The 144,179-nt window shown below is 40.8% G+C and overlaps 6 protein-coding genes, 1 long non-coding RNA gene and 1 pseudogene across 7 annotated transcripts; 4 read left to right on the plus strand and 4 right to left on the minus strand.

Moving 5' to 3' along the window:
* Positions 1 to 275: 275 nt before the first annotated feature.
* On the plus strand, positions 276 to 10,713 carry pck2 (phosphoenolpyruvate carboxykinase 2 (mitochondrial)). The gene is made up of 11 exons (XM_061713046.1): positions 276 to 625; positions 3,931 to 4,143; positions 4,229 to 4,413; positions 6,796 to 6,866; positions 7,000 to 7,135; positions 7,240 to 7,427; positions 7,552 to 7,714; positions 8,029 to 8,244; positions 8,465 to 8,602; positions 9,151 to 9,246; positions 9,348 to 10,713. The coding sequence occupies exons 1-11, from the start codon at positions 594 to 596 to the stop codon at positions 9,815 to 9,817; spliced, it is 1,908 nt and encodes a 635-aa protein (XP_061569030.1). The 5' UTR covers positions 276 to 593; the 3' UTR covers positions 9,818 to 10,713.
* A 2,976-nt stretch (positions 10,714 to 13,689) lies between these two features.
* On the minus strand, positions 13,690 to 58,170 carry LOC133423749 (B-cell receptor CD22-like). Its single transcript, XM_061714060.1, has 8 exons — positions 58,119 to 58,170; positions 57,617 to 57,964; positions 56,993 to 57,298; positions 56,550 to 56,810; positions 16,403 to 16,729; positions 15,024 to 15,102; positions 14,233 to 14,269; positions 13,690 to 13,947 (listed from the first exon to the last, which is right to left on the minus strand). Exons 1-8 carry the CDS (start codon positions 58,168 to 58,170, stop codon positions 13,702 to 13,704), a joined length of 1,656 nt encoding a protein of 551 aa, XP_061570044.1. The 3' UTR covers positions 13,690 to 13,701.
* LOC133423723 (B-cell receptor CD22-like) lies at positions 25,906 to 42,666 on the plus strand. The gene is made up of 6 exons (XM_061714039.1): positions 25,906 to 26,207; positions 26,282 to 26,542; positions 37,279 to 37,284; positions 41,538 to 41,843; positions 41,918 to 42,193; positions 42,563 to 42,666. The coding sequence occupies exons 1-6, from the start codon at positions 25,922 to 25,924 to the stop codon at positions 42,664 to 42,666; spliced, it is 1,239 nt and encodes a 412-aa protein (XP_061570023.1). The 5' UTR covers positions 25,906 to 25,921.
* Positions 48,221 to 49,371, plus strand: LOC133423599 (uncharacterized). Its single transcript, XR_009770823.1, has 3 exons — positions 48,221 to 48,249; positions 48,349 to 48,376; positions 48,982 to 49,371. It is a non-coding gene; the product is annotated as an uncharacterized LOC133423599 (long non-coding RNA).
* A 5,855-nt stretch (positions 58,171 to 64,025) lies between the features above and the next one.
* LOC133423751 (B-cell receptor CD22-like) lies at positions 64,026 to 81,559 on the minus strand. The gene is made up of 6 exons (XM_061714061.1): positions 81,532 to 81,559; positions 80,401 to 80,736; positions 79,761 to 80,066; positions 79,426 to 79,686; positions 64,435 to 64,740; positions 64,026 to 64,360 (listed from the first exon to the last, which is right to left on the minus strand). Exons 1-6 carry the CDS (start codon positions 81,557 to 81,559, stop codon positions 64,026 to 64,028), a joined length of 1,572 nt encoding a protein of 523 aa, XP_061570045.1.
* A 9,140-nt stretch (positions 81,560 to 90,699) lies between these two features.
* Positions 90,700 to 94,856, minus strand: LOC133423752 (B-cell receptor CD22-like; the record flags this gene model as incomplete). The annotated part of the gene is made up of 5 exons (XM_061714062.1): positions 94,822 to 94,856; positions 94,670 to 94,732; positions 91,454 to 91,786; positions 90,821 to 91,126; positions 90,700 to 90,746 (listed from the first exon to the last, which is right to left on the minus strand). Coding segments are annotated over exons 2-5 (738 nt in total), but the record flags the coding sequence as incomplete, so codon positions are not given.
* A 6,899-nt stretch (positions 94,857 to 101,755) lies between these two features.
* LOC133423719 (B-cell receptor CD22-like) lies at positions 101,756 to 141,102 on the minus strand. Its single transcript, XM_061714035.1, has 9 exons — positions 140,254 to 141,102; positions 137,113 to 137,448; positions 136,486 to 136,791; positions 136,151 to 136,411; positions 108,209 to 108,514; positions 107,874 to 108,134; positions 107,694 to 107,769; positions 107,508 to 107,565; positions 101,756 to 102,054 (listed from the first exon to the last, which is right to left on the minus strand). The coding sequence occupies exons 1-9, from the start codon at positions 140,339 to 140,341 to the stop codon at positions 101,767 to 101,769; spliced, it is 1,980 nt and encodes a 659-aa protein (XP_061570019.1). The 5' UTR covers positions 140,342 to 141,102; the 3' UTR covers positions 101,756 to 101,766.
* On the plus strand, positions 120,536 to 120,606 carry LOC133423759 (U6 spliceosomal RNA; annotated as a pseudogene).
* Positions 141,103 to 144,179: the final 3,077 nt, after the last annotated feature.

Consider the following 144,179-nt stretch of genomic DNA (forward strand, 5'->3'; position numbering starts at 1 on the left):
CGTCGAGTTTGCACTTGTTGCTTTGCTAGAAAAGCAGAAACCTCTCTCCGTTCTGCAGGACAACCTCGTGTTGTGCCCAACTCCAGAGTGAGTTTGTGCACATTTTCCTGGTTGCAGCAGTATGTGTTTCCGTGTCTCTGCTTGTAATTCCGGTTTCTCTGGGCTGCACCCAGCTGACGTGCAGGCGTGGAGTTCGTGCTCGTGGGGGGGGATCACGATCAGGATCACGGCGGACCCTTGCACCATCATGCGCCGCGGCGCGTCCAGATGCGCCCTGGGGGCTGCAGGCTGCGCCCTGGCGGCTGCGCTGCGTGAATCCCAGCACCAGCTGACCCGTGACAGCACAAGCTCCTCCCGCACCAGGACGTGATCGTGGGGTTCGTGTCCACGGCGTCCGTGGGGCAGGCAGGCAGGGGCAGGGCTGCATCCAGCTCTGTGTGTGAATGTACTCTCCGATCAAAGGTCCCCTGCGCACAGATATGAGCTGTGAAGAGCTCTAGCAGCTGGCCAGCTCTCCCTCTGCAGATCACTTTCATGTGCCTTCTAAAACTTTTACTTTTTTAAGTTAATTTTTTTACTATTTTGTACCAAAGATGTCGTGCCTTTTATTGGGAGTGATACGAAGGTGAGTAATTATTATTTTATGTCAATTTGAAACCCTGTGCAGATAATCTCACTGTACTCCATCAGTGTATTTATCCTTTTTTCCTTTAAAATTACAGCTCAGATTGTTGAAGTTCAGTTTTTGGGCTCAACTTAAGCTATTCATTCATTCATTGAAAAATTGCTTGCTTGAGTAAATGAAAAAAGAAAAGAAAAGTACATGACATCCTTGAATTTTCTGTCAGTGTGAACCCAATGCTCTTCAGGAGACGAGTTTGAACTTAAAGTCTTCACCATCTGTCAGCGGCTGTTTGACTGCAGCCAGAAACTTGTCCGACTTGCTCTATGAGACCGGCTTTCAGTCAACCATTCAATGTCCTTTTGTCATTAAGAGGAGACTCTTGTGTGTGTGGGTTAAAAATACATTTTTTTCTTCTCTTTACTGCTATCACCCTCTTCTCTCCAGGCTTTGTGATGAGGCCACATCACACAGGAAGCCTGGAGTCAAAGTGAGCACTCGGGTTCAATGTGTGTGTGTGTGTGTGTGTGTGTGTGTGTGTGTGTGTGTGTGTGTGTGTGTGTGTGTGCTTTTATTTTATCACCAGGGATGCATGTGAGAGACCGACTGACACTGTGGGAGGGCACTGGTGCTTGTGGGGCCTGGTCTCCTGTGCGTTTTGTTTGCGTTTCAGCCTGAGGTGCACTGTTAATGGCTGGAGTCATCACTGAATGTCCTGGAGCATGTTCTGTGTGTTTTTCTGTGTTTTTCTGTGTACCTGCCGCACCACGAGGGAGGGAGGGAGGGACGGGCAGCACATGCTGCTGATCTCTGGAGAGATACTCCAGCCTGACCAAGCTCTCCATCAGGATCCGTCAGGGCGTTTGAGAGGGGAGGGCAGGGTGTTGGGGTCTGGGCCGTGCAGGGATTGGCTCTCCGGTCTGGAGGTGTGTTTTCAGCCAGAGAGCTACGGGAACAAAGATGAGGACGCTCTGTTCTTTTCTGTCTGGGGTGGAGTGGATGCTGCTGAATAGTCACATTATCTACATAACTTAAGAGTTTATCTCTGCATGAATACTAAATAATTTGTCAAGCAGCATTCTTGTATTTATCCGGCACAAGAAAGGGAAGTGCAATCAGTCATGACAAGATAGATAGTTGCAGAAAAATAAGTAGAGCAAAGGTCATCAGAGTTTGCTTTTTAAGATGCAGCCCAGCTAACGTAAAGACGGAGGATCGGAGCTGCTAATTCAGCCCCCTCTTCCCCCCTTCCTCCCCTGCTGCAAGTTTGTAGAGAAAATCAAGAGTTAACCAACTTTTTGCTCCTGATAATTAAGTTGGAGCCCAATCCAGGTCATCTCTTGATTCCAGTCACACTGATGTTAATATCAAACACCACCCTGCTGGTTACTGTGATTAGCAGCATAACGGGGGGTGTTATGGGGGGTAATTGATTTACTTGGTGTGCGGTGACAGATTAAAGGACCTTAAAGCTGACTGACATCTAACATGCCACGAGAGACTAACAACGTGACTTATTCTTTACGTTTATGGGCCAAGGGGTCGCCGTGAGACACTGGCATCATTTGTTTAGGTCAAAGCCTAAATTATATAGAGAAAAAAAAGTCATGGTTCATAAAAAACAGATTTTACAAATGGAAGTTACTTTCATTTTTCAATCAGGTCAATTTGAACGAAAAAAATAAAATATCCAAACTACTTTTGGGTGTTTTTTTTGGGAGCTACATCCCGCCAAATTGGCTCTTACCTTCAAGAGAAACACTATCATGGGGGTTTATGACTAAAAATCCTTGGTGTAGTGTAGTGGAGTGAAAAATGTGAAAGACCATGCTAAAGGTGTACGGCCGACACGCACACAACATGCTAAACATCCTCCCGTCAGCATTTTCATTGTGATGGAGTTGTTGGCTTGCTGATGTTGGCGTTTAGCTCCCACCGGTGTAAATGGGGTAAAAGACTCGTACTGTCACTGTCCAACAACAGCCACAGATGCTACTTTTGTTTTGCACAGGGGTTTGATGACTTGCTCAAAGGCACCAGCGGTTTCGGTTGACACAATCACAACGCTAAACACCTGAGCTGCGACAGGTTGCAGCAATAAAATCTGCTTTACATTCACGACTAGCTTTGAATTTGAGACTAAAGCAGAGCCACGTTGATGATTAATTGTCCTCATATTGATGGTTAAACATCTGCCAAAGGATTGGTAACATACAGCACTCTTTGCCCTGCGTGGTCAAGTTCCACGTTATCTTCTCTCCGTCATAGTGAATTCTTCGGCCTAGATTTTGTCTGTACCCTTTGTACATTCAGACTAGATTGACGTGTTTATCCGCGTGCACACTGTACGTACACGTGTGTGTGTGTGTGTGTGTGTGTGTGTGTGTGTGTGTGTGTGTGTGTGTGTGTGTGTGTGTGTGTGTGCTTCTATAATGACACACACGGTGCCACCACTTGTGACTCACGTGCCTGCACTTCACCTGACTGCAGTGTTGGATTTGTGAAATATCAGCAAAAGTGAAGGAGTGTGATTTGTATTGCCTGTCGCATTTGCCATTTATTTAGTATTTGTAAAACTCACATATCTGTTTGGCTTTTCTTGTGAGCAAACGGAGACTACGTTACTTTTTTCTTTCTGTCTAAAAGAGCTAAGTTAAGCCGTCCACAGACGGATAGAAAGCACATCATTTACAATGTATGTTCAGCAACTGCACACACAAGTAAACATTGCGAAAGCCCTCTCATATATCTCTTATATTGCTAACAAACAAGAGGCCTCCCTGCTGCAGGACTCTTTTTGTCATTATGAGGCGCTAAAAACCAGCAGAGACATCTCATTGCCTCTGCTTTGAGGCGCTTATGTGCCTACTGTTCTTTCTTTCTCTCCTGTCTTTGTTGGAAAAAGGCCCCCCCAAAAAATCCTGCACCATTGATTGCTGAAAAAAACTAAAATGTGCCAGATGTCTGGTGATAAAGTCAGCAATGTGCTTTAACGTTCAGCGAAAGAAGAATCCTAGAACTTTCAGGCCAATTGTGTCTCCCAAGAGCTCCCCGTGGTGGGACTTTCAGGAAATAACTGCACAAGAATAAATTGTTTGTGTCATTTCTATTTGTGTAGTTACACCCAGCTCAGAAAACATATTTGTGGTTTCCAGAGACACAGAGGCCGTTTCCAGAGGCCGTTATATTTCAGTTTTTCGTAGTCTGAGATACCAAAGTAGTTGCTCAAGCTACTCTGAACTGTATGGGAGTTTCAGTGTTTCTGTGAAATATCCTCCAGTAATATTCATCACCTTTTCCTCTTGCAGGCAAGGTGGTGTTGGTGCGAGTGTTGGGGCTCGGTGTCTAGCCTCAGTCCCCTCGCTACCACCGGCGGTGGCTGATTTTGTGAAAGGAGCAGTAGATGAGTGCAAACCTGCCAACGTTCATGTGGTCACCGGGACTCCAGAGGAGACGGCCAACATCCTGGCAGGTCTGGAGAGGGATGGGATGGTCAAGAGGCTTCCCAAATATGACAACTGGTGAGAGGGTTGTGCACTGCAATGCAACGTCTTCTCAAGCACTTTTTTTTCTGCATTGCACCGTCACCAATTCTGTGTTTGGCAGCTGGCTGGCGCGCACCGACCCAAAAGACGTGGCTCGGGTTGAGAGCAAGACTGTGATTGTGACCAAGAACCAGCGAGACACCATCCCTGTCCCCGCTGGGGGGGCCCAGAGCCAGCTGGGAAACTGGATGAGCGAGTCGGATTGGCAGAAATCTCGACAGGAGCGGTTTCCTGGCTGCATGGCAGGTATGTGGACATTGGAATAAAATCTCCCTCCTTTATAATAATAATATAATAATAATAAACTTTATTTATATAGCACCTTTCATACGAAAGTTGCAGCTCAAGGTGCTTTACAGTAACAGTACAAATAGGAAACAACAACAGCAAATAAAACAAAAAACACAAATATTTAAGTGCAGTGATATAAAACATAACCCTCACAAAATTCAGTTCCAAATTCCTCCACAGAACAACTACTAAGATAGGATAATATAAAAAGGAATATAAAAAATTTAATATATGAATATAAAAAGGTAAAAATGCTGCACGAGTCAAATAAAAAGATAAAAATATCAACAAATAGGAATACAAGATAAAAATGATCATACAAAAACATTTAAAAGTATAAAAGTAATGCAGACAGTAAAAAGCAATGATATATAGATAAAAGGAAAGTGGCAACTAAGGCGCGGTTATCTTATGTTTAAATGCTTGAGTAAAGTGATAGGTTTTAAGTTGTCTTTTGAAAAAATCTACCGACTCGGCTTCCCTGATGTTTTTGGGCAGTGTGTTCCATAGTTTTGGAGCGTAGTTGACAAACGCTGCATCACCGATCTGCTTTTGACTTCCTTTGTTACCATGAGAGCCGGGACCTTCAGTCTACATTCACTGATTAAACTAGTTAAAATTTCACAAAAAATGAACCTGTTAAACAACACCAGGTATCAAGCAGGATGTTTATCTAAATGACCCTGAAATAACATTTGATGTGATGTAACAGGTTATATTTTTCCTAAAAGAGACAGACTGAGTAACAACATATTTGAGCCTGTTTCTCCACTAGACCGCACTCGATATCTTTGATGCATGTTTGACCAGGACAGTACTTTGACCCCGTAATCACGCACACCATTGACGTCCCACAGTTCATCACCCCAGAAAGCTTTAAAGTTAAATGTCTCCTGCAAACCTGCTGCCAGATATTTAATCATTCATAACTTATGGACACAAGATGAGTCTTATATTACTGAAAACTCCTTCTCGGGGGTTACTGACTTCACTGTTATTTGGACAGTGATGGCATTTTTTTGTGATTGCATGGTACAACTTTACTTGACTCTGTTCTTTTCCACTGATGATACACATCTTTGCAACAAACGCAGGATCAGCTGCCAAATGAGGCTGTGAGGACATAAAAACACTGCACTTTGTCAGATTTCTAGCACCTTCCCACCACTGGGGAGCCACATTATGGTTCATACAACACTCTATATTCATAGTTGCCCCTCACAACGTAACTGTTTGCAGAAAATAAGTCTTATATTAACCTTGTTGTCAGCATCACTGGCCTTGGAGGCCTTTTGAGGTAGCATGGGCCTTGCGTAGTGGAAAAATGAAAAAGATCAGCTTTTGGGAGGAACTGGGTGCTGTGTGCTCTAGACTCAAGGAACAAAGGGCATTTAGACTCTTATCAGCAGCATGTTCAAAGCCATGCTCTGGGAGGTAGTTTGGGGTTGTATCACTGCCCGAACCAAAGGCAAGTAAAACTTCTCATTAGTGCAGAAAAGTATGTTGAATTGTAGCTTTTCCAGCAAAGTCAAGTCAACCGAAAGGAACCATGAACGTATTTTCAGACTAAGTGCAACGTTAGAAATAAAACCTCCTACACGCCACGTTTCCTGATTCAGTTCATGAACTAGCATGAAGCACCTTGGGTGGCAGCTGAAATCTAAAAACAACTGTAATATTAAAAGCGTGAGGAAGCCCATCCAGGCTCCGAGGTTTGTGTTTGTGGCCACAACACAAAAGCCCAGACCGACGGGCATCACATACAGGTATCTTACACTTGGCAGGTTCAGGTGAATCGTTAGCAAACACTGACAGGTCCTCTTCTTGTAACGCTTCACCAGTCCGACCGGTGGATCAGTTGGGATGGCACATGACACACTGCTTCCTAGTTCACTGTCTTACCAAGGGATTTTTTGTTTTTTCTTCTTCTTTTTTCCAAGATGTAATCTACAAGTTTATCTGGAGCTTCGGCTTATATCAAAGCCTCCCTCTGGATATAACGTCTTGGAGATCGCTAGTTTTTAAATCTATAAATGTTTTACTTGTGAAACTTCTTGTTTCACATGATTATTGGACACATGAACATTCCCCGTGAGGGTAACAACTCTGCATTGGGATGTTTTCTTAAAAAAAGAAACACTAATGTCTCTGCATATCCCCAAGCTCTTGGAGAACTTTATTTCTACTATATATGACCAGAAAGAAAAAGGTCCTGATATCTGCAGCGGAGATCAAAGACAGTGTTAACTAACTGGAAACATTTACTGAACCTCACTTTGTTCCCTCAGAGAAGTAAACTGACTTCACATGTTGTCTATCTCTCTGTCGTCTCTCCAGGTCGGACCATGTATGTGATTCCCTTCAGCATGGGTCCAGTAGGCTCCCCTTTGAGTAAATATGGTGTTCAGGTATGCACCGTTCTTCAAATATTTCATATGTCGAACACAAATCGCTTCCACTAAGGACATAAGTGTGTTGCATTGCTTTTTTTCCTTCTTATTACCCACTGGAAGAGTTATAGACCGACTGTGTTCCCTCCAGGTTACAGACTCGCCGTACGTCGTGGCCAGTATGGGGATCATGACACGGATGGGCACCCCTGTTCTCAACAAACTGTCTGAAGGAGGGGAGTTTGTGCGCTGCCAGCACACGTTGGGACGACCTTTACCTCTCACATGTACTGAGTCTCACATCTTTAATGAAGTCACCAGGGGGATTTTTTTTTTAATTCATTTTTCACACTAAGGATCCTCTTTATTTTCCCCTCCTCCTCCTCTCCAGCTCCCCTGGTCAACTCCTGGCCCTGTAACCCCGAGAAAGTGCTGATATCTCACTTGCCAGACACCAGGCAGATCTTGTCCTTCGGCAGCGGTTATGGAGGCAACTCTCTTCTAGGCAAAAAGTGCTTTGCCCTCCGCATCGCTTCTCGCATCGCCAAGGATGAGGGCTGGCTGGCCGAGCACATGCTGGTCAGAGACATTCCTCTCTCGTAATTAAAACTTCACAAATAGGAGTGGAAACATAACAGATCAGCAAAAAGAAATAACTGGACTTCAGTGAAGAAGAGTGAATTCATCTTCCCTCTGTCCTCAGATTCTGGGAATCACCAACCCCCAGGGAGTGAAACGTTACGTGGCGGCGGCCTTCCCCAGCGCCTGTGGTAAAACCAACCTGGCCATGATGAAACCGGCTCTGCCCGGGTGGAAGGTGGAGTGTGTGGGTGACGATATTGCCTGGATGAAGTTTGACAGTCAAGGTGAGATTAAAAAAAATTCAATAAAAAATAAGAAATGTCCGCCAATGTTTTTTTTTTTAATTCAGTCCGCAAATGACGACGAAAAGCATTCTGGGAACTTTTTCTGGCCCTAGTTCACCTAGTGTGCATCCGAAATCCCTCGATCCGTAGGGACAGATTCATAGCCACTACACTAGTTTTACCCCTAGGTGAAAAGAGGAATTGGGACACCACTACCCTCACGGGAACGCGCAAAATTTAGGGGTAGGGCTGAAAACTATGGTTAGGGGGAGTATTGGGACAGGGCCTAAATCCAGCCTTTCACCTCTCTGTAGGTAAACTAAGAGCCATCAACCCAGAGAACGGCTTCTTCGGTGTGGCTCCAGGCACTTCTGCTAAGACCAACCCCTACGCCATGGCAACCATCGCCAAAAACACGGTGTTCACCAACGTTGGCGAGACCAGTGATGGAGGAGTGTGGTGGGAGGGACTGGACGCCCCTGCTGCAGGGGTCACTCTAACAGACTGGCACGGCAACCCCTGGAAGAAAGGTAACATCATTACTTAAATCACGGAATCTGATGTTTTCTAATTCGTTTTGAAAATACAGTTGAACACAGCGTAAACAGCACCATCTGGTGGCGAACTGCTGCAACATCACATTCAAAATGGGAAATGCTTAATTTCACAGTTTTCAAGCAAGTTTTTTGTGCTTTATTGAACGTTGAGAGCAGAATTTAGAACAAACAACTGTTTACCTTCTCTACGCAGGAAGCTCAACAACTTGCGCCCACCCTAACTCCCGCTTCTGCACCCCGGCTGCTCAGTGTCCCATTATCGACCCCAAGTGGGAGAGCGCGGAGGGGGTTCCCATCGACGCCATTATCTTTGGAGGCAGGAGGCCAGAAGGTTTGACAATCCTTTGATACACTGCATTAAAAAAGACGTTATTTGAGACTCTTTGTAATGTTTTAGAGGGATATTGGTCTATTATAGATTCATATCAGAAAGGAAAAAAAGGGAGCCCATGCAGGAACTGATTATGGGTCACTGTAAATTTAGGCTATTTTTAATTGGACAGTTGGGGGATGGTTGATTGTTGATGAAGTAACAGCCGTTAAACACCAAATTACCTATAGCAAGGTCAAATATATATTTATAGTAAGTCTTTGACCTATAGGTTTCTGTGCATACCGCATCAATATCACGTTGGAGAACACAAAGCTGCAGAAAGCCAAGCTTGTCTCAAAGTTGTCCTCTTTGAGCCTGTTGTCTTGTGTTCAACATTTCCAGTAAAAACAATTACTATTGATTACAAAAAGACTCATTTTGAATCGAAATGTGTAACAGATATAACTCAGTTTGGGCTGTACACCACTCATTTGTCATTTGCATGTGCACTATTTGTAAAGGAGTGCAGCTGTGCATTAAACATGATGAACCGTTGATGTTCTCAGGTGTTCCTTTGGTCTATGAGTCTTTCAACTGGCAACACGGAGTGTTTGTTGGAGCGGCAATGAGGTCGGAGGCCACAGCGGCTGCTGAGTATAAAGGTAGAAACCTTCACGCATGATCGCTCTGGTAGAAAATGTAGTTCACAGATTTAGGATGTGGAAAAGGTTCCTGTTTCTAAAGTGTTTCATTTTAACTCCAGGAAAGATGATCATGCATGACCCCTTCGCCATGCGGCCGTTCTTCGGCTACAACTTCGGTGATTACCTCGCTCATTGGCTGAGCATGCAGAACCGAAAGTCCCCCACTCACTTGCCCAAGATCTTCCATGTCAACTGGTTCAGAAAGGACCCCGACACCGGCGCCTTCCTTTGGCCAGGGTTTGGCGAAAACGCCCGCGTGCTGGAGTGGATCTTCAAACGCTGCAGCAGAGAGAGGGAAGACGAGGCAGCTAAGAGGAGCATCGTCGGCTGGCTGCCAGAGCAAGGCGCCATCGACACCAAAGGGCTCGGCGGCAATGTAGATATGGGAGCCCTGTTTGATGTGCCCAAGGCTTTCTGGCAGAAGGAGACCAAGGAGTTGCGAGCCTACTTTAGCCAGCAGGTTGGAGCCGACCTGCCAGCTCAGGTGGAGGCGGAGCTGAAGGCGCTGGAGGATAGAGTGCACAAATAAAAGCCCACTGAAAGGACTCAGATAATCACCGTGGAATCAGAGCCGCTGACATCATTTGTATACACGGATAATTCAGGTTATTTATCAATCAGTTCTCAACTTTAAAACAAAGATTAAAAACTGCGTTTAATCAGCTCATACAGGTGAACGACTGGCAGGTCACTGTGGTACAGAAACATCCTGCTGCTTGTTGGTCTGTTGAGGAAAACTCAGTCACTCAGTGCCAGTAGGGAAATGTCTGTGTGCATGAAAATCGTCAGCGAGCTCTGCCTCCCTCTCTGTGAAGACAAATTCATTAGGAAATAATCTACAATGCAAAAGGTACTTTTTGGACACTATTTCACACTTATGCTGCAATACTTGAGGAAAGTGGTGCTGAGCTGGTGATAGGAAGGAGCTCTAACTCTCAAGATGCCTTGCAGAGAAGCTAATGCCACTTCCTCCGTCCCACTCACAAGTCCTGCTGGAGCCTAATCAAACCTGGCCTCGTAGTGCCTTTACCATGTTTAACAATCCCGGTGTCCAGCATGCTGGTGTTTACAGGCTGAAGCCCAAAGAGCCTTTTTTAAGTCAGTTCTGACTCTTAAAAGGTATAAACATTAAAAGCTTTAATTGTAATTCTTTAGGATCAAAACCCCTTTATTTTAGACTGAGATCAGCACAACAAAACATTTAATTACTGAGAACACTGAAGCGGACTTCCACGAGGGCCCAGGATGCAATATTTGTCCATCCACTTCTGTAATGTTTGCAATTAAAACTGTATGATTTCATCTGATGTTTACACTCAATATATGAAATGTTGGACCAATGACTGCGACTGAGATTATCAGGTTTTTTTCAGAAGTGTTTTTTTTTTTATGAAAGTGCAATGAATAAACATTTTCAAATGTGAACACGATGAGTCAGTGTTTTTTAGAAACTCGAAGGAGTAAAATGTAATGAAAAAGTGTCATCCCTTGTGAGAGCATTTATCCTTCTTGGACAGTGAAATTATTTTTGTGGGTTTTTTTCCATCATTGAACATTGCTTTGTAGAGCTCCTTGTAATTACAGCAGCAATTTATCTTTGGTGAAGGTTTCACCTTTATTTTATCTTTGAATAAGACATTTAAATGTCTTTGCTCAAACCTTCCAAACGCTGCTTTAGTCGTGCTCCTCAGGCCATTTTCACCTCCATCTCAGTTCATCAAAAGATGGAAAAGGTTTTCCTGATGGATTTCCTTGTATGTAGCCCTGCCCACCTTTCCTTCATTTCTAGTTAACGTTCAGGCTCTGATGGCTAACGTAACCGATAATGCCGCCACCGCCACCATGTTTTAATGTGAGGAGCAAAGACTTGTGAGACGTTCCTCCTCCACTCTTTAGTTTCAGCCCAATTATTCAATTATATCTTAATTTCAACAATTTACACCACCCCCCCACCCCCCCGGATGGCTGAGCACTAAAATTGTACTATCAAATTTGTGTTACTTTTAATTTACTTCAGACTTACCTCGCTATATCTGAAGGTTAAATATTGAATTTCACGAGACAAAGCTGAGGTACAAGTTAAGTCAGTTAAATGATGACAAAAATAGCTTTGGTTATGAACTCGATCAACATAAAGTTTATGTCTGTAGCACCTTTCACAGACGGGGACGTCACAAGGTGCTTCACAAAAGAATAAACACACATAGGCCTATATACTTTTATTATTTTACTTTAATTTACAAAAGTACAGTTAAAATAATAATCAGTTGATGAAGCGCTTCATCAGTTGACAACAACAACAACTGCCTATTGTGTTGACAATAGTTTTGCGAATATACATCTCACTGTTTTAATAAAATTCACACCCAAAAAAGAGGAGATTAATCCAGGGTGGAAACAATCCTGAGCTGAAGTTGAGCACAAAAAATCTTATAACTGAGCCGCACTTAAAGCGATGAAACCAGAAAAATTCTGTTTTTACATGAAAAAAACTGCACTAATATGAACTTAATAAAACATACTATGATACCAGTCATATGTAATTTATAGAAATTCAGGGGTTTTAAATGTTTTGCTCATTTTTATGATAGTCCTGTTGTCTATGACTTGAACATCCTCTTTAATATTTACATTTATACGTTTAATGCCTGCTTCTATATAGATCACTTTGAGTCTGGGCACTTAACTGACCTGCGTGTCTCCCTCTGAGAACGTTGCACATTAATATGACATTTAAAATAATTTATCAAGATGAAATGGAAAATATTTCCCCATCAGGACCAGAGGACCGGTTCTGTTCAGCTCCCAAGCGCTTACAGAAGGGCTGTTTAAAAAAGATGTCATGAAGCACAACTGTAAACACAGCCCCTCCCAACTTTGGTTAAACATGTTGCCAACATCGAATTCAAAATGAGTGAAAATTGAAGAAACAGGAAGGAACATTTGAGACAGTGAGTTTGAGTGAAGCGTAGTCGTAGATTGGCTGAGTGATTTTGCTTAAAAATGACACAATTACATCCTGACAAAACCAGATTCTCTTTTCTTTTTTTGTCTGCACACATATTAATGGTTAATACCATGTTGGTAAGGCATATATATGTGCATTTTTTATATAAAATACATATGACATTTTTTATTTTTTTAATATGTCACATATATGTATATATATATATATATATATATATATATATATATATATATATATATATATATATATATATATATATATATATATATATATATATATATATATATATATATATATATACACACACACACATACAAACCCATATTTTTTTTGGGGGGGGGGGAGTGGGGGGTGACATCCACTGCTAATTTTTTTTTTAAAAAGCAGAGAAAAAAACAAACAAAAGAACAACAAAACAAAACAGACACGAAACAGACATGGAACCGGTAGAAACATGCGTATATGTCTGTGTGGCTATATGTGTGCGTGTGTATATGTCTGTGTGGCTATGTGTGTGTATATGTCTGTGTGGCTATATGTGTGTGTGTGTGTGTATATGTCTGTGTGGCTATATGTGTGCGTGTGTATATGTCTGTGTGGCTATGTCTGTGTGTTTATATGTCTGTGTGGCTATGTGTGTGTGTTTATATGTCTGTGTGGCTATGTGTGTGTGTATATGTCTGCGTGGCTATGTGTGTGTGTGTGTGTGTGTGTATGTCTGTGTGGCTATGTGTGTGTGTATGTCTGTGTGGCTATGTGTGTGTGTGTATATGTCTGTTTGGCTATGTGTGTGTGTGTGTGTATATGTCTGTTTGGCTATGTGTCTGTGTGGCTATGTGTGTGTGTGTATATGTCTGTTTGGCTATGTGTGTGTATATGTCTGTTTGGCTATGTGTGTGTATATGTCTATGTGGCTATGTGTGTGTGTGTGTGTGTGTGTGTGTATATGTCTGTGTGGCTATGTGTGTGTGTATATGTCTGTGTGGCTATGTGTGTGTGTGTATATGTCTATGTGGCTATGTGTGTGTGTGTGTGTATATGTCTGTGTGGCTATGTGTCTGTGTGGCTATGTGTGTGTGTGTATATGTCTGTGTGGCTATATGTGTGTGTGCGTATATGTCTGTGTGGCTATGTGTGTGTGTATGTCTGTAAGGCTGTGTGTGTGTGTGTGTGTGTGTGTGTGTGTGTGTGTGTGTGTGTGTGTGTGTGTGTGTGTGTGTAATAATCCTATCAAAGCTCCACCTGAAGTGTAACTATAGTGGGGGATGGAGGGGAGGCAACCTTGCCACCCGCGGGACCAGAGGCCGACAAGGAAGAACCCGGAACCCAGGCCACCAGCAACCCCACAGAGGGGAGAAGAGGGCGGGAGGAAACCAGATTCTCTTTTAACGTGAACGAACATCTCGTAAAATCAAGAAAAAGGAAAAATATGTTACAATGTGCCATTACACAAGACAATTTTTCTTTCTGACTTGAGCATAAAGAGCGTCAGCGCTGCCAGGAGTCTGTGTGGACCGGTTTCCTGGCTCTGACACTTGGTCCTGTGGGTCCACCGTCTTCCGCTGCCGTCCACTGACCAGCATTGAGATGGCGGCAGGCTCAGGTCTCGTCTTGAAGCGATTCATATCTTCATAAAGGCATTCTTCCCTCGTGTTACTGTCTGGCATCTGCAGAGTCTCGCCTGCCGGTTTCTGTTGAAGAAAGTTTTTACAGTAAATAATTCATAACGAAGCTCATTTAACTGAAATATCATTAGATTTTGTCCTGCAAAGTGGCCAGAGTTGACTATTGTTGTCAATTTGTGCGACAAAAAAGTGAAATCAGTGGATCTGGAATGATCTCATTGCCTTATTATTTCCAAACAGTCGCTAGTGTGTTATTCACTTTAATTAAAGAAAAAAGTTATGTCTTTTTGCTTTGGATGAAGAGCAGGTTCACAGGTCAGGACCGTACAGTAAGGTTGACCGTTTACTCACCCGAGTCTTGGGTTGGTTTTGATGCGTCTTAAGCTTCCTGGAAGATATGAGAGAGATGTCATCATGACTGTACCGTGATTCAGCTCAAACAGGCAGGATACTGCCAATGAAGATAAATAATGAATATAAAACAGATGTCATTAAAACAATTAATATCTGTCAAAGGTAAAGGCTGTTTCAAATCTGTGGGTTGTTGTTTTTTCTCCCTCCAACATTTTTACGTGGCACCGACTACATCAGCCCGCTTCAGCCATATTCTGCTGGTCATGCACATTCATTTTGACCTCTTTTTACATTTAACATGACTAGAGGTGATGGATTTGGATGAAAACACAACGATGGGTGTAATCTCTCAACAGAAATATTCTGCGAATAAACGAAACAATGCTGAGAGAACTAAATCACCTGGTTAAATGTCCCTACTTGCCTTTGTATGATAATCTATGTTAATCGGTGACGTTTAATGGAAACCAAAAACAGAGATTAAAGTCAGCTCTGATCACAGAAAGGAATAGAGAAAGTCCTGTCAAAGCACAACGGAAAAATAATAGTCCAACAAATAAAGCAAACGAATCCTAAAACAAAACACCTGAAAGAGCCACATTCAGTTGGAGGGAAGAGTCACAGAGAGAGAAAAAGAGTGAAACTGATAATAGACAAGAGGACACTCTAAATACTCCAAATACTGGGAGACTAACAATCGGATGGAGCTGAAGACTGAGAAGAAAAATGATATGCAGTGACAAAGTAAAAAAAAAAACATGACTGGAAACGGCAGAACTCAAACTTACCAAACGTAGACGAGCAGGCAAACCACGGTGACAAAGGTTCCTCCCAGGAGGACGTACACGACTTGGTTTGTGGCAGTACCTGACAAATGTGGACCAGAGATCTAAAGTAAGCAGCTTATTTCAGATTGAAAAACAATTCACACAATCAAAAACCACTTCATGATACAAATTAATGTTGTGTAAATGACCGCCCTTTTCTCGTACAAAAATGGGCCCCGGTCCACAAGTGCTGACACCAGTGTTCAATAGGGATGGGAATTGATAAGGTTTTTACGATTCCAATTCCATTTTCCATTCTGTTTAACGATTTGATTCTTTATCGATTCCCTTATCGATTTTCATTTGGATAAAAAGGACAAAAAAAGGTCAATTAGCATCGCCAATATACATTTTTAATAATAATAAAACATTCTTCTGTAGAAATATACTCAATACAAAATAAATGATTCTGTGGCAATTCCACAAGAATGTCCAAGATTTTTATAGTAGAAATTAAAATTCTCCTTTTTAAAGGAGCTTGAGGCCTGATTGTGGCAAGATTTATGAAAAAATTCCTATACATTTTAAGTTTTCTAGTAATAATGTCGGATGAAGCGTTCCAAACCCAAAAGAATGAGCCCTCTAGTGTATCTCTCCTTTGCCTTGAACAGGCTGTGTGCTGCAAAATGTGCTGCAATTCGGTCCCGAATTTCCCGCGCTGGGCTGTGGATGTGACGTCACATGACGCTGCATGTGCGTTCTCCCCGTTCTCCCGTGCCGGCTTCACTGTTGGCTGCAGTACCCCCAACGGCCGTCGTGGTGAAGGGTGGCGCTAGAGAGTCTCATTTCTTAAAAGGAGCCTCAAGCTCCTTTAAAAGGATATATGAACCGAGCACTCAAAAATAAAACTGTGTCAGCCAGTGACAAAACCAATCTATTCAAATCAAACTGGAGTTTGCAAATCTGCAACCCTAACCCTAACTCTCTGACGAAATATCCAATCGACAAGTATTGCAAGTTCCCTGTTGTCTTTTTTTACTGAAATGTAACCAGACTTTCAAGTGTTTGTATTGCTTGGACACCATGTTTACAACATGCGTGATAACGTCATTCGTGCGCACTGGAGTCGAAAAGGGAATTGTTTGTAAATTTCAAGGAATTGAAACACTGGGAACCGGTTCTTGATTCCCATCCCACTGAACACTGTTCAATGTGAAGGGCTGTGTGTCGACTGAAACAGGAGCTTCAGTCAGGTTTTGTTTCAACTGCTTAAAAGCTTCTTCACACCCTAATTTGTTGTATCAGAGGTTAATGCTAAGACTTCATTTAATGGCTTACTGTTTTTTAAAATCTTTTGTAAAGTGTCTGCCTTAACCTACAAACTCTAAACTGGAACTCACTTGTCGGATCGTCAGGCAGGACGCTGGAAATACGAAGAGTCACTTCTGTCTGTGATGTCTTGAAACGTTTTCCTCCATCCACAGGATATCTGGCAGAACAGCTGATGGTGTATCCATCATGTGTGTCTGACAGAGTGATGATCTTCTGGATTTTAGTTGTGAAGGTTCCATCTTTGTTTTTCTCTGTTTGTGTGTGAGAGTCTTGTTGGAGATTCCAGGTGAGTTCAGGAGGGGAGTGTGGACAGGGAGTGACAGCTGAGCAGGTTATAGTGACACGCTCATTCTCCAGATCACATGAGATGTTAGTTGTAGGTCGCCAAGGGGAATCTGTACAAAACAAAATCAAATGAATTTATATTTAATGGAGATAAAAATACAATAAATCTAAATTAGTTTTCATATGCGATGATAAATGTGAAGGTGTGCTGACATTTTTCCAGTCTTACAGTAGACAACAGAAAGAAAAAAAATATTGTTTCATGTATATTTCAGTAAGCAATATTTTATTCACAGCTTTTCTTCTTCCAACTTTTCACTCTAAAACTAAGGATATTACTGCATTTTTCATTTTACACTGAAACTTCAATAACTTGAGTTATTAGGTATTTCACACTTTAAATAAACGCAGTTTCTCACCTTTAACTGTTATGGTAACAGCATCACAGGAAGCTGTTGATCTGAACGGTCCGTTCTCCATCCTGAAGTAGTATCTGCCTGAATGATGTTTTTGTAAATTGTCAAATAAAGTGGTGCAGTCTTTCTCTCTCATGTTTCCAGTTATGTTGATGGGATAGATGTTATCTTGTTTACTGCTGTTGAAAACCACATTACGTTTATCTGAGTGAAAAGTTGGATCATTTTTAATCCAAACTCCAGTAATTTCTCTGCTGCTATCAAACCCTTTTCCTTCTCTAGCACTAAAGTTACATGAGATTTGCAAACAAGATCCACTCAACGCTTCAATCTTCTTTGGTGCAGTAATGAAGAGTGATGGGTTCTTGTCACAATCAGCTGAAACACCTGTAAAACCAGAATAATGATGAACATGATGTGCAGAAACACCACCTGAGGAAAGTTGATGATCCACAAACTACATTTCAGCAGCAGCAGGTCACACATGGAGATTTAAACAATATCACTATCAAACATTTCAAACCAGAAATGATTGAAGTCTCAAATGAAAGTTAGTGAACAAACAGCTCACCTGAAAGAAAGAAGAAACTCAGTAACACGTTGACTGTCAGCAGATTCACAGACAGAGCTGCTGATGACATCACACTTTCCTCCTTCATCTCTGACACTGAAACTCACCTGCAAAGAAACTTCTATATTTTAATGTTTTAATCAGAGTCCCTTTTGCATAAATCAAATCATTTCTTATTTACAAATCAGCATTTACAATAAATTCAGCGGAAATGCACAAAAAAAGATAAATTAAGAAGAGAATAATTATTTCTTTGTCTTTTTTAGCCAGAAAATAAAGTCAATGAGGATAAAATATGAAAATGTAACTTTTTACCTAAATCAAGATTATAGTTATAAAATCTGATCAGGATTTCAGGTTGATCCTTTTTAAATCCACTCGACCAGCAGAACAAATAACCAACTTCTCTGTTTGAAAGCAGATACAATGTCAATGCAAAAAAATGTTTCTATGTTTTCTAAAGTAGTCTTCATCCTTCCTACTCAGATCGTGTGAAACAGGAAGTTATCTTTCTGTGGCAACAACTGGGTAAAGCATATAGGGTTTCAGTGGTGGATTTAATCTGTCCCAAGATGACTTCATAAGAAACAAGAGTTTGAAATTCAAACGTATATGTCGAAGAGTTTTGCCATCAGCACTGTTAAAAGGATGAAGGATGTACTCTCTCTGGTGTGACATGCACATTTTTGCTTTTATTGCACTTGGGGAATGACATATGAATAAAAAAACAATTAAAGAAAAGGCATTGTATGAATACACCGCCAGAAATGACCAAACTAGACCAATGTGGCGACACATAATTTAGATCACCAACTTCCTCTGCATACTCAATGTACTCAAGTTTCTTCCACCGCTTGGTGTATAGTTTCACAAATCTAAATGCCAGTACTTCTCTTCGACTCTCACACTCATTCTGCTTCAGAAATGCATGCAAATATTTATATACAGTATGTTTTTTTTATTACTTCTGCAAAAACATTAAACTTTACATACATGGAAAAAAATCAGTCCCGGTTGCATGTGTTGCAGGGCATCTACAGTAATTTAATGTTTAAACAGATCCATTAAAAAATTCAAATTCAACATGAGTGTGATGAAATCCTGGGCCATTAAAAGGATCCAATAAAACATCCACGTCATCACATGCAGTACGGTCGGAGCCCAGTGAACAAAAAACACTTTACAAAAAATACTTATTTTCCAGCATAATTTACAAATAAATTATTTAAAAATCCTACAATGTGATTGCCTGGATTTTTTTCTTTTCTAATTTTGTCTCTCATAGTTGAAAAGTACCTATGATGAAGACTATAGACCTCTCTCATCTTACTAAGTAAGTAAGATGAGATACTTGCACAATTAGAGATTGACTAAATACTTTTATGCCCCACATGTATATATCCATATTGTCTTGAAAAATCCTCGTGTTCGTTTCTCTGGTGCACAATAAGAAAACCAATGAACAGAATCAAATGTTAAGAGAAGCTTTTATTATTTCATGCACAATATTTTCCAGCCTGAGGTACACTTTTCTCAAACCCCATAGGTAGGAGAGAAATGCACACTGTGGTCCACGATCCAGCCCTATTTATACTAAAAAAGGAGGTGTTTTGTACGTGGATGTTGCGGATGTTGAACCTTATCTGGGGAGGCAGCTGCGGGGAAAGACACCTAAACATGTCACACTTTCAGCCATATATTTTCTGTTGATTGTTTCTTAATTGAGATGTTAACTCAGCAAATACCTAAGATCACTAAAACTTTGAGAAAAACAGGATGGGACCTATCAGTTTTAAAACATCTGTTTCTCTTCATTGTCTTCACCTAAAGAAGAACTCTAACAGCTAAACAGTCTGGTCATAAAAACAGGAGGTGTTCCTGCACTGAGAGCAACCATTAGTGTAGAATCTTATAGAAAACTCCCTCATACCTTTAACAATTTTATAAAATTCTAACAGTCTGCACCAACTACACCAAGTCAAATTCCTTATAAGTGCAAACATACTTGGCAATAAACTCGTTTCTGATTCAGATTCAGTAAGTCATGCAACCAAGATCTGGTGAGTTTGAGTTTTTTTGATGAATCGTGTTGTCTCCAATGGTGTTATGTGGAGGGTTTTAAACGCCGGAGAGATATGTTCAGACGGGCCTAAAATACAACATACAAAATAAAAATCAATGCTAGATTTTTGTTCTTCTTTTAATTATTCAGTTCGGCTCTCTCTGCTTACAACATAACACCGTGTTCACAATATGTAACATGAAGTAAAAGAGACAGATAGAGTGTACAAAAAGTAGACTTTTATAATTTAGCCCTTTAAATCTGCTTTTTTTGTAATATTTACAAACATGAATATAATCTACAAAGACACAAAGAGACAGACAGTGGACAAACCAAGATGGGTCTAATGGAGGGTTTGTTATGTTTCAAAGACATTTGAGATGAAGGGCAGTGAAATGATAAGAATCAGGTTATATTTATAGTAATCTTCCAAGTTTAGAACCTTTTATTGTGAAGGATGTTTTAATGTTTAATGTTTGTTTACCTTGAAAATATTTTTGGACTTTTGATCAAAAGAAAAATACGTGTCCTAGAAATGGAGACCAGCACAGCAGAGAAATAAATGTTAGCTGATGCAGGTTTTTGTAAATGAAAATCTTAATGTAACGTCTGTTTTTCATTTCAGTGACAGATTTACAGTCTTGTCACAAGACAACCAGTGAAGACGGGCTTGTCACTGTCAACATGTCGTACGGGATGGGAGTCTATCCTACCCTGCATTTCATGGACGTCTCAGAAAAAACCAAAGCCCCGAAAGAGAACAAGACTTGGCTTTACAATAAACTCCTGTGATTCACATTTTACAACTTGTCACAATTCCCCTTTGTTGCGACTCCCCGACCCCAGCAGAGCCGGGTCATAACAATCTGCTGAAAGACGTACTGATGAAACTTCCTCTACTGATGTTTACAATCTGCTCTCAAGTCCTCCATCTTCTCTCCAACATTGATTACATTCACCCAAGTTCCAGATTTTCACTGTACAAAGACAGTTTTCTGAAAGTTCACGATAACATGAGAGAAGAGTAAAAGTGGATCTTCACTAGTGGGGGGTGTTTACAGAGAAATCCACATGAGGAGAAAGAAAGACACCTTAATGATTAAGATCTCTACATCTCCAGCAGATGTTCCTAATCAACTGAAAAAATATCTAAATTTAACCAAATTAAAATAAATGGATCACATCTTAAGCACAAGTGCTGTTTATATCAGTATTCCAAATGCAAAATATCCAAATTAATAGTCTGCAGTCCACAAATGTACCACTAGATGTGAGTCATCTGCCCTGTATCAGGAGACTGCAGAGATGCATCTGCAGAAACTGCTGCTGTTGATAAGCGTTTTAGGTTAAAACCCCAATTCACTGCTGGCTACAGAGGTTTTATTTTATTATCATAATTATCTACAATACACAATTAAATATACTTACAAGTACTTATAAGTCAGGTGTCATATGAAAATAAAATATTTTCTGTAGAAAACAATAGTTTAGTCTGAAGGTATTTGAACCTGATACAAATGGGGGGCTTTGCTTTTTAATGGGTGAAAAGTTTTTTGTTTCTTTCTCTCTTTTTTATATTTGTCCATGTAAAAAAACATTTAAATGCCAAGTAAATATTTAAAGCCAAGATTATTGAACAGACAAGTCTTTCAGAATTATATTCCGACTATCAATGTATGTTCCTTTTTTCTTGTCATGACTCCATAGCTGACACTTTCTCGATGATCAGAAACTCTCTTTATGAAACAGAACCCTTTTAAAGTCTGTTGTTTTAGTGAAACCTGCTGGTTTCCTGAGTTTTCTAGAAAGTACAGTCACATTATTTTTTTCCTCCTGTTCCCCCTCTTATTCTAAAATTTTTGGTCAAGGGGAAACTCTTCTCCAGTGTCTGCATACAGTATGTACACCAAAAGTATATTTATTGTGAAACTATGTCGTTTTAAAGTGTATTGTATGTGTGTATAGCTCTTTTAAACACTGGGTGCAAAAATAAGCAGTGTATTTGTTAAACCTTATGTAGAAATATCAATCGATCAACTTTATTTCTACAACAAAAAAATGGCAAAGTCAGGGTTATTCAGTCAACTAAAAGTTTGTCCAAATAAAAGGGTCTTCAGTTGTCTTTTAAAAGAGTCAGCACTGTTGGTCAGGCGTGTAGATAGAGGAAGAGCGTTCCAGAGACGAGGGGTGATGGACTGAAAAGCATGATCTCCTCCTGTTTTATACCACGATCTTGGGACAGATAAGGGACAGATTTTGTTCTGATGACCCGAGTGAGCGAGCCGGGGCATTAACAGTTAAAAGATCACAAACATATTTTGGGTTTGGTCTAGACTGCCCAAAGAGGAAGTTGATGTCAGTGCTGCATGTATGTGGGGGGCTCTGGGGCTCCATTTTACCAGAAGTGGCCCTGGTTCTTTACTGTAATCTCAGATGGAAATAATCTTGTAATTTGCATGTCAGACACAAACCCGAAACCTTTAAATAGAGAACTTATCTTTGAGGAACTCTTCAAAAGCTAAATGTGATCTTATTTGTACTTTTGTTTTTCTTCAAATGTAACATTAAGTGTGAATTCTGTTGCTTTTGTGTTAATTTGACCTTTTTTTAAAAAGATTTATAAATTGCAAAATTCACATTCTGAGAAGATATTTTATGAAAACTACTTAAGTCTCTAGTTTTCAACGTTGATGATCACTTAAAGTACAATACCACCTGGGCCCTGGTTGAGTAGGCACCATTCACAGAGGCTATTGCCCTTAAGATAAGATAATCCTTTATTTCTCCCTCAATGGGGAAACTCACTTTGTTCAGCAGCAGTACACTTAACATACACATGCAGGGAAGGGGTAAAAAAGTAAAAAGTAAAAAATATATATAATAATTACAAAATATAGACAATATATACAGTACATTGTAATGGAAATAAGAGCAGTGTGAAAGAAAAAAACAACAGTGCAAAAAAAGCAGGTAGAATGTGTGTGAGGTAGACAGATATTGCACGTATGGTTATAGCACATCTTGTTATTGCACGTGTTATTGTCCGTTAACTACTGAAAGCCAGATCAGATTTGAGTGTTTGCCTTTCGCTCTTTGCTGCATGTCTGATCCTCTCCCTATCTGTTTCATGTCCACCTACTGTCGTGGAGTGGAGTGGACGACTGCTAAGCTGCATGCTGCATGCTGCATAACAGTCACCAACGAGACGGGGGCTTCCTGGACTGGGTTGCCGTAGCTGCTTCACTAAGTCCAATGTCGAGTGCTGGATGGCACACTGACACTGGACTGTGGAGCCGTGGAAATATCTTCTGTTGGGTGAAAAATCACACCTCTCTGTCTGGAAACCAGACAGGAAAGTCTGGCAGGCGCCAGGAAAACGTTATCTTCCTGACTGCATTGTGCCAATTGTGAAGTTTGGTGGAGGAGCAATAATGGCATGAAGCTGTTTTTCAAACTTTAGTCCCTTCTTCGGTGAAGGCCAATCTTAATGCAACATCATACCAAGACCTTTTGCACAATGCTGGGCTTCCATCTTTGTGGCAACAGTTTGAAAAGAGGCCCTTTTATATCCAGCGTGACTCTGCCATAAACGTGCAGACCCTGTGGTTTGTCGGGTGGAGTATCTGTGGATAGAGCTGGCTGCTCCATCAGACTGGGATCAGGGCAGTTTGGAGGTCAGATGAACACCCCAGACGCTTTGAGCTTGTTGTTTTAACACTTCCAAAATTAACACTTTTTAGAAGACTCACATCTGTCCTGGCAAGAAGTCTTTAGGGGTGTGCTACGGCCATATGGAGGGGGACTGGTCTGTAAAAATGTTTAGGTTGGTAGCAAGTGTCAATATAGCATCCATGTGAAACCCAAATTCAGGTTTTCAAAGCAGGACATTACAAGATGAGATGAGGAGCTGAGTTTCTCACTGTCAGTAGTCATCATGGTATGGCTGATTTCTTACAATGTGGACACCATTAAACGAAGAGCAACTTCCTCCAGTATGGATGAACAGACTTCAGTTTTCTGAACTACAGTTTCATAACTAGTGGAGACACAAAGAATAACTTCTTGCCACAATTACAAGAATGATGAAGATGTTCCTGAAAAATAAAAGCAGCCGATAAAAGTCTGTGAATTAGTGAAAAACACTTGAAAGAGTGTTTTGGTGACAATAACAGAAATATGAACGATTTAATATCAATATCTGCATTGAAGCTATCACCATGGTGACAGGACAGCAGAGATGATGGTGTTATATATTCTTGAATTATGGGAGTTTTGAGGTAAAACCCTGCTAATAGAGGAAGTGCTCTGTAACTGTACACTCCATTTTTCTGAACCTGACCATTTCCTTCTTCACATCCTCCACTTGCTGCTTGTGTTCACATGTGGGTCTGTTTGGTAAGAGACAAGATGTTTATCGATTTAACTAACTGAATTTTAGCTCAGTCACTTAAATGATATGATAATGTTGCTTTTTATGAAGTATACAGATTCATGGTATTTGTCGGGGTTTGATTTCACAGAAATCTGCCTTGAGACGTTCTGAACAAAGTTAATTAAATGTTAAATGTTTTTCTTTCTTATATTATAAATTAGAAAAGTGAAAAAACTGAATTAGATTTAAGGAGCAGCACCACGATTTAATTTTAAAATGATTTAATGACTTGTGTTTGTAAATCCAGGTGACGGTTTGATGGCAGGTCTGTTTGTGAGCGTGGTTATAGCGGCGGTCTTCCATCTCTCCAGTGAGTTTTTTTTCTTTTAAGAGAAATAATTAAAGAGTTAAACTGTGAATCATTAAGTCAATACTCCAAAATAAAAGTGAATGTTTTGATTGGTTTTCTTGTCAGCTTCACTTGTGAAACAGTTCAAAATGAAGAAGTGTCTTTATTCTGTCCATCTGCGTATGTTTGGGGGTTTCGTGACATTTCTTTGCAGCTTATGGCCACAAATGTCTGTGAAACGTGGTCTATGATGTCACATAGGTGTTCAACAGTAATTAAAATGTAGTTAAAAGTAAACAAGTGGTACGAAGAGACAGTCTGTTAATATATATAATCCACAGTCGCTTCATAGCATTTGAGGATTTTAGGATCTTTAGTTTGTAAACGTTTTCTCTTCATTCTGAGCAGCTCTGAGTCAAACTCTCAAACAAACCTCTGTCTGCTGCAGTTACAGTACCAACGACTCACAAGTACTTCACATTATCCCAATACACCTAAACATAAAATATGAACTCAGAATCAGTGATACTTTACACACAGCAGAACCTTTTACACTATTTATAATAAATATAAATGATATGAGTACCGGTATTTATAAAAAAAACTGCTCCCAATAAATATTTTAACTTTTAGATTGATGCATTTATATAATGAACACACTGAAGTTATTAGTTATTAATTATCAGTAATCGTACAAAGCATGACTGCGTTAGACTCATTTTTAAATGAGTTAAACCCTTTTTTCCCTCTCTCTTCTAAATATTATTATTTTACAGGTGTTTGGGCAGCTTGTTCTGGACCAGTACACCTCAACATTACTGCACCAAATAAGATAGAAGCACTGGAAGGATCTTGTTTACAAATCCCATGTAACTACAGCACTGGAGATAGAGGAGCTGCTACATTTGACAAAACCAGACAGATAATTGGAGTTTGGATTAAAAATAATACTGATTTTAAAACACATCCAGATAATGTGATTTTCAACAGTAGTAAACAAAATAACATCTACCCCATGAATATTACTGGAGACCTGAGAGAGAACAACTGCACCAGTTTGTTCTCTAATTTGAAGAAAAGTCACACAGACACGTACTTCTTCAGGATCGAGAACGAACCCTTCGAAGCAACAGCTAGATGTGATGGTGTTCATATAACAGTTAAAGGTAAGAAATATTGCTTATTTTAATTATAAAATACTATTATGAAAAAAAGAATAATTTTAATTCTGACTTTAATGCAAGAAAAATCAGACTTGTAAAATGAAATATGCAGAAAAATGGATAAAGTGAATAGTGTCCAAAGAGGAAGTTTGTGAACATAAAGTTGAATAATCTTGACAAACAGAATACATAAAACAATCATGTTTAATCTTTCTTTTTCTTTTTCAATAAATCAATAAGAAACAAAACCCACATTAAAAGCATAGCAGATTGAACTTCAGACAATTGATTTTAAAATGTACCTGAATTTCTTTTTTCCAAAATGTATATTTTTCACGTGAAAACACAGATTCTCCTTGGAGCCCCACAATGACCATCCCAGGTGATCTGAAGGAGAATGAGCGTGTCACTATAACCTGCTCAGCTGTCACTCCCTGTCCACACTCCCCTCCTGAACTCACCTGGAATCTCCAACAAGACTCTCACACACAAACAGAGAAAAACAAAGATGGAACCTTGAAAACTAAAATCCAGGAGATCATCACTCTGTCAGACACACATGATGGATACACCATCAGCTGTTCTGCCACATATCCTGTGAAGGGAGGAAAACCTTTCAAGAAATCACAGACAGTAAAGACTCTCAGTGTGTCATGTAAGTGATCCTGTTAACACACCAGAGTTGAGCTGTTTCTAATCAGTAAAGTGAATGTGTCACATGTTCCTCAGATGCTCCTAAGAACACCTCAGCATCCATCAGTCCAGCAGGTTTGGTGTCAGCAGGTAGCTGGGTGAACCTGACCTGCTCCAGCAGAGCCAATCCTCCCGTCAGCAGCTTCACCTGGTTCAAGAAAAGTGAACATGGAGACATGAGAGTAGCTGAAGGAGACTTTTACAGCCTGAATGTAACAGATGGAGGAGTTTATTACTGCATGGCCAAGAATGATCTGGGGAGTCAGACATCACCAGATATCCATCTAAATGTTGAAGGTAATTAGTTAACTGTTGGAAGTCCCTTTAGTAATTTACATGTGGAGTCTCTGCAGTTTGTTTTCAGCTGGGTTTCAATCGGTCTTGTTTTGTTTATTTAACTGAGGTCATCCTGATGGATTTCTACTCTGGATGATTATTGTTGGCATCATTGGGTTCATCTTCCTGGTTGGATGTGTTTGGTGAGAATCCCAAATAAAATCATCTAGCAGGATCTCTGTTTTTTTCACTATTTCATCTTAAACAGAAGATGATACATTTATTAGTTTGTTTTAAGGCAGAGGTTGATTTATCATTGCGATTTATCTTACAGTATTGTGATCTGGTTGAGGAGGACAAAGAAGACAGATTCAACTGTGCAGCAGCTGCAGGTGGGACATTTTACTGTTTACTGAAAACTGTGTCATTAACCATTATGTAGATGAAGATTAAATTCCAACTGTTTAAAAAACTTGATGTTTTTGCAGACGAAAACCAACAGAGGAACAGAAGAAGAAACTATCCATTATGGAGAGATCAACTTCTCCAAACGGACATCTGAACCATCTTCCACCTCGGTGCAGGAGAGCAGACAGGAGCTGGATACGGTCTATTCACAGGTTAAAGTGTCTGAACCAGCGAATCAGTCACCTCAGACTAATGATGGTCTAGAAGATCTCTACGCTCAAGTCAAGAAAAACTGAGTTGTGATTTTTATTTTTAAGAGCTTATTTCCCACTGGAACTTTAACTGATATAAGGCCTGCCTTTTCAGATGCAGAACAGCATGTCATCAGTTTATTTATTACACAACACTGAGTTGGTCCTCCACAAAGATGGTGATGTCTGATACATTTCAGCCAGACTAACAGCAGGCGATGCTGAGTTTTCACCCCATATTGTCTTCGGTTTGTTTCTTAACATTTTCTCCTTCTCTGCAGTAAAATGATGCATCACAGGTGGTTACTGGGCTGCTGACTGATACCTGTGTTTCCACTGAATGATTGATGACAGTGTAGTGAACCAGGCCTGGTTTACAGCACCTCTAATCACAGACACTCTCCCCAATCAATAGGCCACACCTGGGGAGTAACGGCCCTCAGACGCCCTGCAAAGATACACATCTTATCTATGAACAAACCAGAGAAGAATTCGGGGAAGGCCCATCAGAGCCCGGCTCAACAAGGAACAAAGACTCTATAGTCGTAAAATTATCACTTTGAGAAAAAACCAGAACCATTCACTTCCTCTCAGGCCTTTCACAACCATGTGAGAAAATTAGTTAAGAAACCTTAAATGTGATTTTCCTTTGGTTAAACCACTGTTATATCTCCATGTCTTTCACCATGGCTTAACTATTCTGTTGTTGTTCATGCCTTGCATTTATAAATTATATCAGGTCCTTTATTAATTCACAGGACCAATGTCCTGTATTCATTGAGATATAGTATGTGTGAAAACCATAATAATATGATAATAATATATTATATATTATATATATATATATATATATATATATATATATATATATATATATATATATATATATATATATATATATATATATATATATATATATATGTGTGTGTATACTGTATAAGGGTCCAAATATAATATAGAACTCAATCTATCATGTTGATAAGCTGGAATCTATATGGTTCTTTTCCTTTCTTTTGTTTTATTTGGAGGTGGTTTATGTTAACTCCACCATCTTAAAAGCTCATGATTGGTTGGAGACCCTACTTGACCCTCCATGGACTCTGACCCCCCCTGGGGACAAAACTAGGTTGCTCCAACAGTTTAGTCAGAGTAGAGTGAAGTAGAGAGAAAGTTGAGATTGTTAATATTCCTTTGGCTCCTTTAGCTGTCTTCTGTTTTCCTTAGTAATGTTCCTCTGAATCTTTGACTCTTTGAGTTTGACTATCTCTGTCTTTTTCTTTACGATTGAAATCCTTCCTTATTTTTGCATTAATTAATTTTTGATACTTTTTTTATCGTTAATAAAACTGAGTTAATATTCTCTACAGAGAAGTTTAGATTTTTTCCTTTTTGAGTTAAGTTCGAGTTTTTCCATTTTTGGCCAATTTATTTTTCCTTTGTAATCAAAGGTGTTGCCCCAACGAGCTTATTAAATTAAGTAGGAACGCTACAACAGTTTGAATTAGTTTTTAGTTCACTTTCATAAAACACTCCCTGGAACAAAATCATGAACATCTCCATTATTTTAACATCATCTTACAGATGCAGGAACAGTTATTGATGACAGACTGATCTCTAGATGCAAATGTTTTCTACTGATAAAACAATTATGGATGACGGAGTTTTAGATTCTTCAAGGCTGGTAAACGTTCTGAAGCTGACAACAACTCAGAGACAGAGTGGTGGTTGTTTCAGACCTCAGTGGTAACCAACAGTTGTGCAGCTTCTGCAGTGTTTGATTAACCGTCCGAGTAACAACTGATGCAAATGGTTTTCTTTGTACAGGAGTTTTATTGTAAAAAAAATGTTTTCACTGTATGTTTAAAACTATATAACTGAACATATGTATTTTTACTGTATATTAAACTTGGCCAAGTTTTTTACTTTCAAGATTTTGTATTTGAGTTATTTACAGTATACTACACAAGTTTACTGGATATGGTGCATGTAATTTAATTTAATTTAATGGCTGAATTGACATTTGTATTTACTGTTTATCTAATTCACAGTTCAGCTCTGGAGATGTTTGTTAGTTATAAACAACCAGCAAATGTTTTCTCAGAAAGAAGTGGTAGAAAAGTGCATCTCATAATTCAGTGGCTTGTCCAATCACCTTTAGGTGAAACAATTTAAACTAATCATTTTCTGTGAAACATTTTTCCGTCTCCACAGCTTGTGAGGGAAGTTTGGTCCGCTCTTCCTTATAATCTTCAGTTCATTGAGGTTTGTGCGCTCTTCTTTGCTCATAGTTCTCTTAAGTTCCCACCTCAGTATTTCTCTCTGGTTCGTGTCTTTGACTGGTTCATTGCATCACTTCGATGCTTTTAATCCATTCTAATGTAGATTTGATGTGTTTAGGATCGTTGTCCTGTTACATGACCCAGTTTCAGCCAAACTTCAGCAGCGGCTGCACATGAAACAGATACGGATCCTGCACGTTTGTGTACAGTGACAGTAACAGGAAGGTAGAATATGATAATAATAACAACGTACATTCAGAGCTATCAGAGTTGAACATGAGTGCAGTGTTTTAAAGAATCACTTTATACATTATGTTGTTCAACAGGATTTTATTTTGTTCTTGAATCAAAGGTCTCTCTGAGTCCTTTGGTGGGAGACTTCATGGACATCAACTGTCTACCAGATGACACCAGCTCAAATAAAAGCTGCCAAAATGCAGCTCACCGTCAGTGGAGCAGAGGTGTCAAGTAACGAAGTACAAATACTTTGTTACCTTACTTAAGTAGAAATTTTGGTTATCTATACTTCACTGGAGTAATTATTTTTCAGACGACTTTTTACTTTTACTCCTTACATTTTCACACAATTATCTGTACTTTTTACTCCTTACATTTTAAAAACAGCCTCGTTACTCTATTTCATTTCAGCCTTTAAAAATAAACTATCCAGTTAAATTGCTCCATCCAGATACTGAATTTGGTTGTGGTTGTTTCAGATGTTCTTGTCCAGTTTTGTTCTTCCATCCGTTCCCTCAGATTCCTGCAACTAAACTTGGATGTACATTCCAATAAAGGTTAGGATAAATGATAACATGCCTCTGAAGTTTGACTTTTTGCACCATTACAATACTTATAGGCAACTAGTCATCATATCTCCTGCTCCCTGAAACACATGTTAATGCTCAATAGTACACATATATGGTTCTTTAATATATTTTCATTATACTAAGATGCATTCATTTTCAATGGCTTTTGTCCTTAATGGCTTTTTTCACCCTTACATTACTTTTACTTTTATACTTTAAGTAGTTTTGAAACCAGTACTTTTAAACTTTTATCTGAGTAAAAAACTTGAGTTGATACTTCAACTTCTACAGGAGTATTTTTAAACTCTAGTATCTATACTTCTACCTGAGTAATGAATGTGAATACTTTTGACACCTCTGCAGTGGAGCAGCGGTAGAAAACACCAACAGTGTCTCTTCCATGTAGTTTTTCTTGATGGTTCCCTGGAAGTGGTTCCTTCTTGATAATCGTAGTGGTGTTTGCAGTCCAGGTGAGGTCCTCTGTATAGTATGAACCCATAAATCTGAACTCTTTCCAGGTAATCCCTGTTTTTTAGGTCGTGCTAGAGGGTCTACCCTGCTCTTCCTGAATGTGATCTCTACCCTGAAAGGTTTTCCTGCAGTCAGTGGACTTATTGAAGGTTACGTTTGAAGGTCTGCTCCACTGTTATGTGAACAACAGTAAACTGTTCGGTGCAAAAACCACATGTTCTGAAACCTGCCTGTTGGTCAAAAGGGTCGAACCCTCCCTGTGTTTGAGTCTCTAAGGGACAATCCAGTTATGTCTTACTTCCAGTGTCTGGATATCTTCAGTCTCTCAGATGTTCCCCAGTGGCCTGAACATCATCACCTCTACTAACACTGTGGTCCACTTAAACCCCTCAAATATAAAACCGACATAAAGGGGTAATGTTAGCTGCTTTCAGCCCGTTTAAATCACTCTGCATCTGTCCTGATTAGGGGTGGGCAAAAATATTGATACAGCAATATATCGCGATACATAGTCTCCCGATACGATATCGATATTCAATGTATGTATCGCGATATATTGCCGTATCAATATTTTTGCCCACCCCTAGCTGTACTGTATTTTTGTGATTTCAATTTCAGTGTGGGTGAGACACTGCATTTTATTTTGAGTATTTTGTATCTAAGAATAATGCACACACTGCACTTTTCATTGTGTTTCAGTGTGTTTTTTCATGCAAATATGTTGCATAATTAAAATGGAAAGTTTGAATTACATTGTTTTGACTCAGTCTGTCCAATGCATTATCACTATCATCTGATGTACATATATACAACTTGGATTTTAAGATGTGTAATGCATTTTTAAATTTTTCGGTGAACTATGTAGAATATCGCGATATATCGGGATATATCGCATAATCAGGATATCGCAATTTGTATCGTATCGTGGCTCAAGTATCGTGATGCGTATCGTATCGTGAGGTCCTTCCCAATACCCACCCCTAGTACTGATAATGTGAATTATTGTGGCAGTGTGGCTTGATGTTGCTGTGAGAGAAGTGTTACTTTAATACTTCAGGGAGAAGTGGTGGGGTGTCAACTGGTGAAATCATGAACCAAGTGACAGGAAAAAGCTGAGTACTTGAAGTAACCAGAAGGAGCTGGTTAGATGGGTTTGTATGACGTCAATACCGAGTGAAGCCCTCCCTTTTTTTCATGATGGAGTTGCTTCACCCTGTGGGACAGAGCTGTGTTCATCTTTCCAGGTTAGTAAGTTTCAAGACTGCTGTTTACACTGCAACATTATCACTTGGGCTGTAGGATTGATAAAGTAATATTTTACTGAGCTGAATTGAATAACTGATATGCAAGACTCTTGAAACCGCTGAGGAAAACATTGGTGCTGTAAATCACAATAAGATGATGAAAACCTGAAAAATCTGATAAACTTCTTCTGTTCAAACATCTTGTTACACTTCTGAATATTCAACGACTGTTTAACAGAAGTTTATCTGAGAAGTGGAAAGAAAAAACATCACTCAAACAATGCCACAGAAAGATGACTTCCTCTTTCACACGGTCTGAAAAGGAAGGATGAAAACATCTGTGGAAAAAGAGTTGGTTTCTTTTGACTTTTTTCTGATTTTGAACAGAGGTTGGTTATTTGCTGCTGATCAGCTAAACAAAAACGTGAGTCTGATTTCATTTTAAAATCATTTTAGTGACCCATTCATGTGGTGGGCATCAAAATGACTATTTTTACAGATGAAAAACTTCATTTTTGAGTTCATTTCCTTTAAGTTTTTCTCAGAGTAAATTCTGAAAACTCAACTCTGCCTAAAATACTAAATACTGTTTTCAGTGTCAGAGATGAAGGAGGAAAGTGTGATGTCATCAGCAGCTCTGTCTGTGAATGTGCTGACAGTCAACGTGTTACTGAGGGTCTTCTTTATTTCAGGTGAGCTGTTTGTTCATTAACTTTCATTTGAGACTTGAATCATTTCTGCTTTGAAATGTTTGATAGTGATATTGTTTAAATCTCCATGTGTGACCTGCTGCTGCTGAAATGTGGTTTGTGGATCATCAACTTTCTCCTCAGGTGGTGTTTCTGCACATCATGTTCATCATTATTCTGGTTTTACAGGTGTTTCAGCTGATTGTGACAAGAACCCATCACTCTTCATTACTGCACCAAAGAAGATTGAAGCGTTGAGTGGATCTTGTTTGCAAATCTCATGTAACTTTAGAGCTGAAGAAGGAAAAGGGTTCTTCCTCCGTCTCGGAGCGGGACCGCAGACGGCAGCAGGGGACGGTGGGGAAGCAGGGCCGCGGGTCAGAGCCTGAACACCTCTCCACTCACGCTGCTGAGAATGTCTATGTTAAAATGAAGAAAACCTGGAGGAAAACCACCAGGAACGGATTTATGATTATATTAATCTGTTTTGTGACAAAATGTGCTAAATATGTCAGTTTATCGCATATAAATGACACACCCGAGTATTCAAATATTATGTTTTATACATTTGGTATTATCTTCAAATTCTTGTAAAAACACAATTTCACAGTTCAAACAGTTCAAAAAATATTAATTGAAAGATTTTTTTGCAAGTTTGTTAATCTGTTGTCTGCTTCCATGGTTTTAATCACTGTGGATTACAATCTAACTACTACAAAAAGTTCTTACATCTGGTTTTACACGTGTATTTGTAATGACAGGGAAGAACATGAAATAAGTTGATTCTGCCTAAATATGACTTGATCTCATTCTTGAGCTTCATAATATAAACACTACTAGAGCTCACAGGATTGCTTTTAACTCTTTTAAAGGACCATTACAACACAAAATAGGCATTTTCACCTGTCAAAAATTGATTGAAGGCCAAATACAGTTAATGAAAAGTTGTTTCTGCCTAAATATGACTTGATCTCATTCTTGAGCTTCATAATCTGAAAATCTGACGTTTTAGCGCTATCGCTCAACGGGCTGCTGTGCGCGCTCCCGCGGCCACAAATCACATTCTGGCACGAGACCGGACGGCGCTATATTTATGATCAGATCTATTGTAAAATGCCTGCTACAGATGTCCACCAGAGGGCGCCGACGTCCTGATAATCAACCTCAAATTTGAGACAGGAATTTCTGTGAATTCTGTGATTTTCTGTGTGTTATTTTATATGTCAGGCATTAAATAAATGAATTTAATTTCAACACAAAACAGTTTATTTTTAAAATTATTATTAAGTCTTGGTGCATAATTCATGTGCCAACATTTTGCAATAAATGCACTGAACCCAAAGCCTCTTTTTGAAATGGTTCTGAACAGATAACGGGGATCATCATCCAATCTGCCTCCTCCTTCATCCATCCTTACGGTGAACCTGTCCTTTGCATGCTGGTGCTGTTCCCTGAGGCTGAGACAACACGAGCAACAGTGAGGGGCGGTTCCCTCTCACCAGAGGTCCCTCTATCTCAATATTCTCATCACTAAGTGATGGGATTATTGGGTCCCCATTACAAAGTCTCCAACATTACTTTTGTTGAAGGCGGTTGCTCCATCAGTGCTTGAGGCCTCTGGCTTTCTTGCTGAAAGATAAGAACGCTGCTTCAAGAACACTGTGAGCCAGTCAGGACCAGAGTTATTATGGTTAGTGAAAACTAGGACTAAAATGGAAACCAAGACGGAGAAAATAGTCCTGTTAACTGAAATACAAAAATATAAACTACAGATTTTTATGAAAGTAAAACTAAAAATGAACAATGCAAACCTTCCTGAAATGAAATAGAATTGCAGGTAAAATTAATTTTCATTCGGTGCTTGTGTTTTTTTTTTATGTTTGCGGCTTTAAGTATTAAGTATTTTTTATAATTGTAATTATGCAAAAGGTTTTGTATGGAACTGTTCACAGGATACTTTTTTGTCAAGTCAGTACATCAAAAACTAAAACTAAACTAAAACTATTGATGCGCTTGTTAAATTTATTAAAACCGAACTGAAATAATCAAAACAAAGTGAACAACAAAATAAAAACAAAAACTATAAAAAATGTCTTTGCCCACAAAAAATGTCATATGTAAAATATAAAAAGCAATATATTTTTTTCCAAAAAATAACATCAACCAACCCTGAGAGTGGTGTGTCGGTCAACCCGACTAACATTAGGACGCAGTTTTGAACGGAAACATTTTCAACTTCTTTAATATAATTAAAAAAGCAGCAGAGAACAGGCTCTGTGGCGATTGGGAGGAAGCACGCAGGGTTCATGGATTGATGGTGGCCCTTGGGAGCCAGAAGATAACACTTGTGGAGCCGCTGCCTGGTTGCATCAGGCCACCGCCTGCAGCTGCTGCAGCTGATATGTCACATGATCACACTGTTGGAAAGTACTTGCAAGTGCTGAGTTATTGTGGTCATCTCATTCTGTTGAGTGTTGAGGGCAGAGCCCTGTTTCTCCACCAGCGAGCAGAGGTGCTGGATCAGGGCCGGTTCTAGAAAATGATGACTAGGGCTGCATCTCAGATCAGAGGGGGTGCACATGCCTGGCACGTTGTTCAACACTAAATTATGCATTTTCCCATCATTTCAAGCGGAATTATACTAGCAAAACAAGAATATTTAAAGTGTATTTCAAATTCTTTATTGCAGCAATATTGCTGCAGAACAAAGAAAATGCTACATTTAGTCTGGGCTACCTCACCCATCAGACAATCTAGCAACAGATGTTTTTTACCCTGAAAATAAAACATAGAAATTCAAACTAATTTTATCTATACAGCTCAAAACCATCACTAAACACGACAGTCATTTCAAGTGGAATGATACCAGTCAAACAATAATATTTAAAGTGTCTTTTAAGTGCATTTTTGCAGCAATATCGCTGCAGAACAAAGAAAATGCTACATTTAACGTGTTAACGGTGCAGCAGAGAGCAGCGTCTTGCTGGTGCAGGTAACGCAGATGATTGATGTACACTAAAGCCTAAATTATGGTTCTGCGTTACACCAACGGTTGGTGTAACGCAGAACCATAAATCAGCCATAACGCGCGCGCACTTGTCAGTTTTTGTTTTTCGTCTTTTCAACTGAGCATGCAAACACATAAACTGAGGGTGCAATGCTTATGCACCCTCGTAGAACCGGGCCTCTGCTGGATCCTGCTGGGTCCACCCCAGACCAGAAGGCCCTCATCCAGAGACAGGACTGAGGTTGCAAATCATTTTATTGTTAAAGGCAGGCCCGAAGAATGAACCGAAGCTTCATTGCATGTGTCGAGCAACAGTGAGCATGCCACATGAAGCTTTTATTCAAGGCTTGTGACACATACAAGGAATTCACGTGACACATGACAAACGAGGCCCCGTGTTTAATCTAGCAGAGGAGAGGGGGAAGAAAGATGGCGGAGTGAACGGTTTAACTTCTGTGGGCTCCGATGTTGAATTCGATGAAAGAACTTTCTCAAGTGCTTAGACCTTGGTCAAGTTAACTGAGTTTATCAGCAGATACAACATAATTTCATTTGACGTTAAAAGGAATCTTTCGCTCTGTTTTCTCCATTGTTTTCAGTTCCTTTTTCACTGAAACGGTAACATGGCTAATATTAGCAAGGACCACAGCTACCACTGAGTGGCTCTGCAACAGGTGTCCAATGACGTAGACACCGAGTGGATGCAGCAGCGGGGGGGGACGCCTCACAAGACCAGATGAGAGAGGACAGGCACCACACTCCGGTAAAAAGCCCCAATCACAAAAAAATGAAAGAAATTCAACGGAAACCCAAAATGAAGTGTCAAATACAGTGCTCTTTATTGCAATTCCAAACCTGATACGAAAATTTGACACCCAAAGTGAACACCTAAAGTCATATGAATTCCAACTGCAAGAGAAAGCCGACGCTGTGAGACAAGTTACGGAGTCTGTGGATGGTGATATGGCAGCTGTAAAAAGTATCGTAGAGGATTTTGACCGGCTTAAAATACAGATGGCAACACAAAAAGATGAGAATGCTGCTCTTTGAGAGATATGTCTGGAACACGCAAGGTACAAACGGAGGTGGTCGATGCGGATCAACAGCGTTCCCGAGAGGGATGGGGAGAACACGAGGAAAGAAACGATCAAAATCCTGGCCAAAGTGATCCTGATCACCGGACAGAAACTGCACAACACTGTGGAGACAGTTCATCGGCTCGTCAGAAGAAGAAAACTGAGAAACACAGGCAAATTATCATACAATTTGTTATGAGGACTGTTCGAGACCAAGAGTGGAAAATGTCTAAGGATGCCAAGGTCTGCAAGGAGATGAAAATTCGATTTTGAGAGGATTTTTGCAAGGAAGACCGCGAGTCCCGTCAGAGTGGAAGAGGCCTGGAGCTGGGGGTTCGAGGCATTCTTCTAGGACTGGCTGTGAAGCCGTCTCACAAGAAGGTCCTGGGTTCAATTCAGAAAGGACCATTCTATGTCACTTTCAGCCAAGTGACTTGAGTTTGAGCGGATACTACCTGGATTTGCTAGCTAAATTACCAGACACCAACTGTGGTGACATCTCTAGCCATGAAGACCTGTTTGACAGATAAAAGTCTGTGAATTAGTGAAACACACTTGAAAGAGTGAAAGAGTGGTGACAATAACATAAATAAAGAACACCTGACATATGAAGAGCAATATCTGCATTGAAGCTATCACCATGGTGACAGGACAGCAGTGATGCTGTTTTATATTCTTGAATTGTGGGAGTTTTGAGGTAAAACCTTGCTAAAAGAGGAAGTGCTCTGTAACTGTACATTCCATTTTTCTGAACCTGACCATTTCCTTCTTCACATCCTCCACTTGCTGCTTGTGTTCACATGTGGGTCTGTTTGGTAAGAGACAAGATGTTTATCGATTTAACTAACTTAATTTTAGCTCAGTCACTTAAATGATATGATAATGTTGCTTTTTATGAAGTATACAGATTAATGGTATTTGTTGGGGTTTGATTTCACAGAAATCTGTCGTGAGACGTTCTGAACAAAGTTAATTAAGGGTGCTTTCACACCTGTGGCCCGTTTGTTTTGTTCCGATTCAGGGGCTGAACCGATACAGTTGTTCCGTTTCTCGTTTGTGGAGTTTGTGTTCACAAGGCAAACGTCTGTACCGTTTCAAAGCTGATAACAAATTCCATGCGCTAACCAGCTGCTCTCTGATTGGTCAAATGAACGCGGAAGGAGTTTCCTCTTCCGCACCCCGGGAAAAACAACACGCCCCTTTCAGCGCAGCGCAGACTGCAGCCGCGGCTTTGGCTGATTTATGGTTCCGCGTTACACCAACGCAGAGCCTACGGCATAGAGTACGGCGTAGGGTCTGCGTCGATTTAACGCGGAACCATAAATCAGGCTTTACCCATTCATTTATGTGCGCTCGGCGCAGAGCGGAGCCCGGCAGCGGACGAGAGGGCGCTGCTGCAGCCGGGTTTGGGCTGCGCAAACCCTGCCCGAATTGAACATTGTTTAATTTCAAACAAAGTTTAATTTGTGCCGTGCTGGGAAGACATCTCGCACGTCCAATAGGAGAGGAGTTGGTGGAGGACCGACTCCTCTCCTTGCGCCGCGGCAGCACATACACAATGAATGAATGGAGTTGTCTCGGTTGCTGTGTTGATTATGTTCTCATTACAAATAAAAAAAAATAACCGTTTCAGGTCCCGATTGGAATCGGGCCGAGACCACCTCTCCTAGACGATCTCGGAACGCTTGTTTTGTACCGTTTCAGAGCGCGATTGCTGTGTTCACATATACCAAACGTTCCGATCTTGAGGGGGAAGCGTTCCCTGTATCGGAACAACTGCTTGAAACGGTACAGGTGTGAAAGCACCCTAAATGTTGAATGGTTTTTCTTTCTTACATTATAAATTAGGAAAGTGAAAAAACTGAATTAGATTTAAGGAGCAGCACCACGATTTAATTTTAAAACAATTTAATGACTTGTGTTTGTAAATCCAGGTGACGGTTTGATGGCAGGTCTGTTTGTGAGCGTGGTTATAGCGGCGGTCTTCCATCTCTCCGGTGAGTTTTTTTTATTTCTTAGATTTTTCTTTGGGCTTTAGTGGCCCTTTATTCAAGTTGCAGACAGGAAGGGGGTAGAGAGAGAGAATGGGGATGACATGCAACAAAGGTGCACAGGCCAGGATTTGAACCTGCAACCACTGCAGGAGGACTGTAGCCTCAGTACATGAGCCGCTTGCTTAACCCACTACGGCAACTCTGGGCCGCTCGGTGGCGTAGTGACTACGCCGCCGAGCGGCCCAGAGTTGTTTGGTCTTCTTTTAAGAGAAATAATTAATGAGTTAAACTGTAAATAATTAAGTCAATACTCCAAAATAGAAGTGAATGTTTTGATCTGTTTTCTTGCCAGCTTCACTTGTGAAATGGTGTTTAGAATTTGTGGCTCATTGATGACATCTGATTTTTTTTTCAAGTTTCAGTTTTGTTGCTATTTTTCAAAATGAAGAAGTGTCTTTATTCTGTCCATCTGCGTATGTTTGGGGGTTTCGTGACATTTCTTTGCAGCTTATGGCCACAAATGTCTGTGAAACGTGGTCTATGATGTCACATAGGTGTTCAACAGTCATTAAAATGTAGTTAAAAGTAAACAAGTGGTACGAAGAGACAGTTAATATATATAATCCACAGTCGCTTCATAGCATTTAAGGGTTTTAGGATCTTTAGTTTGTAAACGTTTTCTCTAAAATTCTGAGCAGCTGAGAGTCAAACTCTCAAACAAACCTCCTTCTGCTGCAGTTACAGTACCAACGACTCACAAATACTTCACTCTATCCCAATACAAAAACGTTTATAATACCTAAATATAAAATATCTGCATTTGTATAATTTTACAGGTGTTTCAGCTGATTGTGACAAGAACCCATCACTCTTCATTACTGCACCAAAGAAGATTGAAGCGTTGAGTGGATCTTGTTTGCAAATCTCGTGTAACTTTAGAGCTGAAGAAGGAAAAGGGTTTGATAGCAGCAGAGAAATAACTGGAGTTTGGATTAAAAATGATCCAACTTTTCACTTAGATAAACGTAATGTGGTTTTCAACAGCAGTAAACAAGAAAACATCTATCCCATCAACATAACTGGAAACATGAGAGAGAAAGACTGCACCACTTTATTTGACAATTTACAAAAACATAATTCAGGAAGATACTACTTCAGGATGAAGAACGGACCGTTCAGATCAACAGCTTCCTGTGATGCTGTTACCGTAACAGTTAAAGGTGAGAAATGTTGTTGATTGAACTTCAAAACGTCATTAGGAAGAATAATAGTTCCAATTAACTGTGCTTATATTGTAAACAAAAACAAAAGAAACAAAAAAGCTCTGTTAAAAGGTTTTTGGGGAAAAAGTTGAATAGTGCTAACATATTAACTGACATATTAAGTTATTAACAAAAACAACTTCTCTCGACAGAATAACATGTAACTGCTTTTCACAACTTCATATTAATCAGACAAAAATATGCATGACATTTAGGTAACCCTTTCTTTTACAGTACAGTAATAACCAGGTAATACCATGGTAATTACACTGCAATTACCTAGTAGTAGTCATTTTACCATGTAATTACTCTGAAATTACATTAATTATTTCTAAGTATGTACCAGGTAATTACTAAGTATTTTTCTGCAAACTACCAGGACATTATAACCTATATTTGAGGTAGTTACCAGCTAATTACACTTCAATGACCATGTAGTTACCTTGTATTTACTATACATTTCATGGATAACTACCGGGTATTTACCGTTTCATTATTGATTTATGTATTATCAATGGATTGGTGCATGTGCCCCCGAGGGGTGTAAATGACTCTATTGACCTTGTAATTAACCTGATAGTTACCATGTTTTACCTGGCAATTGGCAGGTACTTACCTTGTAGTTACTTGCCCAGTAATTCTATTTCTATTTAAGTATTTACCCAATAAGTACAGACATTTTTACCTGGCTTTTACTCAGTAATTAAAGTGAAACTTGACTGTAAAAGAAAGCGTGTGTTGTTCCATAATATTACCTGGTAATTGTAGATTATAATTATAAAGATTTGAACAATTGGCAAAACGTCTGATAATTACCTCCCCTTTACCCTGCAATTAGAAAGTTGGACCACTGCATACAGATAATACTGGACCAGTATTATCTGCATTTGGCCATCACCCTTAATCTCAATTTTTTTTCCAGATACCCTCACAGAAGCAAAGATTTGAGACATGTAAACAACAAAAACACGGGGAGAACCACAATAAAATAACTTTTCATAAGTTTCAACACAGAATATGGGTTAATCATTTGCTTGCATATTTTACCAACTCTGGAGCAGCGTTAGCATGCTCGGACAGGAGTAATTACATGGTAAATTGACTGGTAGTTACCAATATTAACCTAGTAAATACCTGTAATTTCCCTCATAGTTCCCATCTGTCTTTATAATTACCTAGTAATGTTTAGTTTAAACAACCAGGTATTTACCATGTTATTACATGGTAAATACACATAATTACATGGTACAAGAAAATACGTAATAATTACCTAGTACTTACTGGGTAAATTACCCGGTAGTTACCATGTAATTACCTTGTAAATACGAGGTACTACTAGGTAATTACAGTGTAATTACCCTGGTATTACCTGGTTATTACTGTACTGTAAAAGAAAGGGTTACCAACATTTATCACAGGTTGGATTAAATAGAAATTCAGCAAATTTAAGTTTAAAGGAATTAGTTTGCTGTGTTTTGAACGTTCACTGGTATTTTTAGTTGTTAAATATGTATTTGATGTGAAAACAGCTTCTCCTTGGAGCCCCACCATGACCATCTCAGGTGATCTGAAGGAGAATGAGCGTGTCACTATAACCTGCTCAGCTGTCACTCCCTGTCCACACTCCCCTCCTGAACTCACCTGGAATCTCCAACAAGAATCTCACACACAAACAAAGAAAAACAAAGATGGAACCCTGAGAACTAAAATTAAGAAGATCATCACTCTGTCAGACACACATGATGGATACACCATCAGCTGTTCTGCCAGATATCCTGTGAATGGAGGAAAACCTTTCAAGACATCACAGACAGTAAAGACTCTCAGTGTGTCATGTAAGTGATCCTGTTGACACACCAGAGTTGAGCTGTTTCTAATCAGTAAAGTGAATGTGTCACATGTTCCTCAGATGCTCCTAAGAACACCTCAGCATCCATCAGTCCAGCAGGTTTGGTGTCAGCAGGTAGCTGGGTGAACCTGACCTGCTCCAGCAGAGCCAATCCTCCCGTCAGCAGCTTCACCTGGTTCAAGAAAAGAGAACATGGAGACCTGGAAGTAGCTGAAGGAGACTTTTACAGCCTGAATGTAACAGATGGAGAAGTTTATTACTGTGTGGCCAAGAATAGTGTGGGGAGTCAGACATCACCAGATATATTATTTGATCTGAATATCACAGGTATCACAGGTAAATAGAGCTTTACTCTTCAGTAGTGGAGGGAATGCTGTTTTTCTTTATTTGTTCAAACAGTGTTGTTATTTTGACATCTAGTATGTAAGTTTACATTTTAATAAAATCTAAGCCAAAATAACAAAAAGAAAAGACAAAAAAATCAGGATATGTATAGATGAAAACTTCATGACATCACAGAGAGAAGTAACTCTCTGTTGATGGATCTTGTCCCTACATGTTATTTAACGGATTTCCGAAATATTTGATTTTACACTCTATTCTCTATTCCATTTACTTAGTTAGGGATTTGTGCATATTGTTTTTGTTTGTTTTTCTCCCTTTAGGCTCTCTTGTTGGGTAATTTACAGTATCTCTCTGTTGCAGGTTCCTCAGCTGCCAACCGAAACATCGTGTACATCAGTGTTGGAGGGATGTCTGTGCCCCTCATTGTAGGGTCCGACCCCAAAACCTTAGGTGAACCCGGGTAGCCAACCACAAACAGGCAGGAGACCAAACGATTTAAATAAAGAGCCAGAAGGCTGTTTATTAAAGTGAAGGGGAAAAAAACTGACTCAGGGGTTGATCCAGGGGGTGAAGGCAGAGGAAACGTGGGAGCGATGGTTGGGGGTCCAGGTGACAAGGGTCAGCCGTGAGTTGGCAGCAGGGAGGGGGCCACAGAGATCCACGAGAATGGCTTGGAGGGGAAGGCGTCGAGGAGGGGTCCAGGGAGGCAACGGAGACACAGGAACAAAAAGCCTTGGGACAAAAAAAACAGAGGGATTAAGGTAAGCACGGCACAGAGGTTCAAACTGGAGGTCTGAAAAAGCTAGAGATAGTTTCCTGAAAGGCCAGATTTAGTTACCGCATGGGTTCAGTACAATCAAGCACTGAGTGAAGGTCCAGGTCTTCTTTTAAGCCTGGGCTGGTGATCAGTGGCAGCTGGGGTTGAATGCAGATCAGCAGCACCTGTGCTGCTGGCTCTCCCAGCCAGAGGAGGAGGACTCCTAACAGGACCCCCCCTCCTACGGGAGACACCGGGCGACCGTCCGATGGCATCCGGGTGGGCTCGGTAGAAGTCCTTCAGGAGGGCGGGGTCCGCCAGGTACGAGCGAGGGACCCAGGTGCGGTGCTCGGGGCCATACCCTACCCAGTCCACCAGGTATTGATAGCCCCGGCCCCGACGACGGACAGCAAGGAGCTCCTTAACATCCCAGACCAGGTCACCCCCTTCCAGGACCCGTGGCGGGGGGGGAAGGGGAACTGGGGCAGAGAGAACGCTGGAGACTACGGGTTTGAGACGTGACACATGAAACACGGGGTGAACCTTGAGGGACGCTGGAAGGTGGAGGCGTACCGCCATGGGGTTGATGATGCGGTCAATGGTATATGGGCCAACATAGCGGGGTCCCATCTTCCGGGAGGTGGCAGGAAGTGGCAGGTCCTGGGCCAACAAGTACACCTCTTGACCCGGACTGTAGGCTGGTGCTGGCCTCCTCCGTCGATCGGCAGTCCGCCGAGACCGCTCGTTGGCCCGTAGCATGGCCCTCCGTGCAGTCTTCCAGATGCGCTGGCAACGATGGAGATGAGCTTGGGTGGAAGGGACCGCCACCTCTAGCTCCTGGCTTGGGAACAACGGGGGTTGGTAACCTAAGGAGCATTCGAAGGGAGACAACCCAGTAGCAGAACTTTCCAGAGTGTTAATGGCATACTCCACCCAAGGTAGGTACTTGCTCCAGGAGGCAGGGTTGCTGGTGGTAGCGCAACGTAGGGCCGCTTCCACAACCTGGTTAGCTCGCTCCGTCTGCCCATTGGTCTGTGGGTGGTATCCCGAAGAAAGACTGGCTGTGGCCCCAATCCCACTGCAGAAAGTCTGCCACACCTTAGCAGTGAACTGGGGACCACGGTCCGAGACAATATCCTGGGGAATCCCGTGGAGGCGTACGACATGGGTCACCAGGAGTTCTGCAGTCTCAGCAGCTGTGGGGAGTTTGGGCAGGGCAACAAGGTGAACAGCTTTACTGAACCGGTCAACAATGGTGAGTATGGTATCGTTACCTTGGGATGAGGGGAGCCCAGTCACAAAATCCACCCCCACATGAGACCATGGCCGACTGGGGACTGGGAGGGGGCGTAGGAGACCTGCTGGGGGCTGATGAGAGGCCTTACTGCGGGAGCAGACATCACAGGCAGCTACAAACTCCCTCGTGTCAGCCTCAAGGGACGGCCACCAGAAGCGCCTGCGGATGAAAGCCGCCGTACGTCGAGCACCGGGATGGCAGACGAAACGACTGGCATGACCCCACTGAAGTACTTGGGACCGGACAGCATCAGGTACAAACAGGCGGTTACGGGGTCCATTGCCAGGATCAGGTTGGGTGCGTTGAGCCGTTCTTACCACCGTCTCGATTCCCCAGGTGACGGCACCCACAACCCGGGCCGGGGGGAGAATAGTGTCCGGGGTAGCAAGGGCTTTGGTGGATTCCTCGGATTCCAGGCGGGAGAGGGCATCAGCCCTCGCATTCTTGGAGCCTGGGCGAAAGGTGAGGGTAAAATTGAAGCGGCTGAAGAAGAGTGCCCAGCGTGCTTGTCGGGGGTTAAGTCTCTTGGCGGTTCTCACGTATGTTAGGTTTTTGTGGTCAGACCATACAATAAAGGGTTCCTTTGCCCCCTCCAGCCAATGCCGCCATTCCTCCAGCGCAGCATGAACTGCTAGAAGCTCCCGATTACCCACGTCATAGTTCCTCTCTGCTGGGGAGAATCGCCGGGAGAGGTATGCACATGGGTGGATCTTCTGATCCTCCTCCGACCGCTGGGAGAGAACGGCTCCAATCCCTGTGTCTGACGCATCGACCTCCACAATGAACTGGCGTGCTGGGTCAGGATGGGAGAGCACAGGCGCCTTAGTGAATAGGCCCTTCAGGGTCCCAAACGCCGACTCTGCATCAGGGGTCCAGCAAAAAGGACGAAGGGTGGAGGTGAGCGCAGTGAGAGGGGCGGCGACCCGACTGAACCCTGGGACAAACCGTCTATAAAAATTGGCAAACCCCAAGAAGCGCCGGAGTTGGGTCTTGTCAGAAGGGGTAGGCCAGTCCTCTACTGCCCGGATCTTCTTGGGGTCGGCACGAACGTGACCCTTCTCCACAACATGGCCCAGAAATTCCACTGAGGCGGAGTGGAACACACACTTCTCAGCCTTAACAAACAGGCGATTCTCCAAAAGCCTTTGAAGGACGAGGCGGACATGTTGTTGGTGCTCCTCCTCAGTCCTGGAGAACACCAGGATGTCATCTAGGTAGACCACCACAAAAATGTTCAACATATCCCGGAGGACGTCGTTCACCAACGCCTGGAAGACGGCTGGGGCATTCGTCAGGCCGAAAGGCATGACGAGATATTCGAAGTGGCCCAGGTGGGTATTGAAAGCTGTCTTCCATTCGTCTCCTTCCCGAATGCGCACTAGGTGGTAGGCGTTGCGGAGGTCCAACTTAGTGAAAACAGAGGCGTGGGTCAGGGGTTCAAACATGGAACTTAAGAGGGGGAGTGGATACCTGTTCTTAACTGTGATGGTGTTTAGTTGTCGATAATCTATGCAGGGCCTCAGGCCGCCATCCTTCTTCGCCACAAAGAAGAAGCCTGCGCCTACCGCGGAGGATGATGGCCTTATGATGCCTGAGGCGAGGGACTCTGTGATATAATTGCGCATAGTCTCCTTCTCAGGGACAGAGAGGTTAAACAGCCGACCAACCGGAAGAGCTGCCCCAGGAAGGAGATCTATGGAGCAATCATAAGGGCGGTGAGGGGGGAGTGAAAGGGCCTGAAGTTTACTAAACACGGAAGCTAGATCGTGATAGATAGAGGGGACACCAGAAAGGTCTGGAGGAGAGACCGATCGCCGAGGGCTACTGGACGGAGAGCGGGCAGAGCGAAGGCAGTTGGCGTGGCAAGCAATGCTCCAGCCCAAAATCCGTCCAGCAGACCACGAGATGTGGGGATCATGTCTCTCCAACCAGGGCCTACCTAACACCAGGGGAGCAGTGGGAGCGTGTAACACCAAAAAACGTGCAGTCTCCACGTGATTCCCTGAAAGCGTCAATGTGAGAGGAGCAGTGCAGTGCGTAACCTTACCTAGAGAGTGGCCATCTAAGGCTTGGACGGTGCAGGTGGAGTCAAGGGGAACGAGTGGGATACCAGCTTGACGGGCTAGGGAAATGTCTATCAAACACTCGTCCGCCCCTGAATCCACCAGAGCGCTAACAGAGAGTGACTCGGTGCCCCATGAAAGAGTGGCAGGGAAAAGATGGTTCTTGGGTTGGGGTAGTGTGGTCTTGCTCACCAGGATCCCCTTAGCTAGCGAGCCAGGTCTTTTGGGCGGACAGGGCAGGCTCTGATGAAGTGCCCCTCCTTCCCACAATAAAGACAGAGTCGACCCCGCATACGCTCCTCTCGTTCCTCAGGCAGGAGGCGTGACCTGGCCACCTCCATGGGTTCATCAGAGGCTCCTCCAGACGATGGCTTAGGTGAGAGAGGGAATGTGGGGCCCGATGGGTAACTTCCACCACCATCGGGGTTAATAGGGGAACGGGCCGTGTATGCTCTGGGTGTAGCCCCTGAGCGTTGAGCACGTTCCTGGCGTCTCTCTCTCAGTCGTGCATCCATCTGCAGAGCAAGGGTGACCAGAGCATTGAGGGTAGCTGGTGGGTCTCTTCCAACGATCAGATCCTTTATTGCGTCACTCAGACCTCTCCGGTACGCGCTCCGGAGAGCCAGGTCGCCCCACCCACTGTCTGCGGCAATCACCCGAAAGTCCAAGGTGTAGTCAGCGACAGAGCGAGTCCCCTGCTGGAGGGTGTGTAGCCGGCTGGCCGCGTCCGCCCCGTCAGCCGGGTGATCAAACACCAGTCTGAACTCTGCGAGGAATCTTGCGTAGTCCTTGGAGAGAGACACATCCTGGCCAACGGCTGCAATGGCCCAGCTGAGGGCTTTGTCCGAGAGGAGGGACATGATCAAGGCGATCCGGGCCTCGTCGGACCCATAACGTGAGGGCTGGTGGGTAAACAGGAGTTGGCACTGACCGAGAAACCCCTTGCACTGGGCAAAATCTCCCGAAAAACTCTTGGGACATGGGAGTTTGGGCTCTGTGCTAGGTTCAGGGGGGTTATGACCAGACGGGACCAAGGGGCTGGGCTGAGGGGCTGCAGAAGGGCCGCTAAGCCGGGAGACAACCTCGGTCAGGGAAGCGAGCTGAGCGCCAATGGTCGCCAGGGCAGCAGCGTTGGTCTGAGAGGTGATCTGGAGAGTGGAAATCTCCCCTGTGACCCGTGTGAAAGCCTGGGTGAGCTGGCTGTTTAGGCCTGCAAGCTGGGCATCATGCTCGCGGACTCTGGTTTGGAGGCCCTCGGGGTCAGGGAGCTTGGGCATAGTGGCGGGTGGGGCACCCGCCTGTCTGGGTTGGCTAGGGTCCATATTTGGCTTGATTGTTCTGTAGGGTCCGACCCCAAAACCTTAGGTGAACCCGGGTAGCCAACCACAAACAGGCAGGAGACCAAACGATTTAAATAAAGAGCCAGAAGGCTGTTTATTAAAGTGAAGGGGAAAAAAACTGACTCAGGGGTTGATCCAGGGGGTGAAGGCAGAGGAAACGTGGGAGCGATGGTTGGGGGTCCAGGTGACAAGGGTCAGCCGTGAGTTGGCAGCAGGGAGGGGGCCACAGAGATCCACGAGAATGGCTTGGAGGGGAAGGCGTCGAGGAGGGGTCCAGGGAGGCAACGGAGACACAGGAACAAAAAGCCTTGGGACAAAAAAAACAGAGGGATTAAGGTAAGCACGGCACAGAGGTTCAAACTGGAGGTCTGAAAAAGCTAGAGATAGTTTCCTGAAAGGCCAGATTTAGTTACCGCATGGGTTCAGTACAATCAAGCACTGAGTGAAGGTCCAGGTCTTCTTTTAAGCCTGGGCTGGTGATCAGTGGCAGCTGGGGTTGAATGCAGATCAGCAGCACCTGTGCTGCTGGCTCTCCCAGCCAGAGGAGGAGGACTCCTAACACTCATGGTCTGTCTACTCGTCTGTGTTTGGTAAGTGTTTCTGTTCTGCATGAAATTACACTCTTCAGTATCCCTATTTAACCTGAAAAACAGTTCAGTCATAACCACGTCTCTCTAATGTCCTTCTAGGAAGCTTAAACTTCAACCCAAGACTCAGGTGAGTAAACTGTCCAGTTCTGACCAGTACATTTAAGAATTTACTCATAATAGAGAACAAATGGGCTTTGAGTACAAACATTACACATATGAGTAAATACATTTTAGATAGATGGATGGATGGATGGATGGATGGATGGATGGATGGATGGATGGATGGATGGATGGATGGATGGATGGATGGATGGACGGACGGACAGACACTTTATTAATCCCAAGGGAAATTCAAGGTATCAGCTGCCCAAAGGCCAAGTTAATCAATGACAAACAGAAAAACTTGGTTAGTGACATATAACAACATAATAGTGCATTGCATCAAAGAAAGTGTCAAATGTAGATTATAATACAAATAAATAAATATGATGATGTGGAAACAGTTTTGAAGTGGATCTAAGTGTGTGTTGATCATGACCCTCCCTGCCCCCAGTGAGGAGTTGTACAGTCTTATGGCCAGGGGGACAAAATAGTTCTTGCTCTGTTTGTATATATAAGCAATGTTGGAAAATCTTTAACTTTACAAGACGGCTTCAATTTTTGCTTGAGTCGTGAAAATAAACCTTTTTAGATGTATGGTGATGTCTCTACGTTTCTTGTTGAAAACAACAGAAACAAACAGACGTGGCTGGTCAAACGTCGCCCAGTCATACGGATGAAGAGTTCCTCTATGAGAACATGGACGTCTTCAGACCTGGACCTTCCTCCGTCTCGGAGCGGGACCGCAGACGGCAGCAGGGGACGGTGGGGAAGCAGGGCCGCGGGTCAGAGCCTGAACACCTCTCCACTCACGCTGAGAATTACTATGTTGAAATGAAGGAAACCTGATCTCCCTCTAGATCTCTGACTGATGCCACGAGGAACGTATTTATGATTATATTCATCTGTTTTGTGACAAAATGTGCTAAATATGTCAGTTTATCGCATATAATGACACACGTGAGTTTTTAAATATTATGTTTTACAAATTTAGCGTTATCTTCAAATTCTTTTAAAAACACAATTTCACAGTTTTAATTAGCTTTAATTAGCTAAAATTAGCTCAAATTTGAACTTGAAAATTTTCAAAATGCAATTTTCAAATGTAGCTTCATAAGCTAAACATTTTTAATTTATAGGTTTTTTTTGGTTTTTTTTTCAAGTTTACTACTTGGACACAACAATCATTGTTTCCATTATGTATTAATTGGTTAATTATTACTCCCAATAATCAATGTATTTATTTTTTTAAACTTTCTTTAAATATTGATTTTTTTATTTTTTGGCATATATTTGACTGCTTCTTCAATTGATTATTTCAGCTGTACTTGTAAGAATAAATTAATTAATTAAGCATTTGTGGAAAAATTCATTAACAAGTTGATTAATTAAGTTCAATGAATGCATCCTTTCTTCATCAAATAACCAAGTTAGCTGTAACTAAACTTTAACTTAAAGGGGACCTATTATTGCATCTAATACCTATTTTAAACAGGCCTTAAATGTCTTAAAAACAAGCTTTTGATTTTTTTTGCTAAATAAATTAGAAATTCAGCCTCTGAGCCATGTCTTTAGTATCCCATTCTTTAACCTCATTATCTATGAGGGATTCTGAGTGGGCGGGGCTATGATAATGAGGCTCTGCGCTGATTGGCTGCCTGAATGACACGTAGCAGAAGAGGGCACAAAGCATCGCTTGTGTTGGTTTTTACAACCAACAACAGAGCAATTCGCATGTCTAGCTCGAACAGATGTCATCACGATACACCGCTACGAAAAAATGGCGGAATGGCCAGAGTTAGTTGTGGTTTCACGCATCGCTCCCGTCGTTACGTAACGGCAGGAGCAGAATCTGAACGGCTCGTAGAAGTCACATCACACTGGACGGCTCATCCGGGCGGCTGTACAGACACTGCAGAATTTGGTTGCTTTCCTCCTTCTCTGAGTTGGCAGGCTGAGGAGAGACCACTTTATATATGTTAAAGCAAGAGAAAACGTGTTTTTCATAATAGGTCCCCTTTAAGATGTCAGATTAAAGTTGTGATGTAAAATGTTTATTTGCCCCTGTATTTCCTTTTGCTTAAGATTTGTGACGCTGTAAAAGTATCGTAGAGGATTTCGACCGGCTTCAAATACAGATGGCAACGCTCAAAAATGAGAATGCTGCTCTTTGAGAGATGTGGAACACGCAAGATACTAACGGAGGTGGTCGTTGCGGATCAATGGAAAGTATGGGAGGCCATCAGGCCTCCCATACTTTACGTTACCGCTGGATGGAGGAAAACCCCCCCCACAGTTTAGAAAAGCACGTCAGCTATCTCTCTTTGAGGTCTCACGTGAAGAGACATTCGCCATTTTCCTTTTGGCCTACGTACACACACACAAATATACACATTGCACCTGCTTGTAGGTCGTTGAGTAAAAATTGTATTTTTGAATACAAACAAGTTCACATGCTTGTATCATTCTCAATGCAGGTTTAATTAAGACCAGTCGGGTTTGTGTGTTTTATCATTGGCACTGCAAACTAATGTTATTCATGAATGTCAGCACAGATCATAGTATTATGGCGTTCCTTGTTGTATGTTATTGTGGACAGCAAATTACAGTATTCACTTTTAATGAGGCCTCGAGTAGTGAACCATTTGGTGATTCGGTGGGCAGCAAAGCCTCAGTGACTCATGGGGTTTCGTCTGACTATCACTAGTCCAAACCAGTAACCCACAAATCCAGATACCAATTCCAAGTGCACAGAATAGTCAGAAAACAGGCAGGTTTAAAAAGCCAAGAAGGACCAGAACAACAACCAAAGAAAAGCAAAATACATAGGCTGACTATAGAGCAGACTGGAGCAGCAAAGGAAATTCACACACTGACTGGTTTAAATACTGGCAGCAGCAGGTTTGTGGAGAACTGGAGGGAGAAGCTGGCCAGATGGGTGTGAGCAGGGGAGGGCAGGAACAAGAGGAGCAGGAAGCTGTCCAAGGGTCAATTTTTTACTAATTAAAGAGGACAAAGACACCGGCGCATTGTGCTGCAGAATGAAACAAAGTCAACCTCCATATCCTGTGATTCTCTGACCCCTCACGGCTGCTGTTATTATTGCACCTCTGATGCAAACAAAAGTGTCAAAGCTTTGAATAACAGAAGGCTATAATGAGTTAACTGTTCAACATAATGATCTTCGAGAGTGTTAACCATATAACCCAAATGCTTTCCCCACACCATGACTAGAAAAGGGTTTGATAGCAGCAGAGAAATAACTGGAGTTTGGATTAAAAATTATCCAACTTTTCACTTAGATAAACGTAATGTGGTTTTCAACCGAAGAAAAACAAGATAACATCTATCTCATCAACATAACTGGAAACATGAGAGAGAAAGACTGCACCACTTTATTTTCTGATTTACAAACAAATCATTCAGTCACGTACTTCAGAATGGAGAAACGACCATTCAGAGCAACAGCTTTTTTTCTGAAGTACAAAATATCAATATGAACTAAAAAATGAAATCAACTCAGCCTTTAGTGTAAATCAACACATTTCATAAGGCTTCAATGTAAAATGATGCAGGAATGCAGGAATAAAATCTGTTTGAGAGTTCGAGGTCGAGATATGTTTGTGTCCAAAAAAACTGAATATGGAATAAGAATATAAGTTTTTTAATGCCAATGTTTCTTGTAACACAGGAAACATCCCAACATGTATTTGTTTTTAACATATCAAAATCCTATTGTGGTCTGTTGTAGTGTAACTAAATGTGTAGTGGGTTGGAATAAAAGAATAGACATGTTAACGTAGCACAAACAGATATATATATAAACAGGAAAGGACGGACCAAGAAGGAGAGGAGCACGCCCTGTTCAGTTGCATCATTTGTGAGTGTTACAGGCCTCTGGAGGGTCCTGTAATTTTGCAGGAAAGAATGCAAAAAATGCAGGAGCTGTGGTCGGTCAGCAGGCTCTGATCTGCTTCATTAACAGGCAACATTTCCATGAACGTTACATACCGGTATATTTTTATGCATTTCAAAATACACACGCTTCCATTTATTTCCCAATTCCCTTTCTGAACATTGTAGTTCACTCATATATGAAACAAATAAATGTCTTTGCACCACATATACACAGTTGTTTTAGAACATTTCACTCACTGAAACATATACGTTATAGCTTTTATCTCAAAATACTGTATAAGTGTAGATATAACAGACTAAACATCTGCACACATATCTGTCAATAGTAACACATCAATATGAAGTGTCAAAGAAGATTTAAAACCTCACTTTAATAACCTGTAATTTTTCAGGAAAGAATACAGAAAATGCATGAGCTGTGGTCGGCCGGCCGGCTCTGATCCGAGCACAGACGCTTCTCAGCAGACAATCACCCTCAGCGCTCAGTAAGAAACTGCCCCTGCTGGCGAAATACCTCTATTACACTTAACAATCAAAACCTTAAAGGAAGTGCACTTTTTATGCAGATGGGCCCTTTTTCGTTAATAAACTACAATTGTGATCCTCCATTTGTAGGTGTCACATTTGCACCCTTGAATAAATGAATGTGTAAACAGCTATTACTGAGTACATAGACTTTCTAAATTTACCAACTATTTAAATCATATAATATGGTTTATAGTGTATACTATGAAAAGCTTTAGTTTACAAATAAAATTGGGGTAACCTTTAACTCAGCTGATCAACAGCAGAACAAATAACCAACTTCTGTGTTTAAAAGTAAATAAATAAAAACAGAATAAATATCTTCCCCCTTTCTGCTCAGACTGTGTGAAAGAGGAAGTTATCTTTTTGTGGCATTGTTGTCTCAACTCGGTTTGAGTGGTGAATTTTGAACTTTTGTTGATATTCAGAAGTCTAACATGTAAAGGATGTTTGAACAGAAGATGTTTATCAGCTTTTTCAGGCGTTCGTCACCTATAATGATGTACACCACTGATGTGATGTGCTATTTTTTCGCAAAGTTTCAACTAAGTCTTTTATATCAATTATTAATTGAAATCAATTAAACATCACTTGATCATTCTTATAGTGGAAGTGATAATACTGTAGTACAAATTATAAATAGTTAATAATGAGAAACCAGCCTTTATGTTTGACTGAACTGAAACTGAAACAATGAACACAATGTTGTCCCACACAATAAAGAAACCCCCTCATAAACAAAGGTTGGCTTCACTCAGTATTAACATCATAACCAACATCAATATAACCAGCTTCCTCTGGTTACTTCAAGTATTTAGCTTTTTCCCATCACTTGAGTTCAATGGTTTACATCCAGCCACTTCTCTTAGTCAAAACAATATCCTTCTGTCATCATGCCATTTTGCCACTACAAGTCACAATATCAGGACAGACAGAATAGTTACTTTAAAAGAATCTTTGGACTAGATCAAGAGCTAAAATGATCAATTTCTGTTTGTACGATGACCAGTAATTTTAATTTTAAGCAGCATGTTTCTAGGTCCCCCCCATCAAAAAGGTCAAACTCTTGACCGGTTTTTTTTGCTTTGTATTGAGGATGTCCACAAGTGATCATAGCTGTCTTCTATTTGAGTTGATCTCCCGTCCCGTCTTCGCACAGTGTCCTGATGATTTGTAATACAGGCTGAGCCTACCGTTATTTCTTAAACTGTAAAAAAGCTTGGGGGGGGACAAAAGCATGAGTTTGAAAAGTGGGGGGGGACATGCCCCCCCATGTTCCCAGTGGAAATTGCGCCGTTGCGCCTCACGGCGTTTAATTTTCACTCGCTTTATTTTTTATTTCTGCAGTTTTCATTATGGACCAATGTGTGTGCTGCTGAAATATGGAGAACACTGGAAACAGCTCCGCTCACTCAGACAAGTGCAAATTGCACTCAGCCGCAAAACTTTATGGGCGTGTTTGCTCCGGTATATCATTATAGAGCAAAATCTTTTGTGAATAGGACCTTAAAGCGGGGCAAATTGCGGGCGCAAATGCAGCGCAATTCACAGCGCTATTTGCGGGCGCAATCTGTTCTTTGTGGATTTACCCCTTAGATTCTCTGCCATGTTTGATCATACATTTTAGCTGGAATGTCATGATGTGGACAGACTTATCCATAGTTTTAACAGTCATTGTGAATCCATTTAAATCTGACCTCGTATGCAAAAGATGAGCATGTCCTGGATAAATCAATATATTCTGAATGCAGATGCAATGTGAGCATTTACTCTCTTGCAGTTCCGTCACATAGCTGCTATGTCCCAGGTGATTGTGGGGTCACATGTCAACATGCTGCATCAGTTTTACAGTTTTACAGTACTTGACTTCAGTAATGTTTAAAAGGGGTCAGATCAACAGCAGTTAACTACTTATCATTTATGTTGAGAAAGATATCTGGTGATGTCAGATTACCCACACTGGGGACTAACATCACCAGTGACAAATTGGGTGGGGTCCAATAAATAATCCACCAAACTCTATTAAAGTTTGACAGTTCTCCCTCTTTCTCTCTGTCGTCTCATATTCGGGTCAGTACGGTGCTCTGCTCTGAACAGGACCACGACATTAACAGAACTCGTCCAAACTCACCACAATCAATCATTTCCTAGAATTAACTTAAATCTCTTAGTTAAAGGCTAAATAATCTGCTTTTTGTAACTATTGCAGTAGCAATGAACAGGCTATTTAGCAGTTATTCATAATATTGATGCTGATAATAATTTGTAAAATCTAATTAATGGCAAAAGTAACCTAGAATATGAAATAATAAATGACCATTTACTGATTAATCAGCCTAAATCTTACTTTGTCAATCAAGTGTCCCTTTCAGAAACAGCATCAGAGAGTTGATCAGCTAATCCATAATGTCTAATATTGTCCCACTTGTTTTTTGAAAAAAAGATTGGATGGAGTAAATAAAAATAAAAATACTAACAGACTTTAAAAACTGAAAGATCTAAAATGTGTACAAAGAAAAAAAAAAAAAGCAAACAAACAAAAATAAAACTCCCAGGTGGTTTGCAGAGTTTATTATGCAGTTCCGGGACAAGTACTCAGTCATATAGTAGTTTTATTTTTACATAGAAAGCTAAAATATGATTTTGTAGTCATACATGATTGCAAAAATCAGTTTTACAAAGATGGTTAATCATGCATCTAAGCAACACACTACAGAAGCTGCACAACTGCTCGTTACTCTCTGAGGCCTGAATCAGTCCAGAGTTGTTTCCGAGAAAGTTTACCAGAAATCTGACTCAACTAATCACAAAATTTTTTACCAATTATATTTGGCAGTTTGGTATCAACAGCTGTTCCTTAAAAGTAAGTTCCCTATAAAAAAGTCTCGATCTTCCTTTTTTTTTTTCCCACTTAGGGTTTTGTTTGTTAAGTAACTAAATCAAATAGCGAAATTACTCCAAACTTTCAAAGTAAGCACAAAATCATGAAGCACAAAAAAAAAAAATCCAAACTCAGTTTTTCTTCACTTGAGCGTAGAGATCTCCTGGACCATCAGTAGTCTGAGGTGACTGATTCGCTGGTTCAGACACTTTAACCCGTGAATACACCGTATCCAGCTCCAGTTGATTCTGCAACAGGATCAACGTTGGTAAATATTTGGAACCAAAAAATTATCATCTCAGTAAAGACAAAAAATACAAATGGCAGGGAATCAGATAAAGTAACGTAAAAATAAATCATCAATGAAAAATTAGGAGAAAAGACCCATTCGCCTTAGAACAAATGAAGAGAATGAACATCTGTTCAACATATTGGCAATGGCCCGGTTTCCCAGATCAGTTAAGTAGTTCTTAACAGCGAAAGACTTCTTTCAAACCATCTTAAGGAGCCTGTGAAAGAACTACTTAACTGTTAAGAACTACTTAACTGATCTGGGAAACCGGGCCAATATCTGGTATAAGATCCTGCTAGTTGGTTTTATTATACTCACCAAACACATACAACCAGGAAGATGAACCCAACAATTCCTCCAATAATCTTCCAGTAAAGAGATTCATCAGATCTATCTGCTGCCCCCGCGACCCCGGAACGGATAAGCGGCGGACGATGGATGGATGGATGGATATCAGATCCACCAGAAATACCTTAATAATAAAGAGAAAAGTATTAAAAACAATCAAAACCCAGCTGGAAAACATTGCAGACGCTAATTTTAAAATCATCAAATACATTAGATCATAAATAGTTAACAAGTTACCTCTGATATTGAGAAAAATGTTATTGGATGTCTGATTTCCCACATCATTCAAGGCCACACAGTAATAAACTCCTCCATCTGTTACATTCAGGCTGTAAAAGTCTCCTACAGCTACTTCCAGGTCTCCATGTTCTCTTTTCTTGAACCAGGTGAAGCTGCTGACGGGAGGATTGGCTCTGCTGGAGCAGGTCAGGTTCACCCAGCTACCTGCTGACACCAAACCTGCTGGACTGATGGATGCTGAGGTGTTCTTAGGAGCATCTGAGGAACATGTGACACATTCACTTTACTGATTAGAAACAGCTCAACTCTGGTGTGTTAACAGGATCACTTACATGACACACTGAGAGTCTTTACTGTGTTTATATTTAATGGGCCCCGGGCCACTCTGTACTGAAAAAATTGGGCCCCAAGGTCAGAAAGGTTAAGAACCCCTGACTTACATGACACACTGAGAGTCTTTACTGTCTGTGATGTCTTAAAACGTTTTCCTCCATCCACAGGATATCTGGCAGAACATCTGATGGTGTATCCATCATGTGTGTCTGACAGAGTGATGATCTTCTGGATTTTAGTTGTCAAGGTTCCATCTTTGTTTTTCTTTGTTTGTGTGTGAGAGTCTTGTTGGAGATTCCAGGTGAGTTCAGGAGGGGAGTGTGGACAGGGAGTGACAGCTGAGCAGGTTATAGTGACACGCTCATTCTCCTTCAGATCACCTGAGATGGTCATGGTGGGGATCCAAGGATAATCTGTGTTTTCAGATAAGACACATATGTTAGAACATAAAATACTATGAGGTTTGTTTAATTGTCACTTATTACTTTAAAAGGAGATACAAACAAAATCCCAATTTTGAGCAACAATTTATTGTGTCCACATTACAGCCCATCATGAGCATTTTTTAGAAAACAAAACAAAAAGACAAAAGCAAGCCTCTTGGGTTTTTAAAGGTAAATGTCAGAATATATATTTTTTACTGAAAAGCTTATCACTATGAGAGGGTAACAAAAAAATGATAAATAAATGTTGTTCGTGAAACACTGATACTGATGATAATACACGCTTACCTTTGACCTTAATTTGAAGACCATCACATTTAGCTGTAGCCTTGAATGGATCATTCTTAATCCTGAACAAGTACCTGTTGGTTTTGGTCACATTAGAAAACAGAGAGGTGCAGTTGTTCTCACTCAGGTTTCCAATAATTGTGGTAGGATAGATGTTATCTTGTGTAGCATCAGCATGTTTTTCCATCCACAGTCCAAATATCTGTCTATTTTTGTTAAAGTCAGCATCTCCTCCATCCACAGCGGTATAGTTACATGGGACTTGTAAACAAGATCCTTCCAGTGTTTCCATCGTCTCTGGTGCAGTGATATGGAGGTGTACTTGTTCAGAACAAGTAGCCAAAGCACCTGTACAATTATAACATCAACACAAAAACATAATTCAACCAACAGTAGCCCAATTATATAATAATATTCACTTCCATTTAGAATAATTACTTTATGTTTCCAAATTCAACTTATGAATAATCTTTTCCTCAAAAGAAATGACCAAACAACTCACCAGGAAGAAAGAAGACACTCAGTGTCATTACGTTCACAATCAAACCTGCCATCGAACCGTCAACTGGATTTACAAACACAAAATCACAAAATCATTAGATAATCATGTTTACGCTCCATCTCAGCTGCGGAGAATGATTCAGCTTTAAAATCTAGTCATTATTTGAAGAAAGATAAGAAACAGAAATTAAAGCTTCCATGTGCAAAACATCAGAGGAGGTTTGCTGCTGAATAAAACCCCAATAGATATTAAAATGTATTTACATGTGTACTTCTACACACGTAAAAACAAGTAACCAGCTCTGTTAACAAGGCACTAAGTAAACGCTAGACATCTCGTCTCTTACCAGACAGACCCACAGGTGAATACAAGTATCAAGTGGTGGATGTGAAATAAGAAATGGTCCTGTTCAGAAACTTTTATTGCACCACAAGATAGTACTTCCTCATTTATCTGGTTTTACTTCAAACTTAGTAATCCTCCCATGATTCACAACTACAGAACAGCTGCAGCTGGATTTAAAATGTAAATGAATCCCAGTTAGCAGTCAAATTTAGCACTTATATTCTGTAGACAATCTTTGCCACTCGACTCAATTCATTAGGACTGGAGGCTGATTTGTACCCCACAAGCATAGAGATGTGTTCTTGTTTTTGGGGCTGCGAGAACAAAATGACGTTATGTTGTTATCGAAGCCCTGCTTTGTGTGTTCTCGCTGCTTGTTCTTCACACGATCACCTGAGCAGAACGTTTTACATATGTGTGCGAGAACTGCTGTGGGATTTGTCAGAAATGTAAAGTGGGCATGCTAATGCGATGAAGCAGATGCCATCCCTGCTTTTCTGCAAATGCAGAAATTTGAACTGCAACTCTTTTTCCATCTCCACAGCTATCATGATTGTGGCAGGGTGGAGGAGCAGCCACTCAGCAGATGGGGCACAGGTGTGCCCACTCAGCCTCCCCAGAGCAGATGCACACCAGCAAGGGGGCTGCTGGGAGGAAGCTGCTGAAGCTGAAAGCACGTGTGTCTTGGGTGAAAGAAGAGAATAAAGAGTTCCTGCACTAAACCCTGTGTCCTCTGTCCTGTCGGTCGACCCCCGTAGCACTAGCCTTGCTACAATGATTAACACATAACAACAAATCTTCATTTTTTCTCCACTTCAAACATGCTCTTCTTCTCCTCCTTCTTCATCAACTCAAAATATAACATATCTGTCATTTCCATATCTGTCCACTGTTTTGTTGTCTTGGTTGTGGGACATGTGCAGACTTGCCAGTTCTGCTTATAAGTGAGTTTGGGCTTGTTATTTTTAAATTGCAGAAGGTCATGTATTGCTGGTTTTCTAACCAAAGTTTTCTAACCAAAAACAGAACTGAGGTAATTGTCTTTGGAACCAAAGTCACCACAGAGCTTCAATGTATACACCTCAAGACCACCAACCAGGCCTGAAATCTGGGTGTAGTGATGGACTCAGACCTATTTTAAAAAAAAAACATTAAGGCAATAGCTGTCCGCCTACTGTCACCATAAGAACATATAATAAAAAAAAAAAAACAAGTCCATGCATTCAACTTTAGTAGCTTGATTATTATTGTAACAGCATCTTTACAGATCTACCTTAAAAGTCAGTCAGACAACTGATTGTAGGAGATAGACAATCTCCTACAGCGCTAAGCGCACTCTGCCGACCCCTCTCTTTTTATTTCCTTCAGGTGGTCCCTAGTTACAATATGAGTTACAGCTCTAAACAAGAGGGAACACACAGCTACAATTCTTCACGTTTACTTAACTCATTATCTTCAACTTGATTTATATTGCTCCTCCTTGGCCTTGAAACAGCACGGTATATCTTCAACCGGGGGAGCAGTTCTTGTTTTGCACAGATAGCTCTCTGATGACTTCATCCACAGTCCTGCTATCTGTCTTATGCTTCCAGGAATACAATTTTGCACAAATGAGTTGTACACACACACCAAATAATGTTATTATCTAAAGGCAATTGGAGAAAATATGAGATTACTTTATGTACAATTATTCCTGTCCGTCAGAGGATAGACTTTAGTTCTGATGCTGGTTTATAAAGCTCTGAATGGTCCAGGACCAGAATACATCAGTCACCTCCTGACCCAGTATGAACCAGTATGTATTCAACTTCTATGCTGCACATGTCTGGAACAAACTCCCAGAAAGTCTCAGATCAGCTGAAACACTCAGTTTATTTAAGTTCAGGTTGAAAACTCACCTGTTCTCGGCTGCATTTGAATAAAGCTCCAGCCTGCACTGGTACTTTTAAACTTGAGTTTTATAACTTTTTCATATTTTAACTACTGTTTTAATTCATTGTTACTTTATTATTACTTTCTTTATGTTTGTTTTTTATTTTAAATCATTATTTTTATTTTTTTACTACGTGATGATGTTTGAATGTCTCTGTAAATCATTTTAAATCCACTTGTTGAATTCTTCTCTACAAATAAACCTTGCATTTTTTTACTTGCAAAGTTTTATTACACTTTGCAAAATAGGAGATTCGACAGGAGTATCACTACAAACAAGTTCCTGTATTTTTCTTGGCATCTTCTGTAATCAGTACACATTTGCAAAACAGTAACCTGTCATTTTGCTAATAGCTTTAAGTACCGGTAATATCTTTCAGGGACAGTGTCAGAGAGTTGATCAGCTAATCCATAATGTGTTGTCCAACAGATCAAATACATAAAATCTGTGTGTCTCACAATATAACACAACAGGTGGGCCAAAAGAAGATCGTATGGAGTAAATTAAAAATCAAAATACTAACACACTTTAAAGCAAACAAACAATAAAACAATAAAACTCCCAGGTGGTTGTCAGAGTCATATAGTTGTTTTATTTTTACATAAAAAGCTAAAATATAATTTTGCAGTCATACATGATTGCAAAAATCAGTTTTACAAAGATGGTTAATCATGCATCTAAGCAACACACTACAGAAGCTGCACAACTGCGCGTTACTCTCTTAGGCCTGAATCAGTCCAGAGTTGTTTCCAGATTGAGAAAGTTTACCAGAAATCTGACTCAACTAACCACAATACTTTTACCAATTATATTTACCGGTATATGTCAGTTTGGCATCGTCAGCTGTTCCCCTTGTTATAAATAAGCTCACCATAAGTCCTGATCTTCCTCTTTTTTTTTCCCAGTTAGGGTTTTGTTTGTTAGGTAATAACTAAATCAAATAGCAACCAGCCTAAGTTGAATTTATATTACAATGGAAAATTACTCCAAACTTTCAAAGTAAGCTAAATCATGAAGTACAAAAAAAAATCCCAACTCAGTTTTTCTTCACTTGAGCGTAGAGATCTCCTGGACCATCAGCAGTCTGAGGTGACTGATTCGCTGGTTCAGACACTTTAACCTGTGAATACACCGTATCCAGCTCCTGTCTGCTCTCCTGCACCGAGTTAGAAGATGGTTCAGGTGTCTGCTTGGAGAAGTCGATGTCCCCATAATGGATGTCTTCTTCCTCTGTTTCTCTTGCAGGATTGTCAGCAGCATGAATCTGGAATCTGGAGGAGTTGATCTCTCCATAATGAATGTCTTCTCCCTCTGTTTCTGTCTTTGTTTGAGTCTGCAAAAGCACAAACATTTGCAAACAGTTGGAAGAACTTTGTCTGCTTGATTCTGCAACAGCATCAATGTTGGTAAATATTTAGAACAAGTTATCACCTCAATTTGGACAAAAAATACAAATATGAATATATGAACAAAATATATGACAGTGACTCACAAAAGTGTATAAATACACAGTAGATATGATTGTAGAATGTTCCACTATTTAGCCACAGCTGACTTCCAAGACGAGGTTTTAATTTCTACTCCTAATACAATCTCATTGCATGCACTCTGAAATCTAAATACTGCATCGGTTCTGGGCCGTAGATTCTATTATATCCAGATTTGCACAAAACCCAAATATCGAAAAAGAAAATCTGTAATAGAAATGGCTCTAATTCGAAGAAACTACCAAATATGGCCAAAATCCTTTTACGCTTTCACAAGGTGGTTTTTCGGCATTTCGGTGAACCTGTTTACCGAGAATTGTAAACACTTTCCGCTCATTTCCACATGGCAGCGATGGATGTGACGTAGCTGGTCAATCTAAAGTCATCAGATATAGGTTACAGCTGTTTTTGGCCTCATCATTTATATGATATAGTCGTGTTATAAAACTCAATCATTACTGAATTACGTAAGGGATTTAATAATCATTTGAATGATCATCCGCTGCCTTCATCATCTGACTACTTTCTCAAAACCGGTTGTTTGAAGAAGAGTATTGCAGGACGAAATATGGAGAGAGAGAGAGGGGAGTTAGTCTCATACAGACAAAAACACTGTTCAATAGAAACACTGATCCCCAAGAACCTTTTTATGTAGCTGTATTATTGACCTTGGTACTAACTCCTGCCAAAACGTAATACTATTTTGAATGTTGCAGTGGCTGCTATATTGTTAAACCTCACATAAGCCAAAACATAAAACTACAAGTGCATATTCCAACCATTGATATACAGTAGGTCATATTTGGGGCTTCCTGGTAAAACCTGGATGAAATTAAACATTTAGTTAATAATATGTGTTGTGTTAAACTGACAGGTTGATATTTTAATACTCGGGCTGCTTTGCTATACCAGTCTGTCCACACACCGGTATATTGTCAACATCTGTCCAACACAAGAATATTGGCAAAACTGTGCCAGTGAAGAGCATTTTATTAATCCACATTAAATGCTGATGAGAGAACTTTTGTTTGAATCAGTTTATCAATGTTTTTGTTTGGTTTTGCTGTAAATAATGTGATTGTCACTTTTTATTTTTTCTGGTTAAATGCCTTTGATGTCTGAGGTTTATGTTCTCAAATTCATACGGAATATGTAGTAGTTCCAAAGATGAACTGGAAGACAGTCCAGTAGTTAGTCTAGTTTATGACAGTAAATTTAATATCTTGGGATTGTGTACTATTGGTTTGTACAAAATAAGACATTTGAGGATGTCTTCTTGGGCTTCGGGGAACAGAAGTCAACATTTTTCAAAATATTTCACAATTTTTTAGACTAAAAGCCAAACAGATATTATTTATTTTTATTTACTTTTTGTATCAGTAGCAGCTAAATATCAGCCACAATTTACTATAGTAATTTGGCATGGAAATAATTTACAAACAACATAATACAGCTATGTTGTTGAGTCCTATTGTGACTGTTGCATTGAACCTTTTGATTATTGGAGAAGAGAAGCACTGGACGTGTTTGTTTTAATGGTGTTTACATTTGAATTGGATACAGAATAAAGAGCTCTTGGTGATTACTTGCGCATATCTACATGCATGGATTCATAGTTGTGTCCGGCACCTGCTCAACTGTGAGCATATGTGTACAGTGAATGAGTAGCCTGAGTGAGTGCATGACTTTTTGTCCCAGTCTGGCCCTGGCTTCCATTATTGAAAATTTAGAGTTTTGCTTTTCTTTTGCGAAAAACTGTAATGGAAAGAGGACTTGTAATACAGAAACCTACATTACAGTTTGGTATGATTACACACCTGGAGCTGTTGCACGGTTGGATTTTTCTCCTTTGTCTGCCTCAACCAGATCAAAGTACTGTAAGATAAATCATCAATGAAAAATTAGGAGAAGCCCAATTTGTCTCAGAACAAACTGATTGGAGAATGAACATCTGTTCAAGATATTGGCTTTATCTTCCTGCTAGTTGATTTTATGATACTCACCAAACACATACAACAAAGAAGATGAACCCAATAATTACTCCAATAATCTTCCAGTGAAGAGAGTCATCAGATCCAAAAGTTATACCTTAATTAAAAAAAAAAAAAAAAAAAAAAAATAGGTAGGAAAAACAATGAAGATTCAGCTGGAAAACATTGAAGACGCTACCTTTAAAATCATCAAATGAATTAGATCATAAATAGTTAACAAGTTACCTCTGATATTGAGAAAAATGTTATTGGATGTCTGACTCCCCACACTATTCAAGGCCACACAGTAATATTCTCCTCCATCTGTTACATTCAGGATGTAAAAGTCTCCTTCAGCTACTTCCAGGTCTCCATGTTCACTTTTCTTGAACCAGGTGAAGCTGCTGACGGGAGGATTGGCTCTGCTGGAGCAGGTCAGGTTCACCCAGCTACCTGCTGACACCAAACCTGCTGGACTGATGGATGCTGAGGTGTTCTTAGGAGCATCTGAGGAACATGTGACACATTCACTTTACTGATTAGAAACAGCTCAACTCTGGTGTGTTAACAGGATCACTTACATGACACATTGAGAGTCTTTACTGTCCATGATGTCTTGAAATATTTTCCTCCCTTCACAGGATATCTGGCAAAACATCTGATGGTGTATCCATCATGTGTGTCTGACAGAGTGAAGATCTTCTTAATTTTAGTTCTCAGGGTTCCATCTTTGTTTTTCTCTGTTTGTGTGTGAGAGTCTTGTTGGAGATTCCAGGTGAGTTCAGGAGGGGAGTGTGGACAGGGAGTGACAGCTGAGCAGGTTATAGTGACACGCTCATTCTCCTTCAGATCACCTGGGATGGTCATGGTGGGGATCCAAGGATAATCTGTGTTTTCAGATCCAACACATATTTTACATGATAAAACATGATGCAAGTAATTTACTTACTCAATATCATTGTATGGAGAAAAACACAACAACATAGTTTCAGATGAAAATAAACCATCTCCCATTAGTAGCTGAACCACTGATGCTGCTGAAAATCCTGCAGTGGAGTTTAATCAGGATGTTGAGTTATAATATCCACTGATTTAACTTTGGTTTTTGTCAATAAGAATGCTGAACTTCAAATAAACAAACTTTCTTACCTTTAACTGTTATTTGAAGACCATCACAATCAGCTGTTGCCACGAATCGATCATTCTCAATCCTGAAGAAATACTCTTGACTTTGGGCCAGATTAGAGAACACAGAGGTGCAGTTGAGTTCAGTCAGGTTTCCAGTAATCTTGACCGAGGCACTGTCTAGGTTCGTCCAGATTCCAACTATCTCTTTGGTTTTGTCAAAGTTAGCATTTCCTCCATCCACAGCTCTATAGTTACATGGGACTTGTAAACAAGATCCTTCCAGGGCTTCTATCTTCTCTGGTGCAGCGATGTGGAGGTATGCTGGTTTAGAACAAGCAGCCAAGGCATCTGTACAATTATAACATCAACACAAAAACACAATTCATTAAGATGGATAAAATATTTTAACTCAATTCAACATTGTTCTAATACATTAATACACTAATACAGACATATTAATTTGTTTTATATTTAAATCAAACAAGTAGTAAACTGTGTTAATTCACATAATATGCTAAATAGTTTGTGGAAATGTGTTGATAACTTCAGTGTATTTATGGGATTAAAATACAGATATGGAAAAGATCAAATATTTATTTTATGCAGTGCTTGTAAAAATGCTCATCTGCTGAGGTTCTTCACTCTTTACCACAATCTCCGTTGCTCTGGATCTTAAGAACCTAAAATGAACGTGTGGAGCGGCATGAGGAGCATCACTGGCTACAAACCGTCTGGCAGCCAGACAATTGGAGGTGGTATTGAACCACCAGGACAAAGCAGCAGGTCCTGACGGTGTCTGCCTGCAGTCCTGCAGCACGTCTTCAACCTGAGCCTGAGTCTGGAAAGGGTCTCTGTGTGTGGAAGATATCCTGTCTGGTACCAGTACTGAAGAAAGCACGTCCCAGCAGCTCCAACGACTACACACCAGTGGCACTGATGTGTCATGTGATGAAGTCACTGGAGAAGCTGGTCCTGGTACTTCTTCAGCCCCTGGTCAGCTCATTGCAGGACCCTCTTCAGTTTGCCTACCAGCCGAGACTAGGGCCCTGTCCCAATACCCCCCCCTACCCCTACTTTTCAGCCCTACCCCTAAATTTTGCGCGTTCCTGTGAGGGTAGTGGTGTCCCAATTCATCTTTTCATCTAGGGGGAGTGCACATAACGAGGGCTAGGGGGCATCAATCTAGCGAGGGTTTTCGGATGCTCACTAGCTGACCGAGGGCTAGAAAAATTTCCCAGAATGCTTTTCGTCGTCATTTGCGGACTGAATCAAAAAAAAAAAAAACATGACAGACATTTCTTATTTTTTAGTGAATAAAATCAATATTTTGAGTTAGTTTCTGCATAAAAATGCGTTTTGATAACATTTCTAGCGAGAAATATATATTTTACTTTTATAATATTCACTCAGTGAATGTAAGGATAAGGATAAGGATAAGGATAATCTTTATTGTCTCTCTTGAGAGAAATTTGTCTTGGACAAAAACTAGAGACTCCAGGCACCACATATATAACAAAACATCTAAAATCACAATAAACAAAAACACATCGTCATATCCCCCCCTTTGCATGCCCCCTCGCAATGTCCTGAAAAAACACCTCTACACAAAAAATACCTTGCTACAGCAACATTATTGCACTTCCCTCTACACATATAGCAGCATAATCATTATTGCACATCCCTCTATTCATACAGCAGCACACGTACATGTAATGTACATAATCACTCGTTTGCCCGTTGTTGCAAAGTCTTTTTCAAACCTCGCCAGAATAAAGGCTGATTTATGGTTCCGCTTTACATCAACGCAGAGCCTACGGCGTAGGTTACGCGGCGACGCACGCCGTACGCCGTACCCTACGCCGTACCCTACGCCGTAGGCTCTGCGTCGATTTAACGAGGAACAATAAATCAGGTCCCAAGCCGGCAGGCGGTTCTCATCCCGAAATTTTCGGAGCAAATTTCTTAACAGGCGTAGCTACAACTGTTAGATTTCATCTATTAAACCAACATTTATCTTCCTAAATGATTTATTTCAGACAGCGGTAATTCTCCACAGAGCTGCAGGTTTCTCCCCGGGACGGCGATCACGTCTGTACGTGAGCTGCTGCTGCGCCCCGGACCGGCGGCTCTTATCATCCCCGAAAACGGTTACTTTTACGCCTGAAAAAATATTAAAACTTAATAAAGTGGCATATTAACAGCGCTACAGCGGAAATTAAAACAGCTTTTGGCTCTCGGCTTCCTGATATGGTGTGACATATGTGCAAACGTAACTACACAGTCGCTTACATACCCGAACGTAAACCACGCAGTGACGTAGCAAGCAAAATTTAGGGGTGGTGCTGAAAATTAGGGGTAGTGGGTGTATTGGGACTGGGCCCTGGGAAGATTACAAGGGCCCTAAAATTTGTGGTTTGATTTTTAGGGCTAGTGGTAGTGAGGGAGGGCTAGTGGTAGAAAGTAGGGGGTGTATTGGGATTGGCCCTTTGTCCACCATGCCTGCGCCCACCTGGACAGACTGGGTAGCACTGTGAGAATCATGTTCATGAACTTTTCAAGTGAGTTCAACTCCATCCGGCCTGCTCTGTTTGGTAGTAAGCTGTCGACAATGCAGGACCGTCCCCTGGTTTCCTGGATTATGGACTACCTGACAGGTCGACCACAGTATGTCAGACTGCAGGATTGTGTGTCTGTCACTGTGGCCAGAAGCACAGGGAACTGTTCTGTCCCCCTTTCTGTTTACCCTGTACACCTCAGACTTTCAATTCTGTTCCGAGTCCTGCCACTTGCAGAAGTTTGTGGACGACTCTGAAATTGTTGGCTGTGTCGGTGAGGGGAAGGATGAGGAGTACAGTGGTAAGCAACCAACCATCTGCACCTATACTCCACCAAGAAAAAGGAGCTGGTGGTGGATTTCCGCAGAACCAACTCCCCACAACTCCCCATAACCAACTCCATCAATGGTGTAATGGGGGATGTTGTCCAGGATTACAAAAACCTTGGAGTTTACCTGGATAACAAACTGAACTGGGCTAAGAACACTGGGGCTGTGTACAAGAAGGGCCAGAGTCGTCTCTAATCCTGAGGAGGCTCCGGTCACTTTACCACTGTTCGTTTTTGTCTCCCTATTCCTTATTTAGTGTGTACTTATTTTTATTTACTTACTATTTTCCTTACTTCCCCACCTTGTACTGCAACCGTTGCACAGCAATTTCCCTCGGGATAAATAAAGCATCTTGAATCTTGAATCTTGAAACCCCCTCCTTGAACCCCTACAGCCCACCTCACCACAGTCTTACAGCTCCCATACATGTCCTGTACCACGCTAACATACTACTACTTCAGACTTCCTGAGAGCCCTGCCATATGCTTTGTCGAAGTCCAAAAAGATACAATGCAGCTCCCTCTGACCTTCTCCACACTTCTCTGTCAACACCCTCAAAGCAAATATTGCATCTGCAGTAGTCGTTCTTTGGCACGAAAGCATACTGCTCTTCACAAATGTTCACTTCTGTCTTTAGTCTGGCTTCCACAACTGTTCCACATGATTGCTTTATGGGAAACTGCATTGTATGACTTTCTCTGTAGTTGCCACAACTTTGCATGTCTCCCTTGTTCGTAAAAAATTGCACCAGCGCACTTCTCCTCTATTCTTCAGGCATCCGCACACTCTCTAAGATCTCAGCACCATCTCAACACTTCTTAACCTTCACAGGTATATCATCAGGACCAACTACCTTTTCAGTCTTTGTCCTCGCCGATGTCTTCCTCGTGGGCCCTGCTAATCTTTGTTACGTCCTGGTCCACAACGGTCAACTCTCCGAACTCTCTAGTGTTTCCTGTCGTAGTCTCGACCTTCAAAGTTCCTACTTTCAGCCCCAGTCTCTTGCTTTTCCTCTCTTCTATCTGCTCACAGATATGCCTTCTTCCTTTTCCTTTTTCAACCAGTTTCGATCGGCACCCTGCCGGTCCACAGCGCTGAAAGTGGTCATTGTTGACTTCGGGCCTCAACAACTTTGGTATGGGGGTTCATGTGTCTTTGATTTGCATGTTAAACTTGGTATAGGTTGTTACGTTGGATGCTCTTCCTGTCATAAACCTCTGCGTTTATCCGAGCTTGGGACCGGCAAAAAGAGGTTTTTGGCCCCCTAAGCTGCATTAGTAAGGTGGTAAGTAATGTGTTACATAAATGCAAAACACATGTTCAAGTGTATCAATACTTCTTCAAAATGTCACAATTCCCTGCTAAAAAAGAAACTAAAAAAAACGGGATGTCTGTTTAAACTTCCCGAAGATAGATTTCATAATTACCTAGAAAAAGCCTACTAAACAGTTTCATACGAGAAGCTGAAAAGTAAATAGATCATAATATTTACTTCCATTTATAAGAATTACTTTGTTTCAAAGACCATCTTATAAATCATCTTATAAATCATCTCTCCCACAAAAATGACATAAAAAAAAAACAACTCACCAGGAAGACAGAAAAAACCCAGTGTCACCACGTTCACAAACAGACCTGCCATCAAACCGTCACCTGGATTTACAAATACATAAGATATAGTAATTATTTTTCCTTAAATCTACTTCAGATTAATTATGTAGTAGTACTTCAATCTACGGCATTATACAATTTTAATATCTAATGTAAATTATTACATTTACCAAGTCCATGTAGTTGATAACGTTTAATAAAGACACATTTCTACTAAATCAAACCCGCTAAAGAAATATTAATTTGTATAATTCATAAAAAGGAACAATATTACACAATTTAACTATCTGAGCTAAATGTCATTAAAAAAAAATAAAACATTAAATCTCTTACCAAACAGAGCAACATGTGAGTACAAGCAGGAATGGAGGATGTGAAATAAATGACAGGTTTAGAAATGTTTAATGCAAAGCAACAAAGCACAACTTCCTCATGTAAATAGCAATATTTAAAACATCCCGTAATTCAAGACTACAGAGCAGGTCGAGCTGGAGGTACAGGTCTTTTTAAAAAAAAAAAGGTTTTGGTTACTCTTTGAATTACACTTTTTTTAACTTTTATGCAAAGGAGCTTTGCCAAGGTCACATACATGAGAAGAGGAAACTGTTCTGCTCATAAAACTGATGTTTGATCACGACCACCATTGTTGTAAACATATATTTAGGGCCAGAGCACTACAGTGCGAAGGCCCTATTGTATCTGTAGGAATTGTTCTGGTTCTCGTTTTTCTCTGTTTCATATTTTTTATTGATGCAAAAGTAACAAAGGCACTTCCATATGCCAGGGCACATTAGTGACAGCAATGAACATGGTTGTATTTTTAAGAACAAATAATGATAACACAAAACAAGACTAGATAAGCAATACAATAAAATAGACATAGTCTGAAATAATTAACTGGGCACATAAACATCAGGATAGACAAAAATAAATAAAAATCTTTAAAAAAAAACCCAAGTAAAAAATAAATAAATAAAACGGGAGTGAGGGGGGGGGGGGGGTGGTACGTTGTCGCAAAAAAGTCCATGAACGGTTGCTATTTATTGTAGAATTTGTTCAAGTTTCCCCTTCTCTTCTAATTTTCTCTACTTTTAAAAATGACATAACCTCGTTAATCAACTGTGTACTGGAAGGAACTGTCGTGGATTTTGTGGGTTAAGAAGGAGGTGGGGTATATATATACATATATATATATATATATATATATATATATATATATATATATGTATGTATGAAGTTGGAATAGACATCTTTAACCTCCAAGAGGATTAAAAATAAGAGAGAATAAACATTTCAACTTTATGGGCAACAATGTTCACAAAGAACCACTGACGATTAGTTACAATGGAAGTGTAAAAATATTTTAAAAAGTAAACAAAAACTCTGCCATTGTCTGAATATTTTGGACCATACTGTACTGAAATTAAACCTGGACTGACCTTCATGACTTGTAGAGTTTTGTCCCACCAGAGGTGTCCCTTCACATGGTCTTGTCTCTTGTGTGGGGAGGATTTGCTGCCTCCATTTGGTCAAAAGTGGTATAATTATCTGGGCGTACTCAAGCTTCTTCCCATAGACCAAAAATGCATGGATGTTTGGTAAATTGGAGAATCTAAAACATTTACACATTTAGTTAACTTTTGTAAATTTCATTTTGTCAACCTAATGTGGTTTCACCGGTGCTGTGGGGAGTTCCTTGAACTGGATGGAACACTCAAATCATGAGGGAGTCATATTATAATTTGTGCATAAGTTCTTTTGCTTTTGTGACTTGCTTATTTTGTTTATGCTATGTTTAGATCATTTAAGTTTATTCTTAAACTTACTGTTCAGTTTTTTGTTAAATGTGAGTAAATGTTCCCCTTCCTAGTTTGACAGTCTGGTCTGATCAGCCAGTATTTAAGTCCTTTGTTTGTTGTGTGGTAGGTCAGTTTATTTTGGTTTGAACAGTTAGTTTGATGTTTGTTATGTTAAATCAGTTTTGGTTCGAATTCATTTTCTTTATTTTTACCTCTTTTAAGGGCCCTATGACAATTGAATTTTGTTATTATGGGGAATAAAACCCATTTTTATTTGCAACTACTGTGTCCTCATGTTTGACCGGCTCGTCCCTCACACCAGGAGAAACAAAAAAATTGTCTCCTCAGCCTAACTTTACCTGTGTCCGCTGAGGTGGACGCTGTCTCTGGGATCCAAATATGTCCTCTTCTTTTCTTTTTTTTCTTTGATGGCTCATCTCCACCTTCTTGAAGCATCCTCTTCTCCACCTTCCACCGGCCGTCCTGCTCTGAGGTGTAACAGATCGGAACCAGCTCAGACACTCTTGTCATCTTCTTTTATATTTTCTTGTCAGGACTGGTCTTTCATGTTCTTCTCATGGTCCTGCCATCTTTGTGAAAAACTGTATTTTGTTGGTTTGTATGTTTGCTGTTTTTCTGCAAATGACAACAACAAAGCAGTAATAAAGAAAGGAGTTCCAGATCAAAGACGAACTGAAAACACAAACTGACCCAATAACTGTACATACAGAGAGTAATCAGTGGAAACACATATTTATTACTGATGTCAAATTAATAATTCCTCCTTTTGATCCTGGAAGATAAAGGATTGTGAGTACTCTTATCACAGAAAACAGTTTTAACCAAATAAACAGAACTAAATATTTGAATACTGGTTTGTGTATTCATTTACGCAAATGGTTATGTACCCTGACTTCACTTAAATGGATAGCAAAAACAAACTGAGTCTGCCGACCAATAAGCAAAGACAAAATTACCAATGAAACATATGGGCACAACTTGAAATATGATGTGGCATAGTGACAACCCACTCACTTTGTCACCCAGCTCGTGAGCCTTCTCATTTTCTGAGCCCTTCGACGTACATACGTGCCTAATTCTCACTCTTGGATCGAGCCTGTCAGGCCTGAGATGTTTTTTACACATCGCCCAATTTCTAATTGAAACATACTGAAAAAAAATCACATTTGTATCACTATCAAACATTTCAAACCAGAAATGATTCAAGTCTCAAATGAAAGTTGTGAACAATCAGCTCACCTGAAAGAAAGAAGACACATACTGTCACCACATATACAGACAGAGCTGCTAATGACATCACGCTTTCCTCTTTCCTCTCTCAGACTGAAAACTGTGAAAGAGGAATTGTTTCTTCCAGGCATCACATGGGAAACAGAATTGGGTTTTTGTGGTGGACTTATATCTCTTTCAAAGATCATGTTTAACGGATGTTATCAACCTGGGAACGCTTCCTGTTAGTCAAAGCTTTCACCTGTTTGCATGCATCAGAGGTGTCAACAGAAAAAATAATGACATCAGTGTGAGTGACCAGAATGACTTTCTAAGAAAGGTGAAGGACATGGAGCTTTATTTTGTTGCATTTTGTAAAATTAAAAACTGTTCTCTGGGGTTTTTCTTCTCTTTAATCAGTAAAAAAGTCTGATCAGGTGAAACTAAATTTCTAGCGCTATTTGTAAATGAATTAAAAGTTTTTACAAATACTGCAGAAGATATTTTTACAAAGTTATGCAACAGTAACTTACAGAAAAGTGAATTTGATTGATATTGATTTGGTGCTTGCTTAAACTAAAACAGCCATCAACTTCACATTTTAATCTCGACAATGGTATGTTTTTAAACATAACATTGAATAACCTCTTTTTTAATCACCTCAGTGCTCCCTGCCTCACTCTATTCACCCAAATAACCCAGAACAACTTCCAGTGAACTTCAAGGTGAACTCCAAGGTCAAGAAGGTACATCAGCTTTAGATCAAACCCTCCATCGCTGTTTGAACCAAGGACTGAGGAGGAGTCCACTGTTGAATAGAAAAGCCAGACTGAAACATGTTTAAAATGCTGTCAACAATCCACGAAACCTCTAGGGGGGTGATCTTTGAACCGATGGCACGAAACTGGAACTTTGTGTCAAGTCACATCAACTCTATGTTCAAAGACACAAAAATAAAGTATTCAAAGAAAAGAGGAAACTGTAACTCTGTGTTTATTCTGGAAATGTCTGGGCCACATTTGACTCTTTCAAGCATCTATTTTCATCAGAAGCTTCATTTTTTGGATTCAGACTACGGTTGATCGAAAGCCAAAGATAAGTCAGTTGCCTAGCAGCAACAGGTGACACATACAGCCACATATGCAAAGAGCCCACTCTGCCCACAACACACAACAGCCATGAATGACTAAGAATGAAACTTTGAACTATTCTGACGTGTCCTGCCATAAACTGCCATCAGTTTAAATCTATTTCCGGGATAAAAGTGGGTTTTTCTTTCTTTCATTAAACAGTACCAACAACAGTATACATCTCTACACTCTCCCCTTTCTAATTTCAGCTTTTCTTCATCAGTAAAAGTTATCTAATAATTCTCATATTGTACACTTTGACTTGTATGTTTCCAGTTTCTTATACCTATTTATTTCTACAAAATGATGAGTGATAAGATTGAATCCAAAATAATAGTAACATCCAGACCAACTTAAGCAGCAAAACTCTCTCCTGGTCTCAACCCTTGACTCAGTCTATCTAGATGTCAACAAGGTGGTTAATATTAAGTGCATTAATCATTTATTACAAGATAACAAGCCAATGAATGAGCTGAGTTTCTTCATTTACATAGTCATTCGCTCAAATAACGTACACAATAGAGAAACAAAGACCACCGAGGAGGTTAGTGTCAGCAGTAGAATAAAAACACTGAGGGCCCGATTTACTAAGATCCTAAATAAAGAGTACTAAATTGCGTGTGCACTGAAAAAGTTTGCACGTGCTGTTGTTGGTTGTTTTGCGGATGATCAACTAAGATTACGTGCGCAATTGATAACAGGTGCAAACCTCAGTATTTAAATAAGGTGTCTTACGGTTTGCGAGCGCAAAATGAAATTTGACGAATTGGAGTTAGAGATATTAGTGGACGAGGCAAATTGTTGTGCCGTATTCAGCACCCCTGCCGTGAAAAGCACCCCCTCGTATATTCAATGATAAGTAGACCAAGAAAAAAAACAACACACTGACACTTCAATATATTTATATATACACACTCACACAAACACATACTTAGGAGTTTATATTATATATATTTACAAATATTATGGAAGACAACACAGTAAGCAGGCTATTAATTAATGACATCAATAACCATTTACCCGATTTTTGTTATCTGTGACTGTGATTGTGGGAAAGTATGACTATTGTGGAATCCATGAGCGCATTTAAACATGAATCATTAACACAAAACTGGACGCTAAACAGAACGTGACACGGAATGAGAATATCATTTTTGTCAGACGATGGGGTGCTTTTCACGGCAGGGGTGCTGAATACTGCACAACACCGGGGTATGACTGCAGAACAGGCGCACAATAAGAAACACTTTTTTCTCCATGAAAACACATGATTTATTTATTATCACAAATAAAAAAATGAAGGTGCCTCCTTTGGCAACCTTTTGCTGAATAATACTCGATTTAACATTCAAATAAAATATTTCTCCTTTTGCATGTGGAGATTAGCACCTTCCTTTCGAACGTATTAAATACAGACGCAATCACAATCCCCGCAAAAACTTTCAGGCTTGGTAAATCTCATTGCGCGTGGTAAATGGACCAATTTGCATTCTCCCCTCCCAGTATTTAGCGATTTCTGGCGGGTACGCCCCATATTGATTATTCATCAGGGCAAAAGTACTAAATGAATAGCGTGTGCTATTTTGCTCATTTGAGAGATGCAGTCCTCTTTGCACACTGTTAGTAGATCAGCTGGCACATTGGTTTGCAGGTGATGTCAAGTTTGCACACGTTTTTACACACACAAACCTTTAGTAAATCAGGCCCTGAATGGTTAATAATCAATACAGAGATACTCCTTATTGAAAACAGGATGGAGTGACAATCTCTCACCTGGTATTTACCCTTTAGGTATTCAAAGCAATGGAAAAATGTGGTTGATGAAGCTGAACATGCATTTGGGCCCCCGGTGGCTTGTGGGGCCCTACGCATTTTCGTGTTCTGCACACTGCACAACAGGAAACTGCTTTGCCATCAACGCAGGTCAAACTGTGATGAATGTAATGCTGATTAATGTAAATGGGGGAAGACATTACATTTTCTGACATTTGATTCATGTATGTCAGCACTGTTCAACTTTTTTTTTACAACAAACTGTTTCTTTCAACAATTAATTCTTTAACAGAAACTTCATAGTTTTTTTTAACATTATTATGGCAATGTTTTCAAGTTCAAATAAACAAAATGTCTTACCTTTAACCATTAAATTAATACAATGTTGCCATCTCCTCATTGTTTAAAATAATAGGATAATAATGATTAACAGACAGAGCTGCTTTTGACATCACACATATGTGAAAGAGGAAGTGATCTTTTTGTGGCATCACTGTCTGAACAATCTAAATGATTAACTTCCTTTTCATTTCCCTCAAACATGAACCTCTTTTTAACGGTTGTTGGATATTTTTAAGTTTAACTTGTAGATTATGATTGAACAGGAGAGTGTCATGGGTTTATCAGACTGATCATTCATTGTCATATCTTTGCAGATCCTGCCACGTCTTTCTGCTCTGCAGTTCACTTCCACTAATCTGTTTGGTCTCCGCCCATCTCATCACCTGGTTCCCATCAAACTCACCAGTCACTCCTTTTATATACTTGTATGGGCTGAGTCTGCTAGATCTTTGCCAGATTATCTCCTTTGTTATCCTACCTTTCCAGCGATGGTTCATCCTGTCTGTTCCTGCCTGTTTTCTTGGATCACAATCTGCCTTTTACCCGTTTGGATTTGTCTGCCTGCTCGCCTGGATTATTGACCTCTGCCTGTTTCCTGGACTTGAGTAAAGCCTTTTGGACTAATCTCTATCTCTTCGTGCTTTTGGGTCCCTCTCTGAGTCATTACAGAAAGGTTTATTAGCTTTTTAAGGTGTCCATTAAACTCTGAAAATGATGGAAAGTGTGCATTTTTTGTGGTGTACAGCACTAATGTTGAGTTATTTTTATAAACACTTTGATCTAACCAACTTCCTGTGTTTCCTGCCGGTACATAAATACAATCTATACACATTTAATAAAATGTTTTCCTTCTTTCACATTTAATGGATGACAACGTTTATTTAAGCAGGTCAGATTGTTGGTGTCAGAGTTACACAACTGTCAAGCTTCACATCCAAGTTTGACCCCAGTCAGTAATGTTTTCAATAAACTTACCTTCACGTTTTGGATCCAGTCACTGTTTTCTTGGTCTGTAGTTGCTTCTAGAGTCGTTGGTGATGAATTAGAAACCTTTTACTGATTGTGACTAATGAACAAACGTCTTCAGTGTTGAACTTTGAGTTAGATAAATAATGATATCGACTTTAGGTGTTAAATATATATGAACACTCAAAATATTGTAAAATACTGTCTACAACTCAAATACAAAACCTGGAAAGTGAAAAAATACTCAAGTTTATTATTCAGTACAGATAAGCAACCATAACGTTTTTGAACATACAAAGAAAAAATCCTCTCACGTTAATAATATAGTACAAATAAACTGTTTTCCATCATTAAACATGTAAGTTAAGAACACACTGCAGAAGCCGCACAACTGTTGGTTACCACTCTGAGGTCTGAAACAACCACCACTCTCTGTCTGTGAGTTGTTTTCAGCTTCAGAACGTTTACCAGCCTTGAAGAATCTAAAACTCAGTCATCCATAATTGTTTTATCAGTAGAAAACATTTACATCTAGATATCAGTCTGTCATCAACAACTGTTCCTCCATCTGAAAGATGATGTTAAAATAATGGTGATGTTCATCATTTTGTTCCAGGAAGTGCTTTTTTAAATGCAACTAAGAACTAATTCAAAGTGTTATCAATCATTCAGTGAAAACACAGGTATCAGTCAGCAGCCCAGTAACCACCTGTGATGCATCATTTTACTGCAGAGAAGAAAAAAATGTTAAGAAACAAACCGAAGACTAAGCAATGATGGGGCGAAAACTAAATATCACCTGCTGTTAGTCTGGTTGAAGCAGTTATGTCTTTGTGAAAGGACCAACTCAATATTCCAAGAGTAATAAACAAATGTACTGGATTGCATGTTGTATTACCATTTAACTAATATTAATTGATATGTTAATATCGATTTAAAAAAATGTGGTCTATTCCGAATTATAGGTCCAACAGGAAAAATAATTAATTGAATCAATTGAAACAGTCAAAAGAAAGAAGAAGAAAGAAACGTCAGAAATCAGTCTTTCTTCACTTGAGCGTAGAGATCTTCTGGACCACCATCAGTTCACTGGTCCAGACACTTGAACTTGTGAATACACCGTATCCAGCTCCTGTCTGCTTTCCTGCATCGAGTTAGAAGATTGTTCAGGTATCCGTTAATGGATGTTCATCTATTTTGTTTTTGATTTTTTCTAAGAAAAGCCATAACATTTTGTAAGTAGTTGAAAGTGAATTTTATCCATTCATCCATTCTTCCATCCATCTTCTCCCACTCATCCGTAACTGGGTCGCGGGTGCAGCAGTCTGAGCAGAGATGCCCAGACTCCCCTCACCCCAGACACTTCCTCCAGCTCTTCCAAGGAAAGTCTGAGACGTCCCAGCCGAGAGACATAGTCTCTCCAGCGTGTCCTGGGTCTTCCCCGGGGTCTCCTCCTGGAGGTACATGCCTGGAACTCCTCCCTAGGGAGGAGGGACATGCCTGGAACACCTCCCTAGGGAGGAGGGACATGCCTGGAACACCTCCCTAGGGAGGAGGGACATGCCTGGAACACCTCCCTAGGGAGGAGGGACATGCCTGGAACACCTCCCTAGGGAGGCATCCGGGAGGATCCGGTACAGATGCCCAAGCCACCTCAGCTGACTCCTCTCAATGTGAAGGAGCAGCGGCTCGACTCCGAGCTCCTCCCGGTTGACCGAACTCCTCACCCTATCTCTAAGGGAGCGTCCAGCCACCCTGCGGAGGAAACTCATCTCGGCCGCTTGTATCCGCGACCTTATCCAGGACCAGGGTTGCCTACCCCTGTCCTAGGGACTACAAGAAGACCGTGTACCCTGTACTGCTGTTCGGCCCGTAGGCACAAACAACAGTGAGAGACCTTTTCCCAACCACGAAGGCGCAAGGAAGCGATCCTCTCGTTCACCGGGGTGAACTCCAACACATGGCGACTGAGCTGAGGGGCTATAACCAACCGCACACCAGCACGCCGCCTCTCACCATGGGTAACTCCAGAGTAGTGGAGGGTCCAGCCCCTTTCAAGGAGCTGGGTTCATACAACAAGTCATAATATTTTACTCACTATTCAATAATACTACTGTCAGGATATACATATACGACCAAAAAAAGCCATTTAGTCTGTTTAGAAATACATTTTGATTGCAAAACATCTTTAACCACAACTGTGCTCTGAGACAATATTGTATTAGATTTGTCTTTCTTTTCTTTTCACATTTTGTAGTGACGTGCATCAATTTAAACGCGCTGCATCTGTTTCAGAGCGTAAAACATCAACCTAAATACTTGAATTCATTAAAGTTTAATATGTTCTCACCTGAAGGTGCTGCATAGTTGAATTTGTGTCCTTTGTCCTCCCCGACCAGATCACAACACTGTAAAATAAACAACCAATGAATAGAAATCAACATCTGTCTAAAACGCAGACTGATTAAATGATGAACATCATATAAAAACAGAAAGATCCTGCTACATGATTTTATTTGTGATTCTCACCAAACACATCCAACCAGGAAGATGAACCCAATGATGTATCGAAGAATCTGCCAGAGTAGAAATCCACTGGGAAGACCTCAATTATGGACAAAAATAAAACAATCAAATCCTGTTTAAAAAGAATATTTCAGGGGCTCAACGTGTAAATTATTAAAGGCACTACAAGAGTTAACTATTTACCGTCAACATTTAGATGGATATCTGGTGATGTCTGACTCCCCACACTATTCAAGGCCACACAGTAATAAACTCCTCCATCTGTTACATTCAGGCTGTAAAAGTCTCCTTCAGCTACTCTCATGTCTCCATGTTCTCTTTTCTTGAACCAGGTGAAGCTGCTGACGGGAGGATTGGCTCTGCTGGAGCAGGTCAGGTTCACCCAGCTACCTGCTGACACCAAACCTGCTGGACTGATGGATGCTGAGGTGTTCTTAGGAGCATCTGAGGAACATGTGACACATTCACTTTACTGATTAGAAACAGCTCAACTCTGGTGTGTTAACAGGATCACTTACATGACACACTGAGAGTCTTTACTGTCTGTGATGTCTTGAAATCTTTTCCTCCATTCACAGGATATCTGGCAGAACAGCTGATGGTGTATCCATCATGTGTGTCTGACAGAGTGATGATCTTCTGGATTTTAGTTTTCAAGGTTCCATCTTTGTTTTTCTTTGTTTGTGTGGGAGAGTCTTGTTGGAGATTCCAGGTGAGTTCAGGAGGGGAGTGTGGACAGGGAGTGACAGCTGAGCAGGTTATAGTGACACGCTCATTCTCCTTCAGATCACCTGAGATGGTCATGGTGGGGCTCCAAGGATAATCTGTGTTTTCAGATCAAACACATATTTTACACGATAAAACATGATGCAAGCAATTTACTTACTCAATATCTTTGTATGGAGAAAAACACAACAACATAGTTTCAGATGAAAATAAACCATCTCCCATTAGTCATCAAACATTTTGGATTAAAACATACATATATATTTGAGTCATTAGAGGCTGATGTCCAAATGTGGTATTTTTTTAAATATATATACAATCTAATAAATATGTAACAGTGGAGTTCAATCAGGATGTTTAGTTATAATATCCACTGATTTAACGGTTTATGTCAATACGAATGCTGAACTTCAAATAAACAAACTTTCTTACCTTTAACTGTTATTTGAAGACCATTACAATCAGCTGTTGCCTTGAATTCATCATTCTCAATCCTGAAGAAATACTCTTGGGGACTTTGGACCAGATTAGAGAACACAGAGGTGCAGTTGAGTTCAGTCAGGTTTCCAGTAATACTGACCAAGTCAATATTACTGTCTGGGTTCCTCCAGATTCCAACTATCTCTTTGGTTTTGTCAAAGTCAGCATTTCCTCCATCCACAGCACTATAGTTACATGGGACTTGCAAACAAGATCCTTCCAGTACTTCCATTTTCTTTGGTGTAGTAATGAGGAGGAGTACTGGATCAGAACAAGCAGCCAGATCACCTGCAAATAATGAAATTAACTCTATTATAGATCGTTTTTCTCTGATTCATTTTTTTAGGTTGTAATACAGGAAACGTTCCTTATTGGGAAACCAATTCTTTCATTGATCTGTCATGAAATGGGAGGTGAGGAGAGGACCCAAATGCCGGAGACTGAAGTACAAACTAAAGTCCTTCAATTAAACAAAATGCAACACAGATAGGAATCCAAAATCTCATAATGATTTGAAAACAAAAGCAGAAGAAAAAAAATCAAAAATAACTCAAGACAAAACAAAACATAAGAAAAACCCAAAACAGGCCATCATCCAGACGAGACACTAAAGACAACATGAAACACAAACACACCAACCAGGCAGAAGGGAAAGACTACACCACATATAAGGACAAACTCAGGGGTTGACAAGAACCACAAGTCAATGGGCAAGGAGGAAATCAAACTGGAAGTTAAGAATAAAAAAAATGTTTTCAAAACAAAAGAAGAACTAGATTAACCAAACCAGAAAACCCAAAAATGGAAGAAGAAAACTAATCCCAAACACAAAACACCCTAAAGCAGTGATTCTTAACCATAGGTTAGTGGGCCGCAAAAAAAATCTGTTTTGTACGTGTGGGCCGCGAGGGCCGCGGGACTGCATAGCAACTCCCGACCAAATGAGGAGAAGAAGACACTCAGCTAGCTGTACGTGTAATAGTAAGAGAAATGGTGTGTATTTACAGAGTAAATCCTTCATTTTGCACAGAGTACGTTTAGATCCGCCAGGATCAGGGACCGATTACTTGGGTCTGCGCCCACCAACGGGGAGCGAGCGCGGCGTGATCATTTATCCCGGCTCGTCCCCGTGGCCGGGGAGGTCGGTGCCGCTCGGGCGGCGGCTCCGTCGTTACTGCTGAAGGATTGTAGATAGATGCGTGGGCTGACGTGTCTGCTGGACTGGACTGTTCGGGCTCTCTCAAAAGCATCGGAAAGTGACTCTGCTGCAGCACGCCCAGAGAGCTGCGGGCTCCTGCCCGTCTCAGCTGATCAGGCTCGGATGAAGCCCGACACGCGCAGTCCTGACAACTGACAACCTGGCTCCTGTGTTGTTGTACTTTTATGTATTAATGACTGTTTTGTATGTCTGTCTGTTTATGTTTTTTTGTAATAAGAGAACTATTCAATAAAGCTTGTAAAAAAAAATGTTTAAAAATAAAAAAAAGACCAACTTCCGGTATGGACTACCGGTATGCATTGGTTTTGCTTTTTATTTGAGTAATACTCTTTATATGTTATAATTCAATGTGAAATTGCATAATGTGAAGTTTTGTTATCATTGTACTGTTTGCAAATGTTAAATTAAAAAAAATAAATAAATAAAAAATAATAATATACACGAAAAAGACCAACTTCCGGTATGGACTTCCGGTATGGATGGAAGTATGGCCGCGCCCTTGTCGGCCATCTTGCCTGCAGCCAGGTACTCTTGAAAAAGCGCGCCCCCCCTTCATCTGATTGGTCCATATTTGATAGTTCCCCAAAAGGCACCAAATTTTGCATGCAAGCCAGGCCTGGTGATAAATTTGATATTTCATGGTTTGCATTAATGGGCGTGGCCTAACGGCTCAACAGCGCCCCCTAGAATATTTTTCTCTGCTATAACTTTTGAATGGTTTGACATAGAGAGTCGTGGGTGGTGTCATTTCTGATATGCTTATGGGGGACGGTGGCCATGAGTGCGAGGGCCTGTTCATCGCTACTTGCAGCTTTAATTTACTTTGTAACTACATTTTCTACACAATATCCTCTTTGCAACTCTGTAACGGATGCAAAGGTTACGTGATGCAATGGTCTATAGTGCAGCATTCCCTCCACCCAACTGCAACACTTTACATTTCCACTATTTAAAAAATAAAATAAGATCAGTAATACTTTTAGTGCCAACAAAAAAGATTGTGAAACTGAGTAAGATGTAATAAACTCACAAGAAAACAACAGACAAATTAATATATTCTTCCATTTAGAGTAATCGTTTTACATCCAAGGTTTATATTTTGAATGAATATAAAGTAACACACTAATTCTGATAATATACATCACATTATGGCATTATGAATGACAGTAATGTAAACAATGTTGTTTATAAAGATGACCAAACAACTCACCAGGAAGAAAGAAGAGACTCAGTGTCACCAAGTTCACAAGAACACCTGCCATCGAACCCTCACCTGGATTTACAAACACATAAACCATTAAATAGGAATGTTAACAGTTCATCTCAGCTCCCGAGAATCATTTCTACTTTAAATGCTCTTACAAACACGCTCCCTTATGAATACGACCGGCAACTGGAGGATGTGAAGTGAGATGTGGTTGATGTGTAAAACTGCACAGTAACAATTCAAAAGTTCCTCATTCCGCTGTGTGGTCTGAAACCAGTGGTGTAAAGTAACGAAGTACAAGTAGGCCTACTTCGTTATTGTACTTAAGTAAGATTTTTGAGAATTTGTACTTTTATTGATACTTTCATTTTTCTGTACTTTTACTTTTACTTCGTTACATTTTCAAGGAAAAAATCATACTTTTATCCGCTATATTTAAAATTGGACACGTCGTTACTCGCTACAAATTAAAGAACAGCACAGCGGGGGCTGATTTATGGTTCCGCGTTACACCGGCGCAGAGCTGCGGCGTAGGGTACGCGGCGACGCAGACCCTACGCCGTAGCCTACGGCGTAAGGTTTGCGTCGATTTAACGCGGAACCATAAGGCGGACGGGAAGGAAGGGGGGCGAGTGAATATACCGAGAAGGAGCCGCAGCTCCCGGGAGAGTTGCGCCGCAGAGGCGGGCCGGAAGGCCGGAGGAACCGCCGTCGCGTCGAGTACCGATGAGGACTGAAGCCTGAATTATGGTTCCGCGTTAAATCGACGCAGAGCCTCGCCGTAGGGTACGGGCGCTGCGTTGGTGTAACGCGGAACCATAAATCAGCCTTGAGCGGCAGCCGACGCGCGTCCATGCGCACCATTCTTTGATTCCACCCCTTCTAAGGTGGTTTTGGCATTTAAAAGTTCAAAAGTCTCATCCTTTATCAGCTGGGGTTGCTAAATGTTGTCACTGCATACTACAGGCTGGGGGTGAACCTGTCAGCGGGGCCAATGGGGTACAGCAGCAGTGATGAGCAAAGGGAGAAATTAAAATGGGGTAATGGAAACCAACGCTAAAGGGGTCAGAATAATATCACCCTTATTTAGAGTTGTAAGCAAATTCTTGGATTCTTCATTTCTTTGCAATCCTTTTGAAAATAATTTTGTACTTTGAATTTTGTACTTTGTACTTTTTACTTTGTACTTTGTACTTTTTACTTTTTACTTTTGTACTTAAGTACATTTTACACCATGTACTTTTGGTACTTTATTATATTTAAGTTGAGGTACTTTTATACTTTTACTTAAGTAATGTTCTTAATGGGTACTTTTTACTTTTACTTAAGTAATTTTCAAGCAGAAAATTTGTACTTTTACTTAAGTACAATATTTTTGTACTTTTTCCACCTCTGTCTGAAACTAAGGTGATTATACATTCAGAAGTTCTTCAACAAAGATATACGCAGACAATATTAAATGGAAGAAGGGAACATCTTCCTTCATTTCTTGATCGTGGAACAAGTGGGAGTTTGGGCTGAGAGAAAATATACAACAGAACGGAGGGGTTATGCCTTAAAATGATTAAAGAAGATAAGTTATAAACAAAAATGTGTAAAAGTAAGCCTTCAAAAGTAACCTGCTGACACTGCTCTCACCTCAACGAAGATCATTACTTATCTTAGCTTGGGCGACACGGACACCGCAGGAAAATGAGACCTAATGGAGAGGACGACTACAGTACTATGAAAAAGATATTTGTCCCCCAGTCATCGTGTCACTGTCCCCTCTGCCTCTTGCTGAGTGCAGACGCTTCGCTCTCCGCTCCCCCGCTTTGTTTTTCTTCTTTCCTCTGCAATCTTTTCTTTTCTGCAAAACAATTTCTGGAAAGCAGGACCTGGATACCTTACCACCGGGAGCTATTTATAATAGTCACTCAAGTCTACCACTTTTATTTTAAACTGTTTTAGTACTGTGAGCATAGTTTATCAGCAGCACGAGCCTGCGCTATCGTGACGGGGATTGAGGAACTCAGCTAGCAGCAGCTAGCAGAAGCTAACTAGCAACAATATGCCTCCCTTTTCCTTTTCCATGGATGATTACCACAAACTGCTCCAGAAGATAGCAGTACTGGAAACGAAAATTCACAGGCTCGAAGTGAATGGAGAGATAAATGGACAATATGGGAATGAATCTACTCTGCCGACTTCCCAAAACAGCAAAAGGGAGCAGGCTAACAGAAAGCTAACTAACACCACCAAGACGACATCAACAAGCCCTCCCTGGAACTCTCTTGGTGCGAAGCCAAAGCACTACAAATCGCCTCCCTCAGATCTGAGAAGACGGTTATCAGGCAGAACCCAGCACCTGGTGACCTTGGACGACATAGAGTGGCCTGCACTTCCATGTATTTCCATGTACAAGTTCCATGTATTTCAGACACGTTGATCGTTGTTCTTTCATGAATCAGACCTGTGAACGGCAAAGGCAGTTTTTAAAACAAGTAACTCTTCAGCCACATCTGTTTTTAAAGAGGAACTTATATGAAATGTATCTTTTACTTCTCATTTCAAGTCACGAAGAAACGTCTCAGCATTCCAGACACTGCAATGTGCAAAAATGTCAGAATTTGTGCAACATGAATGAACCTGTTTAATAAGTCTCACAAAGCTGATTTTATTGGGGTGCTCATCCAACATATACAACAAGCCAGATGATCCTGTAATTCTTATGAAATACGCTATGATCTGTAACTGAGGAAGATCACAAAGACTCTTTGATCTTTAATATCCACAAATATGTCTGATGAATGGATGCTGCATGTGGTACAAAGGCAAGTCACATAAATGAGGAAAAGAAACTGTTCTGACGTATGGAAACATTTAATATTCACCACCACAGATGCTAAAATGTTGGGTTTTTTTTTCTGTTAATGCACAAAAAGGTGGCAGTATAATTAAAATGACCAAAAGTACTAAGTGTAGTTCCTGTTTGCAGAAGTTCTGTTTAGAGGTTTGGGGACTGGTGTACATGATAATTATAACACATACTGTCTTTTTTCGTTTCGTCTGCTCTTATTTCAGTCTTGAATTCAGACATGTGAGCTCACCAGAGTTCCCTGCCTCTCTCTGTCTGACCCTCCATCATCACGCATTGAGCATGGCTGCATATTAATATTTAATATTATAAAACATACTTGATTGCTGAATTGGACATTTCAACTTCACATCTTTAACATGTGAATGCTGTAAAATAGACCATCAACATGAAATCTTACTTATCGACTTAACAGACTGACATCAGGGACTCGTCATGCAGGTTAATTCACAAATGTTGGTTGCAGAAGCTCCATTTCTCTGTACAAGACATATTTGATCAGGTTTTGAGAAGAACATGTTTTATTTCTCCAACATGCCTCCACAAAGATGTAAGGAACTGCACATTTGATACAGAAAATAAGGTTATTGGCGTAAAGGGAGTTTTTTTTAGCTTTTGACTCAAGGACAGTAACATGAGAGCCGCCCACCAAAACTGTAGCTTCACAGCTACAAGTTCTCCATTCAAATCCCAGCATGGGCCTTTCTGTGTGCGTGCATGGTTTCCTCCAGACAGTGACGTCAGAATCCCCAGCATGCACCGCTCTAGAACGTAAACGACGCCATTTTGGCCGTAAAGCTGAAGCGGGCGAGAAGGTCGTTTCTGCGCCGGTAAATGGTAGTAACGATGCCCAATAGCTGTTGTACACCGGGATGCCAGGATATTAGAAAAAGCAGAACAGATACAACTTCTTATCAGATTCTTAATTGTCCAGAGAGGCGAGATAAACGGATTCATCCGATAAAACGAGCGACCAAGACAGCTGACACATGAGAGAAGCTCTCACCAAACCCAGCTGAGGTTGCAGTGGGCTCCAAGCACAACACCATCCCCTCCGACCATCCACGCCTTCAACTGAGGGTCATTACGTCTTTGATAATGACTCACCTAAAACATAAATAAAAGAACCTTCAACTGCTTATTACGGAGCCCCTCTGGTGACATTTGAAAAAAATAAAATAATGCGTGGCCAAGCATTAATAACTCGTGGCCACGAGTTAATATCTCGTGGCCACGAGATAATCAATGACTGGCCACGAGATATTAATGCGTGGCCACCATGGATCTATTATAAAACGGTGGCCACGCATTATTTTACTCGTGGATGGCATTATAACCTACTGTCTGGACGTCGTGGATGCAACTTCCTTGGTGGGATGGTTATTCATAATTAATAACGGTAATTATAGTCTATTTATATTAAAGAGCAAGAGTATTGTCATGGCGAGTGTAGTAATAACATGTGACATTTGAAAAAAATAAAATAATGCGTGGCCACGCATTAATAACTCGAGATATTAACTCGAAAGATAAATAAAAATAAAATTATACAAAATAAAAAGGCCAGCCCGTTTACATGTTCCACAGTCCAATAAAAAGCAAAAGATTTTAAAAAAAATGCGGAGCAATGCAAAACACTGTGTTTTGCATTTCATTGCGTGTTATCCAAATGTATAACATTTTTAAGGTGTCCATTAAACTCTGAAAATGATGGAAAGTGTGCATTTTTTGTGGTGTGGAGTTATTTTTATAAACACTTTGATCTAACCAACTTCCTGTGTTTCCTGCCGGTACATAAATACAATCTATACACATTTAATAAATTTTTTTCCTTTTTTCACATTTAATGTAACGTTTATTTAAGCAGGTCAGATTGTTGGTGTCAGAGTTACACAACTGTCAAGCTTCACATCCAAGTTTGACCCCAGTCAGTAATGTTTTCAATAAACTTACCTTCACGTTTTGGATCCAGTCACTGTTTTCTTGGTCTGTAGTTGCTTCTAGAGTCGTTGGTGATGAATTAGAAACCTTTTACTGATTGTGACTAATGAACAAACGTCTTCATTGTTGAACTTTGAGTTAGATAAATAATGATATCGACTTTAGGTGTTAAATATATACAGTATGAACACTCAAAATATTGTAAAATACTGTCTACAACTCAAATACAAAACTGGGAAAGTGAAAAAATACTCCGTTTTTTTTTTTTATCAAGTTTATTATTCAGTAGAGATAAGCTAGCATAACGTTTTTGAACATACAAAGAAAAAATCCTCTCACGTTAATAGTACAAATAACTGTTTTCCATCATCAAACATGTAAGTTAAGAACACACTGCAGAAGCCGCACAACTGTTGGTTACCACTCGGAGGTCTGAAACAACCACCACTTTCTGTCTGTGAGTTGTTGTCAGCTTCAGAAAGTTTACCAGCCTTGAAGAATCTAAAACTCAGTCATCCATAATTGTTTTATCAGTAGAAAACATTTACATCCAGAGGTCAGTCTGTCATCAACAACTGTCCCTCCATCTGAAACATGATGTTAAAATAATGGTGATGTTCATCATTTTGTTCCAGGAAGTGCTTTTTTAAATGCAACTAAGAACTAATTCAAACTGTTATCAATCATTCAGTGAAAACACAGGTATCAGCCAGCAGCCAAGTAACCACCTGTGATACATCATTTTACTGCAGAGAAGGAGAAAATGTTAAGAAACAAACCGAAGACAAAGCAATGATGGGGCTAAAACTAAATATCACCTGCTGTTAGTCTGGTTGAAGCAGTTATGTCTTTGTGAAAGGACCTACTCAATATTCCAAGAGTAATAAACAAATGTACTGGATTGCATGTTGTATTACCATTTAACTAATATTAACTGATATGTTAATATCGATTTAAAAAAATTTGGTCTATTCCGAATTTTAGGTCCAACAGGAAAAATAATTAATTGAATCAATTGAAACAGTCAAAAGAAAGAAGAAGAAAGAAACGTCAGAAATCAGTCTTTCTTCACTTGAGCGTAGAGAGAAACTTGCTCAATAAGGTTGTCAGTCTAAGCAGTAAAATCATCGGGTCGGCTCAACAAACGTTACAAGAACTTTATAACAAACAGCTGATCAAGAAGGCAAACTCCATATTGTCTGATTGCTCACATCCCTTACATCAAATGTTTCAGTTTCTACCATCAGTTACTGCTTAGACTCCCTTTTGCAAAGACAAACTGATATAAACACTCCTTTGTTCCCTCTATTGTTCTTTTAAATGCCGGAAGGAAAAGGTAGTGGGTGAAAAGGTAGTGGGAAGGAAAAGGTAGTGGGAGAAGCTTAGGTCTATACTACTATTGTAATTTATTATGTATATTTTATGTATATTTACCATTGTGTGCTTCTCCTGTCGCGAAACTAATCGCCCCCTTGGGGACAAATAAAGTAATTGATTGATTCTTCACTTGAGCGTAGAGATCTTCTGGACCACCATCAGTTCACTGGTCCAGACACTTAAACTTGTGAATTCACCGTATCCAGCTCCTGTCTGCTCTCCTGCATCGAGTTAGAAGATTGTTCAGGTATCTGTTAATGGATGTTCATCTATTTTGTTTTTTTCTAAGAAAAGCCATAACATTTTGTAAGTAGTTGAAAGTGAATTTTATCCATTCATCCATTCTTCCATCCATCTTCTCCTGCTCATCTGTAACCGGGTCGCGGGTGCAGCAGTCTGAGCAGAGATGCCCAGACTTCCTTCACCCCAGACACTTCCTCCAGCTCTTCTTCCAGCTCCTCCAAGGGGAGTCCGAGGCGTTCCCAGGCCAGCCGAGAGACATAGTCTCTCCAGCGTGTCCTGGGTCTTCCCCGGGGTCTCCTCCCGGAGGGACATGCCTGGAACACCTCCCTAGGGAGGCGTCCAGGAGGATCCAGGACAGATGCCCAAGCCACCTCAGCTGACTCCTCTCAATGTGAAGGAACAGCGGCTCTACTCCGAGCTCCTCCCGGGTGACCGAACTCCTCACCCTATCTCTAAGGGAGCGTCCAGCCACCCTGCGGAGGAAACTCATCTCGGCCGCTTGTATCCGCGATTTCGTCCTTTCGGTCATTACCAAAGTTCATGACCATAGGTGAGGGTAGGTGCGTAGATTGACCGGTAAATCGAGAGCTTCACCTTTCGACTCAGCTCTTTCTTCACCACGACGGTCCAGTACAACAACTGCATAACTGCGGACGCTGCACCGATCCGTCTGTCAATCTCACGCTCCATCGTTCCCTCACTCGTGAACAAGACCCCGAGATACTTGAACTCCTCCACCTGAGGCAGGACTTCTCCACCCATTTGGGGAAGGCACGCCACCCTTTTTGAGTGGAGAATCATGGCCTCGGTTTTGGAAGTGCTGATTCTGATCTCCGCCACTTCCCACTCGCCTTCAGACCGCCCTAGCACATGATGAAGGTCTCGGTCCGATGAAGCCAACAGGACAACGTCATCCGCAAAAAGGAGATGAAATCCTGTGGTTCCCAAACCGGATCCCCTCCGGCCCCTGGCTACGCCTAGAAATCCTGTCCATAAAAATTATGAACAGGACCGGTGACAAAGGGCAGCCCTGCCGGAGTCCAACATGCACTGAGAACAAGTCTGACCTACTGCCGGCAATGCGAACCAGACTCCTGCTCCGATCATACAGAGACTGGAGAGCCCTTAATAGAGGGCCCCGGACTCCATACTCACTCAGCACCCCCCACAGAATGGCACGAGGGACACGGTCAAATGCCTTCTCCAGATCCACAAAACACATTTAGACTGGTTGGACAAATTCCCATGAACCCTCGAGCACCCTGCGGAGGGTGTAGAGCTGGTCCAGTGTTCCACGACCGGGACAAAAACCACCTTGTTCCTCCTGAATCCGAGGTTCAACTATCGGCCGTATTCTCCTCTCCAGTACCCTGACGTAGACTTTCCCAGGGAGGCTAAGAAGTGTGATCCCCCTATAGTTGGACTGATGGATGCTGAGGTGTTCTTAGGAGCATCTGAGGAACATGTGAAACATTACCTTTACTGATTAGAAACAGCTGAACTCTGGTGTGTTAACAGGATCACTTACATGACACACTGAGAGTCTTTACTGTCTGTGATGTCTTGAAAGGTTTTCCTCCATCCACAGGATATCTGGCAGAACAGTTGATGGTGTATCCATCATGTGTGTCTGACAGAGTGATGATCTCCTGGATTTTAGTTTTCAAGGTTCCATCTTTGTTTTTCTTTGTTTGTGTGTGAGAGTCTTGTTGGAGATTCCAGGTGAGTTCAGGAGGGGAGTGTGGACAGGGAGTGACAGCTGAGCAGGTTATAGTGACGCTCTCATTCTCCTTCAGATCACCTGAGATGGTCATGGTGGGGATCCAAGGATAATCTGTGTTTTCAGATCCAACACATATTTTACACGATAAAACATGATGCAAGCAATTTACTTACTCAATATCTTTGTATGGAGAAAAACAACAACATAGTTTCAGATGAAAATAAACCATCTCACATTAGTCATCAAACATTTTCAATTAAAACATACATATATATTTGAGTCATTAGAGGCTGATGTCAAAATTTGTTATTTTTTTTAAATATATATACAATCTAATAAATATGTAACAGTGGAGTTCAATCAGGATGTTTAGTTATAATATCCACTGATTTAACTGTTTATGTCAATGCTGAACTTCAAATAAACAAACTTTCTTACCTTTAACTGTTATTTGAAGACCATCACAATCAGCTGTTGCCACGAATTCATCATTCTCAATCCTGAAGAAATACTCCTGACTTTGGGCCAGATTAGAGAACACAGAGGTGCAGTTGAGTTCAGTCAGGTTTCCAGTAATATTGACCGAGTCAATATTACTGTCTGGGTTCCTCCAGATTCCAACTATCTCTTTGGTTTTGTCAAAGTTAGCATTTCCTCCATCCACAGCTCTATAGTTACATGGGACTTGTAAACAAGATCCTTCCAGTGCGTCCATCTTCTTTGGTGTAGTAATGCGGAGGTATGCTTGTTTAGAACAAGCAGCCAGAGCACCTGTAAATAATGAAATTAACTCTATTATAGATCGTTTTTCTCTGATTCATTTTTTTAGGTTGTAATACAGGAAACGTTCTTTATTGGGAAACCAATTCTTTCATTGATCTGTCATGAAATGGGAGGTGAGGACCCAAATGCCGGAGACTGAAGTACAAACTAAAGTCCTTCAATTAAACAAAATGCATCACAGATAGGAATCCAAAATCTCATAATGATTTGAAAACAAAAGCAGAAGAAAAAAAATCTAAAATAACTCAAGACAAAACAAAACATAAGAAAAACCCAAAAAAGGCCATCATCCAGACGAGACACTAAAGACAACATGAAACACAAACACACCAACCAGGGAGAAGGGAAAGACTACACCACATATAAGGACAAACTCAGGGGTTGACAAGAACCACAAGTCAATGGGCAGGAGGAAATCAAACTGAAAGTTAAGAATAAAAAAAAAGGTTTTCAAAACAAAAGAAGAACTAGATTAACCAAACCAGAAAACCCCAAAAATGGAAGAAGAAAACTAATCCCAAACACAAAACACCCCAAACCATGTTGCTGCTCCTTTGAAACAAGTTGTGCAACCTCTTAAAAAAAAAAAGAATATCGATTCCTTTTAAATCTCTTGAAGATTCATCTTTCCTCCTTGGCTGACATTCTCTTGGCTTCAATAAGTTTTATCACCATTTTATAATATTTTACGTTGGTTTTAGATGCGCTATATAAATAAAGTTGACTTGACTTGAAAAAAGTGGAACTTATTTTCAGTGTGTGACACAATATTTTATAAATAGTTTAACATGTTCCTTCATTTCCAAATTAGTTGGTTCTCTAACTTTGAAATTACATGTTAAAGAAACATTTAAGAGATAATTTTTTTATTTCAGAACTGAAGTCTTGCAAATTACTTCAGACCAGCTAAACTCAAATGCTTCCAACTCTGTGTCAAGTTGGTATCGCATCTGTGTCATATGTGTGACATTGTTCTTCTGCAGAGGCATAAACTGCTGTATTTAACAGTCACCTGGAGCTAAATTTGGAGAATCAGCGAAGATTTCTGATGGAACGCTACACGAACGGCTGCTCAGGATTAATATCATTACCATTTAAAGCAGCACAACGTAACTTTCAGCTTTTCTGAGTTTGGCGGCATCTTTTGGACAAAAGCGGTAGTGTTTTACCAGAAAGAACACTACGTTTCCCATGAGCACCAGCGCGTACTGCCGGAAAACTCCTGTCCCGTCACGTGCATTTGTTTTGATGAGAGAACATGGGACGCTTTTCTGTTTCACCAAGTGAACAGACGGAACGCAAAAAAAAAAAGATGTTAAACTGCTGGAAAGGAACTGGAATTTACCGGGATACCTTAAACAAGGAAGCCAGGGAGCGGTATATGGAGAAAATAATGATTATTAACGGTCTGGATCCATATGAAATCCCTACTGAAGACCCATGTGTTTCAATAAATTAGTATAATAGTACAACATACAGTACATGTTTTGTATCCCTCTTACTTCTCTTTTCTTTTTTTTTTGACTGCTATATTATGGTGAAGAGGCTCCGAGGCGTGATTATTTTTGTTTTCCTCGTGAGATAATTTTTTTCCTCTGCAGCTACAAATAAGAGTTAATATTTTTTCCTCAACAAACTAGTTTTATCTGAAGATTGGGGTTAATTGCACCGCAGAGAGCTGGCCAGCAACTGCATTTAGCTGGCGAAGTGGGGAATAAAACCTGTGTTTTGATCCGACGCCCGTCTGTGTGAGTGTTTGTGGTTTAAGGCTGTTTATGGTTCTGCGTTAAATCGACGCAGAGCCTACGGCGTAGGGTACGCGGCGGCACGCACCGTACGTTGCGCGTCGCCACGTACCCTACGCCGTAGGTCTGCGTCGATTTAACGCAGAACCATAATTCAGGCTTTACTGTGTGGAAGGTTTGGTCGTTACAGCCGCGATCCAACCGAGCAGACGACTCTTTCACTCTTTTACTTTGTTATATCAGATACTTGGCCTCCGTGGTTCTGCCTCCGAGCAGGAAAGCGGTGAAAAGTTAAACCATTAGGATCTTTTCCCCACGTCTGTTGTGTGGAGCTGCTGCAACCACAACGCAGCAACGGGTTCTGCGGAGCTGCGCTCCAAGCCCCGCCCATTTTCGTCTCGACTGCGAATCGGGAAGGAGGGGGAAGTGACGTATGCCGTAAAGCAGTCAAAGCCGTAAAAATGTGTAGTTTTTTAGTGTGGCAGGGTTCCTACCATGCTCCTCAAAGTTACATAGTGCCAGTGAAGGCGATACAGACCCCTCAGACCATGACAGAGGTTCATTAAACCTGTTGGAAGTTGATGTACCATCACAATGATGATGAGGAAATATTAGATTAAGGTGGAAAAGTTACGTAGTGTCGCTTTAAAGCAACTATAACCTAGTAAACTGAAGGATGAAGAAGCACTGCCTACGATATATTTCAGCTGTAGCTAAACGTTTGCAACATTTATTTACTTTGTAACTACATTTTCTACACAATATCCTCTTTGCAACTCTGTAACGGATGCAAAAGTTATCTGTTGCAAATATCTGTAGTGCAGCATTCCCTCCACCCAACTGCAACACTTTACATTTCCACTATTTAAAAAAAAAAAAATATCAGTAATACTTTTAGTGCCAACAAAAAAGAATGATGATGAGAATGAAAGATGTAATAAACTCACAAGAAAACAACAGGAAAATTAATATATTCTTCCATTTAGAGTAATCATTTTACTCCAAGGTTTACATTTTGAATTCATATAAAGTAATACACTAATGCTGATAATATACATCACATTATGGCATTATGAATGACAGTAATGTAAACAATGTGTTTTATAAAGATGACCAAACAACTCACCAGGAAGAAAGAAGAGACTCAGTGTCACCACGTTCACAAGAACACCTGCCATCGAACCCTCACCTGGATTAACAAACACATAAACCATTAAATAGGAATGTTAACAGTTCATCTCAGCTCCCGAGAATCATTTCTACTTTAAATGCTCTTACAAACACGCTCCCTTATGAATACGACCGGCAACTGGAGGATGTGAAGTGAGATGTGGTTGATGTTTAAAACTGCACAGTAACAGTTTGAAAGTTCTTCGTTCCGCTGTGTGGTCTGAAACTAAGGTGATTATACATTCAGAAGTTCTTCAACAAAGATACGCAGACGATATTAGATGGAAGAAGGGAACTGTGGCAGAGTGGAGGAGCTGCAGCCACTCAGGCTGACAGGACACAGGTGTGGCCCGTCAACCTCTCCACCCTGCCAGCCTTGATAAGGCGGGGCTGGACAGCAGCAAGGGGTTCAGACTGAAGCTGGAGCTGTGTGAAGGTGCTTGTGCACGTGTGTCCTGGGTGTTTGGCAATAAAGGGTTCTGCACAAAACTCCCAGGCAGGGCCGTTCCTGACCCATTTGACGCCCTAGGCAAAATATTTGCTGGCGCCCCCCCACCCCGTTCCCGTGCTGTCCCGTCCCGTCCACTACCACCACACACACACACACACACACACACACACACACACACACACACACACACACACACACACACACACACACACACACACACACACACACACACACACACACACACACACACACACACACACACACACAAACGGAATGGCAATTTCTTTAGGATGTATTAAATAATTAAATATATAATATGTAATAAATAAGTAATACAACAACTCAGAGCAGCAATTAAATAAAGAAACAAGTGCAAACACAAACAAAATTTCAAATAGTAAAATAGGTCAAGTAAAAGATATTGCACACAAATAATAACAACTACTACCAATAATAACTATATACAAAATACCCTGTAAAAACCTAAATTTAGTCCACAACATCTTACAATAACAATTTTAACAACAATAACAACAGCATTATAGCCATTGACCGGCTAACATGTTAGCATCGCTCCCGTTTTCCCAACAATTATCTAGATTTTCAGCAGACAATCAGAAGTAAGTTTAACAATAAAATGTGAGGATTACTTAAATGCACATGATTGTCAAGGTCAGGGGCGGAGCAGGGGTCCCAGCCCAGGGGGGGCGAAGCATTCTAGATGGGCCCTTGTGGCCTAAACATCTCCGTTAAAACATAATCGCTAAAAAAAAGCCACAGATCAGCTCTCTGACACACAACCACAGCACGCAGGCGACACGGTCAGAACTATTCAAATGAGGTTTCAGCGCCATGGATTTACCAGTCATTATGTCAAACCTAACTATAACCCTAATGCAGACTTTAAAATATAAGTATCAAACTGGAGATAAAAATCTAATGACATCCAGTGATGTCTATGGAAGCTAATTTCTGCCAGTAAAAGAAAAAAATAAGATGAAATCTTAGCCTTAAAAATAAAAATATCCCCATGGTAAGTCATAATTATGACATAAAAAGTCATAATTTCAACTTTTTATCTCATAATTATGACTTTCTATCTCATAATTTCGACTTTCTATCTCATAATTTCGATTTTCTATCTCATAATTATGACTTTATATCTCATAATTATGACTTTCTATCTCATAATTATGACATTCTATCTCATAATTTTGACTTTCTATCTCATAATTATGACTTATCGTGGGGATATTTTTATTTTTAAGGCTAAATTTTCATTTTAGCCATAGATGTCGGATTGGCTGAGTAGATCAATTCAGACACGTGTGTTCAACCTACACAACAACAGTTTACAATGTGCAACGACATGTATTTAACACAATCAGCGTCATGACAATGTTATCAGAAATAATTAATATTATGACAGCTTACCAATGATGGTTTCATCCAGGGGTGGGCAGAAAACCACAACAAAACATATTTCCATCCACATCAAAACATATTTCCTGCTGATTTATGGTTCTGCGTTACAGCAACGCAGAGCTACGCCGTAGTGGGTGGGGGAGGGGGCGCCGCACGCGAGTGAGTTGAGGTGAGGGACCGCAGCAAAATGAATTGTGGCTGCCAGAGAGGAAGAAGGATGCAGCCAGGCAGAAATTAAAATTACAAAAACGATTACAAAAACGATTTGTATATAGCCAAAGACTTTTGGCTATATATGTACTGTTGTCTTATTCATTTCAAATTTTTCAAAAGTTTATTAAAAAGAAAAAAAAAAAAAACAGCTGTTTGCATGGCGCCCCCTGGCATGCTGGCGCCCCTAGCATTTGCCTAACCTGCCCTATGGGCGGCACGGCCCTCCCAGGACACACGTGCACAAGCACCTTCACACAGCTCCAGCTTCAGTCTGAACCCCTTGCTGCTGTCCAGCCCCGCCTTATCAAGGCTGGCAGGGTGGAGAGGTTGACGGGCCACACCTGTGTCCTGTCAGCCTGAGTGGCTGCAGCTCCTCCACTCTGCCACAGGAACATCTTCCTTCATTTCTTGATCGTGGAACAAGTGGGAGTTTGGGCTGAGAGAAAATATACAACAGAACGGAGGGGTCATGCCTTAAAATGATTAAAGACGATAAGTTATAAACAAAAATGTGTAAAAGTAAGCCTTCAAAAGTAACCTGCTGAGACTGCTCTCACCTCAACGAAGATCAATACTTATCTTAGCTTGGGCGACACGGACACCGCAGGAAAATGAGACCTAATGGAGAGGACGACTACAGTACTATGAAAAAGGTATTTGTCCCCCAGTCATTGTGTCACTGTTTAAAGCAAGTAAGAAATTGGATGAACCAGGATTTCCTTCAATTAAATCAGGATAAAACTGAGATAATTGTTTTTGGAAATAAAGAGCAGAGGATTGCTGTCAGTAAACATGTCGGCTCACTCTCTCCTAAAACGTTGGCGTGCTGATAGACTCCGATCTGACCTTCAGCAGTCATATCAAATCAATCACCAAAACAGCCTTCTATCAGCTTAAAAACATGTGCAGAGTGAAGGGTTTCATGTCCCAAACAGACCAGGAGAAGTTGATTCATGCTTTCATCTCCAGTAGACTTGACTACCGTAGTGGTCTGCTGATTGATCTCCCCCAAAAAAGCATTAACAACTGCAGCTCATCCAGAACGCTGCAGCTCCAGTTTTAACCAGAACTAAGAGATCCAAGCACATGACTCCAGTTCTAAAGTCTTTACACACACTGGCTCCCAGTCAGCTGTAGAACATATTCTGCTACTGGTCTACAAATCACTGGTTTAGGTCCAGAATATATGAATGACATGTTAGTAGAATATAAACCCAGGGCTCTGAGATCTACTGACTCAGGTCAGATAGCGGAGCCCAGAGTTCAAACCAACATGGTGAAACAGCTTTTAGCTGTTATGCTGCACACAACTGGAATAAGCTACCAGCTGAACTTAAATCAGCCCCAACTGTGAACATCTTTAAATCCAGGTTAATAACCCTTCTCTTCTCCTGTGCTTATGATAATACACGTTAAATTTGAATCTTTTGCACTTTATGTCCTTTTAATGATTTTAAAGCAAATTGGTATTTTATTTTCTTCTAATGCTTTTTTTTCTTTCTTTCTTTTTCTTTGAAATGTTTTTTCTATTTATGATTTTAATGTAATTTTATGCTTTTGTAAAATACTTTGAATTGCCTAGTATATGAATTGTGCTATACAAATGATTTTGCCTTGCCTTGCCTTCTAGATTTATGGAGGGAAAAAAAAACAATTTCAAGCCGAGTTCAATAACCGGCCACGGCCAGGGCTGATTACTGCCGGATCTGTGGATTCAAGAAATGACTAAAACAGAACCAGTCTGACAACATGAAGGAGGCTAAAAGGTTTAAAGAAGCAATGCATCATGCCCTGATCTGAGGAAATTCAAGAACAGATGATCAACAAACTGTGACATCCCATCCGTGTGCAAAAGGATACAAAGCTAGTTATTAGTAAGACTTTGTCAGCGAAACACAGTGATCCACAAATGAAGAAAACATGGAACAGCTGAAGGCCCACTTGGTCTGAGGACCATCCTTACCGTTTGTAGATGAGATGGATCTCATCCAGCACCAAATCTATGAGATCGTCACGTAAGAACTTGGTGGGCAGCACGTCTCCCCCTATGGGGGGCAGAAGCCAGGATTCAGGGCTGCTGCATGTTCACCATCGTTCAGTTGGTCGTCCGTCAGAGCGATCAACGATGAGACAGCAACCACCAGTGGGTGTTAACCAAGTCCCATATGGCATTTAACTTGAATGGTAAGTGTCATGTCTAGAGCTGCATACCAAATGTTTCCTCAATAAACCTAATCTCAAGACTTATAAGATTCTGAAGTAAAAATAATAACACAAGATCTGTAAAACAGAAGAGGGTGGGTAGATGATAGATAGATAGATAGATAGATAGATAGATAGATAGATAGATAGATAGATAGATAGATAGATAGATAGATAGATAGATAGATAGATAGATAGATAGATAGATAGATAGATAGATAGATAGATAGATAGATAGATAGATAGATAGATAGATAGATAGATACTTTATTAATCCCGAAGGAAGTTTAGGGCATCCAGTAGCTGAAAAAACACTTTAGGAAACACTTTACAGTGTATCACATTCTACTACAAACCACTTGTTAATAATAATAATAATTAAAGTCTTCAGGAACAAGATTTCCATTCTATCCATCCATCTTAATCCTGTCATGGGGTTCTGCTGTCTATCCCAGCTCATTCCAGGGGTTCACCCTGGACAGGTCACCACTCTATCTATCTTTGTCTATATAGACAAACAACCACACACCTACAGGCAATTTAGAGTCTTCAATCAACCTAACTTGCATGTTTTTGGAGGGAACCCACACAAGCACATGCAAACTCTAAAAAGTCTCCTGCCGGCCTGAGACCAGGAACCTTCTTGCCGTGAGGCAACAGTGATACAATCTAAGACCTGCAGTGGAAATGTGTGCGCAATGTGGACATGTGGACAAGTTCCATGTATTTCAGACACGTTGATCGTTTCATGACCTTTCATGAATCAGACCAGTGAACAGCAAAGGCAGTTTTTAAAACAAGTAACTCTTCAGCCACATCTGTTTTTAAAGAGGAACTTATATGAAATGTATCTTTTACTTCTCACTTCAAGTCACGAAGAAGCGTCTCAGCATTCCAGAGACTGCAATGTGCAAAAATGTCATAATTTGTGCTCAGTTCTACATGAGTGAACCTGTTTAATAAGTCTTTTTATTTATTTATTTTTTAATTTTATTGGGGTGCTCATCCAACATATACAACAAGCCAGATGATCCTGTAATTCTTATGAAATACGCTATGATCTGTAACTGAGGAAGATCACAAAGACTCTTTGATCTTTAATATCCACAAATATGTCTGATGAATGGATGCTGCATGTGGCAAGTCACATAAATGAGGAAAAGAAACTGTTCTGACGTACGGAAACATTTAATATTCACGACCACAGATGCTAAAATGTTGGGGGGTTTTTCTGTTAATGCACAAAAAGGGGGCAGTATAATTAAAATGACCAAAAGTACTAAGTGTAGTTCCTGTTTGCAGAAGTTCTGTTTAGAGGTTTGGGGACTGGTGTACATAATAATTATAACACATAGTGTCTTTTTTCGTTTCGTCTGCTCTTATTTCAGTCTTGAATTCAGACATGTGAGCTCATCAGAGGCTCCCCTGCCTCTCTCTGTCTGACCCTCCATCATCACGCATTGAGCATGGCTGCATATCAATATTTAATATTATAAAACATACTTGATTGCTGAGTTGGACATTTCAACTTCACATCTTTAACATGTGAATGCTGTAAAATAGACCATCAACATGAAATCTTACTTATCGACTTAACAGACTGACCATCAGGGACTCGCCATGCAGGTTAATTCACAAATGTCGGTTGCAGAAGCTCCATTTCTCTGTACAAGACATATTTGATCAGGTTTTGAGAAGAACATGTTTTATTTCTCCAACATGCCTTCACAAAGATGTAAGGAACTGCAAATTTGATACGGAAAATAAGGTTATTGGCGTAAAAGGAGTTTTTTTAGCTTTTGACTCAAGGACAGTAACATGAGAGCCGCCCACCAAAACTGTAGCTTCACAGCTCCAAGTTCTCCATTCAAATCCCAGCATGGGCCTTTCTGTGTGCGTGCATGGTTTCCTCCAGACAGTGACGTCAGAATCCCCAGCATGCACCGCTCTAGAATGTAAACAACGCCATTTTGGCCGTAAAGCTGAAGCGGGTGAGAAGGTCGTTTCTGCGCCGGTAAACGGTGGTAATGATGCCCAATAGCTGTTGTACACCGGGATGCCAGGATATTAGAAAAAGCAGAACAGATACAACTTCTTATCAGATTCTTAATTGTCCAGAGAGGCGAGATAAACGGATTCATCCGACACATGAGAGAAGCTCTCACCAAACCCAGCTGAGGTTGCAGTGGGCTCCAAGCACAACACCATCCCCTCTGACCATCCACGCCTTCAACTGAGAATATTACGTCTTTGAGAATGACTCACCTAAAAAATAAATAAAAGAACCTTCAACTGTTTATCATAGATGTATGAAATGAATCCATGAGGTGGTGCAATAAAACGTTCATTTACACGGTAAACAGTCTCATTTATCTGGTGAAAATCCACGTAAAATTTGATTCGAATGAACATGCTGATGACATCAGCTGACTGTTGCTGTTATGCCTTTATTTAGCGCCAAAGCTGCTCTTTATAGTCCAAAGCTGAACGTTGTTCACAAATCCAGACATAACATCCATTTACACCCCTCCAGGTTTTTGTAATGTTTAAGAGAACCCCCCCTCCGAATAGGACGAAGGAAAGTCGATGAGGTAGTGGTAGATGTCGGGATATTGGAGGTCTGGCAGCTCCGTTGCGGTTTTGATGCTTTTAAAAAGTACTCTTGCTTTGTAAGGGTCAGTAATATTGTGTCCCGGCTCAAAAAGACAGAGAACCCAAAAGCACAACACCAAACAGAGTATCAGAGTCCAAAAAGGCTTTAATCAGATCAAACGTAGGCAGGAGACAAAAACCGGGCAGACAGGCAGACAAATCCAAAGGGAGCAGGCAAAAATCCAAAAACCGTGAATCAGGCAAAGTAGCAGGCAGGCAGAAACAGACAGACTAAGGAACGCTGGAAAGCTAGACATGAACACTAGACAATCTGGCAGAGGGCATGTGGAAGTGGGCCGGTATATAAAGGGGAACTGATGACCATGGAAACCAGGTGTGGAGATGGGCGGGGAAGCACAGGTGAGGGGAATGAGTAGATGGCCTGAGGGTGGCAGGATCTGAAATGACAGGAGAGTGAGTGATCATGTAAAAACATATTCCAAACTGAGAAACCATGACATATTGAGTCTTTCAAGTTTAGAAACATAGTTCTTTCTGCGTTTAAATGCACAGAAAACTCGGACGCGCTGAAGTTCATGATTACGCCTGGACTTTCGACGTGCAGGAGCGGTTCTCTTTCCTGCCAAAATGGTGTTGTAAACAAAACAGGTCACGGGGGTTTTATCCCTGATTTCTGGTTGTTGACACCCAGGTCATGCAACAATAGACTCTGGATCCTTAGCAGGATTTTAGCCGGTTAATTTCTCATCTAAGGCTTCTAGTAATCCTACTCTTGAACTCTTAAATGTGACACGCTTCACAAGTGTCGTCTGAGGTGGAGTTCATGTTTAGAGAACTTCTCTAGATAAAGAAACAAAGATTTAAAAAAAAAAACGTCTCTTTTTAGAGATTTGCATGTTTCTGATGTGCAAATGATAAATTACACCCCGGCAGCCGTGTGAGATCAGCTTACAGCCTCTTTGAAATAGATGATACAAGTTTTTCAGGTTAGACTTTGCTGGGAGTGTATCTTGGTTGTTGAGCTGTTGTAGACGAATATCTATAACATGCAAACTCTTAACTTATAACTTATGACTGAGACTGTTCATCTTTTAACCTTTTATGGATTGGCCATTTTAAGAACAGTTCTCCCATTTTTAGTGACATTTTCCCCACCCCTGATTTTATAACCGTCTTTGCGCAATAAATGTTTGTTGCTGCACCCCTGCTTTGTTTGTGGGTTACTAAGCGCTGCTCACCCTCGAAGAACGAACTTATTAAGAACCACCCCTTTGACACTTACCTTCACGTTTTGGATCCAGTCACTGTTTTCTTGGTCTGTAGTTGCTTTTAGAGTCGTTGGTGATGAATTAGAAACCTTTTACTGATTGTGACTAATGATGAACAAACGTCTTCAGAGTTGAACTTTGAGTTAGATAAATAATGATATCGACTTTAGGTGTTAAATATATATGAACACTCAAAATACTGTCTACAACTCAAATACAAAACCTGGAAAGTGAAAAAATACTCTGTTTTTTTTATCAAGTTTATTATTCAGTACAGATAAGCAACCATAAAGTTTTTGAACATGCAAAGAAAAAATCCTCTCACGTTATTATAGTACAAATAAACTGTTTTCCATCATCAAACATGTAAGTTAAGAACACACTGCAGAAGCCGCACAACTGTTGGTTACCACTCGGAGGTCTGAAACAACCACCACTCTGTCTGTGAGTTGTTGTCAGCTTCAGAACTTTACCAGCCTTGAAGAATCTAAAACTCAGTCTTCCATAATTGTTTTATCAGTAGAAAACATTTACATCTAGAGGTCAGTCTGTCATCAACAACTGTTCCTCCATCTGAAACATGCTGTTAAAATAATGGTGATGTTCATCATTTTGTTCCAGGAAGTGCTTTTTTAAATGCAACTAAGAACTAATTCAAACTGTTATCAATCATTCAGTGAAAACACAGGTATCAGTCAGCAGCCCAGTAACCACCTGTGATGCATCATTTTACTGCAGAGAAGAAAAAAATGTTAAGAAACAAACCGAAGACGAAGAAATAATGGGATGAAAACTAAATATCACCTGCTGTTAGTCTGGTTGAAGCAGTTATGTCTTTGTGAAAGGACCTACAGTACTCAATATTCCAAGAGTAATAAACAAATGTACTGGATTGCATGTTGTATTACCAGTTAACTAATATTAATTGATATGTTAATATCGATTTAAAAAAATTTGGTCTATTCTAATTTTAGCTCCAACAGGAAAAATAATTAATTGAATCAATTGAAACAGTCAAAAAAAAGAAGAAGAAAGAAACGTCAGAAATCAGTCTTTCTTCACTTAAGCGTAGAGATCTTCTGGACCACCATCAGTTCACTGGTCCAGACACTTGAACTTGTGAATACACCGTATCCAGCTCCTGTCTGCTCTCCTGCATCGAGTTAGGAGATTGTTCAGGTATCCGTTAATGGATGTTTATCTATTTTGTTTTTTCTAAGAAAAGCCATAACATTTTGTAAGTAGTTGAAAGTGAATTTTATCCATTCATCCATTCTTCCATCCATCTTCTCCCACTCATCTGTAACCGGGTCGCGGGTGCAGCAGTCTGAGCAGAGATGCCCAGACTCCCATCACCCCAGACACTTCCTCCAGCTCTTCCAAGGAAAGTCTGAGACGTCCCAGCCGAGAGACATAGTCTCTCCAGCGTGTCCTGGGTCTTCCACAGGGTCTCCTCCCGGAGGGACATGCCTGGAACACCTCCCTAGGGAGGAGGGACATGCCTGGAACACCTCCCTAGGGAGGAGGGACATGCCTGGAACACCTCCCTAGGGGGGCGTCCAGGAGGCATCCGGTACAGATGCCCAAGCCACCTCAGCTGACTCCTCTCAATGTGAAGGAGCAGCGGCTCGACTCCGAGCTCCTCCCGGGTGACCAAACTCCTCACCCTATCTCTAAGGGAGCGTCCAGCCACCCTGCGGAGGAAACTCATCTCGGCCGCTTGTATCCGCGACCTTATCCTTTCAGTCATTACCAAAGTTCATGACCATAGGTGAGGGTAGGTGCGTAGATTGACCGGTAAATCGAGAGCTTCGCCTTTCGGCTCAGCTCTTTCTTCACCACGACGGTCCAGTACAACAACTGAATAACTGCAGATGCTGCACCAATCTGTGTGTCAATCTCACGCTCCATCTTTCCCTCTCTCGTGAACAACACCCTAAGAGACTTGAACTCCACCTGAGGCAGGACTTCTCCACCCATTTGGAGAAGGCACGCCAAATTTTCCGATGGAGAACCATGGCCTCGGTTTTGGAGGTGCTGATTCTCATCCCTGCCGCGTCGCACTCGGCCTCAAACCGCCCCAGCACATGCTGAAGGTCCCGGTCCGATGAAGCCAACAGGACAACATCATCTGCAAAAAGGAGATGAAATCGTGCTGTTCTCAAACCGGATCCCCTCCGGTCCCTGGCTACGCCTAGAAATCCTGTCCATAAAAATTATGAACAGTACCGGTGACAAAGGGCAGCCCTGTCGGAGTCCAACATGCACTGGGAACAAGTCTGACCTACTGCCGGCAATGCGAACCTGTTGTGGTTAGGTTTGCTAAGGACCCAAGTGCAGGAGAACAGGAGCCAGGAGTTGCAACAAAAAGGGGTTTATTCTCAAAAAGGCAAAACAAAGCGCTGCAGAGCAGAATTAACACAAAAACCAGGAACAGGAAAAACGACGAGGAGACATGGAGGAAGAACCAGTACGGACCGACAGGGAACCAAGGAATGACAAGACAAGATATACTGAAGGGATAACGAGACATGACGAGACACAGGTGCAGACACAATCAGGGCAGATGGGACACAGGCGGGGCAAGACAGAAACTGAAAGTCACAAACTGGGGGGAAGTGTCAAACCCTGACAGAACCAAACTCCTGCTCAGATCATACAGAGGCCGAATTGCCCTTAATAGAGAGTCTTGGACTCACTGAGCACCCCCCACAGAATGGCACGAGGGACATGGTCAAATGCCTTCTCCAGATCCACAAAGCATATCTGGACTGGTTGGGCAAATTCCCATGAACACTCAACCACCCTGCGGAGGGTGTAGAGCTGGTCCAGTGTTCCATGGCCGGGACGAAAACCACCTTGTTCCTCCTGAATCCGAGGTTCGACTATTGGCCATATTCTCCTCTCCAGTACCCTGACGTAGACTTTCCCAGGGAGGCTAAGAAGTGTGATCCCCCTATAGTTGGAATACTTTTTCTGGTCCCCCTTTTTAAAAAGAGGGATACCATCCACTCGAGTGCCACTGTCCCCTTCTTCCATGTGATGTTGCAGAGGCGTGTCAACCAAGACAGCCCTTCGACATCCAGAGACTTGAGAGGACGAGTGAAGGACGAGTACATCCCAGAGTCCACAGTCTCTGCCTCCTCAATGGAAGGCATGTCAGTCAGATCGAGGAGATCCTCGAAGTATTCCTTCCACTATCCAACGATGTTCCCAGTCGAGATCAACAGCTCCTCACCCACACCGTAAACGGTGCTGGCAGTGTACTACTTCCCCTTTCTCAGGCGCCAGACGGTTTTCCAGAATTTCTTCAAGGTTGACCGTAAGTATTCCTCCATGGCCTCACCGAACTCCTCCCAGACCCTGAGTTTTGGCCTCTAGTACTGCCCGAGCTGCGGCTTGCTTGGCTTGCTGGTACCTATCTACTGCGTCAGGAGTCTCACAGGCCAATATAGGACTCCTTCTTAAGCCTGACGGCATCCTTTTCTTCCGGTGTCCACCACCGGGTTCTAGGATTGCCACCACGACAGTCACCAGAGACTTTGCGTCCACAACTTCGAGCTGCTGCGTCGACAATGGAAGCAGAGAACATGGTCCACTCGGACTCAATGTCCCCCGCCTCCCGGATCTGAGAGAAGCTCTCTCTGAGATGAGAGTTGATGATTTCCCTGACAGAGGACTCAGCCAGCAGTTCCCAACAGACCCTCACATGCCGGTCTGTCCAACTTCCTCCTCCGCCAGCGCATCCAACTCGCCACCAGGTGGTGATCAGTTGACAGCTCAGCCCCTGTCTTCACCAAGTGTCCAAGACACACAGCCAAAGATCAGATAAAACGACAACAAAGTCGATCATTGACCTCCAGCCTAGGGTGTCCCGGTGCCACATGCTCTGAAGGACACCCTTATGCTTAAACATGGTGTTCGTTATGGACAAACTTTGACTGAAGTCCAATAAATGAGCACCGCCCGGGCTCAGATCAGGGAAGCCGTTCCGCCTCTCCAGGTATCACTGTCATTGCCCACGTGAGCGTTGAAGTCCCCTAGTAGAACAATGGAGTCCCCAGTTGGAGCACTGTCAAGTACTCCTCCCAGGGACTACAAGAAGACCGGGAACTCCTTACTGCTGTTCAGCCCGTAGGCACAAACAACAGTGAGAGACCTTTTCCCGACCCGAAGGCGCAGGGAAGCTACCCTTTCGTTCACCGGGGTGAACTCCAACACATTGCGAGTGAGCTGGGGGGCTATAAACAAGCGCACACCAGCACGCCGCCTCTCACCATGGGTAACTCCAGAGTAGTGGAGGGTCCAGCCCCCTTCAAGGAGCTGGGTTCATACAACAAGTCATAATATTTTGTAAGTAGTTGAAACGGAATTTTATTTACTATTCAATAATACTACTATCAGTATATACCCAAAAAATCCATTTAGTCTGTTTATAAATACATTTTGATTGCAAAACATCTTTAACCACAACTGTGCTCTGAGACAATATTGTATTAGATTTGTTTTTCTTTTCTTTTCCATTTTGTAGTGACGTGCATCAATTTAAACACGCTACATCTGTTTCAGAGTGTAAAACATCAACCTAAACTTGAGTTCATTAAAGTTTAATATGTTCTCACCTGAAGCTGCTGCATAGTTGAATTTGTGTCCTTTGTCCTCCTCGACCAGATCACAACACTGTAAAATAAACAACCAATGAGAAATCACAATTTAAATCAACATCTGTCTAAAACGCAGACTGATTAAATGATGAACATCATATAAAAACAGAGATCCTGCTACATGATTTTATTTGTGATTCTCACCAAACACATCCAACCAGGAAGATGAACCCAATGATGTATCGAAGAATCTGCCAGAGTAGAAATCCACCGGGAAGACCTCAATTATGGACAAAAATAAAACAATCAAATCCTGTTTAAAAAGAATATTTCAGGGGCTCAACGTGTAAATTATTAAAGGCACTACAAGAGTTAACTATTTACCGTCAACATTTAGATGGATGTCTGGTGATGTCTGATTCCCCACACTATTCTTGGCCACACAGTAATAAACTCCTCCATCTGTTACATTCAGGCTGTAAAAGTCTCCTTCAGCTACTCTCATGTCTCCATGTTCTCTTTTCTTGAACCAGGTGAAGCTGCTGACGGGAGGATTGGCTCTGCTGGAGCAGGTCAGGTTCACCCAGCTACCTGCTGACACCAAACCTGCTGGACTGATGGATGCTGAGGTGTTCTTAGGAGCATCTGAGGAACATGTGACACATTCACTTTACTGATTAGAAACAGCTCAACTCTGGTGTGTTAACAGGATCACTCACATGACACACTGAGAGTCTTTACTGTCTGTGATGTCTTGAAAGGTTTTCCTCCATTCACAGGATATCTGGCAGAACAGCTGATGTTGTATCCATCATGTGTGTCTGACAGAGTGATGATCTCCTGGATTTTAGTTTTCAAGGTTCCATCTTTGTTTTTCTCTGTTTGTGTGTGAGAGTCTTGTTGGAGATTCCAGGTGAGTTCAGGAGGGGAGTGTGGACAGGGAGTGACAGCTGAGCAGGTTATATTGACACGCTCATTCTCCTTCAGATCACCTGAGATGGTCATGGTGGGGCTCCAAGGAGAATCTGTGTTTTCACATCAAATACATATTTTATATGAATAAACATGATGCAAAACATGAATTTTAATTATAATTTATTTAAAGACAAAAAAATAATAAATCACTGTTTCCGATCATCCGTCATTGTACTGAACTGATGAAAGTCATTTTGTGCAGATGGCGTCCCATTATGAGAATGTTTGACAATAAAACAAAAGCAAATCCCCCTTTTTTAGGCTGTCAAAATAACTTTCTCTGGAAAACTTTAGCAGCATGACGGTTTCACAGTCTGCTCATCTCCTGTCTCTGCGCCACTCTACCTGTGAGCCTCGCCTCCTCATCAGGCCAACTCTCCACACCGGTGACAGCCCTGGCTGCATTTAGGCCTGCTCCTGTCTCTGCTTCAGTGCCACATTGTTATTGTGTAATACCTGACTTTCCAGCGGTTTTCTCTGGACTGATCACTTGTTGCCGATACCCAACCTTCCTGCCTCATCTCTGCCCTGGATATGACCTCAGCCTTCTGTCTTCAACCACGAGTTACACTGACTACGTTTACATGCAGTCAAAATTTGGGTTATTGCTAATATTCGGGTTTTAAAAGGGTTATTGAGTGCATGTAAACGCAGTCACTGGGTTTACATGCACTCAATAACTCTTTTAAAACCCGAATATTGACAATAACCTGAATTTGCACGGCCATGTAAACACCAATAACCCCTTTGAATAACCCGAATTTGCTCATATTCGGGTTTTTAAAAACCCGAATATGACCCCTGGGTTACTCCTTTTAAAACCCGAATATTCGGTCATATAAACGCCAAACGGAATATCCCGATCAAACAGAACATGAATTTGTTTTCTGCGCATGCTCTATTCACAAGGAATCCTGTCTTTTTAGTCCAGGAAGTTCTTATAAACACGGAGAAACGCAAGACCACGCCACACTTTTGAAGTGAGGAGGAGACTAATCACTTCATAAATGTAATGAAGGATATTAAAATTTTGGCATTTGTAGACGGTAGAAAGTACCGGGATAGCCAGATTTACGAGAAGGAGAGCGAAAAGTTGCGCGAAGCAGCATTTGTTTTGAATTTGGATACAGGAAGAGGAAGCGGAAATGACGCTTATTGCGTCATGATGTTCTCCGTGCGTCGCTGGTTTGATCCAGATATCCCGTAATGATTAATTACCATGTATACAGGGATAACCCTGTTTGCTCACGCATGTAAACGGAATATTCTGAATGTTTCAGTAACCGGAATATTAGTAATAACCCGAATTTTGACTGCATGTAAACTTAGTCAATTACTTATTCCCTCCTGGTTACACACCTGCTCTCTGTTCTACACAGCTCACCACTGGACCTGTCTGCCAGGTAGGTGATCCACCAGTTGTTGGCTTTGCCTTCAGCCAGCGACACCAGGCTAACTCCTTCTCTGATCTGGCAGGAGATCACTGTGAGCCAAGACTTTTCACCCTGCCACTGTATAAACTGTTAAAGACTGCAGTGAATAATAAAGGTCATTACCGACTGATGTCTCATCTGCCTGATACTGCTTTTGGGTCCTCACCATACACGTGATAGACGGGGTAATGAAAAAGACCAAGAAAGAAAGAAACCCAACCCTTAATCAAAAAAATTCAGATGAACAACATTTCTCACCTTTAACTGTTATATGAACACCATCACAAGCAGCTGTTACTTTGAAGGGTCTGTTCTCGATCCTGAAGAAGTACGTGTCTGTGTGACTTTTCTTCAAATTAGAGAACAAACTGGTGCAGTTGTTCTCTCTCAGGTCTCCAGTAATATTTATGGGGTAGATGTTATTTTGTTTACTACTGTTGAAAATCACATTATCTGGATGTGTTTGAAAATCAACGTTATTTTTAATCCAAACTCCAAATATCTGTCTGGTTTTGTCAAATGTAGCATATCCTCTATCTCCAGTACTGTAGATACATGAGATTTGTAAACAAGATCCTTCCAGTGCTTCTATCTTCTTTGGTGCAGTAATGAAGAGATTTACTGGTACAGAACAAGCCGCCCAAACACCTGTAAAATAATAATATTTAGAAGATGGAAAACATATTTTAACTAATTGGAAAAATAGTCTAACCCAGTCATTTATTAATTTGTTAGATTCATTTTTTATATAAAATAATGAGGCAGTAAAGTGTTATACTTCACAGAATGTCCAAAAGATTGTGTGGAAGTGTTTGTTTAGCTTACAGATAACTTCAGTGTGTTTATTATACAAATGCAGAAATCTAAAAGTTAATATTTATTGGGAAAACTTTTACACCCTAAAGATCCTAAAAACCTCAAATTTTATGAAGCAACTGTGGATTATATATATTAACAGACATTTAACTACATTTTCATGATGGTTGAACACCTATGTAATATGACACACAACAAAACTTATTCAAACTTATTAAATATTCAGATGTCGTCAATGAGCCAGATATCCTGAACACTGTTTCACAAGTGAAGCTCACAAGAAAACAGATGAAAACATTCACTTCTATTGACTTAATGATTCACAGTTTAACTCATTAATTATTTCTCTTAAAAGAAAACAAACAACTCACCAGAGAGACGGAAGACCGCTGCTATAACCACGCTCACAAACAGACCTGCCATCAAACCGTCACCTGGTTGTACAAGCACTAAAGTTATTTATTACAATTTTTTATATCTAATCTCGGGACCCTTCATTTTACTTTAAAATTCACGTATAGTGCACTCGTACTACAATGTATTTTAATGTACAATTTAATATTGAATGTAAAAACAAACAAACATTTAAGTTCACGTTGTTGAGAACATTTTGTCAAGACAGACTTCTCAAAAATGAAACCCAACAAATACCAGGATGTATTCATCGGTATACTTACTACTATATACAGTACATAAAAAGCCACAAAATCATATAATTTTACCATCTGAGCTAAAAGTCAGTTAGTTAAATCGATAAAACTCTCGGCTCTTACCACACAGACCCACATGTGAGCACAAGCAGCAAATGGAGGATGTGAAGAAGGAAATGGTCGAGTTCAGAAATATTAAGACACAGGAACAAAGCACTGACACACACACACACACACACACACACACACACACACACACACACACACACACACACACACACACACACACACACACACACACACACATACACACACACACACACACACACACACATACACATACACACATACATGCATACATACATACAGTACATACGCACACATACATACAGTTCATATACTGTACATACACACATACATATATGCACACATACACACACACACACACACACACACACACACACATACACATACACACATACATGCATACATACAGTACATACGCACACATACATACAGTTCATATACTGTACACACATACATATACACACACATACACACACACACACACACACACACACACACACACACACACACACACACACACACACACACACACACACACACACACATACACATACACACATACATGCATACATACAGTACATACGCACACATACATACAGTACATATACTGTACATACATACAGTACATACATGCATGCATGCATACATACATTAGTGCTGGGGGTAAATGATTATTTTTAAAACAATTGGGTGATTATTTTATCGATTAGTCCACTAATCTAAGGAGTAATTGGATGATTATTCTAACGATTATTTTTCTGTTGTTCGATTAATAAAAACCATAATGTATCAAATAAGTATAAAAAATCCTTAAAAAATATAAAATAAAATTATACAAAATAAAAAGGCCAACCCGTTTACATGTTCCACAGTCCAATAAAAATCTCTCCTGTAAAAAATTACAAAAGATTTTTTTTAAATTCGGAGCAATGCAAAACACTGTGCTTTGCACTTCATTGCATGTTATCCAAATGTGTTAAAAAATTACATATTTGGATGAAAGGGGGCACTGTTTCACACTAAATTTGATATTTTTATTTCATAAAAAAGTCTAATCATAAAAGGAACCTTTTTATGGTGGATGGAAATAAAAAAAAAATTGTTTTCGGAAGGAATGTTGTAGCCTACTGGTGGCACTTTAGCTTCTGCTAACCGATAAAAAAAAAAAAAAAAGAAAACATTTTTCATGCCGGTAAACATAGTTATGACCAGAAAACATCAAATGTAGGAGCTGATGCATACCCTAATTTGGGTCTGGTATCAACTCCAAAACATGTTTGGGACTCAATTTAAAGTATTCACATACTTTTGATGACTTTTGATGGGTTGTTTTACACACACACACACACACACACACACACACACACACACACATACAGTTCATTTATTTACTGGATAAAGGTAAAAGCGATAACCAATATATTCAAATGTATTTTTGTGTCTTTACCTAAAAAAAATTCTGTTTCTGTAATAAAGTGACAAAGTTCTTGAACATAGCACAGACTTTAAATATTTTTGAATTTCTGCATACCCATTTACTTAAAAAGGTAAAACAAATCAAAGTTCTTCCATGAAATATAATATAAAACTAAACTCTGCAGAATAGTGCAAGTAGATATCCAGTTTTAGTGATGTTACCGGCTCATTGAGAATGAATGTAAGTGCACCCAAAATATCAATAATATGAACAGTACATTTTACTATTGTATATCATTAAAACAATTTTGTATATAAAAACAAAATAAAACATATGTGACCGATGTATGTCTTCTCTGCATTAATCACACTCTGGAACTCATGTGGTGGTAACAGCTCAAAGGGTGTTTATTCTGCAACATTGAACAGAAAAGGGGTACAGCAGTGCACATTAACTCAGATATGTGTGGACCAAAGCACATGCTCTGTCTCATGGGAATCCTCCAGCACTACTAGTACTAGTATACTATACAGTGTTCTGATTGCTTTACATATATTGATCGTATAGTGGATTTGATACAGTTACATTAAAGTGAAATAAATCAAATGTCTAAGATATGAAATACAGAAAATGTAAAATACATGTAGTATCTATTTACCATGAACTGTTGCTGTTTTTTATATAGCACACTGAGGATTTCCCACAATTCCCCGCTAACATGAAGCCTGATGCATTTAGCGGGATAACTACAACCTATTCAACTATGTTACACATATTATTAACAATTTATTACATTTCATGCCACTTTGATTTTCCATTATGTTTTATGTGTATTTTATGGTAACCTTAAATGGTATTCTAAAATGTTCTTACTGAATAAGTTGCATAGAAGGGACCATTCCCAATGATAACAAAACTGTCCATGATCAATTATCGTCTATACTCCTTTTCTTTTCTTTTTTTTTGGTATATTTTTTTTATTGAACTTTTAACATTACAGGACAGCACAGAGAATAAACATAAAACAAAATATAGTAATATATGAGGATAATGATAAAATTAAGCATATAATTATATATGTATGTACAAGTCCCGGCATACACGCGTTCATATACATATAGCCTAGATCTGCATGCATACACATAAGCTCAGCTACACAGGCACTCGCACTAACACCCGTGTACCTGTACCCGGATATTCATAAGTAAAAAAAATAAAAATAAAAATAAAAAAGGGACATAATAATAAATAAATAAATAATAATAATAAAATAAAAAAAACAAGGAGGTGATACAGTACAACTTTACCCAATCATGTTTCTAGGAAGTTAATCCAGTCTTGCCATTTTTGTAAGAATCTCTGTGGGTTACCTCTTACATTATAAGTGATCTTTTCTAATGGCATACAGTAGTTAAGTTCATTCACCCAGTGAGAGTGATTAGGGGGTTCCTCAGCTATCCATTTCGACAGAACACACTTTTTTGCTGCCGTCATGGCCAGCCCAAAGAAATCAGCTGTGTATACTGAGTTGAACCGGCGACCTGAGTAATCACCGAGGAGGACCATAGAGGGTGACAATTTAAGTTCCATTTTTAGGACTTTCTTGAGTGTATGTTCAATGTCCCTCCACCATTGTTCTAGCTGTGGACACGTCCAGGTCATGTAGGAGATTCCCAATCTCAGTTTTACACCTGTTGCAGTGTGGAGATGCGTTGCCTTTGAAACGGCTAATTTTTTCAGGAGTGTAATATACTCTATGAATAGTTTTAAAATTACAGATTTTGTACCTTGTGTTAATGAATCTTTTTTGTGCATTTGCTAGCAGTGAGGACCAGTGATCGTCATCTATTTGAGTTCCAAGATCTTTCTCCCATTTCTCTTTGATCAGATTAGTGTTAGCTTTATTATTTGTCATTAAAAGGTTGTAAGTCCTTGAAATATGTTTGCTATTAATTCCTTGGGTTAGCAGTGATTCCAATTGAGAAAGCTGTGGTTTTTCCAAGGTCCCTCCCAGCTGTGATCGTATAAAATGACGTAGTTGGAGATATCTGTAGAAATGTGTGGCTGGTATTTTATGGGAGTCTTTCAGCTGCTGAAATGATTTTAGTGTGGTGGATATACACACACAGGACAATTGTTAATTCTCAGAGTTATAATTCACGGCAACCTCGCCCATGTTACAATGCCTTGTTGTTTCCTTTTACTAGGTATATTCTTTCCTTTAATTATACGTGCTACTTTAAGAGTAGAGACACACCTCAGAGGTGCTGACGTCTTTACCTGCGCGACAGTTTTCTGATTGTGGTTTTTGGTTACTCACTGTGTTAATTGAATTAAATGGAGTGCTCTCCAAAGAGGAATTAATCTCCGTCGTTTCTCTGCCTACATCAACCGCACTCCTACATTGGTGACCCCGTTTTTCTCTCGGACGTTTCCGGGGATTACTACTGAACATGTCTGCTTCACTGAAGTTGCCCGAATTTTGGGAACAAAACGCGAGCGCATGGTTTGCACAGGCTGAGGCTCAATTCGCCATTAAGGACATTACAGCGGAATGGCAGGATTTTCTTCATGTCGTCAAATCTCCGCCGTTTCTGCTGAAGCTCAAAAGAGTAATCCGGGTAGAGTCGGATGATGTTGTTTTCGTGTCGCAGCGTGCCCAGCTGTCTCGCCACCGTCAAGGCTCGCTCTTTATCCTGGTACCGGAGGAACTGCATGATCACCGCCCGCGGAGGTTGTCCCGGCTTTGGCCTCGGCGCGACGGACCTGTGTGCGCGCTGCAGCTCCACTCCGTTTGGGAAGCTGTCAGCTCCCAGGATGTTTTGCAGTAGTTTCTCTACAAATTTGGTGGGGGAGCTTCCTTCACATCCTTCTGGCAATCCTGTCAAACGGAGGTTGCATCTCCTAGAGCGGTTTTCCATATCATCCACCTTTGCTCTCAAATCCTGCACAGTTTGCTCCGTCTGAGCGAGGCGCCTGGACAGGTTATCCACGTCCCCGTCAAGCCTGTTGAGACCGCCTTCCAGGTCTTCTTGTTTCTTCTCAATAAATGTAGTTTTCTGTTACAAGCTTACTAGTGTTGAGTTTAAGTCCTCAATCTTGCTGGCTATCGCTTTGTTTCCCTCGTTTATAGCCGTCATTATTTCGGCTGAGCTGTATTGCCGTTCAGCATCTTCCTCCCGGGCGGACATGGCAGCCTCTTTGCTAGCTGTTGTCGTAGCTGCAACACGTGTTTTTCTCCCTATCGTCTCCTTCCTTTTAGACATGTATGAGGGTAAAAGTGCGTCCCTGTTGCACTAATGTTCAACACTTAGAAATGTTTCCGTGGATGTGGTACCCCAGTAGGACTTAGAAAATGTTCAACACTTAGAAACATTTCTGAAATTTTTCCGTGGACGTGGTACCCCAGTGGGACTTAGAAAATGTTCAACACTTAGAAACATTTCTGAAATGTTTCCGTCGTCCTGGTACATGAAGACAATTAGAACATTTTCAACACTTAGAAAAATTTCTGAAATTTTTCCGTGCATGGCGTACCCCAGTGGGACTTAGAAAATTTTCAACACTTAGAAACATTTCTGAAATTTTTCCGTGGATGTGGTACCCCAGTGGGACTTAGAAAATGTTCAACACTTAGAAACATTTCTGAAATTTTTCCGTGGATGTGGTACCCCAGTGGGACTTAGAAAATTTTCAGGTGCCCCAGGGGGACCCAGATCCCAAGGGGGACCCACAGAGACCCTAGGTCCCCGGGGGTACTTGGGCCTGCCCAAGCCGTCTACAGGGCCCAGGAGGGGCCGGGACCTCCTGGACTGGACCCCGGCCTGGGACACGGACCCCCCAGGTGCCCCAGGTGGACCCAGACCCCCAGGGGGACCCACAGAGACCTCAGGTCCTCTGGGGTACTTTGGCCTGCCCAGGCCGTCTACAGGGCCCAGGGGGGGCCGGGAACTCCTGGACTGGAGATAGATGATTCTATAAATGTTAATTAAAATAAAGTTGCAGTTTTGAGTGTCCATAACCTGACATACACCATTCTCATCAAGGGTCAGTATCTAGTATACCCCCAGTAAAAGTATTTTTAAGAGCATAAACTCCGGTAGAACGTTGTGTTGCGTGTGAAGAAAAGCCTACTTTCCCCACTGAGATTGCCAAAAGTGCACATCAAGTTTTTAAATGATTCACATACTGACAAATGTGTTCATAGAAAAGTTAGACATTTGCAAGCACCAAATTTATAAAGAAATTTACTTTTAAGGAATACTTTAAAAGACTTTTAGTTTAAGGAAAACAAAAGTTTCCTTTGATGACCACAGCGTGGTTTACTGATTATCCAATATGCGTTCCATGATGTCACACAGACTCTCACAATGCTTCTCTAAATAAATCATTTGAATAATAAAATAATAGAATTAGGATCAAAACTGAAGGGGAGCAAAGGTTTTGCTGAAAAGCTGACAGCTTTTTAACCACAATTTAACCACAATCACAGCAAAACACTTTAACACAGAAAGAAAAGTCCTCAAAACAGGCAAATTAAATGATAAAATACATTTTAGCTTTATTTATTTTGTGGAATGGATGCTACATTTTTAGAAATGCACTAGGCCTGTACAGAAAACGGAACTACAAGTTTCTGAGCTCAAACACTCACACTCTCCAACTCTCTCCGACGCTCTCTGAGACTCCTTGTGGCAGTAAGTTGTCAAAAACAGTGACAGCTTAATTCGATGGACATAAAATCCACCTTCTTACAAGCACTGGAACTGTTGACAGACATTTTCATTAAACCTCCTCCAGAGACCAACAGCACAGAGAAACTTTTTCAACGCACATCAACTCCATGGCTCCTGACACAGTGGACCCCTACAAGTTGGCCCACCGCACCAACAGATCAGTGGACGACGCAATGGCTGCAGCACTTCACTTCACCTTCCAACACCCGGACAGTAAGAACACCGACGCATGGGCTCTGTTCCTGGATTACAGTCCCGCCTTTATCAGGCTGTTGAAGCTAACAGCCAAACCGGCCGACCCATGAGTACCAACACCCACCCGTTACTGGATACTGGACTTCCACACAGACAGACTACAGGTGGTGTTGATGGTGAAAGACCTGAAGTTCTTTAATCTGGGGCACCATAAGAAAAAACAGAGAAAACCATCAAGGGACAATTCAAACTTTATTATATCATGCACACTATTTTCCTATTTGAAACCACAGAGGTAGGAGAGAAACGCACACTCAGCACTACAGTCTTTTATCCCCCAAAAGGAGGAGTTCTTGTTTTTCTATGAGTGGGGGTCTCCAGCCCCATCTGTCTGAGCCAGACACCTAGAAAGACACCTACACATGTCAGTTTTAAGTTATCTCTTCCTGTTGAATAAATAATGCTTAAATAATGCTCAACTCTCATTCTGATATGTGTATTTTAATGTACAGTGATGATGCGATGCTGACATCTAGTGTTTCATGTGTACATAACTGAGGATAAAAAAAAATGATAGTAGTGACTGAAAATATATTATTAATGTATGGTATTATTAGTGCTATTATAGTGTATTAGTATAATTATAGTGTTATATTATGATATCATGCATATATAGCTGATGTACGTGTGTGTGTGTGTGTGTGTGTGTGTGTGTGTGTGTGTGTGTGTGTGTGTGTGTGTGTGTGTGTGTGTGTGTGTGTGTGTGTGTGTGTGTGTGTTTGTGTGTGTGTGTGTGTGTGTGTGTGTGTGTGTGTGTGTGTGTGTGTGTGTGTGTGTGTGTGTGTGTGTGTGTACGTGTATGTGTATTATTGTTGTTGTTATTGTTTTTTTATTATAAGTGTAGTTATGCTAGGAATGTATGACTGTATGTATTTATGTCTTAAATGTTATCATTTATGTAATATTTGATGTAGTTTATGGACCCCACGAAGATTAGTGGTCGCCAAAGCGGTAGCTAAAACTCCAGGGTCCCCTAATGGGGATCCAGACCCTTCTTCTCTGTTTCATTGTTCCAAGTTTTGTTCCAAGTTTTGTTCCAAGTTCCACCAGCCAATCACAGGCCCGGGTTGTTTCAAGTTTGAGAATCAAGCTTGAGTCCACCAATCAGAGCCCGAATTTGTTTCAAGTTTTGTCGACCAATCAGAGCCCGAATTTCTGCTGAGAAAAACATCCAAACTAGATCTTAGTGTAACCGAGTCAAAATTTGTTATTGTGTTTTATTTATTCATTTTCCCTAAAAATGTCTCTTTTGTGTTGTGAACTTGCCCAAAATTATTTTTTCCTCATGTAAAAGGAAAAAAGAAAACTTCCTATGGGGATTCTCAATGGTACCCCCTTTGTTTCCCTGGGGTGTTGTTTTGGCGTTGCACCACCCGGCGTCAGAGAGCAGTGTGTGCTCTGAACAGGTGAGTCGTTTTATGACGCGCTCTCTCCCTCGTCTTATTTATTTCATATTTTTTTCTGTTCACAAACTCAATATGTTGATAGATAAAAAAGTGTAATGTGCTAATGAAGCTGTTGGTCAAGACTCCAGTGATTAGTAACTTGTAATTGAATCTTAAATTGAGTTGTTCATGGAGAGTTGCTTAACTCAGCTTTATGCTATCTGAGCTGGGGGTTTTTTTTTAATCTGTTTCCCTCCTATCCATGTTATGTCTGGAGGTCGTGCTCTGCTGGCTATGGCTGTGTAATCATTGTATTATTCTAAATGTAACGTGACGTTTTATTGGGGTTATGTGAATTTTTTTTTTTTTTTTTGTAGAGCGGTGGAGAGTTGCAGTGTGGCTCGGTGTGTGTGACGCCTATATGTTTTTTCTTTATTCTGAAGCTTAAAGTCCCATAGATGTTCAACCCCAATGTTTCACTTCCAACAACACAACACAACGCAGAAAAGCAGCTGCCACATTAGTGTACCCATTCATTTGGATTAAAACCTATGAACTGGATTCCTCTCCCTTCCAGGCTCCGGGCTCCGGCGGCAGGCTGCGGGAGAGCGGTCAGGCGGCGCCATCAAGCGGCAGGCAAGTGACATTACATCAACGACAAAAAACGTCTTCCTTTTTATTTCAGTTTAAGACAAAAGTTAAAGCAGAGAAAAAAAAACATTTCTTCACTCACATGCACTTGATTTAAATACAGAGGCTCAGGGCAGAACTGAAGAACCCCAGAGCGTCTTCATGTTCAGTCCAGATCCAGATGTGTTCTGCAGTGCAACAAACAGCCAGAGTTGTGATCCGAGCAGGACACGAGTATCTCCAGGCCCGGAGGAATCCAGATTAGCCTTCTGGTTTATGTTGTAGTGGAGTTCTCAGTCCCCGAGCAGGTTTTATTCACCGTTTACTGGTACCCGCCGCCCTCGGGTCACTGTGGGGGGGGAGGGACGCCACATCAGCCCGCCTTTGTCTCTGCAGCCCCCCACTCACGACTGAGAGCCTGCTCTCTCTCCCGAGCTGAGGCTAAATGTGACGGATCAGAACCAGATCTTGTCACATTGGGAAATGGATGAGTTGTTTAATGTATATATCTGTGCAATGAAGTTGTAATACTTGTTTTTGAGTTGTTTTTGAGTTGTTTTTCTCCCATCAGAGCCCATTTCTGCCCTCCGGTGAGGCAGCCATGTGACCCCAAGGTGGGACCCCCGGGGTAGCTAAATACGGCTCACAGACACCTCTCTGTTGTGTTACTACGGTATCACATATACTAAAATTGGAACGATACAGAGAAGATTAGCATGGCCCCTGCGCGAGGGACCCTGCCCGTTCTTCTCTGTGGGGGGCGGCGGGGGGCAGCGGGGGAGACGCCCCCGATTGGGTGAAATGTCGCCATCTGCTGGACGAAAAAAATCACCACAACAACAAACGGTGGATAAAACAGATCAGCGGTTCCCAACTTTGTCATCAACAGATGACAATTAGATTAAATTGAAACAATTAATTTTTCTTAATTAATTAATAAAATGTGTGATTATGAAGGGAAATAACCAAAACATGCACAACAGTGTGCCCTGCCTGCCCCAAGGATAAAGATAGATAAAACCATAACATGGTTTATATTTAAAACCATATTCATTATTTTATTAATATTATTATATTAAATGTGTTTCTCTTTCAGATACGTGGGCCCGGAGAACAACCAGACGACGTACCTGCCAAGAATCTGTAAAGTAAAGCTGCAAAAATAAATAGTATATATAAATAAACCAGATCCTGTTTTGGCTGCTTACTCCATTTCTTCTTGTTATTTATGTCATTTATAACAAGAACAATTAAAGGTTTTCCCTGAGGTTTTTTTTTTCAATGGGATCTCATCTGTTCCAGTCATGTAATTAACAATCATTTCAAGTGGATAATCAAACTATATTCATCTATAATTTAACAAGGAATGAGACAAAGATTCAAAGTTTTAAAGAAAAACAAGCCACATTTATTCATACAAAAAGAAAAATAATACACACATGATAAACAAATATATACATTTATATACAAAATAAAAACAAATTATATACATATATTATTTTATATATATATATATATATATATACTGTATATATATATACAAATGATAAAAAACTATACATTTATATACAAAACCTCATGTTTTTTTTTTGTCTTTTCATGTCCTTCCAGTCTGCCAGACTCGCCACCAACGGCAGCTCTCACCACAGAGTCCTCGGTCTGAGCATCAGCCTCGGGCTGCCAGCACCGTCTCCCTGATGGACACGTAGTCTCCGTGGATGAGGGACCAGCGGGTCTTCATGATCCTCTGGATGAGGGACCAACAGGTCCTCATGATCCTCCCACGCGTGTGGCAGCAGGATGGAGACGGCAGAGCTGCTGCAAACGGCCTCCACCAGGACATGATGAAATCCCGGCTGGACATCAGGACGCTGGACCTCCTCCTGAGGAGGAAATTAATGAGAAAAAGACGGTTGTGAACAAATAAAAGCGGAAGCAGCCACAAACCACACCATATTAAGAATGCTGTTTGCTTCTCGTAATACTATATATTTGACCTGGTCTTTGTACCTTTTGACCGTATAGAAACGTAATTCTTGCCATTGTGAGAATGAGATGTACCTGCTGTACTCTACTGTCCTTACTTTTTAACAACTTGTGCTTTTTATTATTTTACCTCTTTTCTTATCATGTTATTTCATTTTATTATTTACTGTTTAACTGTGTCTTGCCGCTTTTAATGTTGATGTAAAGCACTTTGAATTGCCTTGTGTTGAATTGTGCTATACAAATAAACTTGCCTTGCCTCGATCATGTAGATCTTCTGCACCACTGTACAATGTTTGTGTCTGTTAAAGTCAGCTGTGAGTGTGGTGTTACCTCAGAATGTGAGGATGCTGCGGAGCAGGAGACCGGTTTCCAGAGGCTCTGGGTGAGTCAGGAGACCGGTTTCCAGAGGTTTCCAGAGGTTTCCAGAGGTTTCCAGAGTCTCTGGGAGAGTCAGGGGCGGCTGGACCCGATGGCTAAGACCTGGGTGCATTTAAATCACATAAGAATGAAGGAGAGAGAGAATGATGACTGCAATAAAACACAACTTGCAATCATTCTTGCTGCCATTATACAGTTTAGACATGAAACGAGCAGACGACAGTGATGTCACAGTCAGGTATTGATCAGTGATCAGTACAGTGATCAGACAGTAATGGCAGGATGAGCAGGTTACAATCATGTGGTGAAATTAAACAAATCTGACGTCACATACAGTTGTTACCGACCAGCCCTGTCCCGTTAAGGCGGTGTGTGTGTGTGTGTGTGTGTGTGTGTGTGTGTGCAGCGCAGGTATGAGAGAGGCGAGAGGGTCTGCGTCGATTTAAAGCAGGACCATAAATCAGCCTTTAGGCTACGCCGTAGGCTCTGCGTCGATTTCACCGGCCCAAACTCGGTCATTTTACAATATAACGTTGGAAAAAACACCACGGTTACTGTGGTCATGTTCCACCTGGTTTAACTAGTTATTGGAAAATATTGTATATGTCCTTACTTACCGAATGCAAGACGAGAATGTCGAGACGGGGAAACCCCTACAAAAAGTGAACCCAGAAATTCGGGCTCTGATTGGTCGACAAATTGGAACATATTCGGGCTCTGATTGTGATTGGCTGGTGGAAATTGGAACAAGAAATGGAACAAATGGAACAAATGGAACAAATGGAACAGAGAAGAAGGGTGTCCAGGGGGCGCGAGGGACCCTGCCCGTTCTTCTCTGTGGGGGGCGGCGGGGGGCAGCGGGGGAGACGCCCCCGATTGGGTGAAATGTCGCCATCTGCTGGACGAAAAAAATCACCACAACAACAAACGGTGGATAAAACAGATCAGCGGTTCCCAACTTTGTCATCAACAGATGACAATTAGATTAAATTGAAACAATTAATTTTTCTTAATTAATTAATAAAATGTGTGATTATGAAGGGAAATAACCAAAACATGCACAACAGTGTGCCCTGCCTGCCCCAAGGATAAAGATAGATAAAACCATAACATGGTTTATATTTAAAACCATATTCATTATTTTATTAATATTATTATATTAAATGTGTTTCTCTTTCAGATACGTGGGCCCGGAGAACAACCAGACGACGTACCTGCCAAGAATCTGTAAAGTAAAGCTGCAAAAATAAATAGTATATATAAATAAACCAGATCCTGTTTTGGCTGCTTACTCCATTTCTTCTTGTTATTTATGTCATTTATAACAAGAACAATTAAAGGTTTTCCCTGAGGTTTTTTTTTTCAATGGGATCTCATCTGTTCCAGTCATGTAATTAACAATCATTTCAAGTGGATAATCAAACTATATTCATCTATAATTTAACAAGGAATGAGACAAAGATTCAAAGTTTTAAAGAAAAACAAGCCACATTTATTCATACAAAAAGAAAAATAATACACACATGATAAACAAATATATACATTTATATACAAAATAAAAACAAATTATATACATATATTATTTTATATATATATATATATATATATACTGTATATATATATACAAATGATAAAAAACTATACATTTATATACAAAACCTCATGTTTTTTTTTTGTCTTTTCATGTCCTTCCAGTCTGCCAGACTCGCCACCAACGGCAGCTCTCACCACAGAGTCCTCGGTCTGAGCATCAGCCTCGGGCTGCCAGCACCGTCTCCCTGATGGACACGTAGTCTCCGTGGATGAGGGACCAGCGGGTCTTCATGATCCTCTGGATGAGGGACCAACAGGTCCTCATGATCCTCCCACGCGTGTGGCAGCAGGATGGAGACGGCAGAGCTGCTGCAAACGGCCTCCACCAGGACATGATGAAATCCCGGCTGGACATCAGGACGCTGGACCTCCTCCTGAGGAGGAAATTAATGAGAAAAAGACGGTTGTGAACAAATAAAAGCGGAAGCAGCCACAAACCACACCATATTAAGAATGCTGTTTGCTTCTCGTAATACTATATATTTGACCTGGTCTTTGTACCTTTTGACCGTATAGAAACGTAATTCTTGCCATTGTGAGAATGAGATGTACCTGCTGTACTCTACTGTCCTTACTTTTTAACAACTTGTGCTTTTTATTATTTTACCTCTTTTCTTATCATGTTATTTCATTTTATTATTTACTGTTTAACTGTGTCTTGCCGCTTTTAATGTTGATGTAAAGCACTTTGAATTGCCTTGTGTTGAATTGTGCTATACAAATAAACTTGCCTTGCCTCGATCATGTAGATCTTCTGCACCACTGTACAATGTTTGTGTCTGTTAAAGTCAGCTGTGAGTGTGGTGTTACCTCAGAATGTGAGGATGCTGCGGAGCAGGAGACCGGTTTCCAGAGGCTCTGGGTGAGTCAGGAGACCGGTTTCCAGAGGTTTCCAGAGGTTTCCAGAGGTTTCCAGAGTCTCTGGGAGAGTCAGGGGCGGCTGGACCCGATGGCTAAGACCTGGGTGCATTTAAATCACATAAGAATGAAGGAGAGAGAGAATGATGACTGCAATAAAACACAACTTGCAATCATTCTTGCTGCCATTATACAGTTTAGACATGAAACGAGCAGACGACAGTGATGTCACAGTCAGGTATTGATCAGTGATCAGTACAGTGATCAGACAGTAATGGCAGGATGAGCAGGTTACAATCATGTGGTGAAATTAAACAAATCTGACGTCACATACAGTTGTTACCGACCAGCCCTGTCCCGTTAAGGCGGTGTGTGTGTGTGTGTGTGTGTGTGTGTGTGTGTGCAGCGCAGGTATGAGAGAGGCGAGAGGGTCTGCGTCGATTTAAAGCAGGACCATAAATCAGCCTTTAGGCTACGCCGTAGGCTCTGCGTCGATTTCACCGGCCCAAACTCGGTCATTTTACAATATAACGTTGGAAAAAACACCACGGTTACTGTGGTCATGTTCCACCTGGTTTAACTAGTTATTGGAAAATATTGTATATGTCCTTACTTACCGAATGCAAGACGAGAATGTCGAGACGGGGAAACCCCTACAAAAAGTGAACCCAGAAATTCGGGCTCTGATTGGTCGACAAATTGGAACATATTCGGGCTCTGATTGTGATTGGCTGGTGGAAATTGGAACAAGAAATGGAACAAATGGAACAAATGGAACAAATGGAACAGAGAAGAAGGGTGTCCAGGGGGCGCGAGGATGACACGCAAATTCGTGAAGCGTTCCTCATTTTTCCTTTTGATATGTCCACCGACTCAAATATAGTTTAATATTAAAGTCGGCGGACCGTCTGAGACCATCTGACCTGAGTTTAATGGCAGATTTTAGCTACAATGTTCCCTCAGTTACAAGAATCCATAATCTTTCTCCAAAGGAAAGAAAATCTTCATCACAGAGCCTTTTTCAGAATCATTTCATATAAAACATGTTATGGTTTTATCTATCTTTATCCTGTCCTGCATTTTTTCGTCCAGCAGATGGCGACATTTCCCCGAATCGGGCGCGTCTCCCCCGCTGACCCTCGCCGGCCCCTGCTCATCCTGCCATCACTGTCTGATCACTGAACTGATCACTGATCAATACCTGACTGTGACATCACTGTCGTCTGCTCCTTTCCAGTCCAAACTGTATAATGGCAGCAAGAATGATCCAAAGTTGTGTTTTATTGCAGTCAGCATTCTCTCTCTCCTTCATTCTTATGTGATTTAAAGGCACCCAGGTCTGAGCCATCGGGTCCAGCCGCCTCTGGAAACCTCTGGAAACCGGTCTCAAAAAACATTGTACAGTGGTGCAGAAGATCTACACCATTGAGGCAAGGCAAGTTTATTTCAACACAAGGTCATTCAAAGAGCTTTACATCCACGTTAAAAGCGGCAAGACACAATTAAACAGTAAGTAATAAAATGAAATAACATGATAAGAAAAGAGGTAAAATAATAGAAAGCACAAGTAGTTAAAAAGTAAGGACAGTAGAGTACAGCAGGTTCATCTCATTCTCACGATGGCAAGAATTACCTTTCTATACGGTCAAAAGGTACAAAGACCAGTTGAAATATAGTATTACGAGAAGCAAACAGCATTCTTAATATCATGTGATTTGTGGCTTCTTCCGGTTTTATTTGTTCACAACGGTCTTTTTCTCGTTCATTTCCTCCTCAGGAGGAGGTCCAGCGTCCTGATGTCCAGCCGGGATTTCATCACGTCCCGGTGGAGGCCGTTTGCAGCAGCTCTGCCGTCTCCATCCTGCCGCCACACGCGTGGGAGGATCACGAGGACCCGCTGGTCCCTCATCCAGAAGATCATGGAGACCTGCTGTTCCCTCATCCAGAGGATCATGGAGACCTGCTGGTCCCTCATCCAGAAGATCATGAGGACCTGCTGGTCCCTCATCCAGAGGATCGTGAGGACCCGCTGGTCCCTCATCCACGGAGACTACGTGTCCATCGGGGAGACGGTGCTGGCAGCCCGAGGTCGATGCTCAGACCGAGGACTCTGTGGTGAGAGCTGCCGTTGGTCTGGCAGACTGGAAGGACATGAAAAGACAAAAAAAACATGAGGTTTTGTATATAAATGTATATTTTTTTTTATCATTTGTATATAATTTGTTTTTATTTTGTATATAAATGTATATATTTGTTTATCATGTGTGTATTGGTTTTCTTTTTGTATTAATAAATGTGCCTTGTTTCACTTTCAACCTTGAATCTTTGTCTCATTCCTTGTTAAATTATACATAAATATAGTTTGATTATCCACTTGAAATGATTGTTAATTACATGACTGGAACAGATGAGATCCCATTGGAAAAAAAACCTCAGAGAATAGAATAGAAAGCCTTTATTATCATTGTACAGGTACAGTGAAATTAGGCAGCAGCTCCGTCAAAGTGCACACATGCAAAGACAATGTAAACAAGGAAACACAAGTATATATATATATATATATATATATATATATATATATATATATATATATATATATATATATATATATATATATATATATACACACACTATAAACAAGAGTGAATGGGAGGATCAAAATGTACATGAATGGGTGGGGGGATATTGCACTTAAATGGATGGAAAAATAATAATATTGCCCTTGAAAGGATGCGAGTATTGCACATAGATGGTAGAATATTGGCATATTGTGGATAGAAGGTAGAAAATATTGCACAGAAAAATATGAGGTAGCTTATAGGTTGAGAAAGAATACCTTTAATTGTTCTTGTTATAAATAACAAACTGGAGTAAGTAGCCAAGACAGGATCTGGTTTATTTGTATGTTTTATTTTAGCTTTACTATCCAGAGAGGACAGATTCTTGGCAGGTATGTCGTCTGGTTGTTCTCCGGGCCCACGTATCTGAAAGAGAAACACATTTAGTAATATAACATATTAACACATAACATGGTTCATATTAACCATGTTATGGTTTTATCCTTATCCTCGGGGCAGGCAGGCAGGGCACACTGTCCTGCATGTTTTACTTATTTCCCTTCATCTTCACACCTGATTCTAATTAATGGTCCTAATTAGCCTGGGTTGGGAACCGCTGATCTGTTTTATACATTTATCCGTTTTATACATTTATCCATTTTTTGTGGTGCATTTTTGCGTCCCCCGCCACCCCCCACAGAGAACATTGGCCAGGGTCCTCTGCGCAGGGGCCAATAAATATATATATCAACAAAGCATATTTTACATAAACATATTTCAAGTAACAAAATAACATATTTGAACCATTTTTCAGATTTTTTCAGTTATTTTATTGTCTGAAAAAATGGTTCAAATACAATAAATCATTTCACACAACCATTCAATGTTATTGCAATATCTGAAACATGGATCAACCCAGTGAAAGGGATGGACTTTGAACTGGAGGTATATGAATTTATACATATACATGTACATCGGGAAAACAAAGGTGGGGGAGGTGTAGCCTTCTTCGTGGATAAAAAATGTAATTTCAGAGTGCTGGACAAAATGTCAGTAACTGTTAATAATGTACTGGAGTGACAATAGAAATGTATGATGAGAAAAACAAAAGTGCACTCATTAGCTTTGTACTGTATATAGGACACCAGGGTCCAGTATTGAATTGTTTAAGGACTGGATGGAGGAAATGTTTACGATGAGAAGTCATAAAACGATTTTTATATGTGGAGACTTCAACATTGACTTGCTCAACTCAAATAATCACAAAATGACAAACGATTGTATCAATACAATATGCAGTATGAACCTGTACCCAGCTATCACCAGACCCACCAGAATAACGTCCCACTGTGCCACTCTTACGCAGGCTCTTCAACAACCAGTTCTTAACCTGTTTTAATCTGCAAACATGATCTTATGGGATTTTGTGGGGATTAATCCTCTGCAGGAACCTTCTCACCTCTGCTGATGTCACACTGAGGGTCACCTCTCCGGATGGGACTGAGAGCTGGGGTTCAAGGCATCTGATAGAGAGGGTCACCTGGACATTGTGAGTCTGGGATTGTTGCCCCTCCACATGCCCCTGTGGGGGCAATTCGTCTCCAAATTTTTTGGGCATGTGCAGCCTTTGCCGTCTTTATGACCGCTGTCAGGTCCCTCCTGGCTGCTCTGAGTTATCCGTGTCTCCAGATCGGAAAGTCAGATCCCTGGCTTTCAGCAGAGACCGGACCTCTGGTTGGGATAGATGATGACTTCCTTAGTGGAGGTAACATCCTTGACGTACTTGTGGATGTAGCTGAGGACAGTGGTTTGTTTTATTTTATGACAGGTGTTGGGGTCGCCCATATGCCCATGTGAACTCTGAACTTATAAATGTATATGAACAATTTGTGAATGTGTATATTCAACTTTGAAACTGCTCAGCTGAAAATCGGCTGTAATGTGCCTCCAAAAATGGCCGCCTTGCCATTAACTACAACCCCCAGCATGCCTTGCGTGGGGGGGGCGGCGCCTACAAGCGGCGCGCATCCAATCGCAACAAGGCACCGATGACATTACCGCAGCGCGCGTAGGATCAAAACGCTGCGCTGCTCGTTCATCTCTCTCTTTTTTCCTTCATCAACCGGGGGGCCAGCACGTACCTTTGGCTCCGGGCCAAGGTCTCTTCCTTTCTCCCCCCGGCTGGGGGGAGGTGTAAGGCCCCCCCATCGGATCGGGCCGCTCCGTTGGACCTGCAGCCCGTTGAAGCCGCGGTCCGAGGAGCCGCTCCCATTAACTCGGTCTCAACTTTTCATCCGGAGCTCCGACTCCTGCTTCACGTGTCCCCGGTCCCTGGGAGCTGGAAAGGGGGGGGAAGCTGCTTCGAAGCTCGGCCCCGATCCAGGGTGAGACCCGTTCCTCTTTTCCTAATCTCTCTCTCTGCTCTCGAGCTTCACCTGAAAGGACCTGTGGCCAGCCTGCCCCGCGCAGAACCAAGACGCATCCGCCGCCCCGTCCCGGGGGCCACGCGCTCAGCCCGACGGGCACCCACACTCTGAGGAAGTGGACCGGCCCCGCGCGCACCCCAGACGACGTGATAGCCTCCGGACCGGGGGGGGAGCGCCGGCTGCTTCACGCTGTACCCCCGTCCCCTCTTGATTTCAGAGTCAGGAGGAGGAGCGGGAGAGGCGGGAGAACTCTTGGATCGGACTCCGACCAAAGACCCGGCAGGAACCCCTGATCGGCACCCGGAGACCCGAGGAGGCGTGGGGTTTTGAGACCTGGGTGTATGAGTTTAACTGGGAGTGTTACAGAGCTAAATCTGTGTTCAGAGCTGAGATTACATTACCATCATGACGGTTGTCATTAATTTGTAGTCACCACTTTCTGCTAGTCATTCATGTTTTAAAGCGCCGTTTCGCCAGTTGATCACGGTTTAAACACCGGGATCACCACCCGTTCTAATTGCACGTGGCGTGGTTACAGTTCCGCCATCTTTAAAATACCACAGGAGCCCGGCTTCTTTAAACACCGCAGCCATGTTTTAAACCGTACATGTTCGTGATATCATTTTTATTATTGCTTTGATTTCTTTTTCCATTCCATGCATTTAACTTTCATTTAATTTTTATTGATTGTTGTTTTCCTAGTTAATTAATTGTTTTATAATACTTAAGTTCTGCCATCAGGTTTATTTGGGGTGTTGCGTTTATCATCTTTTGACACCTGTATGTAAATAAATCCTGATTGATTTTTAATGAGTGGTTGTTGTTATTTCGTGCAAGATTTGGTCACAAACTGATTGCTTAAGCAGAACCAGTGTTCGGATATCACGCCTTCAACTGTTATCCTGTTATCCAGCTTAGCTACCTGAGTTGCACAACATAGGTCGCTGGGCTGAAACCATGCTGATGGAGATGTGGTTTGGGCCGAGGTGGGGCTGGGGGACAGAGCGGTACCACCTCGTCTCTTGGTGTAGACGCGGCCCAGCGTGTTATTTTCCAGTGTTGGGATGGTAACATGCTGGTAAAACATAGACAGAGTGTCTCCTGCAACAACGGAGAATGGTTGGGTTCTTACTTCAGAGCGTGGTGATGTGGTCATGTAACACACACAGAGTGTCGCTCGCCGTACTGTCACGGTTTTGGGTTTCGTCACGGATTTTGTATCTAGGGTCCTGTTTTATTTCGAAAATCCACATTCTTGTGTTTAAGTTTTATCTTGACTTCCCTTGTTCCCATCTGGCCTGATCGTCTGCACCCGTGTCTCGTCAAGTTTGCGCTCTTGGTTTTGTTTGAACTCCTACTCAGCAGTTTTTGTTTTAATAAACCATGTTTTTTGGAACTCCTGCTGCCTCCGTCTCTTGCATCTGGGCCCTACTCACCCGAACCCTAACAGAAGCCTCCGGCAGGATATAAACAACTGTCATGAATAGGGGTGGGTATTGGGAAGGACCTCACGATACGATACGCATCACGATACTTGAGCCACGATACGATACAAATTGTGATATCCCGATTATGCGATATATCCTGATATATCGCGATATTCTACATAGTTCACCGAAAAATTTAAAAATGCATTACACATCTTAAAATCCAAGTTGTATATATGTACATCAGATGATAGTGATAATGCATTGGACAGACTGAGTCAAAACAATGTAATTCAAACTTTCCATTTTAATTATGCAACATATTTGCATGAAAAAACACACTGAAACACAATGAAAAGTGCAGTGTGTGCATTATTCTTAGATACAAAATACTCAAAATAAAATGCAGTGTCTCACCCACACTGAAATTTAAATCACAAAAATACAGTACAGCTACTTGCCCCTGACTTAAAATGACAAAAATAAAATGCAGTGTCTCACCCACACTGAAATCACAAAATAAAGTGCAGCTAGGGGTGGGCAAAAATATTGATACGGCAATATATCGCGATACATACATTGAATATCGATATCGTATCGGGAGACTATGTATCGCGATATATTGCCGTATCAATATTTTTGCCCACCCCTAGTCATGAACACTGCTGCGAACTGTCGAGGCAGATGTGTGCTTGGAGGAGCAGCAGTTGAACTAGAGTCCGACATGTTGTTGGTTAGCCAGGATTCTGTAAGACTGTAAGTGTAGCAGATGTGGGATATTGATGTTTGATGTCCTTGAGTCTGGCTGAGCTGCATATTAAGCACTTGTTCGTACCAAAATCCCCTTATACGATGCTGTAACCGGGAGCTAGAAAAGCTGCTGCACTCTCACGCGCAGGACTCGCAAGTCTCACACATTGAGTGTGAGACACATGCATTTCAACAAGTTCACCCGCCACAGACGGCATTTCTCATGCTGAGAAATCATTAAATTCACTGCAGAGAAATTCCAATTCCAGGCTACACTACCGCACGCTGTGCGCTCATACAGCTCAGATCTGCTGTCTGGAGTTACCAACCTATCGGCCAATCAGAAAATAGAAGTTTTTGTTGCCGGATGAGGTCTGAGTTTCATGTTCAAGCACTTCATCCCCTGTAAGATGGACCCCCCCCCCTAAAAAAAAACTAAAACTCACACCTAAGAATGTTTATCCTTTTATCATGTGAACAAAATGCCTCTAGTATTGTGGGGACAGGTTTCTCATTATTCAGATACTTTGATACTTCTTTCATCAATCAGACCTCTGAGCAGCAAGGGTTTTATAAAAAATGCCTGTTAAACTCTTCAACCACATCTGTTTTTGAAGAGGAACTATTATTTACTTCACATTTCAAGTCATGAAAGAAGCCTCACAGCATGCAAAGCACAGCAACGGCTTGTACTCTTCTGGGAAGGCTGTCCACAAGGTTTAGGAGTGTGTTTAGGGGAATCTTTGACCATTCTTCCAGAGCCGCATTTGTAAGGTCACACACTGATGATGGACAGGAAGGCCTGGCTCTCACAAAGGCATCATCTTGTCTTTAGATCTCATCACAGCGCTGAAAAAGTGTTGACCAGGGGTCACCAACCCTGGTCCTCGAGGGCCGGTGTCCCTGCAGGTTTTAGATGTTACCCTGCTTCAGCACACCGTGATAAAAGGAGCTGTGTCATCAACATAACTATCCAGACCTTGATGACAAGCTAATGAGCACGGGTAATTAAAATAAGGTGTGTTAAAGCAGGGAAACATATAAAACCTGCAGGACACCGGCCCTCGAGGACCAGGGTTGGTGACCCCTGGTGTTGACCATTGAATTCTGCTGTCGCGTTTGCAGAACATGTTCATGCTCCAGCCAGAGCATTAAAGTCATCAGTTGCTTTCACGGAGCAAAACTCAAAACTGAAGGGGATCAAGCTTTTAAGGCTTCGGCACTTAAATTGTGGAACAGGCTTCCACCGAAGATAAAGATCTGCTCCCACGTTAGGACTTTTAAATCTCTTTTAAATCTATTCTCCTTGGTGTTTAGAAAAGATTGAGTGTTGCGTCCCAACAGTTTCATTAGTTTTATTAGATTTTATTAGCGTTATCATTTGATTGTTTAACTTAAGGGTGTTCTTACATAATATCCAATTACAGCATTTAATATTATTATGTATAATATATTGTGGTTGATCTTTGTTTTGTGAAGCACTTAGGTTTTAAATGTGGTACGTATGCAAAGTTGACTTGATATATATGAAGCAACCTCTAGGAGTTAATTCAGGCAGTCAATTTCCACGGTCCATGCACATGCTTGCATTTACCCCTCTGTATGCTTCATTACAATCGGTTCATTTGTTCGTTGACATATACAGGAACCAGAAGTATGTGTTCTTAGATGCCCTCAGATGACTCACCTACATAGTTCATTGTTACGGTTAAATTAATTTTCTATGTAAGCCTGATAAACGATGCTTGAACGGAGCCTCAACGCCAAAGCCAAGTATGTTTTAAATTTAAACTGTTTCAAAACACAGTTATCTGACTTTTGTTGATGTACAAAATTAGGAATAAGAAAGTTGAAGCTCTGGGGTGGAGTTCAAGAACAGCTTCTCTATTTAGAGGTTTGGGGTTTGTGTGTCTCTGACATGCAAATAACAAACTACATCCTGGCAGCTGTGTGAGATCAGTTTACAGTTATAACATAGATGATAAAAGTTGTTAAGGTTAGACTTTGCTCGGAGGGTTGTTGTTGTTGTCTGAACCTTAATTCTACTTTCTTATTGTGAATTATGTCTTATGCTGAAAAGAGGCTGCAGTGAACTAAGCACCTTTATTAGTCAACATGGAGAAGATATACTCATGTGATTGTTCACCGTACAGTAGTAGAGTACACACAAATGCATTTCTGTCAGAACAATCTGACACAGTGTCAATCAAGCATCTAACTTGGTAAATCGCTGCAGAATCTGCACAGCTGCTCGTCACCAATCCGAGGTCTGAATCAACCGGAGCTGGTTACCGCTTCAAAACATTACCAGCCTTGGAAGAATCCTTTCTACAACTAGTTTATCTCCAATTTCATACATATATTTAATGGAATATTACAATTACAAATTACAATTTCATACATATTTACATTTAAATGACTGTATATTATCATCAACAGTTAATCAATCTGATAGCATGTAAAATAAAATTAAAAAACATAATAATCATAACCTTCTTTAAAAATAACTGTGTTCTTCCTCATTTTGTTTCAGGAAGTGTCTTGTGTTGAGATCTGATCTCCTTCAAACTTAAAAAAACAAGCAAAGAAAAAAGAAATGGACATCTGAAAGCACAGGTGACATTCAGCAATAGCAACTGCTATAAAACAAGGCGTTTTCTGTAATTGGTCTAACTCCTCCGGACTGATATGTTTGTGGAAACTTTGAGGACTTTGTTGCATTTGCCTCCAAAACAGCAGATCTGACCTGACTTCATATTCCATTAAGTGGTTTAAAGTTGTCAACATCCTTTACCACAGGGGTCACCAACCCTGGTCCTCGAGGGCCGGTGTCCCTGCAGGTTTTAGATGTTTCCCTGCTTCATTGCACCGTGATACAAGTGACTGTGTCATTAACAGAATTGTGCAGCCCTGGATGACAAGCTGATAACGATGATTAATTAGAATCAGGTGTGTTAAAGGAGGGAAACATCTAAAACATGCAGGACACCGGCCCTCGAGGACCAGGGTTGGTGACCCCTGCTTTACCATGTACTCTGCAGAAATGTATCTTGTAAAGAGCAGAAAATTCCCCTGTTATAGCTCTAAAATGTCTATTTTTGATGTCTCAGAAGTGATAATAATCAAATCTAATGATGGCAGTTGTGAGCAGTAAAACAAGAAACTAAGAAATTGCAGGTTTTAGAGGTTTGGAGTTTACTGAAAACTGCAAGCAATGTTAAGGTGTAGTTGCAGAAAGTCTAACAACTGTTATATATAATTGTTGTTTTAAAAAGACCAACATTTATTATTAATCTTAAAATTAATAATAAACTCAGTTTTTCTTGATTTGAGCATAGATATCTTCTGGATTATTAGTCTGTGGCAATTGATTCACTCTTCCTGAAAGTTTAACCTGTGAATACACCGTATCCAGCTCCTCTCTGCTTTCTTGCGCTGCGTTAGAAGATGGTCCAGGTGTCTGTTTGGAGAAGACGATCTCTCCATAATGGATGTCTTCTTCCTCTGTTTCTCTTGCAGGATTGTCAGCAGCACTTTTTTGAATCTGGAATCTGGAGAAGTTGATCTCTCCATAATGGATGTCTTCTCCATCTGTTTCTGTATTTGTTTGAGTCTGCAAAAGCACAAACATTTGCAAACAGTTGGAAGTAAATCTGCATCTAAAGTCGTGTTAGTAATTAACAAATGTCAGGAAATATGTGAAGGGAATGTATGAAAGAGGGTCCTGAGAATTTAGACATGAATACCTGACTACAGAGGGTTCTACTGTTCAACCACAGCTCATTTACAAGAGGAAGATGTATGTTTCCTTGCTTCACATTTCAATTCATAAAAGATCTCATCATGTACAAAAATGAAACCTAAATATACTGCATCAGTTTTATATTGTTATACAGCAAACTTTAGTACTGGAGAAGTTCGGTAAAGTTTCCCACCTGGAGCTGTTGCACTGTTGAATTTGACTCTTTCGTCCTCCTCAGCCAGATCACAACACTTAAAGATAAATCACAATGAGAAACTAAAACCATCACCTTTCTTAGAACAAACTGTTGAAGATACGGATGACATAATTTAAAACCAGAAAGATCCTGCTAGATTATTTTATTTGTGCTACTCACCAAACACATAAAACCAAAAATAAGACGCCAAAAATCCCTCCAAGAATCTTCCAGAGTAGAAATCCGTCAGGTGAACCTCAATTAAGTAAAGGAAATAAAAACAATCAAAACCAACAGACAAACATTAAAGAGGCTCTCTCTGAAATCACTAAATAAATAAAACTGTGAGTTGTTATTTACCTATTACATTAATAGGGATGTTATTGGATGTCTGATTTCCCACATTATTCGAGGCCACACAGTAATATTCTCCTCCATCTGTTACATTCAGGCTGTAAAAGTCTCCTTCAGCTACTCTCATGTCTCCATGTTCTCTTTTCTTGAACCAGGTGAAGCTGCTGACGGGAGGATTGGCTCTGCTGGAGCAGGTCAGGTTCACCCAGCTACCTGCTGACACCAAACCTGCTGGACTGATGGATGCTGAGGTGTTCTTAGGAGCATCTGAGGAACATGTGACACATTCACTTTACTGATTAGAAACAGCTCAACTCTGGTGTGTTAACAGGATCACTTACATGACACACTGAGAGTCTTTACTGTCAGTGATGTCTTGAAATCTTTTCCTCCATTCACAGGATATGTGGCAGAACAGTTGATGGTGTATCCATCATGTGTGTCTGACAGAGTGATGATCTTCTGGATTTTAGTTTTCAAGGTTCCATCTTTGTATTTCTTTGTTTGTGTGTGAGAGTCTTGTTGGAGATTCCAGGTGAGTTCAGGAGGGGAGTGTGGACAGGGAGTGACAGCTGAGCAGGTTATAGTGACACGCTCTTTCTCCTTCAGATCACCTGAGATGGTGATTGTTGAGTTCCAAGGAGAATCTGTGTTTTCAGATCAAGCACATATTTTACACGATAAAACATGATGCAAGCAATTTACTTACTCAATATCATTGTATGTAGAAAAACACAACAACATAGTTTCAGATGAAAATAAACCATCTCCCATTAGTCATCAAACATTTTGGATTAAAACATACATATATATTTGAGTCATTAGAGGCTGATTTTTTTTAATATATATATACAATGTAATAAATATGTAACAGTGGAGTTCAATCAGGATGTTTAGTTATAATATCCACTGATTTAACTGTTTATGTCAATACGAATGCTGAACTTCAAATAAACAAACTTTCTTACCTTTAACTGTTATATGAAGACCATCACAATCAGCTGTTGCCTTGAATTCATCATTCTCAATCCTGAAGAAATACTCTTTCTGACCTTGGGCCAGATTAAAGAACACAGAGGTGCAGTTGAGTTCAGTCAGGTTTCCAGTAATATTGACGGAGTCAATATTACTGTCTAGGTTCGTCCAGATTCCAACTATCTTTTTGGTTTTATCAAAGTTAGCATTTCCTCCATCCACAGCTCTATAGTTACATGGGACTTGTAAACAAGATCCTTCCAGGGCTTTCATCTTCTTTGGTGTAGTAATGAGGAGGTGTACTGGATCAGAACAAGCAGCCAGAGCACCTGTAAATAATGAAATTAACTCTATTATAGATCTGATTCATTTTTTTAGGTTGTAATACAGGAAACGTTCTTTATTGGGAAACCAATTCTTTCATTGATCTGTTCAATCTTCAATGCTGGAGACTGAAGTACAAACTAAAGTCCTTCAATTAAACAAAATGCATCACAGATAGGAATCCAAAATCTCATAATGATTTGAAAACAAAAACAGAAGAAAAAAAATCTAAAATAACTCAAGACAAAACAAAACATAAGAAAAACCCAAAACGGCCATCATCCAGACGAGAAACTAAAGACAACATGAAACACAAACACACCAACCAGGGAGAAGAGAAAGACTACACCACATATAAGGACAAACTCAGGGGTTGACAAGAACCACAAGTCAATGGGCAGGAGGAAATCAAACTGGAAGTTAAAGCGACACTACGTAACTTTTACACCTTAATATCATATTTCCAGAGTCATTGTGATGTTACATCAACTTCCAACAGGTTTAATGAACCTCTGTCATGGTCTGAGGGGTCTGTATTGCCTTCACTGGCACTATGTAACTTTGAGGAGCATGGTAGGAACCCTGCCACACTAAAAAACTACAAATCTTTACGACTTTGACTGCTTTACGGCATACGTCACTTCCCCCTCCTTCCCGATTCGCAGTCGAGACGAAAATGGGCGGGGCGTGGAGCGCAGAGCTCCGCAGAAGCTGGTAACCCGTTGCTGTTGTGGCTGCAGCAGCTCCACACAACAGACGTGGGGAAAAGATCCGAATGGTTTAACTTTTCAACGGTTTCCTGCTCGGAGGCAGAACCACGCAGGCCAAGTATCTGATATAACAAAGTAAAAGAGTGAAAGAGTCGTCGGCTCGGTTGGATCGCGGCTGTAACGACCAAACACCTTCCACACAGTAAAGCCTGAATTATGGTTCTGCGTTAAATCGACGCAGACCTACGGCGTAGGCTCTGCGTCGATTTAACGCAGAACCATAAATCAGCCTTAAACCACAAACACTCACACAGACCGGGTCGGATCAAAACACGGGTTTTATTCCCCACTTCTCCAGCTAAACGCAGTTGCTGGCCAGCTCTCTGCGGTGCAATTAACCCCAATCTTCAGATAAAACTAGTTTGTTGAGGAAAAAATATTAACTCTTATTTGTAGCTGCAGAGGAAAAAAATAATCTCACGAGGAAAACAAAAATATTGCTCACGCCTCGGAGCCTCTTCAGCATAATATAGCAGTCAAAAAAAAAGAAAAGAGAAGTAAGAGGGATACAAAACATGTACTGTATGTTGTACTATTATACAAATTTATTGAAACACATGGCTCTTCAGTAGGGATTTCATAATGATCCAAACCGTTAATAATCATTATTTTCTCCATATACCGCTCCCTGGCTTCCTTGTTTAAGGTATCCCGGTAAATTCCAGTTCCTTTCCAGCAGTTTAACATCTTTTTTTTGCGTTCCGTCTGTTCACTTGGTGAAACAGAAAAGCGTCCCGTCTTCTCTCAAAACAAATGCACGCGACAGGACAGGAGTTTTCCGGCAGTACGCGCTGGTGCTCATGGAAAACGTAGTGTTCTTTCTGGTAAAGCACTACCGCTTTTGTCCAAAAGATGCCGCCAAATTCAGAAAAGCTGAAAGTTACGTTGTGCTGCTTTAAGAATAAAAAAAAGGTTTTCAAAACAAAAGAAGAACTAGATTAACCAAACCAGAAAACCCCAAAAATGAAAGAAGAAAACTAATCCCAAACACAAAACACCCTAAACCATGTTGCTGCTCTTTTGAAACAAGTTGTGCAACCTCTTAAAAAAGAAAGAATATCGATTCATTTTAAATCTCTTGAAGATTCATATTTCGTCCTTGGCTGACATGCTCTTGGCTTCAATAAGTTTTATCACCATTTTATAATATTTTACGTTGGTTTTAGATGCGCTATATAAATAAAGTTGACTTGACTTGAAAAAAGTGGAACTTATTTCCAGTATGTGACACAATATTTTATAAATAGTTTAACATGTTCCTTCATTTCAAAGTTAGTTGGTTCTCTAACTTTGAAATTACATGTTAAAGAAACATTAAAGAGATCATTTTTTATTTCAGAACTGAAGTCTCGCAAATTACTTCAGACCAGCTAAACTCAAATGCTTGCAACTCTGTGTCAAGTTGGTATCACATCTATGTCATATGTGTGACATTGTTCTGCTGCAGAGGCATAAACTGTATTTAACAGTCACCTTGAGCTCAATTTGGAGAATCAGGGAAGATTTCTGACGGAATGCTACACGAACGGCTGCTCAGGATTAATATAATTACCATTTAAAGCAACTATAACCTAGTAAACTGAAGGATGAAGAAGCACTGCCTACAATATATTTCAGCTGTAGCAAAACGTTTGCAACATTTATTTACTTTGAAACTACATTTTCTACACAATATCCTCTTTGCAACTCTGTAACGGATGCAAAAGTTATCTGATGCAATGGTCTATAGTGCAGCATTCCCTCCACCCAACTGCAACACTTTACATTTCCACTATTTAAAAAATAAAATAAGATCAGTGATACTTTTAGTGCCAACAAAAAAGAATGTGAAATTGAGTAAGATGTAACAAGAAAACAACAGGCAAATGATATTCTTCCATTTAGAGTAATCGTAATTTAGAGTAATCGTTTTACTCCAAGGTTTACATTTTGAATGAATATAAAGTAACACACTAATGCTGATAATATACATCACATTATGGCATTATGAATGACAGTAATGTAAACAATGTTTTTTATAAAGATGACCAAACAACTCACCAGGAAGAAAGAAGAGACTCAGTGTCACCACGTTCACAAGAACACCTGCCATCGAACCCTCACCTGGATTTACAAACACATAAACCATTAAATAGGAATGTTAACAGTTCATTTCAGCTCCTGAGAATCATTTCTACTTTAAATGCTCTTACAAACACGCTCCCTTATGAATACGACCTGCAACTGGAGGATGTGAAGTGAGATGTGGTTGATGTGTAAAACTGCACAGTAACAATTCAAAAGTTCCTCATTCCGCTGTGTGGTCTGAAACTAAGTTGATTATACATTCAGAAGTTCTTTGACAAAGATATACACAGACAATATTAAATGGAAGAAGGGAAGATCTTCCTTCATTTCTTGATCGTGGAACAAGTGGGAGTTTGGGCTGAGAGAAAATATACAACAGAACGGAGGGGTCAGAACATAAAATGATTAAAGACGATAAGTTATAAACAAAAATGTGTAAAAGTAAGCCTTCAAAAGTAACCTGCTGAGACTGCTCTCACCTCAACGAAGATCAATACTTATCTTAGCTTGGGCGACACAGACACCACAGGAAAATGAGACCTAATGGAGAGGACGACTACAGTACTATGAAAAAGGTATTTGTCCCCCAGTCATTGTGTCACTGTTTAAAGCAAGTAACAAATTGGATGAACCAGAATTTCCTTCAATTAAATCAGGATAAAACTGAGGTAATTGTTTTTGGAAATAAAGAGAAGAGGATTGCTGTCAGTAAACATGTCGAGTCACTCTCTCTTAAAACTAAGGACCAAGTCCGAAACCTTGGATACAAAACTAGTTATTAGTAAGACTTTGTCAGCGAAACACAGTGATCCACAAATGAAGAAAACATGGAACAGCTGAAGGCCCACCTGGTCTGAGGGACCAAACTTACCGTTTGTAGATGAGATGGATCTCATCCAGCACCAAACCTATGAGATCGTCACGTAAGAACTTGGTGGGCAGCACGTCTCCCCCTATCGGGGGCAGAAGCCAGGATTCAGCAGAAGCCAGGATTCAGGGCTGCTGCATGTTCACCATCGTTCAGTTGGTCGTCCGTCAGAGCGATCAACGATGAGACAGCAACCACCAGTGGGTGTTAACCAAGTCCCATATGGCATTTAACTTGAATGGTAAGTGTCATGTCTAGAGCTGCATACCAAATGTTTCCTCAATAAACCTAATCTCAAGACTTATAAGATTCTGAAGTAAAAATAATAACACAAGATCTGTAAAACAGAAGAGGGTGGGTAGATGATAGATAGATAGGTCACCACTCTATCTATCTTTGTCTATATAGACAAACAACCACACACCTACAGGCAATTTAGAGTCATCAATCAACCTAACTTGCATGTTTTTGGAGGGAACCCACACAAGCACATGCAAACTCTAAAAAGATCCTGCCGGCCTGAGACCAGGAACCTTCTTGCCGTGAGGCAACAGTGATAAAATCTAAGACCTGCAGTGGAAATGTGTGCGCAATGTGGACATGTGGACAAGTTCCATGTATTTCAGACACGTTGATCGTTGTTCTTTCATGAATCAGACCTGTGAACAGCAAAGACATTTTTTAAAACAAGTAACTCTTCAGCCACATCTGTTTTTAAAGAGGAACTTATATGAAATGTATCTTTTACTTCTCATTTCAAGTCACGAAGAAGCGTCTCAACATGCCAGGCACTGTAATGTGCAAAAATGTCAGAATTTGTGCTCAGTTCAACATGAGTGAACCTGTTTATAGAATAAGTCTCACAAAGCAAAAATTTTATTGGGGTGCTCATCCAACATATACAACAAGCCAGATGATCCTGTAATTCTTATGAAATACGCTATGATCTGTAACTGAGGAAGATCACAAAGACTCTTTGATCTTTAATATCCACAAATATGTCTGATGAATGGATGCAGCATGTGGTACAAAGGCAAGTCACATAAATGAGGAAAAGAAACTGTTCTGACGTATGGAAACATTTAATATTCACCACCACAGATGCTAAAATGTTGGGGGTTTTTTCTGTTAATGCACAAAAAGGGGGCAGTATAATTAAAATGACCAAAAGTACTAAGTGTAGTTCCTGTTTGCAGAAGTTCTGTTTAGAGGTTTGGGGACTGGTGTACATGATAATTATAACACATACTGTCTTTTTTCGTTTCGTCTGCTCTTATTTCAGTCTTGAATTCAGACATGTGAGCTCATCAGAGCTCCCTGCCTCTCTCTGTCTGACCCTCCATCATCATGCATTGAGCATGGCTGCATATTAATATTTAATATTATAAAACATACTTGATTGCTGAGTTGGACATTTCAACTTAACATCTTTAACATGTGAATGCTGTAAAATAGACCATCAACATGAAATCTTACTTATCGACTTAACAGACCGACCATCAGGGACTCGTCATGCAGGTTAATTCACAAATGTTGGTTGCAGAAGCTCCATTTCTCTGTACAAGACATATTTGATCAGGTTTTGAGAAGAACATGTTTTACAGTATGTCTCCAACATGCCTCCACAAACAAGTAAGGAACTGCAAATTTGATACAGAAAATAAGGTTATTGGTGTAAAAGGAGTTTTTTTTTTGATTTTGACTCAAGGACAGTAACATGAGAGCCGCCCACCAAAACTATAGCTTCACAGCTCCAAGTTCTCCATTCAAATCCCAGCATGGGCTCTCTGTGTGCGTGCATGGTTTCCTCCAGACAGTGACGTCAGAATCCCCAGCATGCACCGCTCTAGAATGTAAACAACACCATTTAGGCTGTAAAGCTGAAGCGGGCGAGAAGGTCGTTTCTGCGCCAGTAAACGGTAGTAAGGATGCCCAATAGCTGTTGTACACCGGGATGCCAGGATATTAGAAAAAGGGGAACAGATACAACTTTTTATTGGAATCCTAAAAGTCCAGAGAGGTAAAATGGATTTATGCCATAAACCGAGCGACCAAGACGATGTGCAAATCATAAATTACCCCCCGGCAGCCGTGTAAGATAGTTATAGTTAGTTAATGTTTATTTTAGTCAATCACGAAAAAATCAACAAACAAGATAACACAGGTTTTTCCCTGGTCAACATTGTGATTATTTAGACCGAAAAGGTCTGGGGCCTCATTTATAAAGCTTGCTTGCGCACTAAACAGGTCTTGAAAGATGTGCAAGCCACCTTCTACGCAAAGGTTGGGATTTAAAAAGAAAAAACTAACCGAAAAATCTACGTATCTCTACGCCAACCCTGACCCTCCCGTAGGAACTTATTTAAAGGTGACCTATTATGGCATTTAATGTATATTTTAAACAGGCCTTGAATGTCTTAAAAACAATCTAAAGCTTGTTTTTTCTACATAAATCATAAATCCAGCCTGTGGGCCCTGTCACTAGTAGATTCTAATCGGCTCAAAAAAAACCACGTGACACTGGGGGACTCTGCCCGGCGGGGGTCAGAGACCTTGCAGAAATTCATGGTATTTTGTCTCCCCTGTGCTGGCAGGGTGAGGGGAGACCACTTTATATATGTTAAAACAAGAAAAAACGTGTTTTTCATAATAGGTCCCCTTTAAGACATGGGGAACTGGCTCACGCAGGCTGTGAGGTGGTGAAATGAAGCCATATTCATGTCATACTCTTAATAATGTCATCACATATCACAACATATATCAGACTTATAATAAAATAGCGCTGATCGTGTTCCTCTGTGTTTGAAGCACAGCGTCAGTCAGGATTCTGCTGCTGCAGCCGCAGTGCCAGGACACGCTGGGAACCTCCTCTTCACCCACCGCGACAACTGGAGAGTGTCTGAGGACAGAACAAATGAGGGACTCCGTAGAGCGTTTAGGGGCTCTACGGAGCCCCTAAAGGGACACAGATTTTCTTTTATATATATAATGAGTTTTACGCTTGCGAGAAACCTTTACGCGCGGGTTAAAA

Source organism: Cololabis saira, chromosome 22 (genome assembly GCF_033807715.1).
Source record: "Cololabis saira isolate AMF1-May2022 chromosome 22, fColSai1.1, whole genome shotgun sequence".
Classification (NCBI taxonomy): Eukaryota; Metazoa; Chordata; class Actinopteri; order Beloniformes; family Belonidae; genus Cololabis; species Cololabis saira.

Excerpts from the sequence above, each read along its gene's own strand:
- LOC133423719 (XM_061714035.1), bottom strand. The coding sequence starts at position 140,341 with ATGGTTTATGTGTTTGTAAATCCAGGTGAGGGTTCGATGGCAGGTGTT. Across the intron at positions 136,412-136,485 it reads AAAGACTCTCAGTGTGTCAT|ATGCTCCTAAGAACACCTCA; the intron begins GTAAGTGATCCT and ends CATGTTCCTCAG. Across the intron at positions 108,135-108,208 it reads AAAGACTCTCAGTGTGTCAT|ATGCTCCTAAGAACACCTCA; the intron begins GTGAGTGATCCT and ends CATGTTCCTCAG.
- LOC133423751 (XM_061714061.1), bottom strand. The coding sequence starts at position 81,559 with ATGATCACGCCGCGCTCGCTCCCCGTTG. Across the intron at positions 64,741-79,425 it reads TATCCATCTAAATGTTGACG|ATTATCCTTGGATCCCCACC; the intron begins GTAAATAGTTAA and ends CTGAAAACACAG. Across the intron at positions 64,361-64,434 it reads AAAGACTCTCAATGTGTCAT|ATGCTCCTAAGAACACCTCA; the intron begins GTAAGTGATCCT and ends CATGTTCCTCAG.
- pck2 (XM_061713046.1), top strand. The coding sequence starts at position 594 with ATGTCGTGCCTTTTATTGGGAGTGATACGAAG. Across the intron at positions 4,144-4,228 it reads CTTCCCAAATATGACAACTG|CTGGCTGGCGCGCACCGACC; the intron begins GTGAGAGGGTTG and ends TGTGTTTGGCAG. Across the intron at positions 7,428-7,551 it reads GGCTGGCCGAGCACATGCTG|ATTCTGGGAATCACCAACCC; the intron begins GTCAGAGACATT and ends CTCTGTCCTCAG.
- LOC133423749 (XM_061714060.1), bottom strand. The coding sequence starts at position 58,170 with ATGGCAGGTTTGATTGTGAACGTAATGACACTGAGTGTCTTCTTTCTT. Across the intron at positions 57,299-57,616 it reads TCTTCAAATTAAGGTCAAAG|ATTATCCTTGGATCCCCACC; the intron begins GTAAGCGTGTAT and ends CTGAAAACACAG. Across the intron at positions 13,948-14,232 it reads AAAACCAACCCAAGACTCGG|AAACCGGCAGGCGAGACTCT; the intron begins GTGAGTAAACGG and ends TTTCTTCAACAG.
- LOC133423723 (XM_061714039.1), top strand. The coding sequence starts at position 25,922 with ATGACCATCCCAGGTGATCTGAAGGAGAATGAGCGTGTCACTATAACC. Across the intron at positions 26,208-26,281 it reads AAAGACTCTCAGTGTGTCAT|ATGCTCCTAAGAACACCTCA; the intron begins GTAAGTGATCCT and ends CATGTTCCTCAG. Across the intron at positions 42,194-42,562 it reads GAATATCACAGGTATCACAG|GTTCCTCAGCTGCCAACCGA; the intron begins GTAAATAGAGCT and ends TCTCTGTTGCAG.